Raw genomic sequence first — 135,621 nt, forward strand, 5'->3', positions numbered from 1 at the left:
TTGCTCAGCCACCTGCTGCCTGCAGGGGCAGGCCTGCTGGGTGCTGCCAGCGAGGGGCAGTGGGCAGAGGCAGGGCTGGTGACCAGCCCTGGCCCCCAGGGTTGCCCAGACCACAGCGCTGTGGCCAAGACCCCACTGACACAGAGCTCTGAGCCTACAGAGCTGCTACAGCCATGGGGAGGATGATGGTTTCTGAGCACAGGACTGTGAGGAAGGTGCTGCCTTCTGAGTGTCTTTCCTTTGTGGAAATAAAACAGTGGAAAACCCAGGGCCTGAAACAACTGGGACGCTCAGAAAAGTGACCAGCCATGCCCGCTTTCCAGCAGCCATCAGCAGCGCTGGGACATCACAAATGACACCAGCCCCTCCATCTCAAACATGGCCGCTCAAACCCTATTGCTGCTAAGAACTGCAGGGAGGAATGCTTCCTCCAGATTCAGGCTGCAGGTGCTGCAAGACCGGCTCCGGAAAGCATGGAAGAGGTGGCTGTGTCTCTGGGGCAATGGCTGGCTGTGCTGCTGGAGCTCGTTGCAGAGCTGATCCCAGGATGCCCATGTACCCTTCCCTCAATAACAGTCCTGCTCCTTCACCTCGTCTGCGTCTTTCCTTTGTGGGAATGAAACGGTGGAGGAAAAGACAGGCCCTGAAGCAACTGGGACCGTCAGGAGACAGTGACCTGCTGTGCCTGCTTTGCAGCAGCCATCAGCAGCACAGACATACCCAGAGCCTGTGGCTGCTTTGCCGGCCTGCGAGAGCAAGAGGAAAGGAGAGGAAAAGCTTTTGCCTCCCAGGCACCTGCTCTGCAGCGCTCACATGCAACATGGCAAGGCATGGATGAGGTACGGCCTGCAGCTCCAGGCCATTTCTGTCCCCATGGCCTCTGGCACACAGGCACTGGAGCTGCCTGTGTTTTGCCACAAGAGCTGTGTGAAGAGATGGAGGGGAATGAGGGCAGCCCTAACATGATCAGAGAAGCACAAGGTGCTGCAGGAGGCAGAGGAGGGAGCTGCTGAGAGAGATATCTAAATGCTGTATGTGCTTGTCCTCTAATCCCAGCTATGCTGAGAACTAGATCCCAGGCTAACTTCATTTTCCTCGCTCCCATCAGTACCTGGTTAAGGTGGTGAATATTCCTTTAAAACCCAAATATCAAGTAAACACTGAGAATAGGGTAGAGAAGTGAGGTGTAGTTTGGTATTTCCCTGTAGGTTTTCCTTATTCTTTTGAGCTCAGCAGTACTGCAGTCTTTGGATTTCTCTGTATTTTAGTATACAATTTTCCAGTGAGTTGGCTGCTCACAGGTTTTTCTTTTTCACCACAAAATCGGTTGTAAGTTGTTTTTGGATCAAATCCCAAGATCTCCCTCTCCTCATGGATCCGGAAGGAAAATGTTGAAACTGAGGTGCCTATAAAATACCTGTGAAAAAAATCAGAATGGGTTTGTCAAGGGGGACAGTTTTTCAAATGCAAGTAATCGATTTCAGTCCAATGTACTTTAATGTTCATTGAAATTAAATTATACAATAATGAAATTACCATATATATTTTATATATACAATGTAACTCTTATACATCTATTATATAGATCAATTACGTAACATCATGTCATACGATTTCTGAACAACTGTGTCTGGATCAAAAACAATATTCAGTTTTGTGACAATAAGATTTGGCTCCTCAAAGAAAAGTCAAATTCGCAACCTTGCATGTGCGCAGATCCACTGGTCAATCACAGCCAAGCCCCCATCTTTGTAGAGTTCCAGCTCCTCCCAAGAGGGCTCAAACCTCACCATCTCAGGCAGCAGTTTCTTGAGCAATTCAACCTCTGAAAAAGGGAAAGATGAAAATTTATTTTTATGTTGTAAAGAGCAACTCGCTGCTGTCATAAAATGTAAGTGTTTAAGGAAACCCTGGGTGAACAGTTACGAAGCAAGCGAAACCAAAACCTACCTACAAAGATTACAACACGTTTGCCAAACATCACAGTGTTGTAGGCGGGGGGGAGCCAGTGGGACAGTGACGCAGTGCTGAGGGGGGCGATTCTCAGGGGGTGGGGAATCCTGCAAGGGGTGTAACCCTACAGGGCAGGTGTATCAAGAGGCCTTTCTTGACAGCAAACTGAGATTAGTTATTGCGGATGCCATGCCCTGCAGGGTTATTCGAACATCACGCATTGAAAGAGATGCCTAGATACTAGTGGGAGGGAGGTGCAGCCCTGGGATAAGGCCTGGGGGGGAATCCCCAGGTACATGCCAGCCTGGTGATGGGGGCAGCCAAGAGGAAGGCTGGGCGGGAGACTTCAGAGGACCCTTCCCACCAGCATGTCTAAGAGTCTCTGAAGTGCTAAGAAAAAAGGTGGGACGGAAGAAAGAGGAGGAACAGAAAAATTCCATTCCCAGTTTCCCATTGCAGAGACCGTCAAACCTCCTATGAGAAATACCAAATGAATGGTTTGATACCAACTATTCAAGCTGGAAGCAAACAGCTGCCCAATCCTGTTCAATTCCCCATTCAATGATGGAGGCATACGAACTTCCAGTCATTTATAAAAACAAAGTGGTGGTTGCTGCACTCATTGTCAAAAGTTATCGTCAATCCTAAACTGATTGTAATCTGCCTACCCTCCTCAACAGCATCAGTGGCTACAAAAACTTTTTCAAGTTTAAGCATCTCCAAGAGGCTGCGAATTTTCTTTACTGCTCCTTGCAGGGAAGGCACGTCTTCTCTGTGACCCCAAATGAAGTCTTTCCTTCTGAGATGAACCCCAAGGTATGGACCACCTAAAGCTGTGCCCGTCTTAACCTAAGAGAGAAAGATCAATAAACTTTAAAACTTGAGAGCACCACTATTCATTTACACTGAAAAGGCCAGAATGCATAATCTCTGGATAAGGCACTGAATTACTCCAGCTGCAGAAAGTAACTTTAAGGTATGGATTGGCAGTATTTTGGGACACTTATTGCAACATTTTGATCTTGAGTGGCCTGCATCATACAAGAGAAACTAAAGTGCGACATCTTTGTAAGCAAAAATTGCTCTCCTTCGCCAAATCCACAACTGGCAGTTTGCAGCTGAACTTTACACCCACAGATGATGCTGGATACAAGAAGAAACACAAGTTTCCTATAGTGAAACCAGGGTAACAGAAATCTGGCACCCAGAATCAGTCAGCCACGTCTCAACAGACTCTTAACTCATGTAAGAAGTTAAGGAGAAGAGGGTACAGTAGGAACATGCACGTCCACCTTGATCTGAGCAGGGAGAGCTAGATTCACATATATCTTCCAATATTCCCTGCGGTGTACAGCCAAGAGTACATGAATAATAAAAAAAAAATATTACATTTGTTATGGGAAGCAGACTGTTATGATTCTACCTTCATCTGTGTCCAGTCCTCCTTGTAATGAGTCCTGTCTGTCTCATCTGTGGATTGAAGATATTGGTTTCTAAACTCATCTCCCACTACACGGAGGTGTTTAGCAAACACCATACTCCGACGGGTCTGTTGGAATAAGCGCAGATGCCGAGTCACAAAAAGGGAGAGCTAAAAATAACTAAATGGAGACAGTTTCACATACACGGAGCTTCCAGGATGTGGTTACTTCTGACACATCCATGCAGCGCTACAAGCAACAACTTCTAACCTTTCATCTGAGCTTTAACTGTTTAATCCTAATCATGACCACATTTATAACCAGCATACTCATCTGACCCTGCAATACACAGGTGTACGGAGTAGACTGTAGTTATTTACACAACAGAACACACTATATACCAAAGTAAACACTCTAGCAATATACCTCACCTTTGAAAACAAAAGCTGGGCAAAGACTTTAGATTGCAAAACACCCATAAGAATAAAACCTGCTTAAAATAATGATGCGCCTAGCCACAGACATTCCCATCACATTCAGTGGAAAAGTGATGAAAAAGGAATTATTTCCTTCACCTGTGGATAATAACCTCTTTCAAAGGTTTTGTGATGCAGTTACAACCACACACAGTCGTGCACAGCCTTATTAACAGGCACACACAGCAGAACTAAGGAAATCCCATGTGACTTACACCGCTTACATAGGACACTTGGCAATTTGGCCCAATCCTTAACTTTATGCAGAGCATTACTGGTGCTCCAACACACAGCCACACCGATCGTGCCTCCACCTTGCTCTAGCAAAGAGGCAGGAACTAGAATCTGCCAGCCTTTTTTCACCTTCACCCAGAGCAGCTTTCTCCATATGCCAAACTCACTGTGGCTGAACTGGTTCCTCCTCTGTATCATTCAATAAGACACAGAACAATTTGTCTTCTCTAAGATCCATCACACTGGCACCTGGATATCCATGCCCCTCTAAATACTAATGGAAGTACAAAGCCTGCTCTTCTAGCGTCTTTAAAGAGACCAGCACTGGCTTTCTAATCCCATCCCAAATCCTCCAGCAAAATGTTTGTATCAAGGGAGGATGTACACACTGTCTGCTGCAGAACGCTCACACTGCATTTTCCCTCCTTTTTGTAATATGTCAACACAATATGATCCTGTCAAGTCATTGGGTACCTTATCCAAGATGTAATGAACACGGTATGCCCAAGAGGCAGCAAACGTGTACGCAGCCCACAGCAGTGCAGTGCACTGGGGAGGACAATAAACATCTTTGAATGCTATGCTTGTGTTAAACACCTCTAAAATTCATCCTGACGGACTACATGACTGCCACGTCATGTTTGGCACCCACGCAGTATGCTGTGCCAAGTTTTTCCCTAGCTCAAAGCACTCCTCTGACAGCAGCTGTTCTGGATGAACACTTATTTTGCAACAGCGTATGTAACAGAGAAAACATGAATGTGTGAACCTCCACTGATATACTTTCTAAAGTGGATGCTCTCTGTATCTGGTTATCCTCTTATTTAAAGTTCATGTTTCAAATCTGCACATGCAATATTGTCACCCCTTCCAACTACCTCCAAGTTTCGCTTCTCCTCCCCTTTTGTCTGCAAAGAAACAAACAACAGAGAAGGGAGAGAAGCTTCTCAGAGGTGCACGGAAAAAGGCAAGAGGCCCTGGGCCCAAGCTGCAGCAAGGCAACTTCTGTTTGGATATCAGGCAAAACCTCTTGCCCATAAGAGCAGCACAGCCGTGGGACAGGCCCCAGAGAGGTGGCAGATCTCCATCTGTGGGGACTTTCCACTTTCAGCTGGACACAGCCCCAAACCACCAGGTCAAGTTCTGGAGCGCAAACCTCGAGGCAGGGCTGCTGAGACACCTCCCCACCTACATTTTTCTGTGATTCTAAGTTTGGGAAAACAAACAAACAAACAAAATCAATGTTGGTTATGCTCCCTTTCATGTACATGAATTGAATTAATGGTACAGATCCTCTAATGCTTTGAGACTGTCCCCCCAAAATGGTGAAACCAAATGCAAAACTGCTGGCTTTTCTAGAGTTGTCCTTAGAGAATTTCCTGCTTCCATATAGATGGTAAAGCGCTCTACGTGCTGCACTTATGCTCTTCAAGGGATTCAACAGTTGCTCCTAAACCATTTTGGGAGGTCTTTCCTTCTCCATGGTCATTCAACCATTAAGAATCCCAAAACAATACCTTTCAGCTTGCAGTGGTAGAGAAGCCTAGGCAAAAATGGTGACGACAGTGAGAGCAATGTGGCTCAATATTAATTTCAAATATTTTTGGACACCAAAGACATAGGTTGGTTGCAAAGGGAAGCTGGCTTGTTACAATTTAAAAACTTCTTTGAGACAAGAGGGCATCTGTTAGCAAGACTTATAAAGAACTCTGGATGTTATACAAAAGTTATTCAGCAAAAAACAGCAACCAAAAATCATGCAGGTAGTTAAAATTGAAACGAAAGAAGAATATTTTCCAGAAAGTTTTAAGTAATTTTGAGACAAGTTTAAATTGTGGAGACAGTGTTTAAAGAGCCACTGTTAAGAAATGTGTGTTATGGATCCATACGGATTTCATGTCTGCTTTTACAGGACCACAAGTCAGACTCAGAAATGATACATGGGTTGCATCTCTCTGCTTGGAAGTCACTCTCAGTGAAAAATTCATAGTTAGCAAACTACTGTTTGGTCCATTTCTGAAAAATATGCCACATACCAAGGGAACAGCCAGGTGTTTATACCTTACAAGACTGAGGTCTATGTAACTTGTTTCGTAGTATCACGAGAGTCGCTTTCTCTTAGAAATTTTAAGTATATCAAGCACTCTGTATCGTGGTTCACTTTCCTGCGGCTCAACCTTTAACTTTGTCTTAAAACTTTTCCCATAGGAGTTATTTTACCACAGACCCTTGCATGGGGTCTCCCAAAGTGCTCAGTGTTACCTTGAAACCTGTGGGAATTTTGCCACCGAAGCCCACGGGGAGACAGTTAGGACAATATTGAGCACTTTTGGGAATTCTTTTGAGAAGTCTAATCTTGAGGCTGATTAGCCAAGAAACTGCGCAAAGGCAGTGCCCTTCTGATTGCAGATGTGTTGCTTAGGGGCGGTCCTTCTAAACGCAACACCCTGCAGCGCTGAGTCTTTGGGGACAAGACACGAGGACAAATTCCTGCATTACATTAATCCACAGCAGCCTGAAGACCATCTTTAGCGTACACTGCTGAAACACAAGACACAAGTTAACTTTCAAGAAAAGAAACCCGAGGGAAAACTGAAGCACATATCAGTTATTGAATTTTTATCAGAACCAAGCAGAAAGTCTAGAGAAGCTAACTGGAAAATACTCACATTCCAATAATCTTTCCCTCCGTAGTGGTCATGAAGAAGGTTTTCAGCTCTGTCTAACATCACTGACCTATTAAAAATTGTAAAACTGAGTGCAGTTCCCTTAGGAATAGAATTTACATTACGATGTTTCTTCATACAGTTGCTAGGATAAAACACAGACTATGACCTGTTTGCAAAGGGAGCACGGGCAATGAGGGACAGGCTGCCACTTGGTTCTGTATAAAGCAAAATGTGACCCATAGCCTGCTGGGGAGACAAGGGAACTATGCCACTGCGTGTTCCTGCTCTCTTCCTTAATAAATGGTCCTCTTAATTCTGACAGTTAAACACAAACAAGCATTGACAACCCTCACGTAGTCCTCACAGTAACTGCTGCTGGAGAAATAAGACTGCCAAGGGGGAGAGTGATCCAAAGAGGAGAAACGACCTATGAGATGATGCTCAACCTCGAAGCACATGAGAGCTTCTTAGAAGAGGCAGGAGTCATGCTCACAAAAGCAAAACCAGAGAAGGTGTTTTCCACGTGTGGAATAAAGTGTCCTACAGTAAAACAACAGATTAAAGAACGCATAGACACTACAAAAAACGTGTTAGTGACTAAGCACAAATTTTAAAATGAGTATTTTTTGCTAAGATGAAAACAGCCTGTGCTTTTCATAAATACACACAGTTCAGGACTCTGTATTGGAAACATAACGGCACTATCCAAGTTCTAAGAAGCAGAAGAGATTTTTAGAGTTTTGAGTATCCAAGAGCACAGAAGACGTAGGCTTCGTTTGTGCTCTGAGCACACTGAATATGAGCGAACACACAGAGAAATGCTTCTGCTGAAGGGGATCAAAGTCATTATCTGGATCTTCTTCTGCTAAAATGAGAGGAAGCAAACAACCAATCAACTTCAGATTATCACTGCTGATAATCAGCTGGACACTTGCACACAAGGCTACAAATAATCTGAAAAATAGACTAGACTGTGCTGGTGGAGAAGCAGCATTGAATTTAACAGGAAGCTTGGAAGTGAATCACATTAATAATCTAAACGTATCACGAAGATTCCTATAAGTGACCAGACCTGAAGACTGTAATAATACAGTATTAGGACCATACAACTGATTGCCCAGCCAAAAGGGCAATATGGGAGATCAGAGAGGCCATGGTGCATGAGTCACCATAGCCACTGGAGATTTCAACTATGCCCAGGTAGGCTGGGCAAGTGTCATAGCAGGATGTGACTAAGCAACCGCAGCTTGAGACACTGTCAAAGACAGTTTCATGGACCAACTGGGCAGGGAGCAGCTCCTGACATTGTCTTGAGCAGCAGCAAGACATGGACCAGAATCTCACAGTGGAAGAGCTACTCTGTGACAGTGGCCATAAATGTACTCATCTTCAACATCCTACTGGATCAACAACGGCCAAAGGAAAGCTACTGCAGTTGCATTCAGTTTCAAAAAGGGGATGATGCGAAAATGCAGAAGTGGCGTCTAAGTGAAGAAAACAGAAATGCTCATAAACTCCACGAAGCTAAACAGAAAAAGACAAGGAAGAAGGTCAAAAAAGAATTTGAGCAACAAGAGATAAAGGCCTTCAATCTAATGACAAATCTTCCTTCCAATACAAAGAAAAAGGAAACTAAAGTCTTAACAAGCACTTAGAGATGGTGATGTCATGACAGAAACAGATGAAGAAATTTTTTGTAGCTGTGCACTACATGGAGGAGCTGGGAAGATTCACGTGCCAGAACTACTTTTTACAGGGGAACTCATGAGAGGATGCATCTCAAACCAAAGTGTCCACAGGAAGTGTCCAACGATGGAACAGCTAGACAAAATGAACAAACAAATGGACAACACAGGGCAGCATTCACCCAACAGTTGTCGAGGAACTTAAGGATGAAGCAGCTGCACCACTAATTGTGGTATGCAACTTCTTGTTTAAAACTGCAACACAGCAAATGTGATGTCAATTTTCTAAAAACGCACTGGATGCAACGTAGTGGTAAACCTCATGTCAGTACTGGACAACTTAACAGCAACTATTCTAAAAATCAGAATTAATGGATACCTAAAGTAAATTGGAGAAGTATCAACATGGAGCTCTGAACTCTGAACAATCAGAGTAGTCTGAAGACAGAAGCACACGTGTGGATAAGGAAAATCTCACTGACATTGCCTACCAGCATTTCCTGACAGCCTTCCTTTAAAGGCAATGGCACAGGAGGGAAGGTCCTTGCATGGATTACAAAAAAGTTTAAAGACAGAGATAAATGTCCAGTTCTCATTGCAGAGGAAGGTCACGAGTGGAAGGGATCTGCTTTTTACCACATTTCTAAACAGCCTACAAAATGTGTGAACTTTGGGGTGACACAGCTTGCCCATTATTTTAAATTGCTCACAGCAGCAAAGACAAAGGCCAATTGTGAAGCCTTAGAGAAGTTTGATGACTGGCCAATAAGGTGGCAGATGAAATATAACGTAAGAGTGTATCTAGTTAAAAAAAAATACTGGCTTCATCTGATAACTAAAGGGCTCGATGCTCAGGAATGAGGATAGTTTGAGGAAAATGTCAAGGCAACACTCGTTAGAGGTCAAAAAAAAGGAACTTGTATATTAGGAATCATCAGAAAAAGGAGAGAGCGCTGAACAGAGCATGTCATTATACTACTACACAATGCGTTTACCCACACTCAGTGTGCAGGATCCAGCTGACTGTAAAGGCTCAGAGAATGGCAGCGAAGATAACCAAAGGCATGAAATGGCTTTCACATGAAGAACAACTAATGAAGCCAGGCCTCTTCACACTGCAGAGGAGACAACTGAGGGGGAATTTGATAGAGAGATGTAAAATCATGCATGGCGTGAAGTGAATATGGAAGTGCTGTTTGTTCACCGTCTCTTCCACTACATGAACCAGGGGACATTAAATGAAACTTGCAGGTAGGAGTTACAAAAGGAGGTGGATTTTCACAGGATGCACAGTTAAGGTGCAAAACTTTTAGGTCTTGTCCCAAGATGCTAACAGTGTGCATGGGGGTTCAAAGGGAAGCTTGCACAGACCCATGGTCTCACTGAAGGATATTAAAGATTGGAAGATCACTTTTGCCTCGGAAGGTCCCTACAACCACAAATCCAAAGTGTGTGACAGGACTCGGGAGGCATTACGCACACCTGCCCACTTCTTATACTTTTCCCCAGACATCTGATTTTGGCCGCTCTCGGATTTCACACACTAAACTAGACAACTTTAACATGAACCACTAGTTTTAACACGAACCACTGTAGCTGCCCTTACATTGCTGTTACATTGGTACTTCTTCCTACTTGTGTCTGTTTGACAAACGCGATCTTGTGGATAAGGCACCTTGTCTGTGTGTTAGAAATGACTGGGCACCCACTCCTAGACCTTCCTCATTGCCAGAGCTTTGCCAGTTGCCATGAAAGAGTCAACTGTAGGGCTAAACATGGAGACCACTATGGCTTATTTAATCCACTTTTTTGCTGTCACTGGGGAAGATTATGTTGTAACTCCTATACATAGAACAACATTCCTGTTAAAAAACAGGACTTTGCTTCCTCTGCTCCCAGTGGGAGGTACTACAGATCCCCACTGCTCTGCTTAGGGGAATCTTTATCTCATTTCCAATTAAATCCTATCAATGTCAGATTTTTGGATGTTTTTGCTCTCATGGCAAAACTGCACTTCAGCTTACATGGTTTGTGTTTCTCCTATGGACTTATTGCCCTGATGTATTCACAGACTGATTATTTCCTCTTCCTGTTCTCCCCTGTAACCCAGCAGCTTTTGCTTTGCTACGACATCTTCAGCTGTTACAGGGTCACAGCTGACTGGAAATACTTTGCTACTGGGATAATCTAAGCATGCTCCACCTCTCATATAAGAGCTTTCCTTTCCTCTCATCATCCTAGTGACATCTCAGAGCAGAAAGACGAAATATGCTGCTTGCTTTCCCTAAACCTGGCTCACACTATTGAGGATGGATGTCACAGGAGACCAGGCACTGCACCTCGTGATCCGAGACGTGGGCTTGGGAAACACTGATTCCACTCTTGACCCAGCATTGAAAGGTAAAGGAAGGAAAGGAGAACACAGGGTGGGCAAGGACATTTAGCTACCTGAGAATATGAAGGAGCTCAAGACTATTTCCTTTTAGGTTTTAGCACTGCAGCATTTACCCTAACTTACAGCTAGGTGTTTCTTACAGTGTAAATTCCTTTTGTAATCATTTTAACAGATCACAATAACTCAGTGATGAAGTACCACAACAGCAGGACATGGCCTCTAAGTTCCCCCTGCTCCTCCCACCTGGCAATGGGTTTGTACACAATACAACAATAAATAGTAATACAAGGCAACTCACTGTGCTGAAGTGTTCTTCAAAAGGATGGGAGCCACAATAGAGGCAGATCCTTGGACAGACAAACAAGAGACATTTAGGCCTCGTGTTTCTTCGTAACCCCAGAACCATCCCCTGAAAGGGAACACAACGTTTTGGTTCACAGGCTTGTATTTTAAATTAACACCATATATAATGAAACAAATAAAAGACTACACCCTAGAAAGATGATATACAATGCCAATAAACCAGGCAGCTCCTTTATACTGTTTTTGTGTGAAACATCAACTTTCTAAAATCTTCTAGTACCAATTAAACATTTTATTATTGATGGGGTTTTAAAAACAAAGTGAACCCCAAGCTCCAGAGATTCACAGACAATACTACAACAACCTCACAAGTCTGTTATGATAGAGTAGGCAAATGTCTCACTGAATATAACTATAAAGAAGACTGAAAGGACTGCTAGATGTTACCTGTAGTACTCCTGTTTGTCTTTGGAGTACATAAGCTGATCAATGCATGGCCTTTCATCTATCTTTTCTTCCCATGTTCCTTCTTTCCATCCCTCTGCGTAGCCTTGTAGGACATAAATCTGCTCAATAAAGGGCCCACCTGACTCTGAGCAGAAGGCAAAGCAAAGCGTTTGTGAGCATGAAAAACCACACGATAAAGGTATGAACTACCACTACTTGCAGTTAAAAATCTGCTAGAAATGCTAATATTACACTACTCTCTCTCTTCCTTGTCTTCCCTATAAAAAAGGAGAGGAAGTTGTGTGAGCCAGAAAAGCTAAAAGGGCCAGTGGTTGTGACAACCTGCTCCTCCTGCCCAGCTATGCGTGATCTAATGTGCCAAACAGAACTGAATTGCCATGGAAATGTAAATTTAAAAGCTGGGTAAAACACACTGTGAAGGAGAGCGGTTTTCCATGCTGTAGATAGCTGCTATGGGAAGAGTGCCTCCAGGAAAATAACAAGTAAATGTCAGGGTTTCTAAATGCTTTTTCCTGAAAGGCAGGGGACAACGATCCCTTCAGAGCTCTTTGCAGAGGTGTGACATTTGGTGGCCTTTACTTCCTTTGCTGAAAAAGTCTGTGACACTGTTGCAGATTTTGGCATTTGGTGATTAGCTCAACATGGCATTAAATCCTGAAGGAACCAGCTTCACAGTTTCCATATTCTTAGGGAGAGCCTTTCTCTTATATACTATTTTGTACACAAATAGCAGGGGATAAGTATTTTGAGTATGTGCAGCATTGACGATGAAAAGCAAGTTCACCGAAGAACTTGCTGTACAGATTTTACTGTCCACCCACCTCCAGAAAAAGGTGGCTTGTCTGCATTTCGACAGAGAGCTGCAGGCTGCCTCTCTCTCCTCACAGGGTTGTTACTATGGCCCAAATTACACAGAAGTATCTGTGGCTTTAACCACAGGCATGAACTGTCTTTCTCCAAGGTCCCTAGGAGGTCGAGGGGATGACAGTGCTACACCAAAGAAGCTGCCAAGTAATGGGGTTATTTCACGCTAGCGGTTTCTTACTCAGCACAATTCTTTCCCAACCCTCCTCTCGCCACCTTTAACTTTTTTTATTTCACATCTAAGGATAAAAGCATATATAAGGATAAACCTGTGAAGAAACCACGTCAAATATTTAAGTCAATTGTAGACGGTATGATTCTGTACTCTACCTGCAAGGAACTGCTCATATTCAATGACAGGGATGTTCCTGTTGAGGCTTGGGAGATCGAAGAACTCGAACCAAGGGATCCGGACCTGAAGGATGTCAGGGCTCTGCCAGTGATAAAGACGTCCCCAGGGAGGCAGAACTAACACCCAGTTTTCACTTTTCAGCAAGGTCTTTAGAAGGGAAGCAATGCGAATATAGACATCTCTCCGAAGGTTGAACCCTTCAGGAGGATTTACATCATACAACAGGTATCTGGGGAGAACAAAGCAATATAATTACTTCGTGGAGTTTAACCTTTTACGTGTGTTTTTTCACCCCACAATCACGTGACACAACTCTATTGGGATGGAAACTGTTCCTCTTTCATGACTTTGTGGTACTTAGAAGATGGAAGGGGATGAAGCAGGGGAAGGTAGAGCAGTGCATGCTGCAGGGGCTGGGGAGGCCACGGGAGTCTCCTTGTGGGACATCATCAAGGTGGCACATGCCACAAGCCTTTCCCGCAGCAGGATGGGATGTGGGGGGGCCGAAGAGTGAACCCCTCAGATGTCCCTGTGGTGGTACAGACCCCCCGTCCCCGCACCGGGCTGCATTGTACAGGTGCAGTGAGTGGTCTGAGACAACCAGGTGCTCTCTGATCCTGTCTGTCGGTGCAGTGAGTTGAGATGATCTGGTACTTCTCCATACCAGGCACAAGTACAGTGAGTTAGTAGGACCAGACACCCCCTAACCACACCTGCAGCTCCTGCTTCCCAGGAAAGGGATAAGAACAGTGAGTTGGGATGACTGGGCACTCCCCAACCCTACCTAAAGCTCCTGCTACCTGGGAAACATACCCAAACTCCTCCTGCACAGACCACTGCCCGCTCTGAAAGGTGACAAGACTGGCTGACAAGAATAATGGCCACCACGAAAAGGTACTGACCCAAGTCAATCACCTTGTGATCCCATAAACGCTGATCCTAAGTGATCCCTTTGAGCTCTTGGGGATCGCAGCAGGCTGTGACCCTGCATCTCCCTTTGATCTGGGACACCTCTCAGGGTAGATGCCGCATTTTCCAGAATAGACTCATGAGATACTTTAGACCGTCCGCCCATAAACGTCAACAAAGGGAAAGAGTGAGTGATTCACTATTATTGGGTTTTTAAATATAGCGAATAATTCACTATATTTCGATTTCATGAGACTTTCAAAGATTATTGGATTCTAAAAATCTATGATCTGCAGAAAAATATCTTAAGTATAGTTTAACCTCTAGATCTGTTTCGATATCTGTGTGTGTGTGCATATACATGTATGCAATTTAAGTAACTTTTTGAATCTTTAACTAAATCACTGCATCAATTTTAACAGATTGTTGATTATTAAGTATCGCTAGAAAATCATATAATCTAATCCTGTGATATACCATAATAGTGTTAAAACCTTAAATTGCTGCTATCCCAAAGTTGCACAAAGCACATAACACCATATTGAATCAATACCACTGAAATCCCTTTATCCAATCCCTTTCTGAACCTCGTGACTCAATGGGAGGCTTTCCTTACCCCTTTATCAGACATAAACCACTGACCAAGTCTGGGACTAGGACTGGACCCAGCTGCACACAGATTCCTCTCCGAGAAGGAGTTTAGAAAGCAAGGGGGTCCTTTCTGAATCTTGTGACTCAACAGGAGGGTCTTCCTTACTCTTTTCCCTTTCCCCTCTACCCCTGCACACTCCCGATCTCTGTATAAATCATTCTAGCCCAATTCTACCTCAATTTCCCCTTGGTAGTAAGTAATAGAGCGAACTTTGCCATTCGAACTTCGTTAAGTTGCGTTTTTACAAATTCTCCTTAAAATCACTTTTGCTGATAACTTTGGCAGTGATTTTTTCCAAGCAACCTAAAACCTTAACCGCTCTCCCCAGTGAGAGTCTTGCGCATCCTGTGGGTAACGTGGTGTGCGGTGAGAATGGTGAAACAACTGGCACGTCGCTTGGGCGAATCCCTGTGAGCTGAACGTGAAGGTGGGAGGACACGTTCAGGAGGGACAGGGGACAAGCACGCACGTCACCTGCTGCAGGGCAGGCGGGCCACTCTCAGAGGTGGAAAGCCCCCAGACAGCTGCCACAGCAGCATCTTCCATAAGCGACAGAAACAGCAGCAGCAGGAGAAGGAGGACCTTCACGTGCCCACCAGCCGATGGCTCAGAGACATGGCAGTCACCTGTGCGGTGGCCCTGCCGTGTCCTCTACGGACACCACGAAGGAGGCTGCGATGAGGAGGGTCCCCGGGGCGCCAGGGGCTGACCCTGACAGGCAGGACGGGCCTGGCATGCGCTGGGGCTCGCACGGTGCTGCCCGGGCACGGCCCTGCCGGGGCCCACGGTGGCTGGGGCAGGGGAGGCCACTGCTCACCTGGTGCGCGGCGCGGCAGCGGCGGCGGGCAGCGAGGAGGCGGCGTGACCGGCGCGGAGGGCGGCGGGCGGCGGCTGGGCGGCGGCAGGGGGCGGGAGGGCGAGCGCGGCCAGGCCCAGCAGCAGCGGCAGGACACGGCAGCCGGGGCCTTGCACCGCCATCCCCGCGCCGCGCCACGTCCGGGGCGGCCCCGGCGGCGGCCCGGCCCCTCGGTGCGCGGGCGGGAAGCGGCGGCCGCGGGGTCGCCGGCGCGGCTCCCTTAGAAGATGCCCGCTGTCAGGGGCCGCAGGCTGGCGCCGGTGAGGCGGTTCAGCTCCTCCAGGATCTCCGCCTCCTTCTGGTACATCTGCGGGAGGAGGGCGAAATAGAGGAAGTCACGGCTCGGTGCCGCTGGCACAGTGCTCGGCTCCTGGGCTAGTAGCGGCGTCTCGGCGCTTGCCAACGCCGGCACCAAGGAGAGCCACAGCTCTACAGAGCCCGGACCCGCGGGTTCCCTGCCCACCGGGGTGCGGGACGGGGAGGTTCGTTCCACACGGGTCCGGCCTGACGCGGGGCGAGACACCGCACACCTTCCCCAGCGCCGGGGCATCGCCGTACCTGCTGCCACTCGGCTTTGGTATCGTGCTGGTAGCCAAGCAAATGGCAGAGTCCGTGGGCTGCCGTCACCTGCGCAAAGAGGCAAGAACAAACGACGCTTACTCCAACCTTAACCCCAGCGCCAGCAGCTCGCCTGCGCAGCCCGCCCCAGCACCAGCGGTGCACCCCGCCCCGCACGAACCGGGGTACGGGAGGGTGACCAGGGCTAACCCCGTACCGGATCACGTGGCGTTTTGCCAGAACCTACAGGCAAGAGCTGGTACTCCGCACGCAAAACGACAAAGATCAGGTAGTGTCCTGACTCACCAGTTAAAATAAGAAGTTTTAAAACACGTAAGTTAGTTTTGCAGGGAGCGCTGTAAGATCATCACCTCCTTGCTTAGCCCGGCCGGGCTAGGAAAGCGGCACCGCTCCCCTGGCCCTGGGGGACACCCCACGGCTGCCCTTCCCTGCAGCTTCGGAGCGCGGGGGCCGCTGCCCGCGGAGGGCCGGCCCGGCCCGGCCCGGCCCGCTGCCCGCGGCGGGGGGCTTACCACCAGGACGCTGTCGAAGTCCTCCCCGGTGGCGCGGCACTGCTGGTGGATGTACTCCACCCCCAGGAAGATGTCCCCCAGGTTGTACTCGTCGCGGCAGCGCGGCCGCGGCAGCTCCCCCGCCGTCACCCGATGGAAGGGGAAGGAGAGGACGTCGGTGGGCTCCGGGCGCTGCCGGTACGCGCCGTTCAGACGCCGCATCAACCCGTTGCCTGCGCAGACCAGCCCCACGTCGAAGCGGGATGCGCCCAGCGCGGCGCGCAGGACGCACACGGCGCGGCGGAGCGGGGCCCGACGCACCGGCACGGCCCGCTGGGCGTTCCGCAGCGCCACACTCATCGTGGCGGCGCGGGCACCGGCTCACCCTTTCCGCCCCGCTGGCGCCTGCGCTGCTCCGCTCTTCCGGCAGGACCCGACCCCGCCCGTTGAGGAGAAGCCGCCATGAACGCCGGGGGTCCGTTCCGTGGGCCGCCCGCTTTCCCACCGCCGCTGCGCTTCGGGCAGGCCGCCGTCTTCGGGCAGAGCGGCGCCGCCGCCGGCCTCCCCTTCGCCCCCGGGCCTGCTGCCGCTTTTGGGCAGCCCTACGGGCTAGGCCAGGCGCCGGCCTTCGCGGCGGTGGGCAGCAGCCGGGCCCCGGCAGGCAACGCGGGATTCAGCTTCAAGCCGCCCACTAACCTCGGCAGGTTCCCGGGGCCGGGCGAGGCGCCGGGCGGCGGCGGGGCCTTCGCGGCGCCCGAGTTCCGCTTCAAGGCGCCCGAGAGCGCAGCCGCCTTTAAGCCGCTGTCGGGCGGCGAGGCGGAGAAGGGCCCAGCCGCTCCCGCCGCCTTCACTTTCTCGCCGCCCTTCGGCTTCGCGCCCGAGGCGGGCCCCGAGGCGGCGGAGGCGGCGGGGGGGTCTTTCTCCTTCTCACGTCCCGCCGCCGCCCTGGGCCGCCCGGAGGAGAAGGGCCCGCGGCCGCTCTTGGACGAGGCGGAGGAGCCGGTGCCCAAGGGCCCGAAGCGGAAGGAGGAGCGGTCGCCGCGGCGGGCGGCGATGTCGCTGCCGGAGAAGCGGGCGGTGGTGCTGAGCCGGCCCCGCGGCGGCGCGCTCTTCGGCCGCACGTTGCGGGAGGTGCTGCACAGCCAGAGCCGCGGGCACCGCGACCGCGGCAACGCCGCCGAGGCCGAGCGGGGGGCACCCGCCGAGGAGCCGCCGCCGGCTGAGGCCCGGGAGCCCCCCGGGGAAGGTAAGCTGGGGCGGGGCGGGAGCCCCGGGACTGCCCGCCGGCCCCGGTCGCTGAGGGTGGCTGCCTGCCTCCCTTCACAGATGCCGCCCCCGCCCGCCGGGCTCGGGGCAGCGAGAGCACGGAGGGGCTGGAGGGCCTGTCGCCCGGCGAGCTGACGGCCATCCAGTGCAAGAACGTCCCCGATTACCTCAACGACAGGACGGTGCTGGAGAAGCACTTCGGCCAGTTCGTAAAAGTTCGGCGGATCATGACCAGGCGCAACAAGAAAATGGCCGTTCTACACTTCTTTGACCATGTGAGTCTTGGAAGCGGTTCGCACAAGAGTGGGCTTAAGTCTGGGTGCTTGGGATGGGTCCGGCTCTAGTGAGAACTGCACCCCTGTTTGGTAACGCTGTGTGTTTTTCACCCGGGGGAAAGCTTTGTACCGTGAGCGGTGTATTATAGACAGAAGTGTACCGACCTGCACCTAAAACGTGGTAGGTGCCAGAGCTCTGCCTGGCTTTAGCTGTCCTGTCAGCATCCAGCTTAAACACCAAACGGATCTTCCCTGTTTGTTGTCTCAAACCCGAGTTCCATACACTACTGTGTTCTTGCTTATGCTCGGCAGCACCATGGTTGAGGTGAGCTCGTCTGATCTCAGCAGGTGACCTGCTTGCAGGCAATGCTGCCGTTGCCTCAGCGCTGAGGTGCAGTGAGGAGCCAGTTCAGAGACTACATGGTCTGTTCCTGTTTTGTGTATGAAAATGCACCTTTGGTCTGAAGTGCTCTCAGCTTGGCGTAGCTCTTAGAAAAGCAGCAATTTTTGTGGAAACCAGTGCTGGTGGTTGCATGTAGGACTTAAGTGAGAGGTTAAAATGCAGTAACCAGAATTTTGTGGGAATTGGTAAATGTTTCTCTGGCAAAAACTGCATTGCACGTTTTGGTGTTGTGATGCTAATGGGTTTTCATACTCTGCTTTTGTTTTCCTTCAGGCCTCTGCAGCTCTTGCCAGAAAGAAAGCGAAAGAGTTGCACAAAGACATAGTAACATTTTGGCAAAAGAAGAAAACAAGTAAGTCTGTGTTTCTAGATATGATTGCTGGGTGGTAAATAAATGGCGTGCCATGTGCTCTGTTCTTGTTTCCTGGTGTGCTGAGAACGATACAAAGGTGATCTCCCCAGTAGGAACGTCACAGAACCAGAAGTATGATGGTTCTCTTTGACTTTTGCCAGTCAGACTGTTTGGTGCGCAGAGCTTCTGGGAGCGTTGAAGGTTATTCTTTAGAGAAGCATAAAAACAGTTCTGCATTTTATGTGACATCCAGGCTAGCTCTGTGGCAAAGGCTAATGGTGAATATGCGGGGGAGGGGAAAAAAGAACAGGCTAAAGCCTGTAATTGCTTCCAAAATAATTTCTCGGCCTTTAATAGCATGTGGTTTGGGAAGCCTGGGTGCCAGAAGGGGTGTCTTAGCCCTTGGAGAATTTTTCTCTTGTGAAGTTACCCAGTTGCTTTTGTAAGCTGTGTAAACCTCCAGCATCCTCAGTTCTGTCCACTGGTATGGAGGAAGTTTTATGTGAGCAACTGCAAGTCACAGTTGGAAATTGCACTGTTTCTTTCTTAAATTCCTGTTGTCTAAAACTTTTTGCTTGATCTGAGCCAAAATGCTGTTTCAGCTGGACGAAAGAGCTGAAGACAGTGTGGTTTTACAGGAGAATTTAGAAATCATGCAGCTGCACAAGAGGAATATGGTGATGTTAACTGTGTGCACCTCAGAGATTCTAGCCTGGGGATACACTTCAGCTGTTCAGCACAGCTTTGACCTACCACAAACTTTCCTTCCAGAAAATGAACAGCTGCAGAGTGTCTTCCTGAGAATTAACATCTCGAAGCAGCAGCTATAGGGGTGTCGGTTCACCTTTGCTATTTTATTGTGGTGTTAATTCTGTAGAAACGTGAATGGCAGTATTCTAAAATAACTAATCTGAGAGAATTTAAGAAATCTGACTGGTTGAAAATTTGTTCCTGGGAGAATTTCTTCTCCCTTCCTGCAAGGTGTAGATGTAACTCTTGAGAAGGCATGCCAACCTCAGTCTAAGCTTGGGTATGTGAAATTAATAATTGAAGTGCTTCAGCAGGAGCAGTGGGAATTATGGTTTACATAGGTGAAATGGATTTCATATCCTGTAGAGAGTTAGGACTTGTGGATTATATCCCAAACCTGAGAGAACTTAAATTCGCGTGATGATCAGACTTCATTTACTGAAAACCTGCTGACCCATTATAGTTATTGCTAAGTGATATTTCAATAAAAAATGCTTATTCTTTATAGAACAGTGAAGCTGACTAGCAATTGGTAGACTTGCTCAGTACAGCTTCTAGTGTAAGTTGTCCTGGAAGTTTTGCATGCGCGTGCAAAACTGTGTCTTAGTTTTATTTTCTACTGGTATTTTTTTAAACAAGCTGCTCACCACCACCCCCATGGGGGAAAATAAAAGTTGTTGTTTAAACTATTTGACAAGTACCTGGCTTCGTCTTTGTATGTCACTTCAGGTCCAGCAAAAAGAGAATTTCCATCCAAGGAGAAGAAAGCAGGTGAAGATGAAGGAAGGCAAAGCAGTGAAGAGCAAAACTATCAGCATTCCCCTCTTCGAAAACCCTTAGTAAGATCCTCTGCCAGCACTGTCGTGCCTGGTAAAAGGTACGCCTGCCTCTCTGGGAATGCATCTGTCAGGAAACAGGGTGGGTGGGGGAAAGTGGTGATCCGTGTGTGCCAAATAGCTGTGTTCTTATTGGGGAGCATGCTTCCCTTGTCTCTTCTGGTTTGGCTGAATTATAAGCTCACAGACCTCACACTGTCAGAAAGAGACTTCTCACTGCTTATTGAGGCCTTTTACTTTGGTCTGCCTATTCCTTTTGAATATTTTGTTCATAACGTGAGTAACAGCACCTGCCATAGTGAGGCATAAGGGAAATGAATCAAACCGTGCAGAGACAAAATACAACCAAGCAGTAATGACACTGTTCTGCAGTCATGATTAAATGAGCTTCTGAAGTGAGTAGTTTCATTTGTAGGCAATTAGAGGTTTGTGGAGTGAGAATCCCCTTTTCAGAGTAGCTGGTGAGTTTGGATCGTCATCTTGTCTCGCTTCAAGTGCATGGTCTGTGTACAGGAATCCTCCTGTTTCATGTCAGTCGCTGAAGTGGTAGGGTTGTCATCTTCCTGTGGTACCTTAACAGTGTGTCTGGTTTGACGAAAGTAGTTTGGTATGCGTAGTCAGAGAATTATAAAATTAGTAATATGTTGTGAAGGAATGAATGTTCCTTGATTTAGAAAGTGTGTTTGTATCTGGGCCCTGTAATATCCTTTAATAGTCTCTGTTGCTATAGAAAGCGTTCATTTTTTTCGCACCAAACAGCAGGCTAGTTCCTGGCTTAAAATGCTGACTGCTGTGCCTTAGTGGTGCAAAAGTGCTGCAACACAGCCATCTGGTTCTGTCCGCTCCAAGACAGACTCAGTAATGCTGTTTCTGTTGTACAAAGGTTGAGGCATTAAGCACAAATCAAGAATGCAAAGCAGTGCTGTGGATTTGACCATATTAACTCCTAGCGCTAGCGTTACCGCGTGACAACGTTAGTATGTAGATATTTCTTCGATAGATTGTCTCGTGAACAAAATACTCTTCTAAACAGAGATGGTGACACCCTAAAGAACAGTGAACAGATTAAGGCTGGGCCATGCATGAGTGTATCATTGATAAAAATCTTCTGTTTTCAGTCCTCCAGCAAAGAAGCCTCGTCCTCGAAAGGCGCTGCAGTTTGAAGCAGATCTGTTTGATGCTAGTTCTGAAGGGCAGAGCTCAGAGGCCTCGGGAGCTTCATTGTCATCCCTTAGTAACTTGATAGGATTAGTGGCTGAGACATCTGAAGAAAGATACCGTCTTTTGGACCAAAGGGACAAAATCATGCGACAAGGTAATTACATAGCTAATGAGTGTAACGTCTGCTTCTCTGCTGGAGAGAAAGAAGTGTTTGCTGTGTGTTGCAAGCTGTTGTGATATTATGGAAATGACTTTAAAGAGCGAGTTTAATATGGAGCGGTATGTAAAATACTCTTCTGTTGTGAGGGATTGTTGTACATCTTAATTTCTTGTAGAACACGTAAAAAATCTGTGTTATTTATTGTGTGTGCATATTTCTGGTGAAAAGTGAATAGTAGACTGTTCATCTTCTGTGAAGATAGAGAGATTGGCTTCCGTGCAGGCTCTTTAAAGAAAGCTACCCAAAGCCCAAGGGTGGGTGTTTCTCGCAATTAAAACTATTACAAAGCTGGTCATTATTTCAAGATAGTGGCCCTTTGTTTCACAATGTTGGGTTGTAAACCCTTCCATCCTGTTCTTGCCATTTCAAAGCTGACCCTACTTTTAATTTAAGATCTTATTTTTAATATTGACAAACAGATTTCTTGACCACTTGATATGGAATTGGGAAATTGCTGATGCTTAGTTAGGACACAAGACAGGGTAGGCTGTTTGTTAAGATACAAAACACTGGGTATCTTTTAGAGATGTCAGTCTTTTCAGCAGAAAAGATATCTTTTCAGATATGCAGATGGGATGGTAGGATAAACTGCCCCAAAGGAGCGGTGCAGCCCCGGGACAGGCCCCAGAGTGGGGGAACCCCATCCTTGTGCATTTCTAACCATGCCAGGGTGTGGGTATACAGCCTTGCTCTGAGTAAAGGCAGAATGGGAATCTCTAGAGATCTTTTCCTACCAGCTTTTTTTGTGAACTGTTGCCCTAGCAATGTACTTCTTGACATCCATCCATCGACCAACATACAGACTCCAGCTGAGGCATCTGACGTGCTTAGATGTGTGTTGGCACATCACGGTAATAGGTTGTCATGAAAACAAGAGTTTGTTCAATTTTATTTATTTTTTTTTAGCTCGAATAAAAAGGACCGATCTTGGCAAAGCAAAAACTGCTGTTGGCACTTGCCCAGACATGTGTCCTGAAAAGGAGCGCTACATGAGGGAGACGAGAAACCAGCTCAGTGTCTTTGAAGTGCTTCTAGGATCTGACAAGGTATGAGGCCTCTGTACGCAGGAGTTTGTTGTTCCCAGGACATCCGTTTGCTTGCTGCTTATATAAAGCTGTCAGTGCTGTTTAGTTGATTACAGAATTAATTCTGGTGGAAAAAAATGTGTAGACCATTTCATTAGTGTCTTTCAATTCCCTGTTGTAAAACAAAAAGTCTAGAGAATTGCTTTTTCACTCTGAGCCATGTCTTATTTAGCTACAGGCAGGCTTTTAGAACTATAGGCCTAAAACTGTAGGGCAGCAGTATACACTGTCGTGAAGGTTTTGAGTTTGAGACTGTTAAGTCAATACTTAGGATCCTGTCATAAAAGAAAATAAAATATATTTGCTGTTGTAGCAGAATGGATGTGGGCTGTTAGAGTGAACAGTGGGAAAACTCCTTTAATAGTCTGCTCCTCAGTAAAGTAAAGGCGTGGATGGGATGAAATCCACTGTACTCCTGAAAAGTTGAACATACTCCTTGGACTTTGATTCTTTTCTCCACATCTTGCAGGTAGATCATGTGGCAGCAATCAAGGAATATAGCAGGTCTTCAGCGGATCAGGAGGAACCTTTGCCCCATGAATTGAGACCCTCTGAGGTGTTGAGCATGACCATGGACTATTTAGTGACAAATATTATGGATCAAGGAGAAGGAAACTACCGAGAATGGTATGACTTTGTCTGGAACAGAACTCGTGGAATAAGAAAGGTAAGTGCTGGCGGATGGAGGTGTTTGAGGATAGAAAGCAAAAGATGATGTAATGCTGTAAAAGTGAAGCAAAAAGCAATAGTAATTCAAATGTTTTGAATTGCAAAGTGACTCGAAGCACAGTGGAAATGAGTTTTCCAAAGGTAATGCCAGATGACGTAGCTCTTCAACTGTATTTTAAAAATAAATGCAAGGCTTTCTTTATCATTCTGGTTAGGATATAACCCAGCAACATCTGTGCAACCCGCTGATGGTGTCTCTGATCGAGAAGTGCACTCGCTTTCACATCCATTGTGCTCACCACTTGTGTGAAGAGCCCATGTCCTCCTTTGATGCCAAAATCAACAATGAGAACATGACTAAATGCCTGCAGAGCTTGAAGGAGATGTATCAGGACCTGGCTAACAAGGGGATTTACTGCAAGAGTGAAGCAGAGTTCAGAGGTTATAATGTCTTGCTGAATCTCAACCGGGGTGATATTCTCAGGTGGGAACAACAGATACCACTTGTTTTCTCTTTTTGCCTCTGGGAGCAATTGAGATTAGGATTAAGTCCAGACAATTTACAATGGAAGTGAAAAGCTCAGCTGCAAAACTTTTTTGTCAAAGAAAGTGTACTGTAGTAATGTTTTATTTTCATTTTTCAATAGGTCATTCTAAAAAGTGTCTTTTTCAAGAAAAGAAAAAGAAGAGCTTTGTTTTATCTCATTGAATAGATAATAATAGAAGCTCCACTAGAGCTGCCGGTAGTAAAAAAAACAACGAACAAGACAGTTAAATCTTGACTATTCTCAGTCAAGGAAAACGTTTTTCTGTTTCCAGAGTGGTATCCAGGCTTCAGTGCTTTATCTGCAGTAGGACCGAGCCAAAACCGTTTTGTGGGCAGGGTCATACTTTGCTTTTCTGGTGAATCTCTTTAACTGCCTTCCTACCTAGTCATTGGAGTGATGTACCTAAATAATAGCTTGCTGATTCTGCAAGCATCATTACAGTAAATAATGCTGCAAATGTATTTCACAGCTGTTTGCTTTGGACAGGAGTTGCAGGTCTTGCTTAAAGCTCCTTATTTTAATTCTGTTTTGTTGCAAGTTGCTATTGAGTTGTGATTGTTAATATTGAAGTAAAAGGTTTATCTCTGTCTTTTGTCTACACAGAGAAGTACAGCAGTTTCATCCAGAGGTTAGAAACTCTCCTGAAGTTAGATTTGCAGTTCAAGCATTTGCTGCATTAAACAGCAACAACTTTGTGAGGTTTTTCAAGTTAGTGCAAGCAGCTTCCTATCTGAATGCCTGTCTCTTACATTGTTATTTCAACCAGGTGAGAAAAAGGCAGATGGATGTTTTTTAAAGTGTTAATCAGTAAAACAATCTGGAACTGGTGGGAGGAAATCTGAGAGAGCAGAAAACTTGATATTTAGCCTTAAAAATAATCTTTTTCATGCTGCTTCAGAAGTGTTTCAAAAACTTGTCAAGAGTTTTCTGCCATGATATAAAAGGCAAATGCTAAAATGCTCTTTTCAGCATTTTTTTTCCCGTAACTGTACAAACACATATTATTTCCCCTGAAGATCATTGGGAAGCAGAGAAGCGGGCCTGAGACTTTTGCAAAGGAAATATCAACCTGCACTCTCAGAAGCCCTTGCAAGCTTTTTCTTCTGCAGAAGAATCACAAAGGGATATGCTCAAACTGAGCAGCATCAAAGAGGAGCAGAAACTAGAAAGCAAGTGCATAGAATTTAAAGAGAAAGTTAAATCTGAATAGTTGTTTGTGCGGATATTTGATGACGAAGTACTGATTTCTTTTAAACGTGCTTTTCGTGTTTATAATCCACTTGCAGCTATTTTGGGGTCTTTGACTTAGTAGTTACGTTGCTCTGTCTTTTATCTTCCCCCAGATTCGTAAAGATGCTCTCAAATCGCTCAACATTGCCTACACCGTGAGCACCCAAAGATGTACAGCGTTTCCCTTGGATCACCTGGTCCGCATGCTGCTGTTCAAAGATTGTGAGGAAGCAACCGATTTTATAAGTTACTATGGCCTGAGCGTGTCTGATGGGTAAGTGTAAGGAAAAGGGCGCATGTGCCTTGGGATGCCTAGTGGGGTTAGACCACTGTTGGGTGAAGCGTTAACGTGGACGGGCTGCCCCTGGAGTTTGCAACCAGAAAAAGAAAAGAGCAGGCAAAGGGTAGGGGCTGGGCTCTGTAAGCAAAGCACTGGGATAGTGATGGGTGCAAATTTTAATAATCTGTTCTATTTTTGTTGCTGTAATTATGAAAAGTTCTTGAATTTTGCATCTTTCCCTCAAGAGAAGGGGTTTGTATCCCGTAACTACTGTGACTTCCCACAATAGCGTTTTTTGCACGTGTACATCTTTTATTACTCGGTTTGATAAGGGGACAAGGGTTTTCAAGGATACAAAATTCCTTCAGCCTTCTGGAAGGTGGTGAAAAATCAGAGAAGTGTTTCCCCCAAAGGAGAAGACTGTGTGTTGAGCTCTGTCTCCCTTGGACTTCAGGGACTTCCTCCCTCAAAAGAGATGTTGTGGATATCCCAGTAGAAAAAAAAAAACAAAAACAAAACCAAAAACAACAAAACAAACTGGTTTAGGTTCTTACCTTGCAGCTGAATTGTAGTAAATTGCAGCTCTGTAGGAAATGAGGATACAGGTCTGCTGCTGGGGAAACTGGCATTATGGTGGTGCATGTAGGGCAGGATGAAGCTGAACAGTGCAAACCAGTTTTTAGAGGATGTTGGAGGCCAATGGTTTGCAGAAAAGAGTGTCTGCCATGGAAATACATATATTGTAAGGTGTACTCATACAGACTTGCAATCTCGAGAGACTGGAGAAGGCAAAACACTTGAGCATGCAAGTTAGAGTGCTCTATTTCCTGTTAACATTCTGTTTTGAGATAATAAATCAGCTGGACTACAGGTGCCAAGGTGCCTAGACTACATCCCACATGATAGTCTTGGCATCTATCTACAGAAGATTGTAGCTTTTGAAATGATTTCTGTAGATAGTCTTGGCATCTGTCATGTGGGATGTAGTCTAGGTAAAATGTACACGGATAGTATACGTGGTGGATAAAGGTTAAAAGGAGAAAGAGACAGAATAGTCCACGAGGGTGCCCAGAAATGTTAGTGCAGCTTGTACTCTGTCCTGGGAGGACAGCTGTGAGGACAGTGCTCTCTGCCTTCCTTGCTCTGGTTCCAGCCAAAGGTCTAGAGCAATCCTGAGTGCCCAGTACCTGTCTCGCTTTGCCCTGCTAAGCTGTCCAACTGAAAACCCAGAGTTTAGGGTTTTTTGAGGATGTACTCCTGTCTGTTCTTTTTCCCCAGTGCTTACGTGGAGTTGAATCGCTCAGCTTTCTTGGAGCCAGACGGGTTACCCAAACCGCGTAAATCGATGTTTGTCAGCCAGAAGCTAACTGTGTCCGTTGGGGAGGTTGTAAACGGTGGGCCGTTGCCCCCGGTGCCTCACCACGTGCCTGTGTCCAGTTTTAATGGACAAAACAGATACACTGGCGGAAGCACCTCTGTGGATCAAGCTAGTAGTAGCCAAAAATCCGTTGTGGAAGCAACAGGTAAGAGCAAACGGACATTTTAGATACAGCTCAGGAACATACTGCTGGGTCAGCTCTGTGAGTAGTTTTATTTTAAAAAGCAGAAACTGTTCTTGGCTCATGTGGGTTGAAATTGCATGGAAATTTGGGTGTAATGAAAGCATGTTTTGATTAAATGTACTTACAGATCTGTAAAAGTGAAGCAACTGCATGATTAATAAAATTTATTTCCCAATACAGGAAACGCACTAACGGAAGTGAGTGCAATTTTGCCACCGTAGGTGAAATAACTAGATATTTGGCTACTTCAGACAGCCAGCTTCCCTTTTCAGTTTGCAGATTTTGTATTGCAACTGTTAGTTCCCACTGTGTGTATAATCATGTTGTTTTTAAAGTTGGTTGAAGGTATGTTTTGGGTTTGCTTTTTTTTTTTCTCCCTGTACAGATACCTTTTTTCGCAAGTACAGATATCTTGCATTTATTGAAGAGGTGTGTGTACGTGCTAAGTGTACTTGACTTAAAACGGTTGTTTTATTGGAAATGTATGCACTTGGTATTGGAGGTGATGTGCAATGAAATTTTTGAATGTTTTGTATAAAATATTCATAAATATAAATTAGTTTCTGTGATAAGATTTTTAACTTTAAGGCAGAAAGCTTCTGTTATGGACTTGTTTTCTGACCTGATGTGACTTATCAGACAAGCCAGCTTTTGAAGATAAGAATAGTTTTGCTTCTATTTGTGACTGACCTGGTTCCCTTAATTTTTCTCTCGCCCCGCCCCTACCAAGAAGGAAGAGTGGAAATCAAAGGTGTGGATTCAGATGCCACAGCAGTAAGAGTCCAGCCCCCAACTCACCTTGTGCCCTTGCTGTTACCTCGTCAGCTTGCGCCACCACTGCCTCCTGCACAGGCAATCTCCCAACCTGCTGGACAGCCTGAGCCTCTCCCTTCAAAGCCTCCGCCTGTCTACACAGATACAGTAAGGAAATTTAAAACCATCAGAAGTATTTGGGAAAGATCTGTGAAATACAATAAAAAATAACTAAGTTCTTCAGGTTGTTCCAGTTTTCCAGAATCAGCATGTGTTATGTAGAGCCAAAAGGAAACCTTCCCTGCTTCAGTGCTGTGGATACTTTGAGAAGTTGTTTCCTTGAACTACTCCAAAAGGAGAAAGTCTTTAGTGGTTTCAGGTGCAAGCCTGAAAATGTAGTGCTTGCTCAGACTCCTTCATAGGATAAACAGTCCTGTCTGTTGAGCCTTTATTTGAGAAACCTCTGAGGAGAGAGTCAGAAAGTGACAGCAGAAAGTTATTATCTTTCCCTTAGTAGGTAAACTTTGCTTTAGTTAATAATATTGAGCTGTTTCTGATGGCACATCTGTCAAATGAGACAGGACAAAGTTTCTTGTTGTGGCTATATGACTATTAACATTGGTTCTCAAATGTGTGTACCTGTGTATCTGTGCTGTTCCCCTCTTTCTCTGTCCCACACGTGTTTAGATACATACTAATGCTGAACCCTTCTCAGAGTGTCTCATTGCTTTGTGAAGTACAGTTGCTGTATTGTAGCTAAATGTGGCCACATTTCAGTGAAGGTTAGACCTGGTTGTTTGGAATTAAATCAGCTAGTACTTGTAGAGCAATGGCAACTTGAGGAGAAACTAAGTACGAAAAGAGGAATCCCTCTCACAATACACTTTTCTTAGCTGTTATTGACTTGCCTATATTTAATACAGAAAGCTGTTTTTGTTTCTGGGCTGTTAACCTTTTAGCCTAAAATTTCCAGGCTGTTGTGTTTGATTGTTGGCTTAGTTTGTAGGTAGAAATATAGGTGACGTTGCTGATTGCAGTCAGTTAAACAAGGCTGAAAGGCCTCACTCCCAGTTCGCATGTATGCCCAGGCCACCCTGAGCAGGACCGCATCTTGCTTCAGCTGCTTCCTCTGCTGTGTTGTAGGACATCGCTGACGTGGTGGACGGGCTCGTGCGTGACGTTCTCAAAGGAGAGTGCGGAGAAGTTGGCAGGGCAGGAGTGGCTTACGTGACTGCCGCCATCTGGTAAAGAGCGCTTGTTGCTCGTACTACTGGAGTCTGTCATCAAACCTGCCATTTGCATAGCAGCACCATGTGTGAAGATCGTAAAACTGAGCAAGGCACGGTCTATAGTGGAGATAGTCTTACTGATACAGTTGAGGGAAAAGCAGACCTTTCTTCAGATGTCTGCCAGCTCTCTGTTACAGACCAGCTAGCCTGATGAAAGGCTAACTGTAAACCTCTGTAAACCTTGCCTTGCATGATGCTCTCACCGCTGTCCTGGGAAACGTGTTGTGGAAGGGAAGGTGCCTGAAGGGGGACAAGAGGAGTAAGTCCAGCTCTGGCTGCTTCTCTGCTTCTAGTAACGCTTCCTTTCCAAGGCAGCTGGTAGAAGTCGTAGATGTGGGTTTGTGGACCAAGTGTTATTAAGGCACCAATGGTTTTGGTTACTGCTGAACAGCGCAGTGTCAAGGCCTCCCCTGTTTCCCGCTCAGTCCCCTCATGAGCAGGCTGGGGGCATGCCAGAGGCTGGCAGGGGACACAGCTGGGACAGGTGACCCAGCCTGACCAAAGTCTGCCATGTGATGTCACGGTCAGCAGTAACACTGGGTCAGAGGAAGAAAATGTGGGGTTTTCTGTTTTCTAGGGTGGCCGTTGATTAGAAACTGGGTTGGGCATTGGTCTGCCTGTGGGAGCTGGTGGCTGATTGCCTTTGCTCTGTGTGGTGGGGGTGGTTTTTTTCCCTTCACCTGTTACAGTGTCTATATCTCCATCCACAAGTTTTCTTGCTTTCGTTCTTCCTGTGTTTCTCCCCTGTCCCAGTGTGGGGAGGGGAGTGAACCAGTAGCAATGGGTGCTTGGCTGGTGGCCAGAGTCAGCCCACCGCAACGGAGCAAGGGTGTGCTTGAGAAAAGCACAGACGTAGGGCTTTGGATGGAAACTTTGTGGCTTTGAAAAGAGCATTGCTGTTTTCGCACAGTGCCTCGGACACCACCATGGAGGAACTCGTGACTGAAGTGACAGGGGAGATCCTCAGACAAGTGGCTGGAAGCGTGCTTAGTGCAGAAAGGGAGCGTGTCAAAGAGGAAAGGCGCCGAGTGGAGGAAGAGAGGTGAGTCGCTGCTTTTGCTGTGGGGCAGCTGGTGCCAACCTGAGTCCTTGCACATGTACTCAGGCCCTCTGTTCTTTCTGCCATGCCAACAAGCTTGCAGAGAGGGAGATGCATCCGGCCCTGCTGTATGCAGGAACTTTTCCTTCTGAGTGAGCTAGATGTCTATAGCTTACTGGGGGTAAGAGTAAAATAACCCATTGTTATCTGTGTGTTTGAGGGAAACCTGCTCCGTGCAAAGCTGATTATCTTCAGAGAGAGAAATGAGCTAGTGGGAACTTAGTTTTAGGCAAATTAGCTGACTGCACGTAGTGCTTGTGTAACTAAACGGCAGATTTGCCAGTGTCCTGTCTCTTCACTTGTGGTAAATCTTGCTACTCGTGTAAATCTTTTCTCTGTCCTTCCAGGCCAAAAGCATGAAAGAGAACAGTCAATAAAAGCAGCTGAGCCAGTGTTGAGTGTGGAGTTAATGGAAGAAGTAATAAAGGAGAGTGTTCAAGAAGCTTCAACCAGTGAGTTAAAGTATGTACAACATACTCTGCGCTATACTTTGCCGTAGGACGCTTTCCTAAGGGGTAAGAATTCGTTAGGGTGGGCTTCTTGCTTGGGCTTCTCTGACGTCGTCTTCAATAAGGTGCTTTAAGGAGAGGGTAAGTGTGCTTGATCATACAGCGGGCTGCCAGTTGGCAGTCGCACTGTGTTAGGCAGTAGCAGTCCTCCAGGGTGGAGGGAACCGAAGCTTTGTCTAGGACAAGGCTGCCCTCTGTGCTTGTTTTTCTTCTGGCTCCCTTATGGCTCAGCTGTGGGCTCTGTTGTAGGCCCTTCTTTGGAAGCCCATCACCAGTGCAAAACTTGAATGACTTCTGATTGGTTATAGGTCCTACTTAGAAGGGCCATAGGGTAGAAGAGATGGAGAATCCCTCTCCTTTGCTAAATGTGATGATCTTTGCTGTTTGCACCTCAACTGACTGAGGCATTTGCTGCCCCGTTGAGGCATTAGTTGCATTGCAACGAATATTGACATTTGCTGCAGTCTACACCTCACTAGAGCTCTTCGTTTGTTTCATTTTGAACTAGATGTGCCTTAGAAAGAGACCGGCAAGCCCGTATTGCCCGGTGTTCAGAAGAGGTCTGTGGTCATGTCATGGAGCTTTTTCTGGAGGATGAGATTTTCCAGATTGCTAAGGAAACCCTTCAGGAGCTCCAGTGTTTCTGCAAGTACTTGCAACGGTGAGTTGCCACGCTGTGACACAACTGCTTTTCTTGGGAGCAGTGGCAAGGAGTGGTTAATAGAGTTTGAACTACAGCTGTCTGATTGCGTTCTTTTTGAGGCAGTTTTTGCTGTCTTGTCTCTGCTATAAGGGTAGACGTACAGTCGTCTTAGTAGCCTCTAAGAAGTTACTCGGCTATATGTGGGAAGGGGAGCGCACCTCGTTGGGAGTCAGGTTGTGAACTTGGTAGGAGGTTTCAGCTTCATTCTACCTAGAAACTTGTAATAATTTCTCCTTGTATTCTTCCTGTTGGACACTTGTTTTTCTGGATATGTGCAAAGTGTTTAGTGGCTGTCGTGGTGTTCTGAGGCAGAGCTTCATTTCTGTGCTGAGCTGCCCCAGTGCAGGCAGGTTGAGGTGCGTTTCAGGTGGCATTTCTTACCGCTAAAGAGGAAGCAGCGGGCTAGTCTTTTCTGTGGAGCATCTTCCCTTGCTGAGTTCATTCTGTCCTAAAATTGAGTTGATGTCTCTCTTCAGGGCATGTGTAAATAGCCTTCAGTGCAATAGGGAAGACTAAGGAGGGTTGTAAAGATCTGTGAAACAAGTGTACATGCAGCGGTCAAGAAAATTGGATGATGTGGGAATATTTTTATAAGCCCTGAAAATACCTGAGGAACCACAATAAAAGATTTTTAATTCGTAAATTGGCATTTTTGTGTTATAACACTGTTGAGTGCCAGCCATTTTGAAGCATTTATCCTGGAAAAGTATGCAAACATCTAATGATAAAGGCTTTATTGCATGTTCTCTCCTTGTTGGTGAATTTGCCTTTGTAAATGTTCCTTCAAAATGGAACAAGAAAAAAGCAGAGACATATCTTTCATACTGCAGTAGATGTTACACAAGTATTCTCAGCAAGTTTTTGAGATCCCAGAGAAGCTTTCTAACGGGTCATTGTAACATGCTTTGTGTGCTAGGAATAAACACACTGAGAACGGGGAAGGAAAACTGTGCTTGAACTCTTGCCTGGGGAGCACAGCTAGGACAGCTGAGCAAGGGGTGAGATGGAAGAAGGGCAAGCCTGCTTCCCTCGTGCGATCTCTCTGGCCACTGAGCTGCTCCCTTTTGTCTGCATTGCTTTTTTGGACAGGACACAAGGCTGCCCCTTTTGGACCCTGCATGTGTACAGCTGGCAGGTCTCATCCTGCACACGCTCTGTTTGAGCTCTGACTTGGTGGCTGTGTGCAGAAATACAGCCTGAGCCCGCTCTGCCGCCCCCGTGCACCACCTCACACTGTCCCCTGGGCAGACTGCGACTTGTGGGGTGTTTGAGAGCCCAGTCCAGTCTGAAGAGCAAAGATGAGAAAGCCTGTTTGGTCTGCAGAAGAGTTTATTAACGTGACCTATTTATGTCCTTTTCTGAAGGTGGAGGGAGGCAGTGGCAGCTCGAACAAAGTTGAAACGTCAAATGAGGGCGTTTCCAGCCGCTCCATGTTGCGTGGATCCAAAACAAACCCTGAAAGCACTGTGCCCAAGTGCAGAGTGGCCTATAGCCATGGAGAACTTGTCCAAGGGCATTGTAAACCTGGGGCATGGAGGAAAGCTGGGAATCTCTTGCACGAGGTAAGGACACTTGTAGTGACAGCAGTTGGTAGTCTGGTTGGTTTTTGGAAGGTAAGTTAGAGAGTAGCCCTCTTCTTCCATTGCGAATGCTAATGGTTTTGCAAAGCTGTTCATTCTTAAATACCCCCAAAAAGACCCTTTCTGCACAAATGCCATGACAAAGACTGAAAATCCAAAGAAATACTTCTTGTATTAACGCCATCTTTCTAAAGTGTCTGCCGTACTTCTCAGGTCTTAGTGTTTCTTAAATTTGGTTGAAGTACCTGTTCTATACCAAAAATTACAACCAAGAATCTTTTGTTTCCAGATTGAATTGGCTGAGAAACAAGACGCTGCATGAAATGAAAGTTCAGCACTTCTACCAGCAGTTGTTAAGGTACGTTGGTGTTTGATCCGTGTTTTCTTTCTACGCAAACTGTAACAAATGCCAGAGATCTCAAAAATGTCAGTAAGGAATGGCAAATTGTACTCGAGTGTCCACTTGCAGCTGGGAGTATTTTCGAGATAAGGGAAACTGGAAGATAAATTTATGGAAGTGTTAGGCCATCTGATCCTATTGCCGTGGGTGTAACTTTAAGGATCTGATGGATATTACAGGGTTTTTTTGTACCTGGATGGGATGGGGCCTGGGGTAGGATGTAGGGGGAGAGGAGTAACTGAGCTGTTACCGGCCTGGTTTGTGGCACAAGGGGGTTGATCTAGATGTTTAAAGTGCAGCAGGAAGTCTGCCTTCTCATGGCTTGCCGTGCACTCTAATGGCCTCTGTGTTTATTGGAGCAAGGTATTGAAGCAGTGTGGAAGTGAAGCAATACACACATGGTCCCACAATCCCCAAAGTAAGGCTCATGTAACAGATTAAGCAGCAGGAATTCTTGAAGGTATCTGGTCTGTGGTGAAATGGATGGGGAACAGATCTAAAGAATTAGCTCTAATTTTTGACTGTTGGAACTGGCTGCTGCTGGTTTGAAGTAGCTACTTGCTGTATTGTAAATTGTTCAAAGCAAGAAAAACATTCCCCAGGTGGGAATGATCACCAGGGGGTCTTTTCAACAGCTTCTCTCTCTCTTTAAGTGATTTAGCTTGGACTCCCCTGGATCTTGTCACATTAATCACTGAACATATTCCAGTTCAACAAGAACGGGTTTTTTGGAAGGTTCTGTTGGTTTTGCCAAGTGATGATGAACATGTGGAGGATGATCCCAACAGGTAAGTAAAAGAGTTGATTGCTGGGTCCCTTTCTCAAACAGGGCAGTCAAACAGAAGGAGAGTAGTAGAATACAGTCCTTGATATATTTTTTTCCTGTAACGTGTCAAATTTCTGGTTTGCTTTTTTTCACCAGAACGCTCTAAAGAATATAGCTGTCATTTATTGCAGTGGTCTGTATCTTCTCCTGACATTGCTCATTGAATTCCTTTTGCTCATACTGAAAACAGAAAAACCTTGAGATACGTAGCAGTGTGGACGATTTCAGTACATTTAAGAGCTATTTAGCAAAATCCCAATGTTGGGTTTGTGATAGATTGTGATGTCTTGGAGGAGTTGATGCTAAAAGCCTAAAATGCCATTTTTTTAAAACAAAAACCTCAAAAGCTCACTCTCGTTTGCTAGGGTACTGGTGGATTGGTTAAAAGCCAAATTTATGGGAGACAAAAGCTGGAAGAAAAACACTTCGCATACAGAAGGCAGAATTCAAACACTGACGTTATGTAATTCTCCTGGCATGCAAGGGAGCAGAAGCATTGAAGTCTGTGTGTGTGTAAAGGTAGGTGAGAACAATTATTTGATACCTAACAGGCCGTAAAAGCAAGGTGTGCTCTTTTGCAGTGGATGTTGTGCGGAGGCTTTTCACACTGTGTCCTGTCAGATGGAGGGAGATGATACTGGGAGGGATAGGGTTGTTGAAAAGGTCTGAAAAAAGATGGATTTCTTCCTTGTTTCCAGTCAACTGAGTAAATACCTGCCTAAATACTGCACAATAGGTAGAACCTCAATCATCTCAACTCCTGATGCCAGATCAGGTGCTGAAGTGCGCTTTTGTGCTCACCTGCATCTACTGGACACATCTGTGTTTGTGTGTCTAACAGCTCGTTGTCTTAGGATTTGTAGAGCTCCTGGTAGTGAATGTCAAAGTTGAATGCTAATGATAGTAAACTGCAGATTGCAGTATGAAAATAGCTTCATTTCACTTGAGCTCCATTACTGTTGTCATCTTTGTACCTTGTATAGGTGACACATGGTGCGCTGTCTGTCTCTGAGCTTGATGCAGCTGAGAAGCAAAAAGCCTTGCTTGGAACCAGCGGTCTCATTCTTCTCCTGCCCCCTCGAGTCAGGAGTGAAGGTGTTGCAGAAGATGATGTTTATTGGCCTTCAGCTTTGCTGCAGTTGAAACAGTTGCTTCAGGCCAAACCTTTCTACCCGCTGGTTCCCCTGGTGGTTCTAGTCCCTGGTCAGGAAGAGGTGGCCATGGAGAAAGAAGTAGAAGGAGGTACGTAATTATTTCTGTGCCTTGAAAAAACAATGTGTATGTTTAGAGCTGCCCCAAGCAGAACTTGCAGCTGGTGCAGTCTCTCCAATGCAGTGTCTAGTAAAGGAAGAGACTGTGAAGTACAATACTTTTCAAAGCTTTGCTAGAAATCCAGAGGCCTTGAGAACTGATGAGTATGGAAAGAAATGGGGTTTCTTTTGGCTTCCAGTTTTCCTTTGCACACAGTATTTGATCCTGAGACTGCGGGGAAGGATGGAGGAGAGAAGTGATGCTGTGAATGTATGCGGACTGTGAGACTAGGTCAGAGTAGGAGACACCTGTGTGTTCTTTCTCTGTGTTTATGATGGGTTTTCTTATTTTTAAGGTTTGATGCTGCAGGACTTAATTTCAGCCCATCTTATTTCAGACTACACCGTTGTTGAGCTTCCAGGTTCTATCAATGACTTAGAAGGCACCAGAAGGGTAAGAACAGCAACTCCCATGAGGAGATACTTGACTGGTTTATCATTAACCTCTCAATTACCAATGCCTTATAAGGAATTATTGTGTTCTCAGTAGCTTCAATTGCAGCTGAGTCTTGTATAATGGGATATTGTTGAAGTTTCTGTAACATAAGTTTGGTTCAAAAAGCTCTTAGCATTTTTGAGACACCTGAATTTGCTAGAGTCAGGTACTCACTCGTTAATAGTGATTGCAATATCAGCCATAACTATTCTGAAATGAAATATTTCTGCCACTTCTCCATTATTTGTGACTGTTCTGTTTTAACTGACTAGAGATTAGTGGCATTTGCTACGTAAAAGATAGTTTCTTCTGTGTGATACTATGAAAACTGCACTAAGAGCAAAATATGTGGATTATGTAAATCCATTCTTGTCTGTCCCGCCTGCATTGACTGGCAGGCGTACAGTTGCTGCCTGACAGACGAGCAGTAGTGGTGGGTAAGCCCTTGTACCCTTAAGCTCCCAGTCCTAAAATGCAAAGGAGCCTTTGTAGCGCTTCCAGCTGCTGTGAGATCACCCAGTATTATTCCATCTTGGTGGTTGGGACTGAGGGATGCCTCTATCCCCCCACATATGCGACAAAGGATTGTGCAGATCTCTCCCTGACAGCCTCCAGACACCAGCTTCTCCCCTTGTCCTTCCGTTTGCTGTGTGCTTGGCAATAGTGGCCTGGAGGCGACTCAAAAGCCCATGCTGGAAAATGATACTTACAAGTCTAAAATACCTTTTTGAGTGAGAGTCATAGCAGGGTGGGTTGGAGAGGTGGGAGGGGGTAATGGCCAAGCTGCCTTAGACGAAAAGCAACTCCAACCTTGTGTTCCCTTCTCAAGGTGTCTGAAGAAGGTGCCTGAGAAAGAAGGTGAGAATGAGGCAAGCCCAGAGTGATGCTCCCCCACAAACCCTCACAGCTTGCATCTCTTTGCAGTTCAAGGACTGCCAGGATCGGACATGGCTTCTCTGGATATAGTCACCCTGGGCTAAACTGTGAATCTGTCTAATTTCTCCCAGATAATTTTTGGCATCTCCAGTGTCCTGCAGCAGGGAGTTCCACAGCACAACTGTACCTGCTGTGAACAGCCTCTTTCTGTCTGTTCCTGAGTCTGCTGCATGTGAATTTAGTTTGTGACCACCTCGTTGGAGAATTACTATTGCAAATACTGGGATGATGGTAGTTGATTTGTTTGTATTTTGCTGCATGGTATCTTGAGTACTGTTACATCAAACTTAGGGTTGCAGGATTGAATCCTTGGTGTCCTGATCACTGCGGAGCAGTTTCCAACCACTCATGTTTTGTGTGTTTTAGGTCTCTGCGGCTGTGGGCTGGCTGGTTTCCCAGTGCCCTCGCTCCCTTGGGCTCTGCAGTCAGACACTTCGGCAGTACATTGAGGATGGGATTGATGGTGAATTTGGCAAGCGTTTCTTCCATGACCGGAAGGAGAGACGTTTAGCTGGCCTGCCATCTCAGGAGCCTGGGGTCATCATAGAGCTGTACAACAGCGTGCTGCAGTTTCTTTCGGATGCGGCATCCTCAGAGCACTTTTGTGACTTGTCTTGGCCTGTTACAGAGTTCGCAGAGCCTGGGGGTAACAAGCTGTTGCCTCACCTGCAGTGGAACATGCCTGATCACCTGGCCTGGCTGAAGAAGGCTGTGCTGTCCTTCCAGATCCCGTACCTAGATCTGCCTCCATTAGGTGGTATGTACTTCATGCTACGGTGTCCTCTTGGTGGCCTGTCATTCTCTCAGCTCTGCCTGCACCATGTTGAACTACCAACCCGTAAGGTGGGTAGTTTGGCTCTGTCACAAATTCTTGCAATTTACTTTGTTTTTTTGTTTTCCATAGCTCCTTGGAGTCCTGTTTGCCGCATGATTTTTCAGTATGTATCTCAGATTGCTAGTTCTTCCCTTACTGAACCACTGATCCAGTCTCGAGTGGACAATCTGCTGAGCAAAACTTACCAGAAATGGAAAACTAGAACATCTGAGAATTCTGATGAAGATAGACCTTCTGTTGGTGAGATCCCTTGGGATGATATCTTGGCAGCCTGCATTGATCATAAACTGAGCGACTGGAAACCACCAAAACTGCCTGTTGCTCCAGGTATCACATGTCCTTCTACACCATGGATGATACTTCTTGCATAAGTGTATTTAATAACTTGACAGTGGTGGCTTTATGTGTGGCAGCGAGTGATAACATAGCAGGGAGGGAGATATGGTCTTGATCTCCTCCTGTAGAATGATGCTGTGCTTACTGCACATCTTTCTGCTCTTTGGAGTGTGTATTTAGTGTTGATTATGACTTGGCTTGAGCTTGTGATTGAAAATTTTGTCTCTGTGTGGAGGAAGACGGTCGGAGTCTTTCAGCCCTCCTCTCCCAGTAGGAGAGGGTTTACATTCAACCAAAGGCCAAGAATTGGTCCCTCTGAAGTCCTGTAAGCTCAGGTCAGCTGAGATGGCAGGCTGCCACTGTTAATGAGCACTTCCATGGATTAATGAATTTTGTCTCAGATTCCGTTTGCTTTCAATTTCAAGTGTGGGGGCTTTTTTTGGTGCTCTGTTTGGCTTAACTGTAGGGGAACTTCTTTTAATGAAATGACTACTTAACCCACTGAACACTGACTTGGATGCACTAGAATTTTAAAAAATGAAGATAAAGCAGGATTTTACAGTCTTTCCCAGTAATCTGGTATCTGTTGAACAGAAAATCAGCTCAAGAAGGGTCCTTTTTACATGCAGATTACACCTTGAAGCTACTTGAAAATCAACCCACAATTTTTCCTCAAATTGGCTTTTTAATACTGAGCTTTTCTTCTGAAGGGGATAATCTGCTCTAGTAATAAATGTTGGGTTTGGGTTTATTCACAGAAGCAGTAAGTGAAGATGGTGAGATTCGTGTGTACTTCTTCAAGGAGCGCTTAAAGAACTTCACTGTCCCTTGTTCATGGGAACAAGCCAGACTGCGCACGCAGGAGGAGATCCGGCAAGGCACGAGAGGTGAGGCGGCTGCTGGCACTGCTGTGGGAGTAGCGTTCAGCTGTCCATTGTGCCATCAGGGTTGCTCCGTGAACTCCAAGGAGGTTGCTCGGCACCTCTACGATGAACACGTAGTGCCATCATGATGCTGAAAACCAGCATATAGTATCCTCCCAGAACGTGCTTGTGTACATCTCCTTGAAATGATGTACAAGGGTGTGCAGAAACAGGGTCGTAAGTAGATCTTACTTTTTCAGGGTTACTTGGCTCTCAAAGAAATGGATCGCTTGGGAAGTGCTTAGAAGTGTTGTAAGTGGAGAAATTAAGTTCTGCCAAAGAAAACACTACTGAGGCTTTGGAATTAGACTTGTACTCTAGGTACACAAAACATGGAGGAAAAACGGTGTGAGGCCGGAGAAGAGCATAGGGATAAATTGTGAGCGTGCCCTTTATTTAATAGTGCCCCCTCCCTTACATTCACCTTCAGTTGCAGCCTGGACCTGATGGCTGAATTACGTGTTAGATGATTTGCAGATTGGTAATTTGGTAATTGCATGTTAATTTTGCAGCATTTTTTGTTCAGAAGGAGCCTTTGTCCCCAACTTGTGGGAAGACATCAGGAAAGTCCCACTGCTAAGAGTAAATGCTAGAAGTTGAGGGAGGAGGGTGCCTTAGAGCTGTGTGGATTTGAGATCTCAAGAGTCTAGCTCACTTCCCTAGCCTTGTTCAGAGTGAAGCCAGTCTCTCTTCACTCTTGGAAGTTTATCTGCTGCTCTGCTGTGTAGCAGATGTTGGGTAGATACCTTTCTTTGGGGTGAATCCCAGCCCCCTGTCAGATTAGTTCCTCTCAAATCCTGTGCACAGGTGGGGGTATGCTGGACCCTGGTACAAGGGAATTATGTCTCCAAATAATCAATTCTCACTCCCTGCTATTTCCAAACTTCAAGTTAGCAGGGAAAAATCAACACGCTTATACCAATTTCTCTGCTTTTGTTTGTTTTTTTTCCTCCCCTCGTCAGGTCAAGGGTAAAATCTCCCAGCTCTTTCAAGAAACCGTATAGCGTCTCCATGATGCCAGGTCAATGTGGTTCTGGTGTGAGCATACTATCAGGTCAAGAAAAGAGCATTCCCAGTGCAGATGAATTCTCAGATGCAGCCTCGGCCCAGGAGCTTCTCCCAGAGCATGTGTTGGCACAGTTGCAACTGGAGAAAATAGAAAGCAGGAGGTAAGTTCCCTGAGCAGCATCCTGTCCTTGCAGTTCTGGCCCAGGGTTGTAAGCAATTTCTAACTTGTATGTAATGGGAAGCTGAAGTCCAACAGTGCTAGGAAAGAGCGAGACTATCTCCACTTTCATCTCATTTCATCAAGCACATCAGTGCAGTGCAGTGCAGTTGCCTGCTAGCTCCTACTTGCATTGCAGGAACAGTCCAGGATGGTAGAAATACTTGGAGCTTTGAGGAACGGTTGGAGACCGTGGTCAATTGAGCTGCCAATACTAAAGCAGTACAGTGTGTGCAGTAGTCTGTGTGTGCTGCAGGATTGCAGTAGTCTGTGTGTGCTGCAGGATTACAAGTGTCTATAAAACCCACTTTGGGCTGTCAGTTTGGTGCCTGTAGCAATGTAGATCACAAAGCTGAAGAACTAAAGCTTTGGAGGTTGGCCCAAGGGTTTCTTGTCTTCGCTGCCTTCCCCGTCAGCTGCATGACTTCAGTCTCTGTGGCTCCTTTGTGTACCACAACCTTCCGTGATGGAGTTTCGTCATAGCAGTGGGGTATGTCAGAGTGTGTTGGGAAAGACTATGAACATCATTCTAGCAGAAACTTCTGAACCCAAAACTTGGGTTAACCCACTGGTTATGAGAACAAAGCTAGGCTGCAATCTGACTGGTGCTCGATCTTTCTGTCCAGGTTTGAAGAACAGTTGCACCAATATCTAGCTGAGGACTTTGAGCCCCGTGGTGATTTTGTAGGGCTTCCTCTCTACCTCCCCCAGTCTCTGCTCTCCACCCCAACTGTCACTTACCCGTTGATGAAGAGTCCCACGTCATCTGCTCAAGAGGTAAGAAGGGGTGGTACTGAGAATTAACTGTAGCTCTGAGGAGTGCGGGTGTCAAACCTGCTGTAGTTACAAAACATTTAGTGAGCGTTACCTTGGTGTGTAGTGTTGGAGAGACTTGGGAAATACAGAGTTGACAAACTACGCCTTGGAAATAACTTCTTCCCGGGGAGGAGAATGCTTTCTGCAGGCCTGGAGTAAGTGTTCTTCCCAGGTGTTAATGCTTTCTGCTGCTGGCGGTTGTAACAGTATCCCTTGTGGTGCTGCACTTTGACTTAGGGAAGCACTTGTGGGTCAGCTTCCCCCACTTAAAGGATGGCTGGGGACAGAAACAGCAGAAGATGCTATTTTTGCTTTACCTCCTCAGGTGGGGGGTGCTGACCTCCAGGGTTGTTCTCAAAAGTAGGGGAACAGACAGTGAGCTGAGAAATCCCTTGTTGGAACTGGGTGATGCTTCTTTCTCAGTCTCATCTCTTTTTTTCTTTCTGCCTAGGCTGGGAGTCAAGAGGGATGCAAGCTTTTGGTGGAGGACCTAAGCCCCACGCTGTCAGAGAGACTGGAACACTTGCAACAGCTCCTCAGAGCAAACAAGGAGGCTGAAGCTGCCTCCCAGCTCTACCTGTCTACTGTGGTGGACATGCTGGAGATGTGAGCAGAGCCGAGATACGTGTGCAGACCAAGAGACTTGGTAAAGAAATCCAGGGTGGGATGATTGAACAGATCCTTTTCTGCTTCACAGGCACAGAGATGAGTCAAATCCATTTCTTAGGAAGCCTTAAATTGACACTTTGGTGACTTTTTTTTTTTCTTTCTACCAGCTCTCATTGTGGGTAAACAGCTTCATGAGGAGAAAACTGTGAGGTAGCAGGGGCCCCTGGGAACATCAGAGCAATTGCTCTCCATAGTCACAGTCCCCGAGATGTTGTCCCAGCTCTGTGCTTGATTGCTTTATGCAGAAGCTACCTTGCAGCAGCACTGTCGTCTGAAGTTGCTGGTTTGCTGCCCAGGAATATCAATACTGTCATTCTCAAGTCGGTGCAGCACTTGACCATATTTTTGTACTTGATGCTCAGTGCAAATCCAGAAGGATTTTTTTTTTTTTGTGCTGCTGGGCTCAGGTTTTGTTGTATTGAATATTTATGGCATTAAAACCAAATAAGTTGCTTGTTCTACAAATAAACTGTCATGCTGGAAAGCAGGACACTTTCTTCAGTAAACAGCCATGGAGAAATGATTTTCCTTTTTTGGAAGAGCAGCTTACTTGCATTCTCCAGTATTTCAAAAGCTGTGGCTTTGGAAGTTGAAGACCTTTGTTTGTAGTTTAATATTGATTCCCAGTAAATAGTAGGAAGATGTACTTCATGTCTGCAGTACTCCTGTAGAAAATTTTCCTTTTTTTTACAATATCGGCAGATTTTTCTCAGACAGAAACTTCTGCCTGGTGAAATACAAATTACTGCAGCTTTGGAGGTAAACACTGATTCTCATGCCTGCTAGAGACCAGTTTTCTGACTTGCTTCTAATTTCATTTGAAATTCCCAGTAGTCCAAAAGTGTCAGCTACCTTCCAAAACAGTCATTTTATAGTTATTTTTTTAAATAGCATTTGTATTATTTCTCTTAAGCTACTGTTGCTATTCTAGGTTTAATATTGAGTTGAAATAAGAAATTCAAACTGAAGAGGTTATGTTTGGAGGCTGTTCATGCTACATGTACTTTTGTTGGGCCGAGCTGTGCTGACTTTCACTGGTCGTGTGCGAGGCTGGGCCTGTGATGCTCCCTGCCCTGGTGCTGCCGTTGATGTTCTCAGTGTACTTGGAATTCAGCTGTAAAATCCCCAAAGTGTTTTGAGTCAGTCGGCAGCAGCAGCAGCGACTGAGGTGAGTGCGGGGCAAGGGTGAGATCGGGCTGCCCTGGGCGGGTTCCGTACCCAGGCCCACCCGAGCAGCGGGCCCGAGTCCCGTCCGGAACCAGAAGTTCCCGGCAGCGAATCAGGCAAGGAGGGGGCGGAGCCGGAGGCACCGCGGGGTTCTGAAGGGCCGCTGGGGGGCGCGAGTGACCCGGAGCGGCGAACAGGAGCGCGCGGCAGCTCGCGCAGGGCGGGCAGGGCAGGCGGGCAGGAAGGTGCAGTCTCCCTCCCATCGGGGCAAGACCCATCGGGTCCAGGAATGGTTTCCACTCGGCAGTGCCCTAAGTCCTCTGCGGGTGCCAGAAAGGATATGGCAACCCAAACGTACCTGCCGCAGAAGCCTGCGGAGGTGCAGGTGACAGGCTGCAGGGAGTGCCAGAGCCTGGCCCTGGCACTCGAGGGGAACGGAGACCTCACCTGTGTGAGGTGTGAACAGGTCGATGACCTGATCTCCTTGGTGGCACGACTCAAGGAGGAGGTGGAAAGGTTAAGGAGCACAAGAGCATCCCAGGAAGAGGTTGGCAGGCAGTGCTGTTCCCTGCCTGCCCTGGGGAAAACGGACGGGCCTAATGCTCCCCGGGTAGTGGAGGATCCTCTTCCTCCTCCACAAGGAGCAGGAGGAGACCTAGGGGATGGGGGGAATGGAGGCAGGTCCCTGCTCGGGGTGGTAGGCGAATCCCATCCCGACCTTCCTCCCCTCCCCACGTCCCCGTGCAGAATAGGTATGAGGTGCTGGAGTCTGAGCGCGTTCCTGAGCATTGGGAAGACACGAATCTAGGTGAAGGACCTTCTAAGGGGCTACGTAAACAGAAGCAACCAACTAGAAGGGTTGCAACCAGCTCCAAAAAGGAGAAAAGAAAAGTAATTGTTACAGGTGATTCCCTGCTAAGGGGAACGGAGGGCCCCATATGCAGGCCAGACCCAACTCACAGGGAAGTCTGCTGCCTCCCTGGGGCTCGGGTAAGGGATGTTGCCAGGAGGCTTCCTGAACTGGTGAGGCCCTCTGACTACTACCCACTATTAGTATTCCAGGGGGGTAGGGATGAGATTGAAGGGAGAAGTCCCAGGGCAATCAAAAGGGACTTCAGGGCCCTGGGGTGTTTGGTAAAGGGGACAGGTGCACAGGTGGTATTCTCTTCAATTCCTTCAGTGTTAGGTGAAAATAGGGGAAGGACTATGAAAATACAACAGGTTAATATGTGGCTAAGAGACTGGTGCTGTGGGTGGGATTTTGGGTTCTTTGACCATGGGGCGGCTTTCATGGCACCAGGCCTGCTTAAGCCAGATGGGGAACAGCTGAGTCAGAAAGGGCAAAGGGTTATGGCCCAGAAGTTGGCAGGGCTGGTTAAGAGGTCTTTAAACTAGGTTCGATGGGGGAGGGGGATAAGACCAGGTGTCACGGTTTAAAGCTGGGCTGGCTATTAAACCTGTGGCAGATGCTCTCTGTTATCCCCCCCCCCTCCCCCCAAAGGGAAAGGGAAAAGGGAGAGAGACTTCTGGGTTGGAAAGTTAAAACAGTTTTAATAAACTATAATAATGGAAAAGAGTATAATAATAATAGAAATAATCAAATATATACAAATATATATACAAAACCAAGATTGAGCTCCCCTGAAGTCAGCCACGTCACCACCAGCACTGCAGGGCAGGCTCCGGGAAGGCCCAGGCTGGGCCTAGCGATGGTCGAGAGCTGGATTCAGGGATGCACGGATTGGGATCGGGGGCAGCAGGAAAACAGACGGAGTCCTCCTTGGACACCGGCCATAGCAGAAAGAGAGCGAGACCCTCGTGATCCCCCCGCTTTATACCGAGAATGACGTGTATGGGATGGAATACCCTCGTTGGTCAATTTTGGGTCACCTGCCCTGTCTGCTCCCCCCTGCAGCTGCGACCCCCCTTCGGCTCTTCACTCGTAAGCAGTGAGGAATTCAGCAGTGACCTTGGTTTCTCTAAAACTAAGTACAGCAAGAGCCTTACTGCACAACATCCCTACCGGTGCCTCAGCGATAACTACAAACTTCGAGCGTTATCAGTCCTGGAAGCAGACACTGTCTGCAAAACATGCAGTTAGTTTCAGAAAGTGCAGTTACTTAGAGGAGACTTAGCTGAAAGTAAAAATCACTGAAAGGAAAAATCGGCCTGGTTTAGGCCAAACCAGGACACCAGGGCAACTGCAAATGAACCTAGGGGTGACAGGCCTGCATCGGGGGCAAGGCCGCTAGCCCAGCTGAAGTGCATTTACACCAATGCACGCAGTATGGGCAACAAACAGGAAGAGCTAGAAGCCACTGTACAGCAGGAAGGTTATAATGTGGTTGCCATCACAGAAACGTGGTGGGATGACTCTCATGACTGGAGTGCTGCTATGGATGGCTGTAAGCTCTTTAAGAGGGACAGATGAAGCAGGAGAGGCGGTGGGGTAGTGCTGTATGTTAGGGAGCGCTTGGACTGTGTCAAAATTGAGGAAGATGGTGAGGATGACAAGGTTGAATGTCTGGGTAAAGATCAGGGGGAAGGTCGGCAGGGCGGACATTACAGTGGGAGTCTGTTATAGACCACCCAACCAGGATGAGCAGGCGGACGAGGCGTTTTACAAGCAGCTGTCAGAAGCCGCCCAGTCGCCGGCTCTTGTACTTGTGGGCGACTTCAACTTGCCGATGTCTGCTGGAAATACAACATGGCAGAGAGGAAGCAATCTAGGAGGTTCCTCAGATGTGTGGAGGACAACTTCCTTGTGCAAGTGGTAAATGAGCCCACTAGAGGAGGGGCCCTGCTTGACCTGTTGTTTGTGAACAGGGAGGGACTAGTGTTTTTGGGACGTGGTTCACACCATCTGCTGTAAGTGTGTTTTGAACCTAATAAATTGTTAGTGGCTTGAAATGCGCTGTCGCCTCGTTGCTGTACAAAAGCTCCTGGTACAGGATGCTCTCAATGTGTGCTGCTTTGTTTAACCCCTGGGTTGTCTAGTGTGAAATATCCCAAGTTTGCCAGACTGCAGGGGGGTGGCGGTGCTGTAGAGGCTGGTCTTGCTCCCTGGTAGCACCCATGACTTCTTGCCCCAGGACCTCATGCTGTCACCGGAATCAGGAATAAAACTCTTCAACAGTGGGTTTAGCATTAACGAGCAGGCATTACTTTATTCGGCTGAGGGACATGGGGGATCGCTCCACCTAACGTGTCCACCGAGGCACAAAAGCACACTCATTATATACACAACATTGTAGAAAAATGAGTGTTCATCCAATTCCTGAGAAAAGCCCGCCTGTTCCAAGAAACCTTATGCATATGCTAATACATTATGTAACTGTCTTTGCGCACATGCACTAAATTGGGGAAGGGGTCTTGGGGATTATGACCACCAGAGACCACCCCTATAGCGATGTTGTCCACTGTACGACCCCGCTTCTGCACAAGCATGGTTGAGGCCTTTGTTGTCACATGCAGGTGACTCTGAAGAGAAGATCCTGTTCTGGTTCCTACAGGATTTCTCTCTACTCCTGGCATGAGAGCTGTGAATCGAGTCACTGGAGACACTACAAAGATGTTCGCAGTCTTGTTTAATTTGTCCCTTCTTTAACAGAGACCTTGGATTGTCTAAGAATAAGCACAAGCAAGAGCCTTTCTTCACACCATTCCCACCACTACCTCAGTGACAACTATAACGTTAAGGGTTACCAGTCCTAGAAGCAGGCTCTGTCTGCAAAACACGCGGTTAGCTCCAGAAGGTGCAGTTGTTTCAGCTGGAAAGGAAAATTACTGAAAGGAAAATTGGTTCCGTTTAAAGGTTACACAAAGTAGGTGTTTTAGGGCGTACTTTGAGGCCAGCTCGTCCCAAACGGCCTGGTGTCAATGCCTTGGCTGCGGTGGGAGAAGGCAGAGGGGGAAAGGGGGAGAAGCAAAAGTGCCGATGGGGGTGGGATTCGAACCCCCGCTTCCAGAGCACAATGGCTTAGCAGCCCAGTGCCTTCACCACTCGGCCACTTCGTCCCGCTGCGCACCGCCCGCGGCCCCGCCCCTCGCGCCCCGCCGCCAACCGCCTTCGCCCCCGCCCGCGCGGACGCTCGTGCCGACCCCCGGCACCGCCCCCTTGGCGCAGCCCTCTTGGCGCAGCCGGCAGCGCGTCAGTCTCATAATCTGAAGGTCCTGAGTTCGAGCCTCAGAGAGGGCAACGCTTTTGCCTGGCGAGGGGAGGGGGGAGCCGGTCCTCGCGGTGGCATAGGGGACATCTGTATTCGTGCTTGAACATTTACTTAGTGTGCTTGCTAACTGCTGAAAGATACACACGGGATAGATTTTGTCTGGGCACATCTGGAGGGAAAGAAGATACTAATCCTTATCTACATCTTGGGACACCAGCAGGAAGGAGAAGAAAGGAGTATCCCAGAACATAAGGACTTTAATCACTGGTCTGTTTAAAGCAAACTGCTAACTATTCTCTAATGTAAATCAACCTTGGGCGAAATATGAGTTTTAAGATGTGCTGAAGTAACCTGTGCTCGTTATAATGCTAAAAATCAGACCCAGAGGTCAAAAAGACCCTTGTCCAGGTGAAGACCCTTCCCCTGAGCATGCGGAGATAGTGTAAGAATGGCTAAGGAGGTTGTAGCGAGGTGGGGTCGGTCTCTTCTCCCAGGCAACAAGCGACAGGATGAGAGAAAACGGCCTCAAGTTGCGCCAGGGGAGGCTTAGATTGGATATCGGGAAAAATTTCTTCACCGAAAGGGTTGTCAAGCATTGGAACAGGCTGCCCAGGGCAGTGGTGGAGTCATCCCTGAAGGGATTTAAAAGATGAGCAGATGTGGTACTTAGGGACATGGTTTAGTGGTGGGCTTGGCAGTGCTGGGTTAATGGTTGGATTTGATGATCTTAAAGGTCCTTTCCAACCAAAATGATTCTGTGATTCTGTGTTAATTGTAATCAGATATATTAACCAATGAAAAGTATGTTATGCAAATAGAGGGATGATTTAATGTAATTCTTTTGTGTATGAAAAGAGGTGCTGGGGTTTGCAGCAGGTGTGCGTGATTTGTGGGTGACTGCTCCGAACACCCCGCACAGAATGAATACAGTATCTCTCCTGAATCTGCTCTTTGGGCAACAGCTGGTGGCGGCGGGCCCGCCTTTGAGCTGGGCCGCCTCGCCGCGGCGGGGAGGAGCGGACCCCGCGGGGAGGAGGGAGCTGGGCCCCGCGCTGAGCCCCTCGCAGGGCCGTGGGGCTGCGCTGTGCCCTCGGTGAGACTCGAACTCAGGACCTCCAGGTTGCGAGACTGACGCGCTGCCGGCTGCGCCAGGGGGCGGTGCCGGGGGTCGGCACGAGCGTCCGCGCGGGCGGGGCCGAAGGCGGTTGGCGGCGGGGCGCGAGGGGTGGGGCCGCGGGCGGTGCGCGGCGGGACGAAGTGGCCGAGTGGTGAAAGTGCTGGGCTGTTAATCCATCGCGCTGTGGAGGCGGGGGTTCGAATCCCACTGCCGTCGGCACTTTTGCTGCAGCCTGGGCACAGCCGCAGCTGGTGTGTCCTGCGGCCGGGGCTGGCTCAAGCTCCTGCCTGGCACAGAGGGACCCTGGGCTCGATTTCCAGCGGTGCCTGAGCCCCCGGGGGGGCAGGCATCTAGTAGCAAGTGTCTGGTCCACTGTGACAACTGCATCCTCCGAAGGGGAAGAGGTCACCAGTCCCCCCCACGGTAGCGTTTGACTTTGGAAACCTGCCCTCAGCGAGTTTGCACCAAGCTGTGCGGTGCGCTCCACATGCTGGAGGGAAGGGATGCCATCCAGAGGGACCTTGACAGGCTTAAGAGCTGGGCCTGTACAAACTGCATGAAGTTCAAGGCCAAGTGCAAGGTCCTGCACGTGGGTCAGGGCAATCCCAAGCACAAATACAGGCCGGGCAGAGAATGGATTGAGAGCAGCCCTGAGGAGAAGGACTTGGGGGTGATGGTTGACGAGAAGCTCACCATGAGCCGGCAATGTGCGCTTGCAGCGCAGAAGGCCAGCTGTATCCTGGGCTGCATCACAAGCAGCGTGGCCAGCAGGTCAAGGGAGGGGATTCTGCCCTTCTACTCCGGTCTCGTGAGACCCCACCTGCAGTGCTGTGTCCAGCTCTGGGGCCCCCAACATAAGAAGGACATGGAGCTGTTGGAGTGGGTCCAGAGGAGGCCACGAAGATGCTGAGAGGGCTGGAGCACCTCTCCTATGAAGACAGGCTGAGAGAGTTGGGGCTGTTCAGCCTGGAGAAGAGAAGGCTCTGGGGAGACCTTCTAGCAACCTTCCAGAACCTGGAGGCGTTACAGGAAAGCTGGAGAGGGACTTTTGGCAAAGGCATGTAGGGATAGGACGAGGGGGAATGGTTTCGAACTGAAAGAGGAGAGATTTGGATTAGATATTAGGAAGAAATTATTTCCTGTGAGGGTGGTGAGACACTGTCCCAGGTTGCCCAGAGGAGCTGTGGATGCCCCCTCCCTGGCCGTGTGCAAGGCCAGGTTAGATGGGGCTTTGAGCAGCCTGGTCTAGTGGAGGTGTCCCTGCCCGTGTCAGGGGGGTTGGAACCAGATGATCTTTAAGGTCCCTTCCAACCCAAACCATTCTATGATTCTATGAAAGGGGAAGGCAGGAGGAAACCGAGAAGCTCAGGCAGAAGAAATTGAAGAAGCACCTAAAAGGGCAGCCAGGTGCTGGCATGGAGGTGGCTGGAAGTCTCTTATCCAGAACTTTTGGAAAAAACCCACTCAGAAACCCTTAAATGAGCTACTACTGCAGAAACTGGCTGTTAAGCAGTAAGACGATAACCCTCTGAGAGGGGAGGGCAGAGCTGGAAAGCAAACTGGGACAAATGAGGCGTGAAGCCATGATGAAATGGATACCTTGGGGAGGGAGGACAGGGGATTTCCATCAGAGGTGTTGGTGCATGTACCTGTTAACTTTCACTTGAAAAAGAAAGAAAGAGCAAAAGGCAGAGTGCAAATCCCATCTTGCATGTGCTGGGAGCCCGGAGGGGGAGAGGAAGGTGCCCCTGGCCCCATGCTGCCCCGACCCCTCTTGGCACCAGGGTGCCCAGTGGCTCCAGGCGAGCTGCCCAGAGGGGGACCCAGACAAAGCACTGGTGGATCCGCTCCCTGCGCCCCACCCGGCGGGGGGATTAGCTCCCTCCTGCAGCTAATCCCGGCCGTCCAACCGGCCCCGGGCACCCTGGGAAGGTAACTGAGATGCAGGTCCCTCCTGCCGTCCCTGCTAGGTATAAGAGCCTGGCGGGCCGGCTGCGGGCAGGACAGCCATGCTAGGGGGACAGGTCCTGCTGCTGCTCGTGGGGCTTGCGGGCGTCGCAGGGCAGGGGCAGGAGTGGGACCTGGTTGGGAGGGATGCCTTGGTCATTGCCGTGTCCAATGGGGGACCCTGGGGTGACTGGGCCTGGCCAGACATGTGCCCTAAGGGCTCCTACGCCAGCGGTGTCAGCTTCAAGGTGCAGCCTCTGCGATGGAGCCCACGGCTGGTCCAGGGACCCCGCTCCTGCAGGGACTTCACCCCTCCCCTCCGTTCCCTTGCAGGTAGAGCCGCCCCAGGGCGTGATGGAGGACGACACGGCGCTCAACGGGATTCGGCTGCACTGCTCCCATGGCGGGAACCCCAGTGGCAGCTACACAGCCGAGTCCCAGAGCGGCAGGTGAGCCCTTGGCGGTCCCCGTCCCCTCCCCGGGGCTGGAGAGCCTCTTCCATGGCTGCCTCCTCCTCCTCCTGCTCCCCTCTGCCTCGGCACTGACTGTCTCCTCGCTCCCCGGTCTAGATGGGGCTGCTGGTCAGAGGCCCACTGGTGCCCCCACCGAGGGCGCCTGGTGGGCTTCGCGCTGCGGGTCCAGGCGCCCCAGCGCGGGTTCCTGAGTGATGAAGTAGCAGCCACCAGCGCCCGCTTCACCTGCTCCGATGGGCACATCCTGGAGGGGCCAGGGTCTGCCTGGGGCCAGTGGGGCGGCTGGAGCCCCCAGTGCCCCAGGGCGGTGTGCGGCATCCAGACACGGCAGGATCCTGCACGGGGGCTGAAGAGGGACGACACAGCCCTGAATGATCTGCGTCTCTTCTGCTGCCCGTGACAAGCGCTGGAAACCCACTGCAGGGCACCCGATCCCATGACCCAGCTCCACAGCAGAGCCTGTGCCAGGGGTCCCCTCTTCCAGGACCCCACATCCTTAGCCCTGGTACCCTCAGGGGGCACCTCCCCCTCATCCCCATGGGCTCCATCATTGCACAAGTGCTGCTGCCAGGCCCCCAACAGCTACCCCACTTCCCACAGAGGCTCCCAAGTCCTTTCTGCCCCCACCCAGACTTCCAGATATTCCCCAGCATCTCCAGGACTGTCCCTGCCCTACCCTGAAATGAGCTTTTGGTAAAATCATGTACCCAGACTGTTCTGGGGCAGCTTCATCATTTGTAGGGGACAAACTGGGGCAGAGGAGCAGGGAGCCATGGCCAGCCCTGCCAGGACACAGGGACACATCCTCCACCGAAGGGGATAACTGAGATGTCACAGATGGACCCTCCTCAGAGGGCTAAAGGATGGGAGGCTGCGGGCACTGGCAGAAATCCTGATGGGGCAGAAGGGAGTGGGGCCACCGGGGACCCCTCCTGAAGGCGGAGAGCCCCCAGCAGTGCCCCCAGCTTGGGGCAGGGAGGAAAAACAGCCCCCAGGCCCAGGCACCACTGGGAGTCGAACCCAGGATCTCCTGTTTACTAGACAGGTGCTTTAACCAGCTGAGCCATGGCACCCACCTGCCCTACAGCCATGGGGTGCCCCACAGCCATTGGGTGTGCCACAGCCATGAGGTGTACCACAGCCACTGCCCCTGCCCAGGCCGTGTCCCCATCCCACTGCCACCCTGACGCCAGCATCACCCTGCAGGACGGATGGGCCTGGGCACAGGGTTGGGACCCTGGGGACGGGGGACAGTCCTGTGTGTCACACTAAGCTCAAAGCCCCGGTGACTGCGGGGTGTCCCTGGGGGATAAAAGTTGATGGCCGGGTCCCACATGAGCTCTGCCGGCTGGGCAGGAGTGGGGTGGTGGGTGGCCAAAAGCAGGGCTCGTCCGGGAGTTGAACCCGGGACCTCTCGCACCCTAAGCGAGAATCATACCCCTAGACCAACGAGCCGGGGTGCTGCACCCCATTGCACCCCCAGCCTGTGCCCAGCACTGGGGTGCTGGGGGGCGCAGCGCTGCCCAGGGACCCCAGGAGCCACTTTGTGGGGACGGGCCCTGCCGCCAGCCCCTGGGGAGCAGAGCGGGGCTGAGGGGGTGTGCGGGGATGCACCGGCCACCCCGCAGACTTTCCCACTGACCAGGACAAGGGGGCGTCCAGGGGGGATTGGGGGTGCCCAGGGTGGGGGGCAACTGCCCCCCCCCCGGGTGCCCAGGGCTGGGGCTGTGATGGCCGAGGGGTGAAGGCGTTGGACTCGAAATCCAATAGGGTTTCCCTGCGCAGGTTCGAATCCTGCTCACAGCGAGAGCTTTTACCCTCCGCCCTGGTGCCCAGGCTGGGGGTCCTGGGGTGCCCACGCTGGGGACCCTTGGGGGAGCTGCGGTGGGAGCGTGCTGGCAGCCAGGCCATCTCCAGTCCTGCACCTCCTCCCTGGCAAGCAGCAATGTCCCAGGCTGGGGCTGTGATGGCCCCGCAGCAGGAGGGGCACAGGCTCCTCTGGGGTTTCCCCGGTTTTGCAGACCTGGGAGAGGTGGGGAAGCAGCTGTCGAGGGGAACGGGGTGGGGAGCTGTGGGCCATTTTGCTGAGATGCCGAGTGGCTCCCCATCACTGTCCTGTGCCATGTCCCCGTGGGAGCTGGTGGATGGAAGAGCTGGGGGCATTTCCTCACAGCCTGTGAGTGCTGGCAAGCAGCCCCAGGCCAGCCATGTCCACAGGCAGCCCCAGGGCATTTGTAGGGGGTTTCAGGGCTCTGCCAGCCCCGCAGTGGGCAGGGAGGAGGGTCTGGGGAGGCAAAAGGCCATGGAGATGCTGGGGGTTGAACCCAGGGCCTCTTACATGCAAAGCAAGCGCTCTCCCGCTGAGCTACATCCCCCAGTGTGTGGGCAGGCGTGGGCCTGGCGTGGATGGAGTGATGCACTTCACGCGTAAGAGAGAAGTAGCAATAAGTTTGTTGACATAAAACAGTGATTTAACAAAGTTTGATAGTAAATGCGCCTGTGTTTTAGCAAGACTTGATGGCAAGGTGCACTTGATTATTTACAGCAAAGAGGACAGGCTCAGGCAACACTGTCAAGGAGACCCTTCCGTTGAGTCCTGAGGTTCAGAAAGGACCCCCTTGCTTTCTAAACTCCTTCTCAGAGAGGAGACTGGGTGCGGCTGGATCCAGTCCTAGTCCCAGACTTGGTCAAGGGTTTGTGTCTAAATGATTATATGTGTGCAAAATCAATCCTTTCTGTCCCTTAGCTAAGATTTCAAGGTTTAGCATGCTACTAATCACTAATCTGTTGTGGCAAGGAATCTCTTGACCTCGAGGAGTAACCTTGAGAGGTGTCCCTACTCAAGGGGAGATCGTGGCATGAAGCCCGCTGTCATTTCAGGAGAACCCAATGGACCCTGGGCTGTCCACTATTCATGGAGTAAGATGATTGACTTATAGCCGTATTTACATACCTGCCGTACTTCGGTTGGCACGTGCTCAACTAGCCCTTGGCTATTGTGATGTTTTCTGTCTCCCCTGACTCCAGTTTGGGCCAGATGACCGTCATGACCACCACTGGTGGCTATTGCTGAAGTAGGGAGAACCACACCACCACAGTGCCCAGGGGTCCCCGCTGACCCCTGTGGTCCAGCTGCCCCCACAACCACTGGGGCCAGGGCTGTTCTGTGCTGTGGCCACCTCCAAATGCCAGCCCCACATCCTGGGCACAGTGAGATGGACTTCCCTGCTCCAGGCTGTGCCAGGGCAAAAGGCAGCACCAGCCACCCTCCCCAACCCTCAAAATTGTGGGGCACGGGTGCTGGGGGTGCAATGGGGTGCAGCACCCCGGCTCGTTGGTCTAGGGGTATGATTCTCGCTTAGGGTGCGAGAGGTCCCGGGTTCAATTCCCGGACGAGCCCTGCTTTTGGCCACCCACCTTCCTTGGCTGGTGCATGGGACGGTGACATAACCAGGGCATGATGAGAGCAGCAGTGTCCAGCACAGAGGGGACGGTGCCATGTCCTGGCTGGGTGCGTCCCTGTGGGCAGGATGGACCCACAAAGGCCAGCAGCATGTGCCCAAGGGTCTGTTTTTGGGGTCAGGGCCATGGGGGCAGAGCAGGGTGAGCAGTAGGCAGTAGGGCAGGGTGGGGGGTGAGGGGACTTGTCCAGCCCCCCAGCCCTGCTCATGCACAGGGGATGTAGCTCAGCAGGAGAGTGCTTGCTTTGCATGTAAGAGGCCCTGGGTTCAACCCCCAGCATCTCCACATCCTTTTCCGCCCTGAAACCCGTTGTCTCCCTGGGCATCGCTGGAGGACTCTTCCCTTTCGTGCCTGCCCTGTGGCAAGGCTCTCTGCCAGCCATCGGTAAATACCCCCAGATGTTCCCTTTTCCCAACCCCAGTACATGTGGGTACCGGGACTGTCAAGGGGTACTGGGACTGTGCCAATGGCCCCACACCAGGCTGGGGGCATTTTCTCCCCAGAGGCAGACCCCAGGGCAAAGCCACGGTGTCCTCGCCCCATGGGGGACACGCCAGGGGCTGTGATGGCCGAGGGGTGAAGGCGTTGGACTTGAAATCCAATAGGGTTTCCCTGCGCAGGTTCGAATCCTGCTCACAGCGAGAGCTTTTACCCATGGCTGGATGAGGTTGGGGTCCAGGGCACCCCCATCCCATGGGAGCTGATAGCTGGAGAGCAGTGGGGAGCGAGAGGACAGTGCACTGGGCAGCTGCTCTTCTCCTGTGCTGGGAACTGGTGGGTTTGTGGGACCTTGGGTTCAACTCACTGACGAGCCTTCCTTTTGGCCACCCATCACCGGGCAAAGACCCTGCGGGGATGGGGCACAGACGGGGTGAAGCTGCCTGGCACAGGGGGGACAGGCAGCCTCCCCAGCTCAGCCATGTCCCCACTGCTGGCAGGGTCCCACAAGTGCTGGGAACAAGGTGCTGCTGCTGCCCCGTAGGCAAAAGGGTGGGCAAAGGGACACGGCTCGTCCCCTCCCGGGTGGGAAAGGGGCTCTTAGGGTCCCTGCTGCCACCACATCACCGTAGAAGTGGAGTTTGTCACCATCGCTCTGTAGAGGAGGTGGGTTTGAGGAGGCAAAAGCTGGAGATGCTGGGGATTGAACCCAGGGCCTCTTACATGCGAAGCAAGCGCTCTCCCACTGAGCTACATCCCCTCACTTGGGTGCTACCTGCACCCCGGGGTCCTGCTGCCCGCCCTGGTCCTCTTAGCCCCATGGCTTTTGGAGCCAGGGACATTACAGCCCTTGGCCCTGTCCAGGTGCCAGCCCTGCAGCCCGGGCAGAGAAAGGGGGACCTCCCAGCTGTGAACATCCATCGGGGCCAAACAGAGCTTCCCCAGGTCCCATCCCACCCCAACCAGTTCCCTGAGTCCTGAGCCACCCTCCCCAACCCCCAAAATTGTGGGGCACGGGTGCCGGGGTTGCAATGGGGTGCAGCACCCCGGCTCGTTGGTCTAGGGGTATGATTCTCGCTTCGGGTGTGAGAGGTCCCGGGTTCAACTCCCGGACGAGCCCCACTTTTGGCCACCCACCTTCCTTGGCTGGCGTAGGTGGCCCCAGCCCATGGTGGGACCAGGGCCAGGGTGGTGGGAGGGCACCAGTGCCTCATGCAGTGGGGTTGGGCAGAGTGTGTGGGGTGGGCACATTCCCACAGCCATGATGGATCCCCTTAGAAGCAGCAAATGGGGATGGTGGAGTGCAGCCTCTGACAGAGTGAGGGGACTGGTCCATGCCCTCAGCCCTGTCTATGCACAGGGGATGTAACTCAGCGGGAGAGCGCTTGCTTTGCATGTAAGAGGCCCTGGGTTCAACCCCCAGCATCTCCATGGCCTTTTGCCTCCCCAGACCCTCCTCCCTGCCCACTGCGGGGCTGGCAGAGCCCTGAAACCCCCTACAAATGCCCTGGGGCTGCCTGTGGACATGGCTGGCCTGGGGCTGCTTGCCAGCACTCACAGGCTGTGAGGAAATGCCCCCAGCTCTTCCATCCACCAGCTCCCACGGGGACATGGCACAGGACAGTGATGGGGAGCCACTCGGCATCTCAGCAAAATGGCCCACAGCTCCCCACCCCGTTCCCCTCGACAGCTGCTTCCCCACCTCTCCCAGGTCTGCAAAACCGGGGAAACCCCAGAGGAGCCTGTGCCCCTCCTGCTGCGGGGCCATCACAGCCCCAGCCTGGGACATTGCTGCTTGCCAGGGAGGAGGTGCAGGACTGGAGATGGCCTGGCTGCCAGCACGCTCCCACCGCAGCTCCCCCAAGGGTCCCCAGCGTGGGCACCCCAGGACCCCCAGCCTGGGCACCAGGGCGGAGGGTAAAAGCTCTCGCTGTGAGCAGGATTCGAACCTGCGCAGGGAAACCCTATTGGATTTCGAGTCCAACGCCTTCACCCCTCGGCCATCACAGCCCCAGCCCTGGGCACCCGGGGGGGGGGCAGTTGCCCCCCCCCCGGGGCACCCCCAATCCCCCCTGGACGCCCCCTTGTCCTGGTCAGTGGGAAAGTCTGCGGGGTGGCCGGTGCATCCCCGCACACCCCCTCAGCCCCGCTCTGCTCCCCAGGGGCTGGCGGCAGGGCCCGTCCCCACAAAGTGGCTCCTGGGGTCCCTGGGCAGCGCTGCGCCCCCCAGCACCCCAGTGCTGGGCACAGGCTGGGGGTGCAATGGGGTGCAGCACCCCGGCTCGTTGGTCTAGGGGTATGATTCTCGCTTAGGGTGCGAGAGGTCCCGGGTTCAACTCCCGGACGAGCCCTGCTTTTGGCCACCCACCACCCCACTGCCGGGCACAGCCCCTGTGGGGACAGGGCGGCGGGGGGACGGGCGGCCTCCCCAGCCATGGCCAGGGCTTGTCCCCTGCTGGGTGGAGAAGACGCTATTGGGGCTGTGGGGGACGGCAGAGGGGGGACCTTCTGCCCCACGCCCCTGTTACGACCTTGTCGCAACTAGTTCATAAATCCCTTGGAGTAAATTAAGGTGAAATGACACCAAATAACTGGTACGAAATTAAGAACAATTTATTAATACAGGGAAAGTGGCATGGTTGTAAGTGTCTTATGTTTCTAAAGGCATTGAGAAAAGAGAGAAAAGGGAAAAGGAAAAGAGAAAGAGGATAGAGACTATGAGAGAGAGGAAAAGAGAGATCACCACCCTTGGATCCAGCGATGTAAGTTGTCTGTAGAGTTGGTAAGTTGCTTGCAGAGTTGCTCCTCCGGTAAATCGCTTGCAGGATCGGTCCTCAGGTGGCGGGCGGGAGCGCGCACCAGCATCCCAAGTGAGAAGGTCTAAATACTTTAGGTCATTTGCATGCGAGATAGGAGAGGGTGGTAACATCCCTCTTGTCTCCCCCCCCCCCCCCGCTCTGGTCGCTTCCCATGCTAATTGGGACGCCTGTGCTTTGTAGTCTTAGATTGTTCTCGAAATGAGTCGGTGGTCCCCCAAGGGGTGTCTGGTGGTCGTGATCCCCTAGTTGTGGTGTCTGCTGTATGACCCCGCTTCTGCAAAAGCGTGGTTGAGGCCTTGCAAAGTTGTTGCACATGTAGGCTGGCCCCAAGGAAAAGATACCATCCTGCCTCCGCAGGACTTATCTCTTCCTTCAGCCAGAGTTGTAAATCACGACAATTAAGGCGCAGCAGGGGTATTGTTCTGTTCCCAAGGCCCTTATCTCTTGCCAGACTTGCAGGCCTCTGTAGTACACATACCCTCCTCCAGCCAGAGTTATCAAACAAGTTGTTTAAGGCATACAAACTCTGTCCGTCACAGTCCCCGCTGGGCAGCTCTACCTGGGGGCTGCATCCACAAAACAGTGTCCCAGGCCTGCTCACAGCATCCTCCCAGTCCTGGCCAGCCCGGGGGCACCCGAGGGACACCCAGTGCCTGCAAAGCACAGGACCCCATGGTCAGCAGCTCCAGGGGGCTGGGGAAGGAGGCAGCGACAGGGAATTTTTGGGAGTGATGAGAAAGCCAGGCCAGAGGGGACATTGGCTTTGGGGGATGCCCCATGGAGGACAAAGGGCAGGGGGTGATGCTGCAAAGCACCGGCCATTTCAACCTCTGCAAGAGCCAGGGAGGTGGTTTGGAGGAGGAAAACCCCCAGAGGTGGTGGGGATTGGAGATGATGGGCACTAGCGCCCTGCAGTCACCTCCAGCTCCACAGACCAGGGACTGCAAGAGGGACCTCCCTGCTCCTAGAGCGTGCCAAGGGGCGCGCACAGCCTCAGCTGCCCCCCAAACCCCCAAAAGTGTGGGGCGCAGAGGCGGGGGTTCAAGGGGGTGCAGCACCCCGGCTCGTTGGTCTAGGGGTATGATTCTCGCTTTGGGTGCGAGAGGTCCCGGGTTCAACTCCCGGACGAGCCCTGCTTTTGGCCACCCACCTTCCCCAGTGGCACAGGGGACCACGGCGTAACCAGGGCACGGTGAGGGCAGCAGTGCCCGGCACACTGGGGTCCGTGCCCTGTGCTGGCTGAGCATGTTCCTGTGGGCAGGATGGAGCCCAAGAGCTGGCAGCGAGGTGCTGGTGGGTGTGTGGGCAGGGAGGGAGATGGAGGCAGATGGAGGAAGGGATGGGAAAGGGCAGGTGGAGGCAGTGCCGGGCACCGCAGAGCAGAGTGGGTTCCACCGGCAGCGTGTGCCCTGGGGTCCGTTTGTGGGGTCAGGGCCTTGGGGCAGCACTGGGGGGTGAGGGGACTGGCCCAGGCGCCCAACCCTGCCCATGCACAGGGGATGTAGCTCAGCGGGAGAGCGCTTGCTTTGCGTGTAAGAGGCCCTGGGTTCAACCCCCAGCATCTCCATGGCCTTTTGCCTCCCCAGAGCCCCCTCCCTGCCAGCTGCGGGGCTGGCAGAGCCCTGAAACCCCCTACAAAAGTCCTGGGGCTGCCTGTAGGCATGGCTGGCCTGGGGCTGCTTGCCAGCACCCACAGCCTGGGGGGAATGCACAGCGCCTTTCCCCTCTCCTGCCCGGGCGCTGCATTTCCCTTCTCTGCAGAGGTGATGGAGGGAGCAGCTGGGTGGGTGCAGGACGTTGGGTGGCCAAAAGCAGGGCTCGTCCGGGAGTTGAACCCGGGACCTCTCGCACCCTAAGCGAGAATCATACCCCTAGACCAACGAGCCAGGGTGCACAGCTGGGACCCAGCCCTGATCCTGTCCCCCACGGCCCCGGGCACCACACAGGCCAACCCGTGTCCAGCGCAGGTTGGGGCTGCCCCAGGGCGCTGCCCTCTCCCTCCCCTCTGCTCTCTGGCTGTCGGCTCCCCCATTCCCCGGCGACAAGGCACAGGGGGAGTCCACTCAGCATCCCGGGGAAATGCCACTTCCCCACCTGTCCTGGGACTGCAAAACCTGGAAAGCTCCAGAGGAGCCAGTGCCCCTCCTGCCCTGGGGCCATCACAGCCCCAGCCTGGGGCACTGGGGGCCCCCTGTGCACCCCTGTCTCCCCCTGTCCCAGCCCATCCTTGCTGCCCCCATTGTCCTGGGCAGTGGGAAAGTCTGCGGGGTGACGGGTGCATCCCCGCACACCCCCTCAGCCCCGCTCTGCTCCCCAGGGGCTGGCGGCAGGGCCCGTCCCCACAAAGTGGCTCCCGGGGCCCCGGGGTCCCTGGGCAGCGCTTCCCCCCCCAGGACCTCAGTGCTGGGCACAGGCTGGGGGTGCAATGGGGTGCAGCATCCCGGCTTGGTGGTCTAGGGGTATGATTTTCGCTTAGGGTGCAGGAGGTCCCGGGTTCAACTCCCGGATGAGCCCTGCTTTTGGCCACCCACTGCCGGGCACAGCCCCTGTGGGGACAGGGCACAGATGGGGGGACGGGCGGCCTCCCCAGCTCGGCCATGCCCCCTCTGCTGGGACAGTGCCACCACTGCCAGGTGCGACCACTGCCCGCTGCCCCGTGGGCAGAGACGCGGCTCAGCCATGGCCAGGGCTCATCCCCTCCTGGGTGGGGAAGGGGCAGTGGGGGAGGGCAGAGGGGGGCTCTGCTGCCACTTTGTCCCCGCTGGGCAGCTCTGCCTGGGGGCAGAGGCAGATAGTGGGAAAAGGAAAGAGCCACTGGGATTGCATCGAATAAGGAGGAGAAATACCAGTGCAAGAAGGAGATCAGCTTTGGGAGGTCCCATGCAGCAAGAAAGGGGATATTTCCTACTGGACCTTTTCAGGGAAGAAAAGCTGGAGATGCTGGGGGTTGAACCCAGGGCCTCTTACATGCGAAGCAAGCGCTCTCCCGCTGAGCTACATCCCCCTGCCCAGGGGGTGCCCAGGCAGGGCAAACCGTCCCTGGCACCACAGCATCCAAGCTTGCGAAAAGCAGTGCCAACCGAAAGAGAAACCCCATGGCTGCACCACGGGGTGCCGTTTGCGGGCAGCTGGTGGATGCCAGGGCTGACCCTCCTCCACCGGGTCTGCAGAGAGCAGCAGGGATGCATTCCCCAAAGGAGGGGTTGTCCCAAAAGCAGGGCTCGTCCGGGAGTTTAACACAGGACCTCTCGCACCCGAAACAAGAATCATCCCCTAGACCAACGAGCCGGGGTGCTGCACCCCCTTGCACCCCCAGCCCCTCTGTCTCCCACATTTTGGGGTTAGGGGTGCAGCTGAGGTGGTGGTTTTTCCCCAGCACACCTGCAGCCTGGGGGTGCTGGGAAGCAGCCCCAGGCCAGCTGTGCCCGCAGGCAGCTCCAGGGCTTTTCTGGGGGACGTGGGGGGCTCTGCCAGCCCCGCAGCGGGCAGGGAGGGGTCTCTGGGGAGGCAAAAGGCCATGGAGATGCTGGGGGTTGAACCCAGGGCCTCTTACATGCAAAGCAAGCGCTCTCCCGCTGAGCTACATCCCCCTGCACAAGCAGCACCTCGCTCCTGGATTTTGGGGGTCCGTCCTGCCCACAGGGACATTCCCAGCCACAACATGGCACTGACCCCACTGTGCTGGGTACCGCTGCCCTCGACATGCCCTGGTCACCTGTGCTGTCACCAGGGGAAGGTCAGGGACCAAAAGCAGGGCTCGTCCGGGAGTTGAACCCGGGACCTCTCGCACCCGAAGCGAGAATCATACCCCTAGACCAACGAGCCAGGGTAGAGCCATCTCCCCTGCCCTTGACCCCTCTGTGCCATCCACCTGTGGCGCTGGGACACAGGGTGGTGGCTCTGAGGTGCCCCCATCTCCCATCATCGCCCCTCAGAGACCCATTTCACGTGGTCCCAGGGCTAACGATCTCCCTCTCCCCTGCCCCACGGGTGCTGGTGTGGCTTTGGGACAAGGGACAGAAGCTGCGAGTGCCGGGTTACTGGGAAATACCCCCAGACGTTCCCTTTCCCAGCCCCCAGGAGCTGCCAGCCTTGGGGCTCAGCAGGGTGTGGGTGCTGGTGCTGGGGCTCCCATGGGTGCCATGGGGGACAGGACTGGGAGGAGAGCTCTGGGGCAGGACAGTGGGATTTTTTTCTGGACACAGTCCCCAAGGGAAGAACGCATTTTCAGACAGCCTCCAATGCTAATTACATCGCATCGCAGGCTGTGCCAGAGCAAGGGTTCCCTCCCTGGGGCACATCCAAACCCCGTGAGCTGACCCGGGGGAATGGGGAGGGTGGATCAGCCATAGGCTCCTCTCCCCTGCCCTGCAAATCATGGGGGTGTGGGGAGGAGTGGGCACGGGGAACGCTGGACCCCTGTGATTTCCAGATCACTTAACCCCGCCATGACTGCCCGGCTTCTCCAGCCCCACGCATCCAGTGCTAACAACAGCGACCTTACGTGGCAACAACCAAATCACCCTTCTCCTCTTTGGGAAATGTGCAGACACCTGACTCTCAGCAAACGTGAATTAACAGCCCTGGCCTATTTAATTGAACAATTCTTGAGTTTGAAATGCAAATCCCTGAGTATTTCACTCCCAGGACCTTGTAAACCGTTGGGATTTGGGCTCCGCTTTCACTGTGCTCATCCCTGTCTCTCACTGGCGGGGAGAAGCTCAGAGGAAAAGGGGATGTAGGACAGCTGGGAGCGGTGTCTGACAATGATTTGGCCTCAGGATGAGGCACAGAGCTGGTGGAGCCAAGAGAGCGGCGGGCTCGCTGGGGTGCAAGCCTTGTGAGACCCACTCCCACGGGTAGCACCAGGAGGGCCAGACTGGGATGCCAGTGACTTCTGATTTGCATGCTTCTTCCCCCGTGACTCACACGTGTGGGTGGCCTGTTATTTTCCTGCTTTATAGGATTTCCAGCCCCAGGGAAGAACCGGAGCCCTTGTGGGAGCCATTGCCTGTCTGGGTCCCCAGGCTGGCGCAGGGCCTTTGCGTGGCAGGGAGGGCACCCGGGAAACCGCGGTAAGCCCCTGCCCTGTGGCTGGTCCGTGGGTGCCTGGGGTGGGAAGTCCTCTCTGTGGTGCCCTCCCCTCCCGCTTACCCTGGCCATGCAACCACTTTGTTTCTCTCCCCTTCCTAAAGCCTAAGAGCAGGTGTCCTCTCTGCTTTGGTGGGAAATTGCGTTGCAAGGCTTTGGTGGGCGAGGAAGGAGATTTTTATTGGCAAACAAGTCCCGCCTCAGTCTGACATACCTCCCAGCTCCAGGGGCTTTGTCTCTCCACCCGGCTGGCTCCAGGACGCGTGTCCCCAAGCGCTGTGGCCAGGAGTCCTTGCCCCAGTGAGGAGGATGAGGGAGGTTGCATCTTGAGGCCAGCTCACCCTCCCGGCGTTGCCCTCAGCCTGGTGCCCTGGTGCTGGGGTGTGATACACTTCTGCAAACCAGCAAAGACGCTGGCAGTGGATCTGTCTCTTCATCCTGTCCCACTGCTGTGAGTCACCAGGATTTTTGTCTTCTTGTCTGGATGTGCAGAGAAGCCACAGATTGATGTACTGGGACTTTGTTGACCCAGCAATTGTCCAGTCACCCCCAGTCTCTCCATCCCTATCACCAGCCCCATGCTGCCCGGGGCTTGCACTCCTGACAATCCCACTTGCTTGCTATTCATGTCAGTCTTCCCTTTTCCGTGATAAGTCTCTATACTTCTCCACTTGTTCCAACTCAAACCATGACTTCACCCCTCCTCCCCACCTCATCCATCCTCGGGGTGGCAAGGTACCCACCATCACGCGAGACGCTCGCTGGCTGCTTCTGTTGGCTTCCCCAAGTACATAAATGCAGAGAAACCTGAGTGAGCTCATTTGCCTCATGTGGTGGTGCAGGCTGGGATGTCCCCATGGTTACACGCACCCCAAAGAGGAGATTGACACCCTTGTAACCCCCACAATGGGGAGGTACCCCATCACCTTTCCCAGGCCAGTGTGTTTCAGCTGCTCCCTGTTGAGCTGGCGAACCTCACTGTAATTAATGCACTGTAATTTCTGCTGGTCCTGACTTCACCAAAGCGAAGGACAAAAGAAATAAAATGAAGGGAAATAGTGGTCTCCAGGAAAAAATGACTGCTGCCGCTGGAGGAGGATGCTGAGTGACAGCAGGGAGAAGGTTTCCTCCAAAGACATGGGCAGGTGAGGGAAGATGAGAGGTGAGCAGAAGACATGAAACTCAGTAGATGCAGCCATGGCCAAAGGGTTGCACATGGGCTGTGCTCCAGGCTTTTCTGAGAAATGCTTCTGTTGCTGCTGGTGCTTTTGAAAGCCATGAGTAGGCAATGCTGGGACCAAACCCCAGGACTCAGGTATTTCCCTCCATGGGTATCCTTCAACCCGCTAAGCATTATTTTTCATCTCAGTCTTGGTATGTAGTTCCCTGTTTCTCACCAGGGCCTTTAGCTGCACTGTCTTTGCAGGAACCTGTATTTCAGGGCCTGATCAGCAGGTCTGTGGGGTCCTGCCCTGGGCAAGCGCTGGCTGGGGGGGGCATTGGTGGAGTGAATTCAGGACGGCTCTCAAGCTGGGAGCCAAGACGGCACGGCTCCCAGCCAGGAGTCACAGCACCCGTGGGAGACAGGGTGCCAGGTCCCTTGGGACAGGGAGCCCTGCAAGGCACCGAGGTCCTCACTTCCCCGACTCTGTCTGCCCTAAGGCATCACAATTTTCAAGTCAAATCAAGGACCTGCGTGGATTTTAGTCTCCTTTGAGACACTGGGTATTCAGAAAAAAAACTGTATAGCCTCACCAGTGGAGTCATTCAGTGAAAAGCCACATAAAAACATCATTATTCTTTCCCCCCGCTCCATCCTGGACTGTCCTATGCAGCAGACTGGTGGCAGACAGTTGCACAAGCCCCAGATGCCTGCAGCTTTCTAACAAAGCTTTTTCTGGAAATCCAGTGCTTTTCCTCATTGCGGTGTTGAGGAGAATTTTGCATCCTATCTCCACAGACAATTTCTGGAGCTGGGATAGAAATATCTGAGCAGTCCTTGAAAGAGGGATGTGAAACCACACCTCTCTTCTCCTGGTGTTCTCACTGCTGAGCAATTGCTACACAAATTTTCTCCAAACTAGGAGCACCTCTGTGAAGATCTCCTGAGCAATAAAACCAGTTGAGCTTGGTCAAAGGCTTTTGAAGGCCAACGTGCTTTCAAGCTCAACATAATCCCTCATTATAAATGCTCATAAGCTTCATGCAAATTGTCACACTACCAAAACACTTAAGGTATGAAAGAAGATTTATACAATACCCATGGAGGACTCTTATTCCTCCTTCCATCAGCTGAAAAGGCTCTTCTTGATGATACATGGCATCTTAAAAAGAGGTTTTACCCAATGCCTGGCATCTATTTCAAGAGACACCTGCATCCAATCCCTGTAAAACAATTATTCTCCAGTTCTCTAATGTGTTCAACTAAAGTTTTGGGTGCCAGTCTTTGGGAAGAGCTCAGTACGGAGCTCACTGTGCTATGGGATGAGGTTATACTTGTCCTCCTCTAACTGACCAGCTCATGGGCACGTGTCTCTCCACTCAGCAGCAGAGCAAATCTCCTTGCTAAGCACCAGTCCATCTGTTGCTCTTGACTCTGTATCTGGAGTGCACTCAGGGAAATTATAGTTTATTCTTCATGTCCTTACATATCTTTCCTGATGGCATTACCACAGGTCTGAGCGTCCATCACGCTTGGTGTATCTGAGAACTGTTAGGATGCCTCTCCCCAGGACACTTCTGATCAATTTGCTCACTCACACGTCTCAGCAAATTCAGGCTACTGAACGTCTGTGTGTCCAGAGGAAACCTGGCTGAACCTGCACCGCGTTTCTCATTGCAGGTACCCCTCTTTCTCTGACGGGGCCGGGGATGCTACCGTGGGCATGGGTTGCTGGACAAAGTGCACCCATACCCAGGGTGGGATGCCATTCCCTGAGCTGTCATACTGAGCTAGCATGGGGACACGGGTATATTCAGCTCATGTTATTCATAGGGCTTACTCGAGGCAAACGTCATGCCTGTAGATATGCATGTCTATGGGTGCACACAGCAGCACAGAACAAAAAGCTTCTGCTGCTTCGTTAAGAGATACAGCTAGATGCAGACACATCACATGCCTTGCTGGCACCGGGGCTATCTAGGTTTGAGTCAGTACATGCTTATTTGTTTAAGGCCCCTTTTGCCACATGCTGTTGTAAAGAGTAAGAATAAAGAGCCTAATGCTTGAGGTCTGGTTTTGCCCTGGTGTATCTTAGGAATTTTTACTCTTCATTGTCACCCATAAAACACTGGGTGAGTTGGGCATAGGATGACCATCCAAAGAAGCATCTCCCAAGAAGCCTGCTTCTGCCTTTTTCCCTCACTCCACATCCATCCTCTTTAGCTCACCCCAAAAATTGTGCAAAACACAGGGTAAATGCCATTTTGAAATGTCAAACCTTCATGTTCCCGCATCCTTGAGGGAACAGGCAAGAAGTCTGCCCCTGTGGGAAGTCCTCCCTAAGCAGGCGCTTGCTATGGGGCAGCAGGAGATGTTTCCAGGCTGAGAAAGTTGCCTTCGGGCTGGTCACAGCAAACCACACACTTACTTAAGCCCGGTGCAGAGCTGAGCTGCAGAAACTCCCATTTCAGACAAAAAAGATACCTCCCCCTCAGCAACAAGTTGCCTCCAGAGCAGGTTACCCCTCCAGACCAGGGGCACAAGGAATACCAGAAGACTCAGGCTATGATGTAGCATGACTTTAATGAGAAGGAGAATAAACCAGTTCAGAGTATGAGAAGTGCATTTCCAGCGCTCGGTAAAGAAATGGATAACCCCCACTCCGGGATAAGCTGATCCCTACAAGATGTTCCTCTGCCCCACCGCCCCCATGACTAGCATCTTCCATCTACAGCCCGCTATAAGCATTTTCACCCAGCCAGCAGCAAATGTCACAGGGTGTGACACCTGCATGGAAACATAAAGTAAGGCTTAGCGAGAGAAAGGTATACAGAGGCACGGTCTTAAGTGACAAGCTCACATGGCTCCCTTCCTCCTGGGGAGGCTGTGGATGCCCCCCACAGCTGGGAAAGCCGTGGGCTTAGTCCTCTTCCCCAGTGTTGGTCCTGTGCTTCGTTTGTCCCTTCTGACGCGGTCGCTCTGCTGGCATGGGCTTGAGTAGGTGACCCCCGGGGACACCCCTACAGCCCGCTGCCCAGGCACAGCAGTCCCGCCTTCCCCAGCCCCCGGGGACCGCCGGAGGCCACGGGGACCCCGCAGCACCGGAGGTAGCTCCCCACCACCGCTGACGCCGTGGACCCCACCGTGGTGTTTTGCGGGTAGGAGCTGAGGATGGGGCCGGGCAGGGTGACCACGACAGTGGGGGGCTGGATGATGGCGGTGGAGTCCCCACAGCGGCGGAAGCAGGGCTGGTTGCAGCTGGTGGCCAGTGGCCGGGGACCACAGGAGGAGGGCAGGCACAGGTCGTAGCAGGACATTTCTTGGCGAGGACGTACACCTGAAAGCCAGAGCCAGGGCATGAATACAAGGCAGAGGCTGGTCCATCCCTACTGAACCCTCATTCAGCAGCTCCCATAATGAGAGGTGTGGGAGAGCTAGCTAGAGGGTGAGTTTGGATAGCTGAGAAACCCTGAAGGAAGGCTTTCCAAATGGGCTTCCCCCTTCTCTCACCCCGTAACCCACTCAGGAGAAAGCGAGGAGTTTGGTTTGAGCTGCACGTCTGGGGAAGCTGGAGGCACCAGACGCTGTGAGCACTGAGAGCAGACCCATTCCTGCACGCCGCCTGCCTTCAAGCTGACAGCAAGCCTTCAGCAAGCGAAATGCTCACACAGATGCACCTAGTTGTAGCAAAACCCACTTAAATCTGTACAACGTGAGCAAGCTGGACTTAACGTGAGCTGAGCTATCCCATCCCAAAATATAAGGGATCTCTGCTGCCCTCCCATAAACAGGGACACATCGATCCTGCAGCCTGGGCATGTACTTTTCTTTTATTTCAGCAAAGAAAACCATGCAGGATGTACCCAGCTATGTGGTTACGGACCCTGCAAGCCCTGCATCCCACTTTGAACCCCGACTCCTCATTTTGCAGCCGGAATAAACCCTTTCCCGAACATCCTCCGCGGGCAGGAGGGAGGCAGGGAACAAATCTTGAACTCTCACGGAGGATGGGGCACAAGGCACTGGTGAAAGCGACAGCTCGGTGGGGAGAAGGAGACAGAGCCCATCTCGACTTACCCAGGCGGTGGAGGCGGCGGCAGCGGCGGCGGCTGGGAGCGGGTGGTGGGGCCAGGTGCTGCATGGAGTTTTATAGGGTGCCCCGGCCCCCGGGGGAGCGAGCGCATACCTTCCTCCTGAAACTCCCCAACAACTGGCAGTTTTCTCCTGGAAAGCTCCCCTGGCTGATTAAACAGTTCCCTCTTTCATCTGTCATGTTTTGCTTCCATTTAATACTGAGTAAGATTGAAATGATTTGGGCTACAGGCATTAATTACTTTGCTTCCTAAGGCCAAAGTACATTTTAGGTCTTAGGCCATGAGGCAGGAGAGCGTTTCAGCAGAATTTAGGGCAGGCACATCCCCACCTTCCTCCGAGCGCAATCAATTCGGCTCCCCAGTGCATCTGAGGTGAGCTCAGGGATGTAGGCTGAACACAAAGAACACACACCCATAGTTAAACCCTGCAGCAGTGGTCTCATCGATGGCAGGAAAACCGGGGGGCTGAGGGGCTGAGGGCGCTGGGGGACCACGCACGGCTGGGAGAAAAATGACAGAGGGGCATTTCTCCTTCCCTAGCTGCTCAAGTGCTGAAGATACAGACACTGGGGGCTTAAGCTAGCCCAGCGTGGCCAAATTGTCACGAACCACTTAGACCCATGACCACTTAGAATCACGAATTTTTTGTAACCACTGAGAAGATTTTGCCATTTTTTGTTGTTATTATTCCTCATGCTTGGAGTATGAATTCTTCTTGCAAGGCACACCAAATTTTAAAAGCAAAGTAATCACGGGCTCTGGAGTCCACCCCTGAAGGTGACGCACAGCAAAACTCACTAATTTTGTGCAGTGAGCTGATTTCCGAGGCCCAGAGCCTTTCCATCCCGCTCTTTGGATATGCTGACAGCAGTGAGCCAGAAGTTCACAGCTATGCTTCCTTGTGATGGAGTAACATCATCAAGACATTTTTAATTACAGGCTGTGGTGTGACACCAGATCGCTCTGCTGAAAGCCTGTTAGATGCGGCTAAACAGCCAGGGAGTCGCAAAAAGTCCTGACCTGCACTTAAATATGAATCACCTGCACATTGGGGAGAGGGAGTCGCTGACGTGGTCCCAAACAGGGGAATGAGCCATAAGGCTTGAGGGGTGAGGAAAGTTTGAAGAAGGCTTTTCATTTCATGCCAGCAGAGCTTAGATGAAGGCACAAATATTTTCTGCCCCGGAATAAACCATGGTAGTACCGGGGCACATGTACTATGCATGTGTGGAGCTAGGGGTTGTCAGCATCACTGTTAAAGACGTGCCTTGTAGGGTTTTGGGGGTCATTTTAGTTCCTAGGGTGACTTGGCCTTGTAGAGCCACTGAATTGTCCCTAATGACTCCTTCCTGCCCTGCCTGCCAGGGCAAAGAAGCCTTTCAAAGGTGCTGGGGTCAAACCCAGCTATTTTTAACATCATTCTGGCAGGGGAAGAGGAAATCAACTTTTCTGAGGTGCAGCAAAGGACACGTGCTTCAGCCGGCAGCAACCTTCCAGCCTGCTGGGGTAAGGCAGGAGGCTGTGGGTTCATCACAACCTCCTAGATGGCAATTTGGTGAGCAGGAAATATGAGGCTTTATTTTAGCTTTACCTTTCTGCTTTTTTGCACCACTCTTCAATAAAAAAATGATGCCACAGATGCACCTTGGACCCACAGCCTGCGAATTAAACCCTTCTTCTGCATGTCAGGGTTTCTTCCCCTTCATTAATCATCTTCCATCTTTTTTTTTTTTTTGCATCTCTGTGCACTCCCGTGATCCCAGGGAAAACAGCCCTTTCTGGGGGATTCCCTTCCAGGCTTCCAGACACAGGCTGGGATCTTCCGATTCACAGCCTCACTGCGTGTTTCAGTTTTGCAACCCAGTTTAAGTACTTGAGGTTCTGCTCACACTGGACCATCTTGTCCCAGAAGAAGATCCATGGGTGCAGCGATGCTTGAAATAAAGGCATGGAGACAATTAGAGAGAGTGTGAATGTGAGCTGAATGTGAGCGGATCTGCGTACTGAAACAGGTCCTTTGCCTGGAGAAGGGGACAGGGGAAAAAAAGGCGCGTGTCAGGAAGTTCAAATAATCAGATTTGTGTAATGAATGAGATTAAAACAAAAGAAAACCATAGGGGAAAGAGCTTTTCCTGGAAACGCGGGTATTTGGGAGAAGAACAAGGTCTGGTTTTTCTGACCCATATTCATTTCAGGGAATGAGCACTTTCTACTTAAGACGTGGCTTTCTCTGGAGGAATGACAAAACCGAGAAAATTTCACTAAACACATCAGACCCATTTTCTTAACTTCAGCACATCCTGGATCCAGGCTGTGTGGCCATCTTAGCCCTAGTTCTTCCTGAAGATAGGGGCACGAGGAGAAACATGGCCCTGGACCAATACTCCCTGGATTCCCCTTTGCATCACCAGCCCCAGCAGCACTTTGCAACTCCAATTTCACTGCTCTGCAGTTTGATTTCCAACAACCCATGGGCTAGATGTCTCTGAGAGCAGCTGGAGGGTGGAAGCTTCCCCCTGCCCCAAAATTTCTTCTGAAAGCCAAAGGCAAAGGCACATTTTGGAGCAGCAACAGACCCACCGCCTCCCATCTCCGAGGAACACCTGCATCCAGTGCTCTCGCCCAGGGCTTGCCCCAGGGCCGCAGCCGACCTGCCAGCAGCATGACCAGGCAGCTGATGGCCGAGCGGGACACTCTGGTGCCAGGAGGCAGCATCCTGACACAGACAGACCCACCGGGGCAGCTGCCTCTCAACCGCAGCCACGGAGCATCCTTGCTTGGGATGCCAGGGCAGGCTTGGAGTGCTTCGGCGTTACTGTGTGCAGCCCGGGGAGCAGAGCCCGGCCAGTGCCGCTGGGGAGAGCCAGGCTCCGGCTGCCGGGTGCCGCCCCGGGGCTGCAGATGATCCAGTTTCATGCCGCCACACGTCCCTGTAATTGCTGGGTCCCCGGGTGGGCTGATGCTCCATGGCGTCACCAGGGCTGGCACGTACCCCCCAGGAGACCTCGTCACTGCGTGCTAGGGCAGGGGCAGGCGTGTGCTGGGGCGGACACAGCCCAGCAGGGCTGAAGGGTGTCCCAAGGGAGCCAGCCTGTCTCCTCTCCTGGCTGCCTTTGCCCTGCAAGCCCCCAGGTCCCATCCAGCTGCAGCAGCCCCCTATGCACCACCTCCCTAGGAAGAGCCTGCACCCACTGCCCCTTCTCATTTCGCTGTCTCCTGCTGCAAGCTGGTGTTTCTCTGGGGCTGTAACCCCTGAGCACCGAAACCCACGCCTTCTCCGCAGAAAAATCTCCCACACCCCTCTTGCAGGGTGCCTGGCTGTCCGGGTGCGGACATCTCATTTCCCAGGGCAGCAGAGCGGGCCAAGTACTACAGTGTCCTGCAGCATCAGGACAGGACAGGACAAGGCTCGTGCTTCCCTGCAGACCCATCACGGTTTCTGGCTCCAGAGAAGGAAGCAGCTCTGAGCTGGTCCCCAGGGGCATCTCCCTAAGGCATGGGAAGGAAACGTGGCCCCAGGGAAGGTCGAAAAGCCAATGCAGGGCCTGCAGCATGCGCAGCTAAGCTTGAACGTCCTCACCTTGCCTCCAAGCCACAGCATTGCTTGGCCACATCCTCATACACGGAAAGAAGGGGTGGGAGTGGGGAAGGTACCTGCGAGGCTGGCACAACATGTTTCCCTGGCAGTGTCGAAGCTCAGACATTCTCTGAGAAATGCAGGGCTTCCCTCTTTGCGAGTCCACCGGGGTTTCTGCAGTTAAAAACCTCCCAGAAGGCAGGTCTTTTTACACCTCTTCCCTCTTGATCTTGCAGTAGCTCACCCTCTCCTCTCCCCAGGAACCTCCACTGCTAGCACTGCCGCAGACACGGGAGGGAGCTGCCACCATGCAGCAGCTACACCATCCACGAAAAAGCACCTCTAAGGACGCGGCAATGGCTCAGCAAGGCATAGCTTCATCCAGGGTTGGTTGGCTTTTGGCTCCCATTGGCATGATAGGGATGCTCAGGGCTTGTGTATGAGACACAGAAAGGAGGAAATTGGCTGGCAGAGGGAAAAAAAGCAGTGCCCAGGCTCGGAGTGTGCCCACATCACTGCCCGGCCAGCCTGTTGCTGACCTTCCCTACTCACACTTTGGTGCTTTGCCTCCTGGAGAAGACATAGTTGGCTGGCAGGTGGGCTTGGGGAATGGAGGGGGACAGTACCCTCTGCTCCTGCACAGGAGCGTGGGGCCCAGCACGTTGCACAGAAGGGCAACGCAGGTCCCTGAGCAAGCGGGAGCAGGTTCAGCAAGTGGGAGCAGCAACCCAGAGGCAGACATGTATTTAACGCGAAGGAGCAAAACAAGAGAGAGGCAAGAGGAAGGTGGCCATGCCGGGGGCTGCACCAAAAGGCTCGCCCCAGGTCAAGGTCCCCAGGGGCCCGACGAGGATGGGATTCGAACCCACGCGTGCAGAGCACAATGGATTAGCAGTCCATCGCCTTCACCACTCGGCCACCTCGTCCCTTGCTCCAACCTTTTTTTGGGGTGGATTTCCCCCCCCACACCCCCTTTTTGACCAAAGGCTGCCAACCTGTGGCTGGTTGCTCAGGGTGCCCTCGGTGCCAGCTGAGCTGGGCAGGCAGAGCCCTGGCAGCCCCTCTGCCTGGCCCTGGCAGCCAGCTGCCCACCTGCCTGCTGCAGGGCAGCACGCTGGTGTTTGCAATTCATTTTCCCCCTCCGTGCTCCCTTCGGTCCCTGTGTTCGGAGGATGGCAAAGGGCAGGGTGACATTGATTTCTGCTATAAAAGTGTGTGCCCTGGGATTTGGTACTTGTTGCAGGTCTCCATCACCCCCACTTCACCACCACCACCCCCCCACCCCGCCCCAACCCGTATCCAGAGGGTTTTCCTGCAGGATTCAACAGCAGTTGTGCAAAGTAATGGAGAAGATAAGATGGTGGGGCTCCAGCCATCATTGGATGTACCTGTTTATTTCCCAAATACCCTGGGGTATGGAGATAGTTTGGGTCATCTCTCTGCTGTGAGCTTCCCAGGGAGAGGGTGCAGAAGGAAACTCCTTCCCCCCAGAGTTGGGGAGTCACCTGGGACAGAAGCGTGGGGGGGTTCCACTGCTTGGGGCAGGGCAGAGACCCCCAGCAGTGCCCCCAGCTTGGGGCAGGGAGGAAAAACAGCCCCTGGGCCCAGGTACCACTGGGAGTCAAACCCAGGATCTCCTGTTTACTAGACAGGCGCTTTAACCAGCTTTAACCCTACAGCCATGGGGTGCCCCCCCAACACACCTGAACCTCTGCCTGCCCCCCCACAGTGCCCCACACTGCTGCCTCAGGTCTGGTGTACCCCAGCCCCTTCTCTATCTGCCACTGGGAGCACCCCCAGTGCTGACCCCAGCCCTGGCACAGGGAGCCCAATACCTCCCCTACCAGTACCAGCTGGGTTTTGGGTCCCAGCCCCTGCAGGGACTTGCTGCCCCCCTCCCTTTCCTCGGCAGAGCCCTGCCAGCTGCCGCCAGCCCCTGCGCTGTCCCAAGGTGACTGACCTGCCTCTATCTCAGCTTGCTCTCTGGCTGCTCACCCCAGCACCCCGGGGGTCCCCAGGGCATCGCCCGCTTGCCCAGCTCACCCGTGAGTGCCCAAGGCCAACCCGAAAAATCTCAGTCCCCAGAGGCTCCATTTTTTTTGAGAGGTGCATGAGAAGGGGAGAGTCCTCCTTTTGGACACCCACTGCCCCACTGTTTTTCTGGAGAGGCAAAAGGCCATGGAGATGCTGGGGGTTGAACCCAGGGCCTCTTACACGCAAAGCAAGCGCTCTCCCGCTGAGCTACATCCCCTGTGCATGGGCAGGGCTGGGCGCCTGGGCCAGTCCCCTCACCCCCCAGTGCTGCCCCAAGGCCCTGACCCCACAAACGGACCCCAGGACACACGCTGCCGGTGGAACCCACTCTGCTCTGTGGTGCCCGGCACTGCCTCCACCTGCCCTTTCCCATCCCTTCCTCCATCTGCCTCCATCTCCCTCCCTGCCCACACACCCACCAGCACCTCGCTGCCAGCTCTTGGGCTCCATCCTGCCCACAGGAACATGCTCAGCCAGCACAGGGCACGGACCCCAGTGTGCCGGGCACTGCTGCCCTCACCGTGCCCTGGTTACGCCGTGGTCCCCTGTGCCACTGGGGAAGGTGGGTGGCCAAAAGCAGGGCTCGTCCGGGAGTTGAACCCGGGACCTCTCGCACCCAAAGCGAGAATCATACCCCTAGACCAACGAGCCGGGGTGCTGCACCCCCTTGAACCCCCGCCTCTGCGCCCCACACTTTTGGGGGTTTGGGGGGCAGCTGAGGCTGTGCGCGCCCCTTGGCACGCTCTAGGAGCAGGGAGGTCCCTCTTGCAGTCCCTGGTCCGTGGAGCTGGAGGTGACTGCAGGGCGCTAGTGCCCATCATCTCCAATCCCCACCACCTCTGGGGGTTTTCCTCCTCCAAACCACCTCCCTGGCTCTTGCAGAGGTTGAAATGGCCGGTGCTTTGCAGCATCACCCCCTGCCCTTTGTCCTCCATGGGGCATCCCCCAAAGCCAATGTCCCCTCTGGCCTGGCTTTCTCATCAGTCCCAGAAAATCCCCGCTGCTGCCTCCTTCCCCAGCCCCCCGGAGCTGCGGACTGTGGGGTCCTGTGCTTTGCAGGCACTGGGTGTCCCTGCGCTGCCAATGGTCCAGGATGAGGGGGATGGCTCTGGGGCAGCCCACGGGCAGGATCTTCTGGATGCAGACCCTGTGTCAGGGGCTCCCTGTAGCTTTGCCAAGACGTGCACCCGGCTGTGGTGCCATCACTGTACCCACACCCTGCACCACAGGCCCAGGCAGAGCTGCCCATGGGGAATGTCACCCTATCTGTGCCCAGTCCCCACAGGGGCTGTGCCCGGCAGTGTGTAGCCAAAAGCAGGGCTCATCCAGGAGTTGAACCTGGGACCTCTCGCACCCTAAGCGAGAATCATACCCCTAGACCAACGAGCCAGGGTGCACAGCTGGGACCCAGCCCTGATCCTGTCCCCCACGGCCCCGGGCACCACACAGGCCAACCCGTGTCCAGCGCAGGTTGGGGCTGCCCCAGGGCGCTGCCCTCTCCCTCCCCTCTGCTCTCCGGCCATCGGCTCCCCCATTCCCCGGGGACAAGGCACAGGGGGAGTCCACTCAGCATCCCGGGGAAATGCCACTTCCCCACCTGTCCTGGGACTGCAAAACCTGGAAAGCTCCAGAGGAGCCAGTGCCCCTCCTGCCCTGGGGCCATCACAGCCCCAGCCTGGGGCACTGGGGGCCCCCTGTGCACCCCTGTCTCCCCCTGTCCCAGCCCATCCTTGCTGCCCCCATTGTCCTGGGCAGTGGGAAAGTCTGCGGGGTGACGGGTGCATCCCCGCACACCCCCTCAGCCCCGCTCTGCTCCCCAGGGGCTGGCGGCAGGGCCCGTCCCCACAAAGTGGCTCCCGGGGTCCCAGGGTCCCTGGTCAGTGCTGCCCCCCCCAGCACCCCAGTGCTGGGCACAGGCTGGGGGTGCGGGGGCAGCTGCGCACCCTGGCTTGTTGGTCTAGGGGCCACCCACCGCCCTCCTCCCACCCATCTCCTCCTTCCACCACCAAAATTCACCCCAGAGACACCCCGAGCCCCATGGGGAAGGGACACAAGGTGCCTCCACACCCCACAGCACCTGGGCAGGGTAGGGAAAGGGCCCTGTGCATTCCCTGCAGGCCAGCCAGGCCCACTGGCAACCCCAGTACTTTTGTAAGTGGTTTCAGGGCTCTGCCAGCCCCGCGGGGGGCAGGGAGGGGGCTCTGGGGAGGCAAAAGGCCATGGAGATGCTGGGGGTTGAACCCAGGGCCTCTTACATGCAAAGCAAGCGCTCTCCCGCTGAGCTACATCCCCCTGCAAGAGACTCTGACCTGGCTTTCTCATCAGTCCCAGAAAATCCCCGCTGCTGCCTCCTTCCCCAGCCCCCCGGAGCTGCGGACCGTGGGGTCCTGTGCTTTGCAGGCACTGGGTGTCCCTCAGGTGCCCCCGGGCTGGACAGTACTGGGAGGACGGCTGTGAGCAGGCCTGGGCATGGTTTTATGGGCACAGCCCCCAGGCAGAGGTGCCCAGCAGGGACAAGGTGGCAGCAGGGCCCCCCTCTGCAGTCCCCAACAGCCCTTTCTCCACCCAGGAGGGGATGAGCCCTGGCCATGGCTGAGCCGTGTCTCTGCCCACGGGGCAGCGAGCAGCACCTCGCACCTGGCAGTGGTGGCACTGTCCCAGCAGATGGGACATGGCCGAGCTGGGGAGGCCGCCCGTCCCCCCATCTGTGCCCTGTCCCCACAGGGGCTGTGCCCGGCAGTGGGTGGCCAAAAGCAGGGCTCGTCCGGGAGTTGAACCCGGGACCTCTCGCACCCTAAGCGAGAATCATACCCCTAGACCAACGAGCCGGGGTGCTGCACCCCATTGCACCCCCAGCCTGTGCCCAGCACTGGGGTGCTGGGGGGCGCAGCGCTGCCCAGGGACCCCAGGAGCCACTTTGTGGGCCCTGCCGCCAGCCCCTGGGGAGCAGAGCGGGGCTGAGGGGGTGTGCGGGGATGCACCGGCCACCCCGCAGACTTTCCCACTGACCAGGACAAGGGGGTGTCCAGGGGGGATTGGGGGTGCCCAGGGCGGGGGGCAACTGCCCCCCCCCCGGGTGCCCAGGGCTGGGGCTGTGATGGCCGAGGGGTGAAGGCGTTGGACTCGAAATCCAATAGGGTTTCCCTGCGCAGGTTCGAATCCTGCTCACAGCGAGAGCTTTTACCCTCCACCCTGGTGCCCAGGCTGGGGGTCCTGGGGTGCCCACGCTGGGGACCCCTGGCATGCCCACATTGGGGGTCCTGGGAAGCAACTGTCTCCCCGCCATTGCGGAGCGCTGGTGGTCCTGTTGCTGCACCCTGGGCAGGAGCAGGCTATCCCATCCTGTAGCCACAGCACGGATGTGATGGGCATCACAGCACGGTGCTGGGTGCAGGAGATGCTTTTCTTCATGTGTGTCCTGGTTTCATTGGTATTTTGTTTCAGTTTGTGGCCAGCCATGGTGATCAGGGCTATTAGCAGCTAAATCCAGGGCAGCTGACCCAGGCTGGCCCACAGGTGTATGCTATAACATTAACCATCAAGTTCACTATAAAAGGGAGGGTTTGCTGAGGAGAGAGGAGGCTGTTTTTGCTTTCATCTCTGCTGGCCTCTCCCCCCCCCCCTCCCCTCTTATGGTTGATGATTGCTATTCTTGGACAACCTGCTGCAACCTGTAACTAAGTATGCTTCTGTGTGTTTTGTGTTAGCAATTATATTGGTTTCTTTATTTTATTAAGTTAGTTTAATTTTAACCCATGAGTCTCCCTCTTTTTCCCAATTTCCTTCCTCAGTTGGGAAAGGGACACTGGGTGAGAGAAAAACTGTTATTGTTTAGCCCCGGGTGTGGGCTAAACGAAGACAATGTGGCATCACTTCTTCTGGCAATTAATTAGTGCTTGTGGGTAATTAGTGTTGTAGGCTGGTGCTGGTGAGCATGCAGTGCCCTTGTGCCTGGAGCTGCTCCAGAGGCAGACAGGCCAGCAGCACGTTGTTTATTCAAGACCCTTTTTGTCTCCTGGCCGCAGATCGATGCAGTTAATGAGAAACCCCGGCCCGGGGAAGAGGCAGCAGGTTGGGTGCTGGGAGGCTTTTGCTCCGCAGTGGGACAGGACAGGGCAGGCAAACCCACAGAGTGCGAGGAGCCGAGCGTGGGGCCGCGGGGTGCAAGCAGACCCCGGGACCATGGCCAAGCTGGTGGAGTGCGTCCCCAACTTCTCGGAGGGGAATAACAAGGAGGTGAGGGAGTGCGAGGAGGGGCTGAGGGGTGGGCAATGCTGGGGTGCAGGTGGCTGGGCTGCCCTGGCGGAGAGTCCATGCAGACAGCACCTCCTGCCAGACTCTGCCCTGCCTCCTCTGAAGTGCTGCGCAGCTTTCCCTGCCTGGATAATGCTGAAAATGCTCAAAGGCAGCCCCTGCTCCCTTTTGGCACCTTGGTGAGAAGTGGGGGGCTCAGACCCCCTGCCTCCCCACTGCCTGTAGGTTAGCACCGGGGCTTGGGGTGGTCTGGCGTACTCCCTTAGAGAAATATCGCTTGCAGTTGTGCCAAAACACGCCGTCCAGGTTGATGTGATCTCTGCTGGGCATCAGCCCTAGGCTGAACTTTGGCCCTGCTGGGTGTGGGGGAGTTCAGCAAACCCAAAATTGCAGTAAGACCACTGCTTCCCCCAGGGAACAGGCTTTACAGAGTCAGATCTGTTTGGAAGCTTGCAGGGGACAGTATCCTCAGGAAGAGCAATTTGTGACGATGCTCTCTGACATGCAGCAGCAGCTGGGCGGCTCTCCCCCACCGCGGCGGATTTGGGGCTCACTGGGAGCCACGGGTGTCCCAAACCCCCTGGGTAGGAGTGGGATCACGGGGTCATCCCCAACCCCAGCACTGGCGGGAATGGGGAGAGCTGAGAAAAGGCATCCCCCACCCTGTGAAGCTGGGGCTGTGGTGGGGGTCTGTCTGGCTCAGCTGCCTTGTCCCCATCCACTATCTGGCAGGTGATCGATGCGCTGGGGCGGGCCATCTCCCAGACACCGGGCTGCGTGCTGCTGGACGTGGATGCCGGCGCCTCCACCAACCGCACTGTCTACACCTTTGTGGGGTCTCCCGAGGCTGTCGTGGAAGGGGCACTGAGCGCAGCCCGTGTGGCTGGGCAGCTCATCGACATGAGCCGGCACACGGGTGAGCTTGGGGGGAGCACAGGCGCTGACCTGGCATGGAGCATCCCTCGGCTGCAGTGTGTGGTCAGTTCCGGGGGCACCTTGCATGGCTGGAGCTAAAATCAGCTGCTGGTGGCCAAGCATAGCATGTTACTGCACCTGCAGGGTGGTGGTGGAACTGTGCGAAGGTCTTGCTCATCCTCCTGATCCAGAGAGGCTGAATCTCAACTTTCCTCGTGGTGGCAGTGCCCAGTCTCCAAAGAGGCTGGGAAAGGGTTATCCTCCATCCTTGTCTGCTTGCTCTTCTCGGCTCCCATCCTTATATCTGCCCTGTCATCAGGTGAACACCCTCGCATGGGGGCCCTGGACGTCTGCCCCTTCGTGCCGGTGATGAATGTCAGCATGGAAGAGTGCGTCACCTGCGCCTGTATCTTCGGGCAGCGCTTGGCAGCAGAGCTGGGGGTGCCAGGTGAGTGGGGGCCGGGAGCCTCTGCCTGGCCCATCCCATCCCACTCCACGTGCTTCTAGCTGTGGAGATACTGCACACCTTTTTCAGAATCTTAACCGAGTGGGGTTTGCTCCCAAATGGGCAAAACCAGACCCTGCTAGATGACATGCCACCAGCCGGTGCCCGGCGGTGCTCACCTCCGACTCTGTCTTGCAGTTTACCTGTATGCAGAGGCAGCGCGGGAGGAGAGCAGGAGAGCCCTGCCCGCCATCCGTGCCGGGGAGTACGAGGTGCTCCCCGAGAAGGTGAGCCTGGCAGCCCTTGGCCGGATGGCATGGGCCAGGCAGAGCCGAGCCTCACCTCCCTGGCTTTGGGGAGGGTGTTGGGACTTGGAGTAGTCCCTTTGCACTGAGAGGAGCTGATGAAACGCTTTGGGTGCTGCTGAACATGGAGGCGGTCGTGGCAGATGCTGACTGGGGAGGGAGATGCTGTCCATGGGAGGGTGGCTAGTGCTGCCCAGCGATGCCAGCCCACGCGCTCTCCTCCCTCCTCCCCAGCTTGCAAAACCAGAGTGGGCTCCTGATTTTGGGCCCCCAACCTTTGTCCCCCGGTGGGGGGCCACAGTGACGGGCGCTCGGACCTTCCTCATTGCATACAACATCAACCTGCTATGCACCAAGGAGCTGGCTCACCGCATTGCCCTCAACCTCCGTGAGCAGGGTCGTGGCACTGACCAGGTATCCACATGCCAGGGGCACGCTGGGAGCAGACCTGCTCACCCTCTATGCCTCCTGGGCTGTGCCTTGACTGTGGTGGGTCTTGGCAGCCTGGGCGCTTGAAGAAGGTGCAGGGCATCGGCTGGTATTTGGAGGAAGAGAATATAGCTCAGGTTTCAACGAACCTGCTGGACTTTGAGACCACGCCACTCCACGCTGTCTATGAGGAGGTCTGCCGAGATGCGGAGGTGGGTGGTGGGGGGTGGCACGCCACGCTTGTTTCAATGGGGGCTTTGCAGAGGATGTGTCCCTCCAAGTTTTTCTCCCCATCTCAAGGTCAGGCTTTGCTTTCTGTTATGCTCAGCCAGCCTGGGCAGAGAGCAAAATGGCACAAAAACCCCCAAAGCTCAGCAACTTGCTGCTAGACCCTGTTCCTCCATTGAAGGCTTCTCAGTGAGACCTCAGATCCTGACGAGGGATGAGGACCACCAGGCAAGGGTGGTAGCAGCAGCAGGGCAGGTGGCTCTGGGGAGAGTCACATTTCTGATGTCCTTCACAGGCACTGAACCTCCCTGTTGTGGGGTCCCAGCTGGTGGGTCTTGTTCCCAAGAAGGCCATGCTGGACACGGCTGAGTTTTACATCAAGAAGGAAAAACTCTTCATCCTGGAGGAGGAACAGAAGATCAGGCTGGTAACGTGGCTCCTCCTGGTACCAAGATAAGGATGGGATCGTGAGAGAGAGACACCCCCCCACTCCAGCCTCCCAAAGTGGCACTGAGCAGAGATTTGGGACCATGGCAGCCCCCAGGAGTGACACTTGTCTCCAGGGATGGTGCTTGGCAAGCTGTGAGGGCACAGCGAGTGGCACAAGTTGCCTTCTTGTCCTGAGGATGCTGAGATGCTCAGGGAGCAGACAGCCCACCCTGTGGGGACAGAGTGCGGGCAGCAGCTGCCCAGCTTGCCTGCATGGGGGCCAGGAGGGGAAGGAGACCTCTCCAGAGCTCAAGGAGAGTGTATGGCTTTAAGGGAAACTGCCCCAGGATGGGTGTAAGCTGGAAATGAGGAGACAGGCTCTGCTTTTCAGCTGCAGGAGGGAGGGGCTTTTCCACCCTATGGGGAATGTGTTAGATAAGAGCAAGTTAATTATTTATTGGTGCAGTTTCCAGTTGTTTGTAGGCAGCCACACACCAGCCCCAAGCCTGGGATGGGACGGGCTGGTGATGCCAGCTGTCCTCTCCCCGGGTGGTGGCCCGAGCAACTCTGTCCTAGAGCTGCATCACCCATGGTTAATTAACAGCAGGGAATGAGGATGCAATGGGACTTGTCGCGATGGGGCTGATGTGGCGGTGCTGTTCCTTGCAGGTGGTCAGCCGGCTGGGCCTGGACTCCCTGTCTCCGTTTCACCCTCGGGAGCGCATCATCGAGTAAGGACCCCCACTGCTTCTCATCATGGAGCCTATCCCTGCCTGGATGGGGGGATCCCGCTGCCTGTGTCTCACACTCAGCTTGTTTTGGGAGTGGCGCCTGCACCCAGCTTGTCTTCACACCCAGGGGACATCCCTGCCGGGTGTTGTGCAGGCGCGGGGTGGTCTATGCTCCCAAATGCTGATGGCTGTGAACATGGGCTGGGGGGACCCCAGGTCACTTGGGTAGGCAGCAGGAGCAGGTTTTGTGGCCAAACTCAAGCATGTACATGTTCAACCCTCCGCTCCATCCCCAGCCCAAATATCACTGCCTCCGGTTCAGACACTGCCCTCCAAGGAGAGATGTTGTGCTGCAGTGCCCAGTGTAAAACACATCTGGGGGCGGGAGAGGAAGGGAATCCACCTGTGCTGAGGTGAAATCAGGACATGCACTTTAAGTCCTTGTGGTCACCCCTGGGGACGTGGCTGCAGGCCTGTTTCTGTCCCACCAGATGCCTTTTGCACGAGCCCACCCTGTCTAATGCAGAGCAATCCCCCCATCCCGCATCACCAGGACATGTCCTCCCCAGCTGTCCGTCCATCCCCAATGGGCTCCTTGTCCTATCCTCAACCCTTCCACTGGGTTTTTTTGGGCTAGCCCCCTTCTCAGCCACCCGCAGAGCCAAAGGGTGGATGAAAACCTGTTGGAGAGGGCAGTGCTGGGTGAGAAGGGACCAGGTGGTGGTGGTGGGCGTTCCTGCACCTGGGGGGCTCTGACCCATCGGGCTGCTGTGCCGCAGGTACCTGGTGCAGGCAGGAGAGGTGGACAGGGGGCTGGTAGCCAAGCCACTGGGAGCCTTCGTGCGAGCAGTCGGAGGGAGGTCGGCAGCGCCGGGAGGAGGCTCTGTGTCTGCAGCCGCGGCTGCCCTGGTACGTGCCCTGCAGCAGGATGGGGTCCATGCCTGCCTGGGGGGTCCTCTGGGTGTGCTGAGCCCCCGAGGGGAGCCGGCACAGTGGTAGCGGCGAGTGCTGTGTCCTGCTGGAGGATTTACCACTGTGCCCTGTCAGGGAGCGGCGCTGGGCTGCATGGTGGGGTTGATGAGCTACGGGAAGCGACAGTTTGAGGAGTTGGACCCCATCATGAGGAAGCTGATCCCCCCCTTCCACCAGGCCATGGATGAGCTGGTGGTGATGGTGGACGCTGATTCCCGTGCCTTCAGCAGTTACATGGTGAGGTCCCACCAGGGGAGCAAGGGGCTTTCCAGCTGGGAGGGGGGCTGCATCGCTGCGCCATGGTGTCCTTAGGAGCAGGGCTGTGACTTTGGACCAAGCCAGGGCCAGGGGAAGGGACATCATCACCTAAAGGAGGTTTGCAAGAGCATGGGAGCTATCGGGTCTGCCCTGGCCCCTGATGCAAGGCATGCGGGGTCTTGGAGCAAATGGCAGCAAACCTGCTTTTCTTTGCCTGCAGGAAGCTCTGAAGCTGCCAAAAAGCACCCCTGAAGAGCAGGAGAGGTGAGCTGGGCTTGTGGGGACTTGCAGACTGGGGGACCGTGGCCACCCAGCGCTCACCCCGGGGCTGTCCCCCCTCCCAGACGCATGGCTGCCATGCAACAGGGGCTGAAGACAGCCGTGAGGGTGCCCTGTGCCCTGGCAGAGAAGGTGAGCGGGCTCTGGCCTGCTCTGAAGGAGCTGGCACGCCACTGCAACCTGGCCTGCAAATCCGACATCCAGGTACGGCCCTGGGCTCCTGTGCTGCCCCGGCTGGTCGTGTCCTGACCACCAGGATGAATATCTCCAGCCGTGCTTCCCAAACCTGCCAGTGGTTTCCAACTGCTAACTTTTTGGCAGCTTGCAACCCTTGTAGGAGAAAATAACTACTGAAAATACTGGATTGGAAAGCATTGCCTACCACTGGGGTCACAGAGGGTGGGAGTCCTGCAGCGTAAGGGTCTGCCCTGCTGCAGGACCATCTGGTAGTGCTCCGGTTCAGCAGGAGAGCTCCTCGCAAGCCTCTTTTCCTAGGTGGGAGCCAAAATGCTGGAAGCAGCCGTGTTCGGAGCTTACTTCAATGTCATGATCAACCTCAAAGACATAACGGATGAGAAGTTCAAGCTTGCAGTAAGCAGGGGCCGTGCGTATGCCCCGGCTCTGGTGGTAGGGATGAGGTGGGACAGAGATGGAGACGAAGCCCCTGGGACCCCTCGTGTCTGGGCACCCCCTCCCTTTGCTGCCAGCAGGATGCATGGGGTGGATGGTGGACGGCTCTTCTGTACTGTTGAGTGGCAAATGATGCACCTTGTTCCTCCCTGCGTAGATGTCGCAGAAGGTCTCTGGGCTGCTGGAGGAGGCGAAGCAAGGCTCGGCGCTCGTGCTGGCACTGCTGGAGAAGCGGGTGGCCTGAGAAGGGCTCGGGGACGGGATGGGGGCTCTGCAGCGGCAAATACAGCTGGGAAACATGCTCATCCCTTCCTGGTGGGCTTCTTTGGTATCCACCTCAGGAGAGCTGCTCTGCTCAGACAGGTCCCAGCATCATGTCCCCTCCTGGCCTCTCCCTGGCCAAGGATGATTTTTACTGCCTGGGGCTCAGACCCCATTCTCCATCCCCCCATTCCTGGGGCAGAAGGAGCTGGCTGGGCTGGCAGTGCCTGGGGCAACAGGGCTCCCAACGGAGGGGATGGCAGGGACTCTGTGGTGCTGCCCGGGAGGAGATCCCTGTGTGTGGGCACCTCCTGACCTGCACACCCCTGTGTGTTTCTGTGCCCAGAAACCCCCTCGAGACACCCCCCTCTGCCCACAGGGCTGGGACAAGACCTGGCACAGTCCCTTTCTGTGAGGTGTCTTTTTGATGGTGCATGACAAGACCAGCCCATTGCATTGCTCACTGGCCCAGGAAGGGAGCACTGCCAAACACGGGGCAGTGCCCGGGGGGTGTTAGTGGGGAGATGGGGATGGGACTGGAGGAGCTCTGCCCCCTTCTCATAGACCCCCCCAAAAGGAAGACCTTGAGCATCAGGGCACCCAGCCCTGTCTCCTGTCTGCGTTGACTGGGTCTGCCAGCAGATATCACCTCCTCCACCCACACACCATGGCAGCACCCAGAGCAGTGTCACAGGGAGTCATTAGCTGGACCCTGAGACCTGCTGTCCCACAGCAGTGCCTGCAGGAGGATGACACCCCCGTGCCAACTCCCTGCTGTCCCTGGACACTGTGCCCATGCTGGGAGCACCGAGCCAGGGTTCATGGTGGGGACGTCTGACTCACCCCATCACCTGACGCTGGGAGGTGAAACCACCACCCTCTGTCCCCTGTTTTTATCAGCCCTGTGGGACCTTTGTGCCGGCTGGGAGCGGCGTGTTGACATTTCCTGTGTGCCCATGGTGACGGCTGTGGCGCAGGGAGCGGTGCAGCCCGTTCCACCGTTTGTCCGTGTCACCCCTGCCTGCCACACCCCTCCTCGCCTGGGCAGGGCCCCGTATTTAGCAGGTGCCCACCACCCCAGGAGAGTCGTGCCCAGGACGGTGATCGGGGCTGTTGCTGGCGGCGGTGCTTCCAGGGGGTGCTGCCAGAATCGCCTCTGCTGGGAGCTTTTCTGCAGGTTGGGTGAGCGAAAGCGGCTCCCGAGGCAGCAGCGCCTGGCAGGGCGCAGGGCAGCCGGGGGGCACAGGGGCAGTGGGACTGCAGGCACCTGTGGGCCGGGGTGCACCGTCCCCATGGCTGGTGCTGCACTGAGACATGGTGTCCCCAGCCCCTCGTGCTCCACGAGGACGTGGGCTGGGAACCCAGGTTCAGCCGGAGCTGGTTTATTGTTTCCATTAGTGATGGAAACTGCATGCCCAGGCTTTGGGGGTGGACAGAGGTGGGGACAGTTGCTTTTGGGGTTGGCACTGTCACCTGAAGAGACAGGGCAGCTGTCGGGGTCTGCGGGGAGACAGCACTCCTTGGGAAGCGAGCATGGTCTCTGCCAGGAGCAGATATGCGGGGCAGAGGAGCCGGGTCCTGGCTGCTGTCAGGGACGTGATGTCCCCGTGACAGGAGGTGCCATGAGGGAGCACTGATGACGCCTGTCCTTCCCTTGCAGCTCGGGGGCTGTGGAAGATGTGGAACCCCAACTCAGGTGAGGGGCCGCAGGGCTGGGCAGGGCTGTGGGTACCACACAGCCATCGGGGCTTGGAGGGGGGCTCAGTGCAATCACCATGGGCACCTGGGGGGATTACCTGTGCACCAAAGGGAAGCGGGGCATCATTTGTGAGGAGGGGGTAGAGTGGGAGGGGTCCTTTGGAACCTTTGGGCACACCAGTTCCCTGTCCGGGGAGAGCCCGTCTCTGCTCGCTAACAGTCCCCTTCTTCCTCCTAGGCACGCCCGGAGGGGTGCCACCACCGCAAGTGCAAACTTGCCTGCCTGCCCCTCCACCATACCCTGGTCCCAGCACTCCAGCAGGTCCCTGCCCTGGCTACCCTACAATGCTGCCTGGGGCCTATCCCCCAGGACCCCCAGGGGGCTATCCCTGTGGCCCCTCTCCACCTGGCCCCTGCCCACCAGGGCAACACCCCCATGGGCATCACCCCCATGGGCATCACCACCATGGACACCCCCATCTGGGGCATCATGCCCATGGGCACCCCCATCCGGGACCACCAGGAATGCCGGGGTGCCCACCATGCCCCCCTGACTGCCATCAGAAGCACCATAAGAAACACCATAAGAAGCACATGAAGCACATGAAGAAGCACTGCAAGCACCATGGAGGCAAGGTAAGAGTGAGGTGGCAGTGGACCCCTTCCGAATCTCTGCTGTGGTCCTTCAGACCCCCTCACACATGCCACAGCATCCAGCCTGGGCAGCTGGGGCTCCCCTCGTCCACCCTGCAGCGGCTGGAGCAGGCTGACAGCACCTCAGTGGCTTTTTTTAGACATGGAGACTCCCGTTTGGTTAATAAATAGGCAAGCATGAGTCATTTCAAGTGAGTCTTTCGAAATGTGATCCATGAAATTCCTTGAAGCCCTTTGAAACAGTGACACAGCTCAGGGTGCACCACACGTGTGTTAAATCCCAGGACTTTGTCCTGCTCACCCAAGAGCAAGTTGTGCCTCTGTAAGGGACATTCGCTCAGTGTCCCATGGCAGAGGAGTGGTTCAGTTCCCTCTTAGAAAACAAACCCCTCCCCCTGCCTGCCCCCTGCCAAAAAAAGGAAAGCAATTCTCTGTGCCCGGAGTAGATGCTGCAGAAAATGCCATTGCAGGGATGGGCACCATCGGGACTAGGTTTGAGTGAGGGACTGCTAAACAAAAGCCCAATTCCACCATCGGAGGTAGAAGCATTTCCCAAACAAAGTAAACCATCAGCTCCTCTCACTGTGTGACAGCTCTGAAAGTCATCTTCCTTGACGTTTGCCCTTGCTGGCAGAGAGCAGGACCCTTCTGGAGTTTGCTTAATTGGCCTGAACAGCCTTGTAAATAATAATATAAAAAAAACAGCCCTCCTGTGATATGCCTGTAATTATATTTATAGAATCATATAATCATAGAATGGTTTGGGTTGGAAGGGACCTTAAAGATTATCTAGTTGCAACCCTCCTGCCATGGGCAGGGACACCTTTCACTAGACCAGGTTGCTCAAAGCCCCAAGCAGTTGCTCTCCAAGCAGAAAAATCATGGCTCCAAAGTCTAAAACACAGTTTGTAACAGCACTGCAATAAACATTGCGGCGATGTTATTAGTAGCCATTTTATCTTCAAGCCAAAGTATCCTGGCCGGGGTTTGCTGTCTGAGGCCGCGGTGCTGTGCTGACTCCCACGCAGGCTCACCCTCCACATGGCTCCCGGGCCTTGACATTAACTAATTACTGGCTTGCCATCCAGCCAGCGTGCAAACCTGAGGGCACCCCTTTTGCTGGTGTGTGAAGACACCCGGGGAGAGGTGGGTCTGCAGCCACCGCTGCTGCAGGCTCAATGTAGACCCAGCTGGGCACTGGGAACGGGCACCCACCACGGGATCGCCAACGCCTGTCAGAAATGGTGTGAAAGAGGTTGTTTCTGTGCTACCCTAGTGTTGTTTTATCTCCTCCAGCACTCCAGCAGCTCAAGCAGCAGTTCTGACTGACCGAAGAGGAATCTCCCACCCACATGGCGGTGAAGCAATGCAACATGAAGCTGAACACCCCATGGGAACCACCTGCACGTAGCTCCACTCCTTTCCCCTTTCCCTTGGAGCAGCGTTTTGCCTGCTGAGCAGTTTTCTTGGTTTTATCTTGTAAATCCTTTGACCTGGAATCACTGTGAGATGATGGGCAGCAGCTCCGTTCTCTGTCTTTCGCGAGGTCCCACTGAAAGTTATCCCCGAGGCTGCAGGTAGCAGCGTGGGGAGTATCATGTGCTGGTTTGCAGTCTGCTGGTGTCTGTGTTTTTTTTCCTGTGCAATGATGCTGGCTGCTAACGTGGATCCCACTTCCCGTAGAAGTCAGAGAATCATAGAATCATTTTGGTTGGAAAAGACCCTTAAGATCATCCTTACATTTCGTGTGAGTGCTCCCAGCTGTAGCAGAGGGGCTGGCTGGGGAATGCCTTAACTTTCCCATTGCTGAGCTGTAGGGGCTGCCATCCTCCACGGCAGGGTAATAATTAATAGGAAAAAGCAGTGAGCTGTCTTTCTGAAGCCCCTGAGCCATGGCTGTGGGACTACGGCATGCTCACTGGGAAAGGTGAAAGGCCTGGCAGTGCCTTCCCCACAACAGTTTTAACACAGGGCTGCTTTTGCTGCTGTGTTATTTTTGTTTTGCCCATTGTCATGGCTCAAGAGGACCCTTTCCAGCCCCGTTATCACGAAGGCTTTGCTGCCAGCTGGTGTGACTGGCTGCTGGTCCCAGAGGCACAAACAGGAGCGGCTCATCGTGGCAGAGGGAATCTCCAAAAGAGGTGGCGCAGCCCATCTCACCCAGATTTACTGCCAGAGCAGCCTTGTTTGTCCTTGTTGCACTGCTGGATGGGCGTGGGTGCGTGCGGGGGCAGTGGGATTTCACTCCTGCGGCTCCTCTCTGGATGCAGTCGTGTTTTGTCCTGTGGCCCTCAAAGCTCCCTTACAGCTCTCCTTTCCAATGGAGGCAAAACACAGCAGTGACACTGCAGCACGTGTGGCCACAGCTCCCCACCACCGTGCCCTTCCCTGCGCCCATGCTGCTGGCTCCTCTGCACCCCATGCCTGGGGTCCCCTACGGACAACCCAAGCCCTGCCCAGCCTCTACTCCCCATCCCACCTTCACCACTATGGATGAGACCTTACAGAAATTCCCCTGTCCTTGGAGGGTTCCCCTCCCCTGCTGTCCTGGCTTGAGACACACAAGTGTTGGGTACAAGAGGGGCTGAAGAAAGTGCGGGGAAAGCCCAGCTCAGGTGCAATACCACCTTCATGGTGGGGAAAGGCATAGCTCCCCTTCAAAGAGGGGTACCTGAAGACCCCTGCTCTCCTCACCCATGAACAGGTGAGGAACATGAAGCAGGTAAGGAATGAAGACATGGTCTTTGTTGTGCTGAGACCACAGTTTGATGGGTGCTGGGAGGGTGTGAGGCCAGGGGACAGAGGAACAGGTCTGCAAGGGGACTGCTGGAGGCAGCGGGGAGAGCTGGAGGGACCCCAGGAGCATCCTGTGGTCCTTCAGGTCCTCAGCAGTGCCCTGTGACCACTGTGCTGCAGGGACGCCTGGCCTTGTGCTGCAGCATTTGTGAGGAGATGCAGAATACAAACTTATCTGGACTTACCAGCTTAGCACCAGGAGAATCATCTGCGCATTATAAATTAGTTAAAAAAGAGACAAACTACAGAATAAAGAGGTGTTTTCAGGATAGGGTGAAAAGAGTTTATTTGTTTATTTTTGCAGACAGCACAATTCAAGTTCAAATCTGGTCATTGCTCAGCAGATACCCGTGGGAAGAAGGCACCGTGGTTGCTTTGAGCACATTGGGATGACAGGGAGGCAGCTCTGGCACCTGCCCAGTATTTTGTGAGATGCTGGGAGGCATGCTGCCCCTCTCAGTGAGGATTTCGGGTGCAGTAATAAATGAACAGGTTTGATGAAGGTCGGAATGGGAGAAGGAAGCAAAGGAGATATGGCCCACAGGAAAAATGAATATCTTAAAGATGATCTGTGAAATTTAGGATAGATAGAGCCCCAAAAGGAGCATCTGCAGACAACTGGGGAAGACAGCAAAACCTCTCACCATTCCTTTGCTCCTGGGAAAGAGGAGCAAGCCACAAAGGGCCATGCAAAAGGAAAGCAAGTCGCTGACCATTTCAAGCAGCGTGTGATGTGTCATAAACTCACTCAGTCCTCTCAGGGCAGAAGTAATGAGAGAACAAAAAAGATGACATAATCTGGAAAAGGGTTTGCTAAAGAACAGAGGATGTCTCAACCATAAAGCTCCTCACAGGATGCTGAGGGATATTGAGAGTTTTTGAAAACTAGAGATGATCATTTGTCCTACTACACTGGAAACGTTTCTCGCTTCTCTGACAAGCCCTCATAGGATTACAGTACGTACGCAAGGCATGGCTTAGTGTGTGTAAAGCTTTACAGAAGTATGTCATATGGCTCTGTATCCTGCTTTGATCTTGCTATTAATTAGCACCATAAATGTAAGATAAATGACTTCTCATCATGAAAATCAAAAAAAGAACTCTGGATTTTGGCTAGAAAGGAGGACCCAGAGGGCAACTGTTCTGGGCCAGCTCAGAGTTGCTAGCAACCATACAGAGGGAAGAAAATTAAACAGGTAACATCAGGGGTGTGTATACTGGTGAGAGGAGGACATGTGTACTCCCTTCATTTAACATATCCACCTAATGAACCTGTCAAAGAAGCTGGGCTGGGAGAGGCTGTCATAGTCCTTCTCCCGGAAGATGGCTGCCCGATCCCCGAGGCCAAGCTTCAGCAGGACATCCATGTCTACGTCACTCCCAAGAGCCACTACTGTCGGCATGACGTCTTGCTTCTTCATGGAGTTGATGGCCTCCTCGAGGTTCTTGCTTCCTGTGATGCCATCAGTGATGAAGACGAAGGAGAGCTCAGCATTGCGCCGGGCAAGTCGCTGCCCATCTCCTGGGTTGAGCACGATGTTGTTGATGGCGTGTATGATGGCTGACCCGATGTTGGAGGATGAGTCCAGGTACTTGACCTGTGCCAGGGCGTTGGAGATTTCCGTCAGGTTGTAGGTCAGTGGGAAGACCACATTCTGGTCCCTCTCACTGCCGTACTGAAGCAGCGCAATCCGGGCGTTCATGTTGTCACTGTTGCTCCTGGCCAGCGTGAGCTGTCGGGCCACATCCTCCACAAAGTGGTGGGCCCTGTGGAAATTCTGCTCCCCGATCCTTTCAGAGCCATCGAGCAAGAAGACGACGTCAACGGGGCGCTGTGTGCACTGGGCCACTGCAAGATCTGCAGGAGAAAGAAGACGACAAGAGTTGGGAGCATAAGAAAGCCTACAGGATACGGCTGGGGCTTGCCTCAGGCAGTTTGGGCTGGAGTCGCCTCCATGCATCTTTGTCCAAAGGAGGACCAGCCTCACTCTGCTGCCAAAGCCTATCTTTGCAGCTGGTAATGTAGGAGCTTTGCTTCTGATTCCCTCAGCTCCTGGGCACTAGATCTTTACTAATGTTAATTCTGGGGCCTTTGACAGACTTCCACAAGCGTCCATGAGATTAGACAGGTCTGTACATTTCCGTCCCAGAATTACATCCACCTTCTTACAGCAGTGTCCAGCTCTTATCTGTAACAGGAATATCCAGAGATTAATGGCAGGCAGTGTCTGCAAACCTCTCAGTTACTTCTAGAGAGTGGTTTACTTTCAGAGTTACTCTTCACACACAGATTTGTAGGATGAAAGATGTTTTCATACCTTTCACCCAGATTAGTTTAATCAGCAATCACTAATTCCTGAAGAGCTTATAAAGGTTGGGTCATATGGTTGTAAAACAAGACTATCCTTGTTGATGCACCTGTAAGTAGTAAAGCAGCTTTTGTAACATATAATAGACCAATATTTGAATGAAACACAGTGGGACATTGTTCCTCAGTCACTTAGAACAGCACCTGTCCACAAAGTGGGCATGCAGGCATATGAATATACACAGTGAATGAACTCAGAAAAAAAGGGAGAAGAAAATAGCAGTCTTTGGAGACAGCTGTTAGTTAGGGACCATTATTTTGTTCCTTTGCAGTAGCTATGTGTGTGGCATTTGGTGTTCCGCTGCATGCGCTGCTTCTCTGAGAAACACTTCCATTACTGCACTGATGAATTTTCTTCTTCATCTTCTTTTTCTTTTGAGTTTCCTTCTCTGCTGAAAGCACTAGTCAGGAATATGATTGCAACAGCAGTATTGATTTGTGATGTACACACTGTGGCTGGCCACTCTCTGCGTTGACAGCAGGGCAATGGCCATATCACTGACAAGCAATTCTGTGGCTCTAAGACTAAACCTCAAAAGGGTGAAGTCTTGGAGCCGATGTCATGTTGTGTTGCATGACTGGCAAGGAATAAGAGATTCTAGAGCAGCCCCAGCTTGAGCATCCATTTCTGGCAACGAGGGGTAACTTTTGGCATCGAAGCATCATATTAGGTTGAATTTCCATACCATGAGAAATCCAACTTGATAAAATGCTTCCTCAGTGATGAATGCTGTTATACCTGCATTCAGCGGGTGCTGAACTGGCATAATTCCTTGTATGAGCTGAGCAACAAATGCATCACTGTTTAGTATATGAATACTGTGTGTGTAGTCAACAGTCGGCAAACAGCGAAGTTATAGTTTAAGCAAAATAGGTACATGCACTCTTGAGACTACAGAGACAGTGTCCAATATGAATCTGACAGCACAGATAGTGCAGCAGAAGCTCTGATGGTGCATATCGTTGAGCTCACAGACTATTTAGCACCACTTCCATCCATGACATAACAGTCAAATCTGATGCAGGAACTTCTGCTGGTTCTTGTGGTTTAACCTAGCTTGTTGGATGTTGCAAAAGTCCACGGTTGTTTATCATGTTCCCTGACCTTGTAGACTGGCATTTCTCCTTAGCCCACACTGTAAAACCTATTGACAATGATGGCGTGTCTTGAACGGTGCTTACTGTACATTGTGTTACTGTGAACAACAGGCTTCTTCAATGCCAGTTCCGACTGCAGTAGAAACCAATCTCCAAGCGATGCTTTTTCCCCCACAAGCTTTTTGAATATTGCATTTCCAAATTCATCTGCGATACTCCACTCCTCTAAAGCAATAAAGGTACGTACTCACCTCTGCCCAGCCCTCCTTGAGAAATGTTGCCTAAAGGTACATTGATGCTGCAGGTCCCAGTACGCAGGCACTGCTGCCACAAGGACGCTTTGCCTTGGCAGCACTCCTGGTCCTCACCTGCTCTGTGCAGTTGTGGAGGGGCGAAGGCAGGAAGGCATGCCCCTTGCAACCACACAGCCCACAATCTACATAGGGGTCTGCAAAAGCAGGTGGAAGCAAGAGGGTGGGAGTGAGATCCGCCTATCGTGTTGGAGAAGTGTTACCAGCCTCTCTCTCCCAGTGCTTGCCTACATGTAGTCACGTTTCTTGAGACGACACACAAGATCCACCCGCCTCGCGCATGACCCAAAGCAAGCCTTAAGAGCTCCTAGTTAAGCAGACTGTGGCTGAGAGCAGCATTGCTCCATGGAGCTTTAGCTAGAGTGTAACACACATCTGGCTCTCTAGGCAGCCTCTGCTGCAGAAGCACTCCCCCAAGACTCCTCTTGCTGCTCAGCCCTCATGGCTGGAGAGGGCTGCCTTTGAGCTGTGTGATAAGATGCCTTTACATGTGAATTATCCCATGGGAACACAGCAGATGTGAGGCAGCGGAGCAGAACCTTGGGTTTGTCCTGTTCAGTGTCACGCTTCGGTTGCAGCTTGTTCTCGTTTCTGGGAGGCTGAGGACCTGAGCACCCTTTCCTGCAGCAAGCAACAAGATCCTCGTCCTTAACTGGGAGATAAGCTCTCGGAGCCACCACCATGAATTAGGCCAGCTAAAATCTTCACATCATGCTTTTAAATTGGAGCACTAGTCCTTCTCATGCAGCTTACAGCAAGGCACAAATGCCTGCAGCTCACCGTGCTGCATACCATGTGCCAGGACGCAGCTGAGGACATCTAACAGAGACAGCACAAAAAGCAGAAATACCATCGATTTTCCTGCTATTAGACACCCATCTAGTTACGTGCACGTGCATATGCAGAGTAACCCCACCCATTCACATCATGTTCCTGCTTCCTCTAAAACCTGGGTAACTTGTATTTCCTCTGTTGTTTCACATTGTTGACAGTGGAGATGAAAGGGACAGGGAGATGGGGACTGACACCCCAGCCCTTTCTGGGGCTTCCTCCTTTCACAACCCCTCCCGTGTCTTTGGGGAGGTGTGGACTGTCCTTTCCCCAACCCCTGTTCCTTTGCCCAAGAGCTTCACTGAAGGAACTGCTGCTGTGATGTAATCTATCTGGTTTTATCAGAGGGATTAGCCAGGATTATGTTAGCAAAACATCACTACACCTACTTGCCTCTGTCTAACAAGGGCCGACGCAAATACTGCTCAGGCAAAGAGACATTTTCTCTCTCTTCTTTTTTTCCCCATAACGAGCTGAAGGTTTTCAAGAGGTAAAAAACTTTGTTTCCAACGTTGCACTGCTTTGCTAGGAAATATTTCAGAAGGAAATGAAATAAACAGCCACTGTGTGACGAGTTCTAAACCCCCTTTGCTGAAATCTTGCTGAATCCTAGTCTTGCTGAGCAAGACGTTCCAGCCCTGAGATGTTCCCTTCAGATCAGTGTTTCTTCAGGGCATTTTCTCTAGCATCATGGCTGGAGCAGCTTAACTGCTCTGAGTTCAATCCTCTTACTTGCATCCCAGCAGGATAAGTCACACACTGCTTTTGGGGTGAAAATCAAAACAGAGTTGGGAGCTTGGCTTTGCACAGACTATCTGGAATATGTGGATTAAGACCAGAAGCTAGCACATGGACTCAGACACAGGCAGATCCTCAGCCTTTTGCCTTCACCTAAAACTCTGACCATGCCATTTAAAGCTCCCTGAACGATTTTCCCTCCGTTATATGCCAACAGCAGAGTTCTCTGAGCTCCCTGTCCCTATAGTCTGGGAGTAAAAAGTGCTGAAACCTTGGGAGAAAAGACTACTTTTGTGAAGGGTACCTGACCTGCTGATGTGCTGAGCGACACAAACACCTCCCTTGCGTGCTTGTCACCGGATGGCTTCTAGCCTAGGCTGGTGAGCCCCAGATGTTGAAAACACTGCAAGAAGTTCCAAGTGGGCAAGTTCCTCATTCCAAATCCCACGCCTGAGCTTGGCAACTGGCTCCGCTTTGCACGCCTGGGAACATCACAGCCCAACCGCGTTTTTGAAGACTGTACATCTCCCTTGTGCCCATTAAATATGACATTTGCTCAGTATACTTTATTGCAATAATACCATGTCAGTTAGAGAAGCTGCAAAATTCACTTGCTGGTAGTAACTGCTTCTACTCTTGTGTGTGCACACGAAATGCCGTTTGAGAGGGCGTAGTTATTCTGGAGGCAGGAATGGCAGTCACCTGCCTGCCTTTTTGTGAAAACCAGGGGCAGCTGAGCTCATGGAAATATCACTCCTCGTCTAAACGCACGTACCCACAGCTCAAGCGGTGGGTCTGTAGTCTCTCTGAACCAAATTAGTACTGGGTATGGATTGAATGGGCTATCCTACACCAAGTTTAAATATTTGCTTTTAAATAGCTCACGTAGTGCATCACAGAGGTTAGACTTTCACTTTGGACCACCTGGACCTACATAACCTCTATTTCTTGGATATGAACAGGTACATGTTGCTAATTAAGACAAAACACAAATGTACAAGCAGAGAAAAAGGCACAGGGAGCTCATACAGCTTCTGAGAGAAGCACTCCCCAGGTTTTGGTGCTCTTGATGGAAAGCCAAGGTTGCCCTCTCTCCTGTACTGCTTGCTCCTTCCCTTCAATATCCCCAACTGCCCATTGAGTGGCTATACAGAGATGCGCGCTGCAGCGAGGGGAGATACACCTTGCTTTGTCGGTCTTGCCACACAAATGGTTTGCAGGACCTGAAGAGAGCCCACGGTAACCCAGTGAGAGGACGCAGAAGATGCTTCAGAAGTGATCAGCAAACGCATACATAGGAAGGCATGGGAAACGCACATCATTAGGCTCTCTGCAAACAAGGGGCTCGCTCTGGCCCTCAGCCATGTGTGTGCCAGCAGTCTCCTTGGTGGAGCCTGGTGCTCTGCACATGGCTGAGGGCTGGGACACGCAGGCCTGCCGGGGCAGGGTGGGAGCGCAGGAGGGCTGGAGGGGAGCAGCATGGCTGGCTCAGAGACTGAGGCAACGCAGCTCCTCTGCAGAAAAGCAGCAGGGAATAAAAGAGCATCTCTTGACATCACTGGACAAAGCCGCCATACTCATCAGCCAGCCAAGCCGGAGAGGACTGCTCCTTGTGTCAAATCCCCGGCCAAGCACAAGCAAGCCATTTCACTGACCTTGTTTCTCCTAAACTAAAAGCATCTACCAATGTACCTGTCCCCTCTGCCAAACAGGCGCTCAAGGAAAGACGACTACCACCTCCACTCAACCTCTGCCTTCACCCACTCCACGTGATCTCTAACAGAATGTCAGCAAATCCCTAGCACGGTTTCTGGGTCCCCCACAATCTCGCTGTGCACCATTTTGAAGGTGTCAATGAACAAGTCCATCCACTCTTGCCGCTCATTTCCAGTGGCAAACTTGGCTTTTTCGGCGGTAAAGGCCAAAGTGGCCACCAGCTGGGTGTACATGCTGGGGTCCTGGGTTTCCCGCGTGGAGTTTAGGAACTGGGCGATCGAATGTATGGTGCTGGGGAAATCTATGTTGACTCCCTCTTCCATGGGGCGGAAAATAAGTGGGTTTACGCTCCCAGGGTTCCTGTCATCTGCAAGTGAGCGTCAAAAGAATATTTTCAGGGCTTGCTAGCAATGGCTGTGTGCTGAATGCTACCTGACTTTCCTACATGCACTGCACCAAAGGACAGAGCTAACGAGAACAGAGAAGTAAAGACCAAAGCCAGAATTTAAATCTTTCTGCCTCTTTTATGTCTGAAGAACCATGGGATTTGTACCGAAATCACTCGTACATCAACCGAGAGACCTCAGAAAATTACATGAAACCTTAATGCCCAGTTCCTTCCTACTCATCCAGCATGATGGAGAAAGAGCAGTGCTCAGGAAGAGGGCCATGGGGCCCAATTTTTTCTGCACAAGGGATGCAGCCATCATGTAGCTTTGAACTCTGCTACATGCAAACTGTACACATGATGCTGTACAGCCAGAAAGACATCCAAGGGACAGCATTATGTGAACCCCTTGCCTGGCACTCAGCCTGCTGCGCTTTGGCTAGAGTCACTGCCCCGTGGTGTGTAATGCTCCTGTGAGCTGTCCAGGCTAGTCAGGACCCCGAGAGCCATCTCCACCTGGCTGAGCTGAACTTAAATTTGAATAAAATCCCAAAGCTCAAAGCAAAGCCTTTTGCATGCGTTAGAAAAAGCCTCGCAGAGCGTCATGCGGTTTCTATCAAAGCCAGTGATCAGTTTGGATTTGCTCAGCATTTAACCCATTTAACACTCCAGCATCCTGTTAGCACCGCAGTAATCGATGGGCAGTAACAGGGAGACAAGGGTCTGCCCTGAAAACGGGAAAACCTGCATTTCCTTAGGCAAAGCACTGAGGCAGCATGTCTTCATCTGCAGATGTGAACCCGGAGTGGCGGCGTGCCTGGCTCTGCAAGGCAGCAGGAAGGAAGCTGAGGTGTGTGTAATACCTGTCCCTCTCTGTGCTCTGCTAACAATACCCAATCTGGAGCTTCAGTACCTGGCATGAGCAATTGATTTGCTCCTTAAAGTGCCAGGACTGCAACTCCGACAGCTGTGGGGCCAAGAAAAGGGCTGGGTGTAGCTGCCTCCATGACCTCAACCTGTCTGACCTGTCTATGACTGGACACAGCCATTGGATGTGCATGAAGCTCACTCATATACCCTGTGAAGGGCACTGGCTCCATCCAAAGGGTTTGCATGGGAATTGGCAACAACTCTTGAGATGTTCTCGGAGAACCGGAGGAAGCTGAGCACTGAGCAGAGAAGACCCGGGCTCTGTCACATGTCTTATGTCACATCCCATTCAATACATTCCCTTGCCACTACACAAATTTGATCACTGCAAATCCTTCTGGATGATGACGGCAATGCATCACGGACCATCCAGTGCGGCGGGTGTAAGGCGCTTTGTCCAAAGGCTGCTAAATCCCTAGGTATTACTTAAAACTTGGTCTACCAGGCCTAGCACAGATCCCTGCACACCAGGGCAACTTTTGCCCACGTTGACATGGGTATACTGGCACTTTCACAGGAGGTCCACACCTACCCAGCCACGTCACTCCACCTCCCAAGTCCCCTGGGGTGCATGTGTAGGGCCTGCACTTGACCTGGCCCACCTACAGCATGGCTTGAGGGATTGGCCCAAGAGGAAACCCCCTCAGATGCCTTCTCAAGCCATTTCTGTTCTGGTCCCCAGGACTGCCAGGTACCAGTGAACTGTTCTCACCTTGCATCAGGAACAGAAACACCCAAGTGCACTACAGGGAAAGGACCACCAACTTTGCCTTTCTTTGGAGGGCATTCATGGCCCAAGCCTAGGAGAACAAGAGTGTGCCACTGCTTGGGTCCGCCTCTCTCCTGCAGTGTTCCTCACAAACAAGGAGGCTGCAAAGACCAAAACCTTTCAAGACACCTGAACAGTCACCAGTGTAGCTTCGGGAAGTCACCTCCTCATGCGTGGATCCACAGGACAAAGCTCCTCAGAGAACACTGCAGAGGAGCCCATGTGGATAGCTCAGCATCATGGTTGGACATTGTGCTCTCTGCATGGTTGGGTGCAAATACTCAAAATACTACTGAGAGATTTTAGACAGGAATAATGATATATTTTCTATCTTCAGATTTCTGAGCATCCTGGGACAAGTTTTCCTTTGCATTGTATGGAAACCAAGGGACCTCTTTGAAAACGGAAGTTGAGATTCTGTATAATACTGAGTTGAGGCTGGGGACTTTCACAAAAACATATTCACAGCAAGAGTAGACAAAAATCGCAAGAACTGGCAAAACTTTGTCCCCTACAAGCTTTGTGTATATCAGCAAACAGTGCATCTATGGTATTTGACCAGGCACAGAGACTCAGACAGATGGGATCTCTAGGAATTCAGGTTGCAGATCTGCCCCTTAACAAGCAAAATGTGATCAAGTAAAGCTACCTGCAGCGAGCAGCAGCCGTCTCCTTTATACCAGAGGATCCTTACAGCCTTTTTCCTTTAATCCAACACCCTGAGTTAATTGTTAATTAAATACAGCCAGCGTTAGAGAAGCCAAAGCTTTGGGTCCACTATGGTGTCATTTTCCAGACGGTCCCCACCCCCTGCTCTTCCCTCATCACTCCCAAGGAGCATCCTGCCCAGTGATGCACGTTGGGCTCTGCATTTCAAAGGTTACATGGGTGGGAGAGTTTAGCAAGAGGGTTTTGACTTGTTGTATAATAGAGACATGGAACAAGTGAGAAATTAATTGCAGAGTTTGGAGATCAAAACCTGGTGGCTCCTGGGAACTGGGACAGGGAGAAATATCAGGGCTGAGCCATGCTGGTGCACTAACATGGTGCACTCATACCTACCTGCACAGAGACCTCTCAGAGACAGGAAAAGAGCAGGAGATGAAACCCTGGAGCCTCTTCTCATGTAAAATAACACTATTTCCCAAACCCCTGGCATCCAAAGGGAATGAACAGGATTGCACACCTCCCTCCCACTCCTGAGCCTTGTGCACTCTCCCCCAGACCTACCACTTTGTGCAGATGACATGAAGCTACTTGTAATATTTACCTGTCTGACAGGGCAGCTCAGGGCAGACGATCTGTGGATCTGGAAGGGAAAAAAACCAAGGAAAACTGAGAGATGTGCTGCCATCCCCCTTCCAGGCTTGCACTATTAGGTGGCAGGGCCAGGTATCTTACAAGGGGAAAGGACTCCAAAGAACTGCACCAAAAGGCTGGCCCATATCTGAGGAAGGACTGTTTATCCAGGGCTACACAAAGGTCAGCCCCCACCATGAATGACACAACTTAAAGCTATTGGCCAACATGATGGGACACAGTGTCTCTGCAATGATTGCAACACACTGTATGTGTCCCCCACCACAAACCCTGGGGCTAGAAAACTCCAGTTTCTGTAAGCAGTGCAAGGACAGGTACAGACCTGGGCAGAGCACGTCCTCCATCTTGTCAATGAATTCCTCTGCCACCAGGTCTGAGAAGAGCCTCATCTTCTGGACTCGCTGGGGTTCATTGCAGGCGATGGAGACCAGGGTCTCGCTCTGTTCTGGCTGATCAAACATGTCTCCAATGCCAATGGTGTTGACGACCACATCTCTACCGCAAAGAGCCCCTAGGTTCTTGTCATCATCCCGGGGGTCGTAGCGCCCATCCGTGATCACCACAGCAAACACTTGGGCTTTCTCTCGCTTGCTTTCCTTGATGAGCTTGTTGTAGGCAAACTGAAGGGCAGATGGTGTCCAGGTGCCTCCAGCAATCCACTCCAGGCGCTTCACTGCTTCCTTGAAGCTCGACAGTGAATTAATGCGCTCATCATCAAGCTTGATGGCTTCGAAGGTTCCCTCGTGACTGTACTGCACCACTCCAACACGGGCACCTGCCAATGAAGCATCATGTTACTTGGCTTTGTGTCCTCAGTGAAAAGTGGAGAAAGTCAGCAAACTTTCATATCAGCAAAGAGCTGCCTGATTGGCCTACAAAGATGGGAAGGGGGAAAAGCAGAAACTGCTGCCAAAATGCTGGACAGATGTATTGCAGCCCAGGGCAGCTACAGACAAACATGGAAGCTGGAGGCATCCAAGACCCTTTTCTTTTCCCCATGCCCTGCTCTGTCTACACGCAGTCCAGACCTGTCTGTGACTTGGGGTCCTTGGCAATAGAGCCCAGCCGGCTGACCACGTTGACAACAAAATTTTTCTCCAGGGTGAAGTTGGTGTAGCCAATACTCTCCGAGCTGTCTATGACGAACATGATGTCCAGGGCACCGCAGCGCTTCTCACAGTCTGGGGAGAGGGACAGAAGGGGAAAAACACAAAGGTCAATGATGGTGGAAACAAGAGCCACCAAGGCAGAAGAGACCATCTATGGAAAGATGGAGACAGATAGCATCACACCAAGCATCCACAGGGTTTGTGGTGCTGCCCGTAGCCAGCAGCATAGGGAGTATTTTACATACACCTTTCTGTCAATAGGATATCGAAGGAAACCTTTCTAATCTTGCTGTGCAATACGTTCTATCCTATCATCTGGACCATGCAACTCTGTATTACAGCTCACTGCTTCTGCAATGGCAGAGCTAAATTTTGGGAGGTAAGCCAGGCTGCCCCTGCAGTGCCACCGCACTCAGTGGTGGGCTGGGACCAGGGCAAGCAGGGAAGGACTTCCCGTGGTGCCTCCTCTGCAGGGTGCAGTGCTGTGCAGAGCGGCAAAGAGCCCATTGTGCCAGTGACTCAGTGCAAAGGGTAGCTCACAGGGCAGAGCTCCCTCAAGGGAGCTCCTGAAGAAGGAGGCAGCCTCTGGTGACCCGTTTTCCCCACCCCTCAAGTGGTCATTCCTCTGCCCTGGGGAGAGGCGATGGTCTGCTCACCACAGCATCCGCACGTCTCTCGCACGTAGGTCATCACGTCGCAGTCCTGCCAGCAAAGGGGTGCAGGGTGAATGCCTCCCTCCTCTTACGCAACACCCGTCTCCTCTAAGGGAAAGGCTCCCCTTTCCCTTCCCACCCAGCAGGCCCCCTCCCCTCTTTCCTTGGCTCTTCTGTCTGGCAGCAGCAGGACCCGACACCCTGTTTTGTTCTCAGGCTGTGCACGGCAAAGCCACGGTTGACCCAGGAGGAAGAGCACGGGGGCTGCAGAGCAGTGCTACTTACAGTCAGACCAGGATCTCCTGGTGGGCCGGGGGTCCCCTGTAAGAAGAGCACAGGGATTTCAGGCACAGCTTTCACACGAGTTCCCTTTTTGAGAACGAGACGTCAGAACCGTCAAAAACATGGCTTTTTGCAGAGGTCTGCCACGGGAAGGGTAGGAACGCCTCGCTGGGAGCCAACAGACAGGTCTGGCAGCTGGTGCCCCCTTCAGCAAGCCCTGCTGCAGGGAGACCCACTGGGGTCCTCTGGGCTTTGAGCATCGAGGAGAAGTGGGGTGGAGAGGAGGGAGCTGCAGCATCTGCTCAGACAAAATGGCATGGTACTGTACCTCAGGGCCTGCTTCACCAGTTGGACCGCGGGGTCCGGGCTCACCTCCTGGGCCAGGATCACCCTGGGGAAGAAGCAAAGAAGGGTCAAATATTTCCCTGGTAATACTGGTGATGGAGCTGCTGGTGTTCGGAGCTCCTCCTGACCCCCTCATCAGGCACAGCCGTGATAAGCGCGGTCACCAGCCTGCCACAGCTGAGCCTGGGGACACGGGGCAGGCAGGAGAGCAGGCAGCACCATCCCCATCGCACCTGGCAGAGGTGTGGGAGGGGGATGCTGACTCCGCGGGCAATATGGGAAGTCTGCTTACCGGTTCCCCCTTCTCTCCTTTGGTCCCTTGTGCTCCTTTTGGTCCAAGCTCACCTCTTCCTCCCTGCTCGAAGGAAGGAGAAACAGATCCAGCATGGAGCACATCTGGATGTGCTCAGGCAGAGGCACTACTGCTATGAGCCTGTCAAAAACACATGCCTGCCCGGCCTGGGAGACCACCCTCTAAACCAGCAGCTCAGCACAGAGCAAATAAGTGGTGTTTACATAGGCATTAACTAAGAACAAAGAAGTTTTGCAAAACATATTTCAGATGGTTTCAAAATGAGAAGGGCTTGGGAGATACACCCAGGCTCTGCAGCTGCAGGGAACAGCCAGGGCAGCTGCCAGCAGGGCAGGCTCCTCGGCCACGCACCCGGAAGGTCGGGTGACAACTACTTGGCATTTCAGTCAGTACAAAAAACAGGTGATGGAGACAAACACACTCACCTTGGGTCCCGGCTGCCCCTTCTCACCCTTGTCACCCTGCAAAGGGAGAAGAGGGAGAGGTCAGCACTGGACCAGTACCGGCCCCACACCGTGCATGCATACATCTGAAATCTGCAGTGAGGGGCACAAAGCTAACAGCAGATGTGGCTTCAGGCTGATGGTTGGGGTGGTGGGTGCAACCACCTCCCCGTCACCGCTGTCGAGGCTGGGATCCCCAGCACCTCTGCCACGAGGCTGGTGGAGCTGCCACAAGGCTGGTGGAGCAGCCGCGAGGCTGATTCAGTCCCTGAGTTCAACCCCTCTCCCCCTTTGCGGACTCCACATTTTTGTGACCCTGATCATTTTTCTTCTTCTTTCTCTCTTCTTCCAGGCTGCTCAGCTCCAACAGCAAGCTCCACTGAAACAGGCTTCCTCACGGCACTTACATCTGCGCTGGATGAGGCATATGTACCTGCGGTCCTCTGGGTCCAGGGTAGCTAAAGCCAGGTCTGCCTCTGTCACCCTTTGGTAGAAAAAAAAGGACCCATCAGAAACCAAACCTGGCTCTTCTGGCCTGGCAATGCCAGTGACAGTCAGAGCCATTTTCATCTTCTCTTGGGGTGACACCCCACCAGGAGCTACGACTTCTGCAGCTGGCCCTGAAATGTTGGGAATGGCTGTGCGGAGCAAGGCTTCACAGGGTCTTGGGGACATCGCATGGCAGGGACACCCCTGAATCTGTGCAGCGTGAGGGGTGTAATCAGAGCTGCCTTGGCCAGAGCAAAACCTACATCTCTGACCGATAGGGAGACTCAAGTTTGAGCCATTCAGTTTCCGAGGCACACAAGTTTCTGCAGTAGAAATGGCCTTTTTTTTTTTATTTAAAAAAAAAAGCACACCAAAATACCCTTTCAAATCCAGAGCTGCATTCAAGTACTTTACCTTTGGTCCTCGTGGTCCGGCGTCACCTCTTGCGCCCAAGTCACCAGGGTCCCCACGCGATCCCTGCAGGATAGTGTTGGGGAGAGCGGAGGAAGTGGGTGAGGATGTTCCCTGCAGCTCCCTGGCCGCACAGGCGACCATGCCAGAGAAACCAGCTCTTGAGATGACGTTGTGAGACCATCTCCCCTCCCAATGAGGTTACTGTGACAGTGACTGATTCAGCACTTGGGTTCCCGCATCCCATGGAGCCACATGGATGTCACAGCACTACTGCCACAGTGGGGTGCTGGACTAACCACAGACCCAGGACAAATGGGCACCCAGGGAGCTCCATCTTTCCTCGCCCCATGACCTGCTCTAACATGGTCCCTTCCACGTTGTTCCGGGAACACCTGGGACTGGGAGTGATGGAGAAGGAAGGAATCCTGGGTCCTGCAATTTCTCCTTGCCCCGGGAAGGGCTATCCAGGGGCCTCTGGGCTAATTTTTGAGCCTCCCTGGGAAAAGGTCAGGCAGGGTCCCCTCAGGAGGGACAGTGCAACCAGCTTATGACAGTAGGGCAAGCTCTCACCACAGAGGGAGGACATAGTCACATAGATGTCCCAGGATGACTTACTGTCTTGCCCGGCTCTCCCGCAGCACCTGAAGGGCCTCGGGGTCCTGGCAGTCCTTGGTCTCCCTGCAGAGCAAAGCAAGACACAAGAACGTACAGAGGCAGGTACAGGTGGGTGTCCAAGAGGAGGAAAGGGGGGTGAGCTGCCCCAGATGGCAGCAGCACTCTCCCTCCCTCCTGGATGTCACCAACCCCTGCTTTGTGCTTACCCTTGCTCCTTTGTTTCCAACCTCACCAGGCAGGCCACGAGGACCCTCCGGACCAGGATCTCCCTGTGAGGAGGGTAAAGATATTCCTCATCAGGACGTCTCCAACGCTGTTTGTGTGAATGGCAGTGCTCCTTGGAGCGAGGAGGCATGATGCTGTTCTCAAATCTGGTGTTTCTTGGCTTGAAACACAGTGTCGGGGCAGCGTGCCCTCTGAACATGTCTCTTAGCCTTGAGCTCTACTGCCCTTCATCCCCTCTCTAGATCAAGCCCTGGAAGAGGAGGCTGTACCTGCTGCCACCAGGGCAGGCTGCGGGCACAGTGGGAGCAGACCACACATGTAGAGCCCACTGGGATCTGCAGTTCCCAGCTCTGGTGTTGGACACTTCACAGCTGGGCAGTAGCACATCACGCTGGACACTTCACAGCTGGGCAGTAGCACATCACGCACACCTGTCCTGTTCATCTTGGGCTCATTTGCAATGGTCTGGGCAGTTGCTTTACTCACCCTTTCTCCTTTGGCCCCAGGAGTGCCTTTGCTGCCTTTTGTCCCTGGATCTCCACGCCGACCCTTGGCAGACACAGAAAGTCACATAAATCGGATGCAAAGATCGATGCTATCTGAACAGTGACTCCTGGCTGCCCTGCCTTCTCCCTCCTGGCCCAAGAGAAGTCTCCTTGCCCCCTTAGTGAGCATGTGCCTGGCAGCAGGGGAGCAGGGATGTGCATGCTTGGGGGATCAAGCCTTTGGCTTTTGGGAAGCCACAGCTAGGCTATTCTTTCAGGAGGGTGGCCACAGCGCTGACCACAAACACTCATTGTTCATTCCCTCAGGGTTAAGGACTCTGCTTTACTTCCAGCTCATCCAGCGTTGATTCCCCCTCCCCAGATCTCACACAAGGACTCAAGCTGGCTGGGCTCTGGCCTCTTGGTGCTGGTGGAGTCGTGCTGCTGTATTCTGCCAGGGAACAACATCTCCAACCCACTCCCCAGTGGCACCATCGATGGCGTGACATTACTGCGATTTGATGCTGCCCTTTTCAGAGAGCTTTACTGTAACAGCCACCAGCTCTTGACTCTGTGAGCTCTTATGAGAAGCCAGAGGTTTAGGGAACTTGCTAGAGTACAGCCAAAGGGTCTCTGGGCATCCACAGAGGCATTTGTGGTTATGTGGGAATACAGGATGTTTCTCCAAGGTGAAATAGTTAACACCAAGCTTAGGATTATGGAAGTACTGCTCTATGAAGATGGGGGACACAAGGAAATCAGCATCTGCACATCTTTTGGGATGCAGAAAGCAGGGCAGGCAGGCTAAATGGGACAGTTTGTCAGAGCTCATCCATGAAACTGCATCAGGCTCCCATGGTGTGCCCACTGTTCAGAGAGCCATTCAGACACTTACAGGCTCTCCTTTGGGTCCAGGAGGTCCCATTTCACCTTTTCTTCCCTTACTTCCAGCAGGTCCTTGAGCTCCAGTGTTGCCTGGAAGTCCCTTGGAGAAGAAAAAGAAATACAATTTGTCAGAAGAAAAGTCAGGGTGCACACACACACACCCCCTCTTGTCCTGTGTCAAGCAGTCCACCCTTGAGCAGATGTGTGTATGAGCACACAACTTATGCTTCCACACACCCACCATGCCCACATGTCAAAGCTACGTGCATAGGCTCCAGCCTTGGAGCAGTGTGGTGCTCTGTCACCTTTTCTCCATCAACCACTGCAAAGGCTCGTCAATTCTTTCTTACGGCATCTGTCCAGCCCTGCCTAAAGCTGGAGGGCTATTTCAGCCTCCTCAACTATGTCTGAAGTAACTGGCCACCAGCGTAGCAACTCCTTTGGCTATAAGGTCAAGTGCAGTGGGGAAAGCCTGCATTAGATCTCTGAGCATTTAATCGTTAAAGTTTACTCACATGGATAAAAATAGCCTGCAAACACTGGCACTGCCACAAACACTGAGGAGGTCATGAGACTTTGGCAGGGGAAACCACATCCAAACAGGGTCTTTCTACTCAGGAGAAGATGTGAAGAGAAGGAAAGATGCAGTGCAATGGATTGGCTAGAAAGTAAATCCTCCTAAGTCTATTTGCCTGCTTTTCTCTACTCTGGACAAACACTTGAGACCCTCTCTCATTTTGCTCTGGGCAGCTGCAGGGATATTGCGCAGTCCCCTCTCCTGGTGCCCAAATGAAGTTTCCCACTGTGTTGGTGAGGACAAGCATGGTGGGAGAGCTCACTCAACCACCCAGGGGCTCGTGCTTTCTCCATGCTGGTGGGCTAATTTGCAGAATCACCAGGGTGCCTTGGCAAGCAGCCGTCTTTGTGCTGCAGCTGCCCCATGCCCAGCAGTTGATACCGCTCTGGCTCCACGTCACGTGGAGCAGACCCTAGTAAGACACTGCAGAGATCTGAATGCTGCATGAACCTACCGGGCTTCCTTTTTCTCCTGGAGGTCCTGGGGGTCCACTGCGACCAGGCCGGCCAGGATCTCCCTAAAATAGCCAGAGAGCAATGGTCATTGCCTGCGTCATCATCAGCATGTTGTCACACACCACTGACGTGCACCATGAGGAGCCCAAGGAGTAGGACCAGCAAGGCTCTTCCCTTGGCTCCTGTGATGGGATCCAGACCACAGAACTTATGGGCTTCATGAGCAGTGAAGGATTTAAGAGTAAATACAGGCAATGGGGTTTAACTGTCCCCGCTGGTGGCCTCTGCCCCCACTCTCTGCTCGCTGTTCAGAGCACTTGTACCTTTATGCCTTCATCTCCTCTTTCACCTTGGTCTCCTGCATCTCCTGGGTAGCCATCAGGGCCCTAGGGAGGGAAAGAACAAAGAACCACACATTTTGCAGTGGCAACAATATGCACTTTCCCTGCAGAATAAAACAACTGGCTTAGAAAGTTGCTCTAGAGACTAAAGTAGTTTTTGCTTGTTGCTAGTGTTGATGAAAGGAGCAGCTCCTCCTCTCTATGTGGAGGTGACAGACACCGGGGTATCCCAGCTTACGTGCCCATGGAAAGGAGGCACAAAAAAATCAGGCTGTGCTCTCCATTCCAGGGATCTCAGGCCTGGGATCAGATCATAGAATCATATAATCATAGAATTGTTTTGGTTGGAAAGGACCTTTAAGATCATCGAGTCCAACCGTTAGCCCAGCACTGCCAAGCCCACCACTAAACCATGTCCCTAAGCACCACATCTACTCGTCTTTTAAATCCCTTCAGTGATGGTGACTCCACCACTTCCCTGGGCAGCCTGTTCCAATGCTTGACAACCCTTTCGGTGAAGAAATTTTTCCTGATAACCAACCTAAACCTCCTCTGGTGCAACTTGAGGCTGTTTCCTCTCGTCCTATCACTTGTTACCTGGGAGAAGAGACTGACACTCACCTCGCTACAACCTCCTTTCAGGTAGGACAATGGGCCAGTAACCTCTTGTTGGCCACCTTTCCACATGTGCAACTCATTCAGCAGCTACACACCTGATGTGCTGAATGAAAGAGTAAAGTGTTCCTACCTTGTCACCGCGGTCTCCCTTGCAGCCCGGTGGTCCAATTCTCCCTAGCTTGCCCTGTAGAGATAGCATTCAAAAGACAAGACAGAGAAGCTGTAGGTGTCTGAAGGGAAAATAAGGCTTTTTTTGTTAACAGTTACTAATTTTTAACATCATCTGCTGACCATACCTGTCACCAGCTAGAGAATGAAGAGCAAGTGTATTCCTTAAACAGGAGTGTGGTGTGCAGAGACAAATGGAGGAGGAGAAAGCAGTCTAAAAGCCCCAAGTGGTAGCACGGGTGTTGGAAATTCAAGCACGTTCATCCTGCACACATGCCCTGGGTGACAGACATGTCCCTTGAGGCTGGATTTGGCCGTCACTCACGTGCACGTTTGTGCTGGTCCTTCGTCGTGCATCTTGCATCAAAGCAGTTCGGGTCTGCAGTAACCACTCTGCCTGACGGACACCGTGAGAGCAGCGACCGCCTTGCTCTGCTCCCTGAAAGGGCTTTGTTGGCAGCGCTTAGACAGCTCACCCTGGCTAGAGAGTGGTGGGGACTGAAGGACTTTAATGCTTAAGAGCTTCAGGAGGCATTGGAGGAGTGAGAAGAAGAACTGGTGTTATCTCACAGATGTACTTGGCTGGGTACACGAGAAAATGCACAGCAAAACCAATGTGTGCTGGCCAGCTGAAATAATCTCAAATTAGGCTACCCCACTGCGGTACATCTGCGTGGCATGCAGATCTAAGGGAGGTCGTGGCCCTCTACACTCCACATAGAGGGGACAGAGGATTTCAGGGACTTTGTTACAAGGTACTTGAAACCTGACTTTAGGGCTTTAATATTTTTTCAGTCTTATCTTACTCAATTAAGATAATTCATCTCGGGCAGTAGCTTAGAGATGAAATTTCAGATCCCGTGACAAACTGCCTTGAAAACCAAATTTCTGCAAAACTTTCTGTGTTCGTGTCCTGTAGGGGTCACTAACACTCAAGATGAGATGCCTACATCCAGGCGATCCAGCCATGTCACCTCCTGCAGCAGGAGCACAGCCTGGGTGACACATCTAGCTCCCGCAGAGAGCTTGCTGACGAAGGGATAGCATTTCTGTGACCTGAATTTATTCATCTCCAGTTAGCTCACATATTTCTACAGGACATGCAGAATAATGTGCAATTAAGTCGATAGAAACCTCAGTCAGAACAAAAAGCTAGTGTGCAGGATGGGACAAGCAAACCAATCTGTGGAGACAAGGGTGGGTAAAGAAATGAAACAGCAGCAACGACATGATGGGGTGCTCCCAGTGCTGTTACCTTCTGTCCGTCGGTGCCGTTCCTGCCTGACAAACCAGCGGCACCCTGGGATCAAGGAGAAAAAAATAGAGTTCAGTGACTTGTTAACACACACTCAAGGGTTGGTAGCTGGAACAACACGTAAGCTAGAAAATGGCCTTTCTTACCCTCCGTCCATCGGATCCAATCTCACCCTGGGAGAAGAAGAGGACAGGAGTCAGCAGGTCTGCCTACAATCGCCTCCCACCCATTTACATCCTAAAAACATCACCACTTCACAAGACCCAAGAGCAATGCCTGAAAGACGAGATAGGCTTTGGGATGTCCCTGGGAATCCCTCGCCATGCCCACAATTACATATTAATAGGGTTGTTATTCTCCCCATTATGGCTAAACTCTCCCTCTTTGCAACAGAAATGTGCCCCTCCCTCCCCCCAAGTGCCCAGACGTGCCATTAGGTCTCTTCTTTCTCACCTTCTCTCCTTTCAGCCCTGGGACACCCTAGACAAAAACAAAAGAAGAAAAACCCTCTGTTAGTGCCTGGGGATCAGCAGGAGTGGAGGCAGCAGCATGTTGGGTGTCGCAAAGGGCTCAGTCACCAGCTATGGGCTTCTTACCTTGGGACCAGGGTATCCGATCGGACCTTCAATACCTGGGTCACCCTTAAGGGAAGAAGACATGGAGAGTTAGCCTGAGTGCGGCAGAGATGCAGCCCCAGCTAACGCAGGGACAGCACTGCTGGCTGCAGCAGCTGGGGGGGGACGACTTTCCACAACTCACCTGCCGTCCCTTCAGCCCAGGGGAGCCCGGCTCACCCATGTTCCCCTTTGCACCCTAAGGAAAGAAAAAAAAACAATGTAAGTCAGGGCTTGGTGCTGGCTGTGAGAAAACGGCAATTTCTGGGAGCGTCAGGCTCAGTGTGGCAGTTCCTACAGAGCCTGGGACAGCGTGCTGGCAGAGCAGGACCTGCCTTATTCCGTGGAAAGACTGTATGGGGAGGGGAGCACATGGTGCTGGGGGCAGGAGAGTAGGACGCCTTGCACACAGGAGAGCTCTGCTCTTGAGGGTGGGAGAATTGGAGACAACGGCTGCCTCACTCCTGTTGTCCTCAGGCGCTGAAGGTGCTGGCTGTGGCTGGCACGGCCGATGCTCAGATGCCTGTCTGCACTGCTGTGAATGCATCAGCCTCGGCACGGACACGAGGAGACACTGGTGCTGGCTGTGTACTCCATTCACTGCACGGCAGCCTCCCAGACAGAGGCCGGGGAGTTGTTTCCCACCTGGGTGCTACGCCTGTGAAGGCTGCTGCACCTGAGGTGGGATCTAGGGCGTCCTGCAGTGTCTCTGGAAGGCACTGGAATTATACTCTTCCTGCAGGTTCGGGTGACTTACCTTCTGCCCTCGGTATCCCTTGGGACCAGGCGGGCCTGCAATCTCCAGGCAGCTCATCTTGTAGCACTGAAATACAACAAATTAAACAGAAGGTGTAACCACTGCGTTGCAGTGTGCTGGCTGCTTCACGTGCTGATCCAGCGTGTGCCTGAAGCTCAGCAGTGCACCATGGCTCTCCACGCACCTCTCCCTGTGACCACAGCGCTAAAATCTACTATGGCTCCAGCTGGGTCAGAGCTGAGGCAGAAACAAGCATGGAGAAAAATACTGCCTGTAAATTAGAAGCAGAAAGTTGCCACAAGCACATCCATTATGGCTTGGCTCTGGGCCCAAACTGAAACAAGAAGACTGCTAAGCGTCAGACGAGGTGGTGTGGGCTTGCCCTTCTGAGGCTATCAGGGGACCTGCATGCCCTTTGCAGCACCGCTCTGCACACTCCTCCCTGTGTACGCCAGACCCTGTCCACGTGATACCAGCAGAGCAGGAGCTTCAGCAGCACCTATGAAACATGCCTCTGAAGTGATGAAATGAATCTGTTCAATAGACCTGAATCCATTGCAGGTGAGGGGCAGGCAGAGAGTGAAGAGTCCAGTATGCCATTTTAACCACTGGGTAAGGGGACAGGTCCCCAGGCTCTGCACTGATCCCCAGCAGGGCAGAGACCCATCCCGTGCAGCTCACTGCAAAACCAGGCCTGTTACTTTGGGGTACAAGCTGCTCTACTCTGAGTGAGGCAACTGAAACCTGTGTTGTGTGGCAATGGCACAAAGATGCTGCTCACTCACCTCTCCGTAGGCTTCGTGTTTCTGCAAAGGAGAAAACAGGATGAACAGAATCAGTTAAGGTGATCAGCCCCAAGAGAAAAACAGCATCACACCCTTGGAGGGGTGTGTGATGGCAAGGGAGAGGAGGTGGTAAAGGTCCCATGGCTTTAAAGATGTTCTCAGCAGAGTCCCCGATTAACAGTGCCTCACAGGTGGGGCCTCAAAGACCATGCTGATAGTGAGCACATCTCAGTGCTTCACACTCTTCCACATGCCCCTGGGTGGGAGCAGGCTGGGGTATGGGTCTGGCCTTCAGCAAGAGCCAGGACTGGGATGGGAGCCTGCTCAGACATGCAGGGGGAACAGAGGCGCAAGCCAGGGAGTCCTGGTTAAGCACCTAACCAGAGAAAACACGGATGCTTGAGACTCCATTTGGCCCATAAGTGCTGAAAGGACATAAACAAGGAAGAGAAACAAAATGGAGGCTTTTTTCTGCTAGAGGTCCTCACTAGAGTCTGGCCAAAACCCACCGTGGGGCTGCTCAGAAAGCTTCCCCCCGCTCCAGGCGCTGCTTCTCTTGTCTCCCCCATTACACTCCCTTCACCTCAGGTGGCACTCCGTACCATAGCTTGGATTATCCTATCGATGGTGTTCACATCAATGTCCAGGGTGTCCTTCTGCGTGATGGCGTAGTTGTTGCGGTACAGCTCATGCGGCAGGTTGGCGATCTCCCGCAGTCCCTGCTCATAGACGTTCTCGCTGGGGGCCACTGCGAAGAGCTTGATCCCCAGGTCTCGTGCCCTCTCAGCCTGCACCTTCATCCCCCCGCAGGGGCTGCCAGTGACGTGGCCATCAGTGATGACTACCGCAAAGTTCACGCCCGAGGCCATTTGGGTCTGGATCTGCTCTGTCATGTTGGAGATGGCGCAGTCCGTGAAGGTGCCCCGGCCAAGGTAGTTAATAGCAGACAGCCTGGGGAGGTATATGTCCTTGCTGCTCGTTAAAGGGCTGTAAACTTCCACTACATCCGAGTAATGAAGTCCACCAAACTGCCAAGTGATGTAGACTTGGTTCTGGTAGAGCTCAGTCTCCAGTTTATCGATGAACACAGGGATGAACCGCTTTATCTGATCCACGAGGCTCTGGATAGGCACAGTCTGCAGAGCAACGCTCTCGGAGGTGTCAATAATGAAGTACACGTTGATGGGGCAGTTCCTCTTTTCTGCATGGAGACAATTATTCAGACCATGTCAGAGCACTTCGTGCACCGCTGTACCCCCTTCACTGTCCCCCAGAAACCTGGACCGAGAAGCGTATATGGACAGCACATAAGGTTGTGAAGAGAGCAAACAGCAGCACAAAACTCAAGGTTCAGCTTCCTGCGAGGGTGTTGCAGCTCTTACTAATTAGGAGTTATTTCCACCTGGGTTGGAGGAAATGAGGAAACTGAGGACTAAGTGCCAGGTTTGAACGAAGAAGAGCAAGGGTATGACTTTTGCTCTCCTGCAGTAAATGAATGCCCTGCCTGCCAGGCTGCTGGTTGCTCTCTGATTCATAAACATTTTCAAAAAGATTGTACCCAAGTGCTGTACTGGAAAAAGCACAAGTCCAAGTTAGCTCTAGCAGTAACATCTGTGTTCGGGTCAGACGACTCTCTAGTGCCCAGAACTTTAAAATACTAAGATCTGCTCACTATTGGATCAATCTTGAAAATCTTGCCATTTTTTGTAAAAGTCAGGCTGGACACGTAAAATACCTCCTCCACATTGCAACCGAAAAGCACTGAAATCGTCAAATTCGAAATGGACTATTCTCTGACATCAGATACAGAGCTGAGTTCTGGGGACTTCCTGGTGTTTATTACTGCATCAGCTGGGAGAAGCCACCACTGGCAGACCCCAGGTCTTCAATCTCTACCTCTCTGCACTCCAATGTAAACCCAGAAATGGGAATTTCGGTGGAGGACGATGTTGCCTACAGACGGATTGCTACCCCAAGGCACTGCCCAGGAGTGCAAAGGGGCAGGAGAGGTGTAACGTGCCACTGTCTGTTCCTTGTGAGCAGGCTCTACAACCAAGCATGGACGTTGCTTTCAGTGAAATTGCTGCCTACAAAGGAGAGAGACACCCAAGTTATCTGGTTAATACCTGTACAGGTGGTAGGACTGACATCTTCAGGATCCCCATCAAGCTGGGCATGGAGAGGAACTAGAGCCGCACAAAGGAGAGTGGAAAAAAAGGCTTGTCGGAACATCTCAGCAGTTCCTCTGGATATTTAGACGCCTGTGGGAAAACACAAGTTAAATGTTAAGCACGATATACAATGTCCTAGCTCTGCTGGGAAGACACAAAGCCAGCCAACGCTCCTTGTAAAACCTGTGTGTGAAAAACATGACCTCTCCATCGTCATGCTGCATCACTGGGCCACTAATGTAGACCTTTACATTGACTTGAAAGCTAAGCAATTAAAATATTTCCTTTGCTGGAGTATGGGTGAATGATTTAAAAGTGCTTTAGCTCCTCTGTCATTCTGAAGGGAGGGATCAGGTGGTGAGCTACGGACAGTGCATCAGGGTCTTCTGATTTCATAGTTTCTCTCCAGGTGTGTGTCTGTCTGCTCCATGCCCACATTTACTCCATCACCCCCAACCCATGCAGACGTAAGCATCCATGCTCCTCTCTTCGCCTGCTTGGCCAGACCACCAGTGAGGGCATGTAGCAGGTCCTTTCCACCTCCAACTCACCATGTGGGTGTGGTGATGCCTGCGTATATCGAAAGGTTACACGAGCCCTTGCTTAACAGTGCTGCTTTGTAGCCTGCACAACCCACAGAGTGAAGGGACGAATAAACAAGCGCTTGAAGTAGTGCACATCTTTAGCATTCAACCCATCACTGGGCCTCTGAGGTCCAGCTGCACATGGGAGTATATTTTGTGTAGGGTTATGGTAACTTAAGCAGTAGAAGAGTTAGAGATCTATTCTGAAAAGTTCTTGGCAATGCATATAAGTGATCAGAGGAACGCACAATTTGAAAGGACACTCACAGAAGAAACCCAAGCGACACTTATCAACTGCAAAGAATATGGAGGAAGAGGCGGTGCTCGCCTTTATGTCTAGAGGACAATCACACCAACTAACATGGCCTCTTGATGGCACACAGACCAAGTGGTAGCATAGGTGCTTTTATGCTCGGTGGTCAACTCAACACAAAACAAAAAGGGGCATGTGTGATTTCTGTTATGAAAAGAAGGCCTGAGTCCAGTCCAGAAAGAGAGCTTCTTCCTTGAACGGCTGTTTTGGGTAGCTCTTGGAAGAGTCCAAGGCTTGAACGGACACTGAGAGAGCATTGGGTTGCATTGGCAGTGCAGGAGGAAGGCAAGTTAGTAACACAGCTGAGCTGCTGCCTCCGTTGCATGAGAAATGGCATCACCTGAAGAATACAGGCAGCTCAGCTCCCCCTGCATCTCTCTAGAGACCTCTCTACACGTGGTGACCAGCTATTCCCTGGCGGGACATGTCCCGTTCCAGTTTACACTGCAAGATGCAGTGCATCACAGCGTTCTGCACTGGTTTATGCTGGAAAGGCCGGTTCATATCAGTGCTGCTGATATCCTTAAAACAGTGACAGCTTTCCTCCTTACTAAGGCCTGTGCATAAGCTAACAAGTCTGCAAGAGCCAGTGCTCAGGGTGGATTTTAGATAGGGGAATAAGAAACCCTCATGCTCTTTGGAGATCTCCTGGGTGGATGGGACAAGTGATCCAAAAGCTTTGGGAACACCAACTTGAGATGCTTCGCAGACATGGCTCAGCAAAGCCCTCTGACATCAAGGGCCTCTCATGTACCCCCAGCTCAGCACCCAAATGTCCCTAACAACTAGTTCATGGGTCCTTTTTCCCCTCCCACCAGCTCAGAGAGGCTGCACAGCTGTTTGCAAAGAGACCTGATGGTGGCCTCGTGAAGTCCCAGCATAGGTCAGTGCGGCTCAATTTTCATTGCTCTGCAGAGAACAGAAGGGGTATTGTAAGGATAAAATACTTACTTTAATGCTAAAGGGGTATTTTAGTTAAGAACATGACTTCCTCCCTCTAGCCTTACTACAGGCTTCCCTCGTCTTGTTTGCCCTCCACAACGCAGAGCTACAGGAGATCCTGATCTTTTGCAGGACACAACAGCTTTGTGCCTTCAGACAGCACCATTTTAGAGCCAGTCTTCAGTGATAGTGAAGGAAGCTGGAGACGTTAGCTTTTGGAGAGGCTGGGAGCACTGGAGGCTTTGGCCAAGTGTCTGACTCACAGATCATCGCCTCCCAAGTTTAACCACCTCCCTCCTGCCATGTGTGTGTGGGTGGGAAAGGCGCTGGGCAGAAGAGCTGCTCTCCAGGCAGAGCTGCGAGGAACAGTTAAACTGCACGGGTAACCAGGGCCAGCTCTGGCATGGGGCTGCCCATGCCTGCAGTCCTCGGGGCCTGTAGCCGGGTCAGTGAAGCACCATGGCCTTTGCCTCTACATGGACAGAAAAGCCACAGCTGAAAACACTAGACACACCTCACTTTTTTGTGGTCCTGTTGCATACAGTCTCCTCCATTCCACTCTGTCACAGGCACTGGCTCCCTTAGAGAGGATCTCTGCTCCTTGAGCTGCGTTAGCCTCTGCAACACCAGATTCCTACCTGGTATTAACAGCGAGTGGACACATGGTGGGGAGGCTGCTGGAGACTCCTCGTCCCATCTAAGGGGTCTCCGAGGCTGGGGTGGGCGATGGTGCCTATTTTGTCTTCCTCAGAGCACTATCAGCTGTTGTGATGCTGTTGCAAATTTCATAACGTCTGATATTTTCCTTAAAGCTCCACCTCCTGCTGCGAAACACTGAAATGGAAATCTCAGATTTCACCAGCAAAAGGGTATATTTCAGACTAGCACATTTTCTGGATGTTGAAGACAATTTTTGAGCACTGACAGTCCAGAAAACTAATGGAAATAACAAACTGGGAGCTGACTCATTACGTTTGAATACTTGGGTCTGCCCATCCTGTTCTTCCTTGACCTTTCTCTCTCTGCAAGAGTAGGACCATGATATTGTAGGGGCAAGGCCTTACAAGGATTTATCTTGAAATTTCTTTCTCTCAATATTTGTATTGTTGAGTGATGCATCTCTTTCCCCACGAGATGCACGCAAAGAAAAAAACAACAGGGAATCCTGAGCAGTGGTTTTGGGTCCCCTGAACAGATTTTGAGGGCACTGCTTTGCAACATCCTCCCTGCATTAGAGTCTATGCTCCTACCTAATGCTTCAAGTGCTCAGCAGAAAATTGTATGGTCTTCTCTGCTGCTCCCACACTCATATCTGAGGCGATCTGGCTGTTACCCACATAATTGCAAAAGTATATGGAGTTATCTACACAAAGCTCTGCAAAAATGGTGGTCTTGCAGGAGGACCCGAGTTCTCTGCCTGTGGGTACCTCTTCCCACTCCGAGCAACTGAACCAAGTGTAATATTATAGCAAACAAATGACTTGCAATGACTCTTTCAAATGTGCAAATTACAGTCGGCTTATTTGCGCTCTCACACCTGATTATCAGATAGATCAGATTTTAATGCACTAGAAAGGTCACCTCCTGTGCCTGGCCAGACAGAGCCGTGGTCTGTCTTATCTCACACATTGATATTGCTGAAGTTCCTCCTGGTGCACGGTGTATTTCTCCTTCAATACCACAACGCCTATTATAGCTGAGCAAATCGTTCCCAAATTTACAAAAATGCAGGTGCTCCGCTCTCCGAGTTAACTGCCTGCAAGGAGCTTATTTAAGGCCACAAAAATTGCATTACTCACAAGACAGAATTATGCTAGCTATGTCATATGCAGAATGAAGTTTCAAGCTGCACTGCTGCTCGAAAACAGACCCAGTCCCAACTGTTTTCATGGCCATGCCTGTGGTGCCACCTACTTCCGCAGGCAGCATTTTACTCCACTTAACTGTTTGCTAAATAAAATCAAACCAGAAATAAAAAAGTGTCCTATTTGTAACAAAAGCTCTTATAAATGCACCTCCTCTTCCTCGTTTGCGTGCCCATGGTTTGCACATCTCATGTGGAGGGAATTTCAGTGTTTGTTGCAGTCACTACCCAAACGTGCCCTGTAGTTTGAGTCCCTGGGCACACCACCCAGGGGGAAGGTTGCCCGACAGCTGCAGGGAGCCCAGCTCTATCACACGTTGGAACAGGCTGCCCAGGGCAGTGGAGGAGTCACCATCCCTGGAGGGATTTAAAAGACGAGTAGATGTGGTGCTTAGGGACGTGGTTTAGTGGTGGGCTTGGCAGTGCTGGGTTAACGGTTGGACTTGATGATCTTAAAGGCCCTTTCCAACCAAAACGATTCTATGATTCTTCCCCAGCTCTCCTACTGCAGCTATCCCGGGACTTCAGGCAGGGGAAGCCCAGGCCGCAGGCAGGCTGGGGGGGAGCAGCCCCTGCCGGGTGCTCCGGCCGCAGGACCGTGCCTGCCCCCCGGGGGGATTCTGCAGCCCCCCGGAGCTTCAGCTCTGGCAGCCAGAAACCTCCATTTACAGCACTCCTGCAGATCCCTGCCACCAAAAAAAAAAGCTGACCGGAGGAGGCAAGCGCAATGAGCTCGCAGGCATTTCGAACAGTTACCCCGCCCCTGCCCCGAAATAGAGGAGCTTGTGCTGGTGAAACTCAGCAGAACCAGGAGACGTGAATCACAGGTTAGTCTAATCCATATCTTCTGAAATTGCAAAAATCAAAGAGGAATCGTGCAGCAGATCAGTCACTCTGCTGCTGCCACTGCTGCCATCACTTCAGTGTGGCTGGTGAACTCAACTCGATTGCCCCAGGGAAGAATTTGGTTCAACAGGTCCCCCCCCGAGGGATTTTCTAGACCTCTGGCCCTGGCAGATGGGAGTCTGTGGCTCACACTACCCGCACCTGGAAAAAAACTCTTGGAAAAAAGCCTGAACTAACCAAAAGCTGAAAGCAACGGAAAAAATATATATTCTCTTATAGCAGGTACTGTCTAAACACAGTGTGCCCAGAATGAGCAGCTTGCTGGAGAGCCCGTGAGCAGCGTCAGTGGCAGGGGCACAGGGTGGGATTTCGGAGGCTGGCTCTTGTATTCCCAGCTGGAGAACCCTCCGGGAACAACCACACCACCGCCGTACGAGGAGAGGAAAGCTCTGCCTACCTGGAAAACGAAGTCATCAAAATTTTCTTCCCGAAAGCTTCAGAAGTGTCAGGAAAAAGACTTCGTGGAGTCGCTGGTATCAGGAAAGCTCCTGCATCCCCGGCTGGAAGGGTGAGCTGCCAGGCTCTGGGTGCTCGGGGTGTGGGGAGGAGCCGCCGGCAGCAGCAGAGGCGGCTCCAGCCCCGTCCCCCTATTCCCTGGCAGGCAGGAACTGCCCTCTGTAATTCCTCCTCCTTCCAAAATCAGGCAGAACCTCATTTGTAGTAGCTACAGACATCCACGGAGAGTCACTGTGGGTCTACACACACCTCGGGATGGTCTCCTCCCACCCGCTCCCCTCCCAGGGCAGATGCTGGGCTTGGGGCGAGGTTGTCATCTTTGGAGCTGAAGGCATTTTTGTTTTAAACAAGCTGGAAGTAGGCTCATTTTTCCTTGATGAGAGGCTCCTTTTCGTGGTTGGCATTGCTGCCCCACATATTTATACCATCAAATAGTGTTCCCTTTCTTTCCCCCCACTGCCCTCCTCCTCTTCCCATCCTAGTAACGTGTCCTGAGTGGAACAAATAAAACAAGAACATCTCAAAAAAGAGCAACTTACATCTTAGCCTTTGCAAATATCCAAGTCTTGCTCACAGTCATCCAAGTCTGAGTATTACCTCTTTCTATTGAGTCACTTCTGGGTTTTGTGTTTTTTTTTTTGTTGCTGTTGATTTGGGGGTTTTGGGAGGTTGGTGGTTTTTTTTTTAATTTTTAATTTCACAGGCAATTTTAGCTCTGCTAAATGAAAAACAGGGGCAAACATCCCAAAAAAATATGGAGAACGACAATGACTTTCAGGAACATTGCCTGTTATCCCTTGAGCTATGACTTTCTGTCTCCAAACTTTTGTGTAAATGGACAGTATGAAGGAACCAGAATCAGACCACAGCTGCCAAACAAGGTAATTGAAATGGGGAAACCCAATTTATCTCTCATTTCACTCTACTGACTCCCAAGTAGTAACAAAAGCAAAGGATTTGTCTCAAGAGATCTCAGAGTAAGCTGCTAACCCACCAGTCCTGATCTACAGGAACATGTTGCTTAGGCTATCTGTGCTTGCAAAAAGCATCCGAACTACCAGGTGAAAATAATAAACCCAATTCTGTGTAGCTGCTAGTGCTTAAAAAGATGCATTTCTGGAGTATCTTCTGTGTCAGCACCTTCACCAGGAGAACTCCGGTGGACTTAGCAGTGTTAGGATTATGGTTGGACTCAATGATCTGAAAGGTCTTTTCCAACCTAAATGATTCTATGATACTCGAGCAGCACCAAATGAACCGCAGCCATAAGCTAGAATTTTATGTGCCTATTTCCTCGTTGATCTCAAAGCCCTGTGACAGAAGCAGGACTCATTCTGGAGCAAAGGGACACTGAAGAGTAAGCACACCTGAGAAACAAGAAATTTCTCAACGATTCCTTGGAAGAGCAAAGAATGATTTTCTGGGGCCGTCCCTTTCCAAGGGCACTCCTGCAACTCTAAATGGGATGGTTGCTTTTCCTCTGAAGAACCTTTAGTGAAGAGGAGGCGTCTGGCTTCTGATGACAGTGATTTACCAGACAGTACACGAGGTGTCTAAGCAAAGCATTCACCTTCCAGTAATCCAGCAAACACACCACATACTAGGCCATTTCTTTTGCCTGCTTTGCTGCTGTGTCCAATCTCCGTTATGTCCACGAGTACCCACCAACACTGCTTCTAATCCACATTCAGTTTGTCTGTTTCTAGGTGAGTCTGCCCCTGCTGAAGCTGTTTCTCCAGCAAGATACCTTATCACAAGCAACTGGACAGCACATCTGTCTCCTACATTGCTGATGAGTGCGCAAAGTGTAGAAAGGAGGAGAGCACCGGCCCACATCTCCATATTTCCCTCTTCCTCCTCACAGACTTGGGAACGTTGTATTTTGTCTGCAGTTTCTTGACCAAAGGACCTACAGACTTTTAACTTTCTATGTGTGCTCTTGAATATTCTCATGTCAAATCAAAACCTTTTCCTGCAGCTTGACATGTCGTAATGCCTTGTTCCCATGAGGATTCTCGTATATTTTACAAAACAGCCCCCTAATTCATCCTTTCCCTCAATTAAAAAGGCTAGCTTGGTCTTTCTCATCTACCTAGGCATTCATTTTCATGACATTTGTAAGAATATTATCTTCACACCTCTGTCATTGATGTCTACATCTGGCGAGTTCATCTCTCATGTTGGGGTGGTCTGACATACAGGCACACCAAAGTGGTAGTATGTCTTGTTTACACAGAAATTTGAACAAAATAACCTCAAAACATGATGCTGCTTTTTTCTGGATTTGTTGAGGTTTTTTACAGTCTTTTATAGCAGGTGGCATTAAAGCCCCGAGCTAGTTCTCTGTAATTGAGCTTTTGTTCTTCTGAATGGGATAAGAACATAGGAACCTCTAGAGGAAAACGGACATAGGGCAGGGACTTTTTGAGACAGTACCAAAATTTTGTCTAGTATCTTCTTTCTTCTTTGTAAGAGGAATCAAGATGGGCAAAAACATTTCTTTCTGTGCACAGTGATCCTCTTTTATACATAGTGCTTGCTATATGTATGGAGGTCTGTCCAGGTGAAGAATCACTCCTCTCGTGGGAGCCTCATCCACTGTCTTTGTTCTGTCTTTGGCTCCTCTTCCTAATCCTCAAATGAATTGACTTTTTTTTTTTCCTTTCAGTGGAATTGTAGATCTCATGGAAAGATTTTTGCAGAGAATGTGCACGGACATGGATTAGTTGCTCATCCCCTATGTATCTGACCCACACATTATTAGTGCTGCTCACATAACACACCATCTATGGAACAGATATTTAGTATTCAATTACATTTAAAATAGAGAGCGAGGAAATGGAGGAAGATGAAAAGTAGAAACAAAGGAGGAAAAAACTTCTTGATTTTCTGCTCTCCTCTATGACTCTGCATAGAGTTTGAGGTAAGGGAGTCAGTCAGGCACGGATGGCTGCTATTTCATTTACATACCCTTGTAGACTTAAATGTGATTTATGGTATGTTTAGTTGTTACTTTGTAAACAGTGTAGCTCTTTTTTTTTTTTACATCTGACTTGCAGCCCCCAATAAAACGCGATCTCCTAGTTTTAGATCACATACATACATCTGAAACGGCTTTATGGGATTGCTGTGATTCTCTGGGAAACACCTACTGTAGTTCCTTTGTGTCTATCTGCAATTGCATCCACCCTTCATGTGATTCTGAGAATATACAGTGGTCTCCAAGGGTCTTCTTTCCTAAATATGTGAAGAGAACCAAAAATGATGCCAAGATTGTTAAGTGCTTAGTGAAAACAATGAATGATGGTTTTCAAATGTTTGTAAGGATGCGGTTGATAATCTCAGCATTTTCACTGATGACAAATGGAAGGATGGATTTTACGCCATTTTGTAGCTGCCATCTTCTGAAATTCTTGCTTCTTAACTCAATTCGTACAATGCATTTGTACTCTTCCACTGCAACAGGCAAAGCTCTGCTCTTCTGAGGTTCAGGGTTGCAATTCTGCTGTTTGCCTCACTGACTTCTCTCAGCACCTTAAGTGTCACAGTCTTGTAGTCCCTGCAGACCAAGCTGCCTGCAGCCTTCTCATTTTCAGCCAGTTCTTCCCTGTGTTCGAGTAGTGGGTCCAAAAGAGCATCTCCCCTAGTTGGTTCAGTCATCACCTCCATCACGAAATTGCCTTCAAACATTCCAGAAACCTCCTAGCAGATAACAAGGTGGTTAAATCCACTCATGGCTACACAGGACTATGACTGTAAGGATTCCTCCAAGTGCCTAAGGAAAACTCCATCCAGCTCCTCCTCTTCATCAGGTGGTCTGCAGCAGACACCTACTACAACATCACCTGTGCTGGTCCACCCTCTGATCTTCACCACCCTTTGTGCGGACTCTGGGTGCAGGCTCAGCTGGCTCTGAGGCATTCCTGGCAGGACTTGCTCATCCTTACTGGTGCCCAGGAGAAGATATCTATTAAAGAAATAAAAGAAGAAAAATCATTTATTTTTCTAGATTAACCCAGGCCACATACATGAGCAACAGACCCCACTGTGTTCAACATTCTTAAATTTTGGTAAAATGAGACACAAAGGGGAATATTGCTGAAGAATAAAATCAAATGTTCATTTGATACCATATTTTAGCAGCATTTCCTGGGATTTAGGCCATTAAAGCCAACTGCACCAGGATGTTTAGAGAGTCATCATGAACAAACAAGTGCAATCTGAGGCTTTGCATACTTTTTCCCATTTCAATATTCTGGTGTTAACTTTTAAGTCCCCTATGCTGTGGAAGTTCTTATTTACTTAGCACCCCATTTTCATATACAGCATTTGTGTGCTCATAAATTATTGTTTGCTAACACATAAGGAAGTACTGTTTCAAGTTTCTAGAATTTTACTTTAAACAGCCCCAGGATTTCCCAACCTAAAGCATTATTGAAGCTTTGCCAGGCGCAGGCCCGTATCCGTGACCTTGTGTTTTTTCACTAGACTCAGGATCCTCAGAGGATGGTGACATCCCAGAGACTTTATGTTATTTACATACAGTGGTGGGAAAAGGACCAGCCAGAAACGGAGGTGGTGGTCCCCCATCTTCCAGCTGGTCCCACACTGCATAGACTCCAGAGAAGCTTACATGAGCCACCCTTAATGCCACCAATGGTGGCTCCATTGGTGCCACCAAATGCAACTTGCTTTTGTTGGTGGGCGGAGGGCCTGTTTTGGTTCTGCTCTGCACAACAGAGGTTTTGTAGTGAGAGATTGCTCAAGGGAATGGTGTGCTCCTGGTTCTCTGTCCCAGCCACAAGTTAGTCTTCACTGAGGGTTTGCTCCCACAGCCAGCCATGAGCCTGCTTCCCCACCATTTCTAATATCTTCCTGAAGCGTTTGTTTAGACCTCACTAGTGTGGAGGCCCTTGCTCCAAGTTTTATTTCCCCTCTGCTCAAGATCTCCCTCCCCAGGATCAGTTTGAGTACACTGCCTTGAAAAAACAGCAGGGATGCTCTGGGGCTCCTGTGCCAAGGGGCTCTTACTGCACAATTTCTTTGGGTTTTGGAAATTTGCCCTTTTGAAACTGAGGCCATACTTAGGAACTTGTTAATGTTTTACCTTCAGTTGCTCAGTCCAGGCTTCGTGTCTAGCGTCAGCTTTTCTACAGTGCCCTGACAGCTCACCAATTCTGGAGCTGCTCCCTCCCAACAGGGAGGAAGCCCAGGGCTTCCAGCTGGCCGTTTCTGGGTATCCTCACCACCGTGCAGCGGGCGGAAGAGCCAGCTCAGGCATTTCAATACCAGGAGTGAACGAAGTGAGGGTGCCCGAGGTGCTCCCAGAGGTTCCAGGTAGCAGCAACACAAGATCATACGTGAACCCAGCAAGCAAAAAATGGGTGACAGAGGGCAGAGAGATTGGGGAAAGGACAGACTGAAAGCATTTCTCCCAGAATAATTCCCCTTTTACCGGTTTCACAATCCTTGCTTTTTGATGCTTTCATCTCTTGCAGCACATTTTTTCCATGCGGCCAATCAAGACAGTTGAGTCCCAAACCTCGTTGACTCATTGGGAAGAGCCTTTGCATAGTGAAGCAATTGCATTCCAGCTCCCTGGCAAGGCAGGACCTCGGAGAGGCGGCTGATGCCTCCGTGGTCCACAGTACATGCTGGATAATCCTGAGCTATCTTTGTGGAGATTTCAAACCATATTTACTTTCATAGCCCAGGGTAGGGAAAGAGTTAAAACACACAGTTTGTATCTTTGGGGTTTCATGATGAAATACAGCCAGAGCAGAATGACCCAGCTGCATTTGTTTTATTTTCTTGTCACCAGAGAAACGAGAAGGAAAAACTTGCAGTGGTGTTTCCATGAAATTAAGAGAAAAAAACCCACATAGTTTATAGAGGAAACCTCATTCCCTCCCCAGCTTTTTACCAGTGATGGTTCAAAAAAATAAATGTACATTTTTGAACTTAGTCACATCCCGCCCCACCCACGGTCCTTAACGCCATGTACAGACCTAAGAAAGGGATTTCAGTTTCCTTCTTCTGCTGATGAACTTCTATCTAAACATTTGCTTTTGTCGCTGCTGGAGCCTGGAGGTACTGCCTCCCCATGAAATGACTACTTTGGCTAAGGTTACAAATAAAATATAGACTTTCTCTGTTAGGTTTCAGCTAACTGTATGAATAATATTCCCTCAAGACGTAATCATTATATTGAACTATAAATCTGCTGGGGGACACTTTTGCAATGACTAACGGGTATAAATAGAAAGGAAAGGAATTAATTAGCCCCTTATCCTGGGAAAAGAGGGGGCTGAAAGGGATTAGATAGAGGGAAAAAAAAAAAACCCTTTCCTCTGAATGTGGGGGTACAGCAGTGTGGGCTGCTGGGCTGGGAGAAGGCTGGCCCTGGTTGTAGTGACTTCCCTCAGGAGTCTGGTGGCCTGGCAAGGACACATCAGGGCTCAGCAATTGAGCTGATTTATTTGAAATGCTAATCTTGTCTTTAATCCCAGCTTTGTCTTTCTGTAACCACACTATTCTCCTGCCCTCGGGTCTTAAATTTTTCCAAAATCAGCCCTTGTACGGAGCTGAATCCTTGGGACCGATTATGTGTAATTCCCATTTCCACAGGACCAGTAAAAAGGAATTAGAAAGGAAATATGAAAAAAAACCCCTTGAAGCCAATGAGAGGCTTTTTACTGGCTTTAGGGACCTGTGATTCAGGTCCTAAATGAAAATCTGTGACTTCAAGGTCACAATTTGTAACTAAAAATGCTCACCAAGAGAAAGCATTCAGTTTAGCTTCTTGAAAAGCCCTAAATCTTCACAAACCCCCAGGAGGTGTGTGTGTGTGGGGTGCTGAGAAATGAGCTTGGCTGTCCTCACTTGGGATGCGTTAGCACATGGGTGTGATAGTGTATCAACAGTCAAATATGAGCCCAGGTCAATACTGAAGGTAGCAGGTAAGGTCTGCCAGCATAGCAATGTGCTGGCACACTGGCAGCAGCACCTCCAACACTGCCTGAAAGAGGCTTGCCTTGCCTTCCAGGAGCACAAAGCCTGGAAGCCTTCCCTGAGTCTCTCCCTAGCTACACAGTAAGCTTTTAATTTCTTATCTTCTAGAGGTTAAAGGAAAATATAACCCCTCACTCCCCAAACCACAGGACCTTTTGGATGCAGGCAGCAAGGAGGCCAACAAGGGTCCAGAAGAGGATCTGATCGATGCTCGCACGAATCAATGGATTGTCGGGCAAAAGACACTGCACAGGTAAATGACAGTAAGACTGAACAGTAGTAACTTCTGGAGTTTCTGCAGTGGTAAGGAACTGTATCTAGCTACTCACTAAGAACGTTGTCCCCAAAATCTCTGGAAGATGAGTGCAGTCCTGGAGCAAGGGATTCCATTGTGGCCCCTTTCACGACGTGAATACGGGGCTAAATTTGTCACAAGTTAAATTAACAATAATTTGCAAAAATTTTGCCCAAATTTGCAATCATAATGATTTGCAAAACCAAATTTTGCATCTAATTCAGGTCTTGCTAATAGTATATGCCACAGGCATACAGATGTGCCTCCGAACTGGAGTGACGGACACCTCTGAGATCTGCACCCACCTCAGCCACCAAGTCACAAAGCAAAAGCCCAGCACGTCTCCAGCCCTCCTTGGACCCACTTTATATGATGAGCCCTCCCAGGACTTGCTTTCCTCTGCTGGAGCAGAGGCTGCGGGGAGCTGCCCTGCTCTCCGGACATCCGTGTCCCGGAGAGCGTGGTGGGCAGCCACCCAGCTGCTGTTCCTCAGGTTGCAGAGCTTTTCCACTGCTCGATGGCTGCTGCTATTCACATATTTGACGTGAATCCAGGGAACGAACCCTGTGCAGCTCTTCAGCCCAGCTCCCCGTGTCACGTACAGCAAAGCATTGCTTGTCTGCTTTTGGCACGACACTTAGCACCTCCCCTTCCCTTACGCACACGGTCGCATTTTTGCTCTAACACAAAACGTTAGAGGCCCTCGCTTCATTTGTAACTATAGATTCACGCTCAATAAATGTATAATTCTGTAATGAAGTGTCCTCCTGGCCAAATGCAACATCACAACAAAATTCCCCTCTACCGTGAAGCAAGCCTGCTACAAGGAAAATTGTACTTGCACCAAATGAACTCCTTAAACAGGAGTTTCATACATGTAAGAAATGTAATATAATTAGACACATAATCAGTGTTAAGAAAAAGATTCTCATCTGAGTTGGTGTCAAAGGTCCTCCTACAAAGTAAAAGAAAAATAAAAACTCCAAAACCAAAAAATATGCTGCATTATTAACTTCTATTCCTCTGAGACAAAACAAGCAAATACTCTGCAGAGCAGGTTAGCAATACCTGGTAATAGTATACCAGGTATACAGAGGTACGGAAGGACAGCAATATTCCACCCTTCCTTCTTCTTTGCTGGTACCTCAAATCAGCCCAAGAGATTAGGGTCACAAGGAAGTTAAAATATTTTTGCCAGGGATATGACATACTCTTTTACCAGGGTAACTGAATCCCTGTGCTCTTCATTTGAGCATTAATGTGAGCCCAACCTCCAACAGCAAAGGAAATAATTTTGATCCCATGCACACAGCAAAGAACGTCTTATGTTTATACTACTTTTTCTTAAGAATGCCAGTGGAACTTGAATGCTTATCTCCAGTCCAAAGAGGCTTGAGATTTTCCAGCTTCAATGTGTGATAAACAAAATCAACAGCAGGGAGGTGAAAGTGCAGGCATGCACTCACTGTCTTTTACATACAGTTCTTCTTTTATGTACAGTTCTTCACCCTTCCTTCTGTCCCTCATCCATCCAGACTCTGACAGCCTCCATCTACAAAGACAAAAATACAAAGGGAAAAGCGGAAATGAGGAAGAAATCATGCGTTATTTCATTTTTTTTAATAATCATCTTCTTGGGCACAGAAAACAGGTTTTCATTTTACATTGAGATTTCCCCCACATCACTCTGGCAGTCTAAAGGGTCCTGAAATGGTTGACATTACCTACCCGAGTGCTCTTCACACAGCAGCATAACTAGCATAACTGCATTAAAAATGTACCCTGCCATGAAGTCACGAAGTAAATTGCTTGTGCCTATCCCAAGCTCGTGGTAGCAATTGTGGCAGGCTCACCAGTCTGCTCACGGGAGAAGCTTCAAGGCTCAACAGCTGAACCGTGTATGAGATCAGGCAAACGTGAGCATCCTGAAAAGCAGCCCACTCTTGTTTACACACCTCGCTGCCTCACGAAGGCAGGATCGACATCCTGTCAGACGTGAAAAAATAAAAGGTGCGTCTGTGATCAAGGTACAGTCTAGCATAGCCCACCCTCAGGGAGGCACAAGGATAAGCACAGTGAGAAAGGGTGAAGGGTGCTGGAAAAGGAAAACAGGGAAGGAAGGACTTGCAGGAGCCTGTGAGGAAATCAGCCTCCCACATCCCTTCTGGGGAATCCAGATAATTGAAGGCTTCAGCAGTGCTTGATAGAAAACCCCAGACCAGGGATGATTAAGTTCTCCAGGCCTCTCATCAAGAACACATGGATCCCATCAAGAGACCGCAGCTTGGCCAGCGGTGAGCAGATGTCTCCTTGGGGGAGGACTAGGGGCTGGCAGCGTCTGGCAGCAGGAGACAGCAGGCAGCAGTTGGTTTCGGCAAAGCCTCTGTCATGTTTCATCTCTGCGAGCAAACAGCAAGCTTGCCCCTGGTCCAGGGTTTTGCTCTTGGAACCTTTGGGAAGAGGTGTGGGAGCATGGGAGGTGCCAGGTCTACATTTGTCCCTCTGCAGCCTGGCCTGTAGATGCTGAAGCCACCAGAGAAAACCCACGTGGTCTCCCTGCTGGCGCTGGGTGGTATGGAGCACCCCAGAGAGGGCCTGAACCAGAAATGACAGCAAAGATTACAGCCTGGGTTTGCTACCTCTGAGCTGCTGATATGCCTGAGCAGCACCAGCCCCAGTTTCAAGAGCATCATGCTGACTTAAGAGTTCTGCTTTCAGGGAAAACATGTTTCCAGAACCGGGAGCTGCTTTCCTGCAGCCCAAAGTCCACATTTCAGGGGAACACATACTTAAGAGCTGTCATTTGAATATATATTCATTACAAAGTCTTTTATCATCACAGCTTTAACATACACGTGCTACAGACTCTATCTTTCCTCCCAGACAATTTGGATGGACATCATAACACTGTGTCCATGCACTCAGTAAACAACCCCCCTCATCCTACAAAACACCAAAATTAAGAAGGTTACAAGTTTAAACACATATACATGACAATTGTCACCCTTTGGCCCTATGGAGCAGGATACAGGGTTTACACTGTAATAACCTCCATCCCTTGCCCCTGCAGAAAAGACATCCCAGAACACGGCAGACACTTGAATACTCACCTATTGCAGACTCCACGCTCTGTCCCTCCATGGGGGTATCCCCTTTGAGGGAAGAGCAGGATTTATCCACTGCTCGACATATCCCTCCACTAGTCCCTCCCAAAGACTTTCTCCCCTGCACAGAACACCATGGGGCCCAGCAGCCTGCTCTCAGGAGCCGTCAGATGCATCCCACCATCTCCGGTGTCTCAGCAGCACCATAGCTGCTGCAGGAGCATCTCCCCATTTCTCTGTCCCAAGCGCTGGGGTCCCCCTCTGAGGGGATCACTCCCCCCTCTCCAACTGCTCCTGCAGCAGCTCTGGGGGCAGCTTCAGGGACGACTCCCAACCAGGACCCCCCACTAGTGCCCCTGTTAGCAGCTCATTGTACCCCCTAAGGCCATTGGTTGGACTCTCCAGCCCTGTCCAGCAGCCCCAGCCAGCTGGGGTGAGCCCTGGACACCCCCGCAGCAGAGCAGCACTTGTTTCCCGAGGTCTGGCACTCAGCACAGCCCTGCTGCAGCTCCTGGGATGGTGCCTCTGGATCCTGCACACAGTGAAGGTCCTAGATCCAGGCCACCAGGGCAGGGGCTTGGAGCAGGACCCATCCCAGCTCTGGCCTCCCATCTGGGGAGAACCCTATGGGCTCCCACACATCTCTGAGCTTCTCTCCCGTTCTTCTCCCTGCCTGGGTGAAGAAAGGACTGGATAGGACACAGGCTCTTGAGAAAGGGATAATATGCATACTCTCCCTATTCCAAGACATGGGGTGAGGGATGCTACGCCACGACGTGACGGTTTCACATGGTTCCCATCTTCTTTTCTTGAACCCCTGTTATAACACAGGCCAGAAAGCCAAGAGCTGTAGACAGGACTTCATCAGCAGAGCTGAGGAATATCAACACATTTGTTCTTCCCACTGTGGCTCCCTGTGCATAGGCGCTGAATGCTTTGATTGTAGAGGAAGGCAAAGGCGGCTCTGGCAAAGATTAGGCTTTTTTGGCTGGAAAAAATCGATGCTCTGTTTTCAAAAGGTTTCTCCAGAAATCACTTTTCTACAAAATACCCAGAACACAGCCAAACGTTTGGAAGGAAACAATTCAGACATGGAGAGGTTATCCGTAACCTGATAAAGAGGCAGCTGCTGGGTCAGTGCTCCAGCCTTCGCATCCTTTCTGCCTTGCCAGGGTGTGGGAGGGGAGCCCCGCTCCACCTGCAGCCACCCCTGGGCGGTCAGTCCAAGTTTCACTGAGGCACACACTTAAATTCCACAAAAGTATGTGGAGCGGGAGAAAAAAGCACGGAGCTTTCGGTGCCTTGTTGAAATCTGGCCTTAAATGAAAGATCAGTTATTTTTCCAACCTGGTGCCCTAGGTGAGGAAATTTTTTTTTTCCTCAATTGTTCTCAGCCCACTGCTCCATTTTATCCATCTGGGGAGGAGTTGGGGAACCGGCAAGCCAGACAAGGTGCAAGAGCAAGATGGGGGTGGAGCACCCTAGTGCCGTTCCCCCAGAGGCTCCAGCTCCAGCCACGGCAATAAGCTCGCAGCAGGCACATCCCTTTTCCAGATCAGGTCACGACTCTGCTTTATCTGCCCTAAAGCTCTTCCTAAGCCGGGAATGCTTTTCTCCATAGGCTTGCTGGAATGCAGTGCGTCGTAAACTTGCACATTTGTAATGCATGGAGGGAACCTGGATCCCACATGCTGTGTCTGTAGCCGGATGCTCTCTTCCTGGAAGCCAGCAAGGAGCATTCAGGAGCTACAGCTCTGGGAAGAGGATGGTCACAGCCCCGAGGGTCTCCAGCACCGCCTGCTCACGTGGCCGCCCCTTCTCTGGTGTCCCTGGCAGGACCAGGCATGGCACCCAGCTGCTAGCAGGGACAACCAGGTCAGATGGCTGCAGCTTTCTCCTTCACAGTGTATCTGAGCCCTGGGCGAGGAAAATATTGACAACCACAATGACATCCGTGCTCCTGCCACCAGGCAGGCACAGCACCCGCTTCTGGCTAAAATGTTCCCTAATGAATCCCCTGGGCATCCTGGGTGGTGTGCTCCTGTAAGAGATACTTGAGATGCAAAGTATGAATACACACAGATGGTTTCTCCTGATGTAAACCTATGGCCTCCCCTTTTGGAGACTTTCCATCTGTGCAGAGATTGGAGGCAAAGGGAAATAAAAATCCCAGCCATAAATGGAAACGTTTGCAAAGGAACGGGGTAAGACCAGCTGCCAAGTTACACTTACTGCAGCGTGACTAAGCAGCACAATCAGCACAAGATACTGTACTTTCTGTAAGCTGCTGCTCTTTCACACAGACAAAAACCGTGCAGCTCCCCCTCCGCTACTCCTCCACCATCCCCAGCTAGAGCTTGGTGACCAGAAACACAAGACACTTGCAGCTAGTAAGCAATGGTGCGCCCAGCTCCTGAAGCCTGGCTCTGGATGCTCTGAAGCAAGGGTGGTCCTCAAATCCATCAGGATTACCTTGAAATAAGAATTCAGGAACCACTTCAGAGTTTATAAACCTTACCCCATGCTTTCTGAGTCCCTTCTGAGTCAACGTGATGCACTAGAGGGGAGAAGATCCCTCTTTAATTTTCCTCTGCCTCATGTAACGCCTTGGGATTGCGGAATGCTTTTCTCTGAAACCCTGATCAGCCCAGGGACCCACAGGGAGGCAGAGCAGATGACTTTGTTGCCTCCAGGGAAATGGGGACCAGCAGAATCACAGTTGAATGGTTGAGGTTGGCAAGCATCTCTGCAGATCTTCCAGTCCAAGACCCCAGCTCGCACAGGGCCAGCCAGAGCAGGCTGCCCAGGACAGTGTCCAGTTGGATTTTGAGTATCTCCACAGATGAAGACCACACAACATCTCTGGGCAATCAGTTCCAGTGTCTGACCACCCTCACAATAAAAAAGAAAAGTGTTTCCTTGTGTTCAGGTGAAATTTCATGTGTTTCAGTTTGTGCCTGTTAGCTCCTGTCCTGTCATGGGCACCACTTCTTCATTACTTCCCATCAGGTATTTATACACATGGATAAGATCTCCTGAAACTTCCCCAGTCTGAACAGTCCCAACTGTCACAGCCTCTCCCTGTACGAGACAGACTCCAATCCCTTCATCATCTTATTGGCCCTTTGTTGGACCTTCTCCAGTATGTCCATCTCTCTCTCGTCCTGGGGAGCCCAACACTGGACACAGCACTCCAGTGCTGAGCAGAAGGGAAGGATCACCTCCCTTGACCTGCCCAGCAGCACTCTTCCAATTGCAGCCCAAGATGCTGTTGGCCTTCTTGGTTGCAAGGGCACATTGCTGGCTCACATTCAGTTACAGAATTCATCACATCATGTTGGGCAACTTTAAAGTCAGAACTGGTATCTACTTCATGACATAGACCTAATTCTGGTAGAAACCATACAGCTTGGGAAAGAAGATGAACAAAAATATTCAGATAGAAAAATTATTTTCAATTCAGCAGTGAGTTCCTCACAATATCCTATTAAAATCACTTTCTTACTAAATTTCTCATAACGTGTCAGTAAAAACTATCAGGCTCCTGTTCATTGAATGATTATTTAACATATAAGACTGCACTTCAAGTATTTTAGTAGAATTAAAGGGACTTTTTGGACTCTTTTGATGCAAATTTCCTGGAAAAATGTGCAAAGTAATGAATCTATTTTTTACCAGTGCAGCACTTATGTCCCCATCCAGTGGCTAACAAGCAATCACTAGTTAAAATGCAATAAAAAGCGTTTGTGGGTCAACTGAGTACTTCAGTTCCAATTTTGCAATTGCACGGTGAACATATGCTTCTAATTTGGATATCAGAATCAATGGACTGTAAAAAAACTGGAGACATAGTGGTCACAGGCTCAATTCAACTATCTAAGCTTATGAAAAATTGCACAAAAATACGTGATAACACTATACAAGTGCTGAAGGACAATATCTGCTCTTAGGATCATAAGGAGCCATGCACTTCTGAAACAGCCACCATGACCCCCTTTATAACCAGTGGAGAGTAATGGGACTTGTATGGGCCACTTTGTCACCTTCTGACTTGTCTGATACAGTTCCAGTTAATTTTACTCCAGACATGCTTATTTCTTGTCTGTGATGTGAAGAGGTCCTAAATGATTAGCATAAATTAAGGTGTCTTCACTGAAGATAGCTCAAGCTATAGGAAATGAATAACCCCAAAAAAGGCTTATGAAAGGAGTCATCTGCCCTGGCAGTGATGTACAGGATTCAGCCAGTATAGGCGTCTCAGTAGGGTGCTCCTGTGCTCCATGCACAACGGAGAAAGAAAACATTATGCCAGAAGCATGTCTGAACAGGAACTTTTTTTGTGCATCTCTGCCTTTACCTTGTGTCCCCTGTGCGCTCAGGATGGTTTCCACAGAATCGCATGCACACAGGAATCAAGGGAGAAAGGTTCAGTTCCTACATCTCCTGCAACCTCAAGTGATGGTCTTGGGCAAACTCTTAATGTCTTTGTTTCGCAACTCCCTGCCAGCGAAATAGCTCCCGTAATATTTTTCTCTCTCTTTTCTTTACCTAATAACCCACCAGACATTACAGGCAACAAGTATTATACAAACATCTTTGTGAGCCAGTGTTTTCAGTATCTTTTGGCATTATGTGTAGACCAGGCACAAGATGATCAGAAACTGATTTTCTGATTTCAAAACAGAAGTGTTTGAATTGTGCGGCGCCTCCCTGACCCCATGCAGATATGACATGGTCGTAGCTGCCTTTGCTATGCAGGCCGGACACTGTTTTGTTATAATTCCTCACACCAGATTGCCTTCTCTTGTAAATTCCCTTCGCTACACTGACGACGATACAGAAAAGCTTCCCAGATAGCACGCTTTCTGCCTTCCATGCTTGGGTGGTACCTGTGTAGCAGCCAGACTGAGTCTACCAAAACACCCACACAGCAGCTTGTCGTCAACTGGATTAGACAGCTCCTGGGATGTGGCAATGCCTGTATTCTGCGTAGAGAACGCCACAGTTGACTCACCATTCAGTCGTGAAGCACCTACCAGCAGAGTATTTCTTGGCTGTGTCTTACCACATCCATGAAGGTCTTCCCAGGCCCTGCATAAAACATACAACAATGCGAACCCAAGGGATCCTGAATTAGCAGGAAATCCCAGATCCCCTTGTGACAATGAAGAGTGGAGCCACTCAAATTGGGTTGGATAGCACAGAATTCCCAGCACCCACCCTCTTCCAAATGAGCTGGCAAGACAGCCAGCTTGCATAGCAAAGGGGACAGCGTGGGCTAGATGATGAGACATCAACTGAAACTGGAAACCATGGGGACCCTGAGACCCTTGGCCAGATTGTACAAGCTCAAAGCCCATGCAACCTCAGAGCAATATTGCTGTCTTTGCATCAGCCCTCCTCCTGTACCACGGGGAACACGTGGTCTTCCAACACCCAGCGTCGGTCTTCCCATGGGATGGGACCTGTGAGACCCAGGGATGTTGCAGAGGGAAATTTATGCAAGGCTGGTCTGCTCCTGCCTTGCTTTGCAAGGTAGTAAATCACACTTTCGTGAGGACCCTGCTGTGCTCTGGAGGTGGCATTCGGGTCGCATCCCAGGCTGCTGTTGGGATGGCTGGTTTCGAGTGCAATAATCTGTCACATGTTCTCATTTCCCCCGCGTGCCAGACCCCTTTTGACACACTTTTCAAAGGAGCAGCGGAGCTCCAGATGGGAGTCATCCAGCCTCCCTCGGCTGCTTCTTATTAAGTACGTGCCCAGCACTTCCACGCTAGCTCTCAGAGACAGAAAAAACTGCGGTCTGCTGCTCATGGCCTGAGATTTATTCAGGACAGGCTTGCCCTAGAAAAGCAACGTGCTGGTTTTACAAGCTGCCTTTGAAAGAATCTGTAGTACTTAAGGTCCCATGGAAAACACCGTATGTAACTCTGATTAGCTCTCACATTAACCAAGACATAATGTTACATGAAGGCATAATTTTATCACCAGAGGTACTACCAGAAATCCAGAGCCCTCAGAAACACTCTGGGCTGAATTTCCAGTTTATGTAGAAATAAGCGCGACTCAGATGAAGGAGCAAACTTTTTGTGGCTCCTGAGGGTTTGGATTCTTTTAGGGCAAGAGAGGGATTTGCAGGGATTTCAGAAGCTATAGACAAGCACTTTGAGCTAATATCCATGTTTATGAAGGTTTGAACTGCTTTCTAGAACTGAGCCAGGAAAGAAACACCAGCCAGGGTCTGACAGATACGCCTTTTCTCTGTGCTTTCAGAGCAGTGAAGAACTGTGGAATCTAGGTGCCAACCTTGCACACTTATTCCTGCCCTGTTTGCTTTCTCTAAAGCCATGAAAAATACTAGTTGAGGGGTACGGGATTTGGTTGTTGGGGCAGAAGAAAAGAGATACAGAGAAAAACTTTGAGGGCAACCTTAGGATCATGTTTAGGACCTTTAGGATCACTTTACACCAGGTTTGTGCCATGTAGAAAAGCCTGCTTTCAAAATGGGGTGCTCCAGACCCGCACTGTCTGAAGTCTGTCCCTCCACAGCCTCTCCCCATCAGCTGTCTCAGGCCAGGAGCAGGGCAATAGCAGCACAGGCAAAGGGGCTGCAGGCTCCTTGCTTGCCTGCAATATCTGTTGCAAGACATATCTTGAAACTGCTGGCTGACCTCCATGGGCAAGGACCTCCTGTTGCCAGGGCTAGCCAGTGTCTGTGCTGGATATGCCTTGAACGCGGTACGAGGTCACGCAATGTGGGGCAAGGCATTTGATGTCTGATTTGGTTCATTCTGACTGCAAGAGATGCATTTGTGATGTTGCAGAAATCCCTTTCTGGCTTACAGCAGCATCTGAGTTTTAACACACCAGTAGGAGTTAATACCCCAGTCCTAACACAAGAAAAGCTTGTTTCTGGAGAGCTGGAAGAACATCAAAGAGCCATTATCCCCCATGCAAAAGGGCAAGGAGGAATTAATAACAAAACTACCTACCTCTAGAGATTTTAAGCCCAGCAGCCAATAGGGAGCATCCTCAGTGAAAGGAAAAAATGACGCAGTAGCAGAGATGATCCTGAGAAAGGACAGGCTCTTCCAGGGAAGGAGCTTGAAAGAGGAGGTTTGGTACGATGTGGGGCTTTGTCTTCCCACCAGAGATGCTGGATCAGACCCAGTTAGGTAGCTGCCAATGCCTGTCCCAGCCGGTCTATAGAACATGTAAGTCTGCTTTGGTATTTCATTTCACATCTCGCTGAGGG

The 135,621-nt window shown here is 51.4% G+C and overlaps 6 protein-coding genes and 26 non-coding genes across 33 annotated transcripts; 14 read left to right on the forward strand and 18 right to left on the reverse strand.

The window, feature by feature from the left end:
- Positions 1-1,172: 1,172 nt before the first annotated feature.
- Positions 1,173-15,359, reverse strand: POFUT2 (protein O-fucosyltransferase 2). The gene is given in 10 exon segments (XM_068407935.1): positions 1,173-1,302; positions 1,305-1,417; positions 1,702-1,825; positions 2,622-2,802; positions 3,377-3,502; positions 6,754-6,820; positions 11,132-11,242; positions 11,584-11,728; positions 12,799-13,049; positions 15,199-15,359. Coding segments are annotated over 10 exon segments (1,317 nt in total). The 3' UTR covers positions 1,173-1,264.
- Positions 15,360-15,404: 45 nt separating this feature from the next.
- Positions 15,405-17,378, reverse strand: YBEY (ybeY metalloendoribonuclease). The gene is made up of 3 exons (XM_068407368.1): positions 16,329-17,378; positions 15,796-15,864; positions 15,405-15,544 (listed from the first exon to the last, which is right to left on the reverse strand). Exons 1-3 carry the CDS (start codon positions 16,665-16,667, stop codon positions 15,458-15,460), a joined length of 495 nt encoding a protein of 164 aa, XP_068263469.1. The 5' UTR covers positions 16,668-17,378; the 3' UTR covers positions 15,405-15,457.
- MCM3AP (minichromosome maintenance complex component 3 associated protein) lies at positions 16,741-45,666 on the forward strand. Its single transcript, XM_068407369.1, has 28 exons — positions 16,741-17,553; positions 17,634-17,848; positions 18,525-18,603; positions 20,083-20,230; positions 21,308-21,504; positions 22,477-22,616; positions 23,125-23,322; positions 23,540-23,808; positions 24,476-24,638; positions 25,216-25,376; positions 26,661-26,905; positions 27,675-27,865; positions 28,841-28,941; positions 29,897-30,029; positions 30,435-30,547; positions 31,103-31,255; positions 32,662-32,859; positions 33,167-33,235; positions 33,931-34,065; positions 34,469-34,622; positions 35,087-35,345; positions 35,710-35,807; positions 37,152-37,542; positions 37,690-37,947; positions 38,715-38,841; positions 39,839-40,048; positions 40,731-40,881; positions 41,372-45,666. Exons 1-28 carry the CDS (start codon positions 16,770-16,772, stop codon positions 41,528-41,530), a joined length of 5,499 nt encoding a protein of 1,832 aa, XP_068263470.1. The 5' UTR covers positions 16,741-16,769; the 3' UTR covers positions 41,531-45,666.
- Positions 45,667-46,881: 1,215 nt separating this feature from the next.
- Positions 46,882-46,954, forward strand: TRNAM-CAU (transfer RNA methionine (anticodon CAU)). The gene has a single exon. It is a non-coding gene; the product is annotated as a tRNA-Met (tRNA).
- Positions 46,955-50,051: 3,097 nt separating this feature from the next.
- On the forward strand, positions 50,052-50,881 carry VMO1 (vitelline membrane outer layer 1 homolog). The gene is made up of 3 exons (XM_068407367.1): positions 50,052-50,237; positions 50,323-50,438; positions 50,559-50,881. The coding sequence occupies exons 1-3, from the start codon at positions 50,052-50,054 to the stop codon at positions 50,860-50,862; spliced, it is 606 nt and encodes a 201-aa protein (XP_068263468.1). The 3' UTR covers positions 50,863-50,881.
- Positions 50,882-51,461: 580 nt separating this feature from the next.
- On the reverse strand, positions 51,462-51,535 carry TRNAT-AGU (transfer RNA threonine (anticodon AGU)). The gene has a single exon. It is a non-coding gene; the product is annotated as a tRNA-Thr (tRNA).
- Positions 51,536-51,845: 310 nt separating this feature from the next.
- On the reverse strand, positions 51,846-51,917 carry TRNAP-AGG (transfer RNA proline (anticodon AGG)). Its single transcript has one exon. It is a non-coding gene; the product is annotated as a tRNA-Pro (tRNA).
- A 269-nt stretch (positions 51,918-52,186) lies between these two features.
- On the forward strand, positions 52,187-52,268 carry TRNAS-CGA (transfer RNA serine (anticodon CGA)). Its single transcript has one exon. It is a non-coding gene; the product is annotated as a tRNA-Ser (tRNA).
- A 497-nt stretch (positions 52,269-52,765) lies between these two features.
- TRNAA-UGC (transfer RNA alanine (anticodon UGC)) lies at positions 52,766-52,837 on the reverse strand. Its single transcript has one exon. It is a non-coding gene; the product is annotated as a tRNA-Ala (tRNA).
- Positions 52,838-53,790: 953 nt separating this feature from the next.
- On the forward strand, positions 53,791-53,862 carry TRNAP-AGG (transfer RNA proline (anticodon AGG)). Its single transcript has one exon. It is a non-coding gene; the product is annotated as a tRNA-Pro (tRNA).
- A 275-nt stretch (positions 53,863-54,137) lies between these two features.
- On the forward strand, positions 54,138-54,209 carry TRNAA-UGC (transfer RNA alanine (anticodon UGC)). The gene has a single exon. It is a non-coding gene; the product is annotated as a tRNA-Ala (tRNA).
- A 274-nt stretch (positions 54,210-54,483) lies between these two features.
- Positions 54,484-54,565, forward strand: TRNAS-UGA (transfer RNA serine (anticodon UGA)). Its single transcript has one exon. It is a non-coding gene; the product is annotated as a tRNA-Ser (tRNA).
- A 485-nt stretch (positions 54,566-55,050) lies between these two features.
- Positions 55,051-55,122, reverse strand: TRNAA-CGC (transfer RNA alanine (anticodon CGC)). Its single transcript has one exon. It is a non-coding gene; the product is annotated as a tRNA-Ala (tRNA).
- Positions 55,123-55,410: 288 nt separating this feature from the next.
- On the forward strand, positions 55,411-55,482 carry TRNAP-CGG (transfer RNA proline (anticodon CGG)). Its single transcript has one exon. It is a non-coding gene; the product is annotated as a tRNA-Pro (tRNA).
- Positions 55,483-55,721: 239 nt separating this feature from the next.
- Positions 55,722-55,793, forward strand: TRNAA-UGC (transfer RNA alanine (anticodon UGC)). Its single transcript has one exon. It is a non-coding gene; the product is annotated as a tRNA-Ala (tRNA).
- Positions 55,794-56,290: 497 nt separating this feature from the next.
- On the reverse strand, positions 56,291-56,372 carry TRNAS-CGA (transfer RNA serine (anticodon CGA)). Its single transcript has one exon. It is a non-coding gene; the product is annotated as a tRNA-Ser (tRNA).
- A 269-nt stretch (positions 56,373-56,641) lies between these two features.
- On the forward strand, positions 56,642-56,713 carry TRNAP-AGG (transfer RNA proline (anticodon AGG)). Its single transcript has one exon. It is a non-coding gene; the product is annotated as a tRNA-Pro (tRNA).
- Positions 56,714-58,242: 1,529 nt separating this feature from the next.
- Positions 58,243-58,314, forward strand: TRNAP-UGG (transfer RNA proline (anticodon UGG)). Its single transcript has one exon. It is a non-coding gene; the product is annotated as a tRNA-Pro (tRNA).
- Positions 58,315-58,676: 362 nt separating this feature from the next.
- TRNAA-UGC (transfer RNA alanine (anticodon UGC)) lies at positions 58,677-58,748 on the forward strand. Its single transcript has one exon. It is a non-coding gene; the product is annotated as a tRNA-Ala (tRNA).
- Positions 58,749-58,995: 247 nt separating this feature from the next.
- On the reverse strand, positions 58,996-59,067 carry TRNAP-AGG (transfer RNA proline (anticodon AGG)). Its single transcript has one exon. It is a non-coding gene; the product is annotated as a tRNA-Pro (tRNA).
- Positions 59,068-60,113: 1,046 nt separating this feature from the next.
- On the reverse strand, positions 60,114-60,185 carry TRNAA-CGC (transfer RNA alanine (anticodon CGC)). The gene has a single exon. It is a non-coding gene; the product is annotated as a tRNA-Ala (tRNA).
- Positions 60,186-60,699: 514 nt separating this feature from the next.
- Positions 60,700-60,771, reverse strand: TRNAA-UGC (transfer RNA alanine (anticodon UGC)). The gene has a single exon. It is a non-coding gene; the product is annotated as a tRNA-Ala (tRNA).
- A 163-nt stretch (positions 60,772-60,934) lies between these two features.
- TRNAP-CGG (transfer RNA proline (anticodon CGG)) lies at positions 60,935-61,006 on the reverse strand. Its single transcript has one exon. It is a non-coding gene; the product is annotated as a tRNA-Pro (tRNA).
- Positions 61,007-71,949: 10,943 nt separating this feature from the next.
- Positions 71,950-72,031, reverse strand: TRNAS-GCU (transfer RNA serine (anticodon GCU)). Its single transcript has one exon. It is a non-coding gene; the product is annotated as a tRNA-Ser (tRNA).
- A 1,253-nt stretch (positions 72,032-73,284) lies between these two features.
- On the reverse strand, positions 73,285-73,356 carry TRNAA-UGC (transfer RNA alanine (anticodon UGC)). The gene has a single exon. It is a non-coding gene; the product is annotated as a tRNA-Ala (tRNA).
- Positions 73,357-73,718: 362 nt separating this feature from the next.
- Positions 73,719-73,790, reverse strand: TRNAP-UGG (transfer RNA proline (anticodon UGG)). The gene has a single exon. It is a non-coding gene; the product is annotated as a tRNA-Pro (tRNA).
- A 666-nt stretch (positions 73,791-74,456) lies between these two features.
- TRNAP-AGG (transfer RNA proline (anticodon AGG)) lies at positions 74,457-74,528 on the reverse strand. Its single transcript has one exon. It is a non-coding gene; the product is annotated as a tRNA-Pro (tRNA).
- An 831-nt stretch (positions 74,529-75,359) lies between these two features.
- Positions 75,360-75,431, reverse strand: TRNAA-UGC (transfer RNA alanine (anticodon UGC)). The gene has a single exon. It is a non-coding gene; the product is annotated as a tRNA-Ala (tRNA).
- A 464-nt stretch (positions 75,432-75,895) lies between these two features.
- TRNAP-AGG (transfer RNA proline (anticodon AGG)) lies at positions 75,896-75,967 on the reverse strand. The gene has a single exon. It is a non-coding gene; the product is annotated as a tRNA-Pro (tRNA).
- Positions 75,968-76,230: 263 nt separating this feature from the next.
- Positions 76,231-76,312, forward strand: TRNAS-CGA (transfer RNA serine (anticodon CGA)). Its single transcript has one exon. It is a non-coding gene; the product is annotated as a tRNA-Ser (tRNA).
- Positions 76,313-77,321: 1,009 nt separating this feature from the next.
- Positions 77,322-83,258, forward strand: FTCD (formimidoyltransferase cyclodeaminase). The gene is made up of 14 exons (XM_068408163.1): positions 77,322-77,375; positions 78,126-78,309; positions 78,628-78,756; positions 78,952-79,040; positions 79,293-79,472; positions 79,562-79,699; positions 80,011-80,142; positions 80,814-80,875; positions 81,655-81,784; positions 81,923-82,084; positions 82,326-82,369; positions 82,450-82,588; positions 82,880-82,975; positions 83,172-83,258. The coding sequence occupies exons 1-14, from the start codon at positions 77,322-77,324 to the stop codon at positions 83,256-83,258; spliced, it is 1,626 nt and encodes a 541-aa protein (XP_068264264.1).
- Positions 83,259-88,681: 5,423 nt separating this feature from the next.
- On the reverse strand, positions 88,682-118,100 carry COL6A2 (collagen type VI alpha 2 chain). 2 transcript variants are annotated; one of them, XM_068407414.1, is made up of 28 exons: positions 117,898-118,100; positions 112,847-112,981; positions 111,323-111,921; positions 110,721-110,741; positions 109,936-110,001; positions 109,324-109,377; positions 109,161-109,205; positions 109,018-109,044; positions 108,711-108,737; positions 108,565-108,609; positions 107,272-107,325; positions 106,506-106,568; positions 106,182-106,244; positions 105,161-105,250; positions 104,267-104,329; positions 103,762-103,824; positions 103,556-103,618; positions 102,941-103,003; positions 102,471-102,521; positions 102,020-102,055; positions 101,574-101,636; positions 101,265-101,327; positions 100,940-100,975; positions 100,658-100,703; positions 99,921-100,073; positions 99,215-99,667; positions 98,843-98,881; positions 88,682-90,281 (listed from the first exon to the last, which is right to left on the reverse strand). In XM_068407414.1, exons 2-28 carry the CDS (start codon positions 112,950-112,952, stop codon positions 89,674-89,676), a joined length of 3,060 nt encoding a protein of 1,019 aa, XP_068263515.1. In that variant the 5' UTR covers positions 112,953-112,981; positions 117,898-118,100; the 3' UTR covers positions 88,682-89,673. The 2 variants fall into 2 exon arrangements, with proteins under 2 accessions (XP_068263515.1, XP_068263516.1); XM_068407415.1 differs by lacking the exon at positions 88,682-90,281 and adding an exon at positions 94,314-95,852.
- Between the last annotated feature and the right edge of the window lie 17,521 nt (positions 118,101-135,621).

This window comes from Nyctibius grandis, chromosome 9 (assembly GCF_013368605.1).
Source record: "Nyctibius grandis isolate bNycGra1 chromosome 9, bNycGra1.pri, whole genome shotgun sequence".
Classification (NCBI taxonomy): Eukaryota; Metazoa; Chordata; class Aves; order Nyctibiiformes; family Nyctibiidae; genus Nyctibius; species Nyctibius grandis.

Excerpts from the sequence above, each read along its gene's own strand:
- YBEY (XM_068407368.1), bottom strand. The coding sequence starts at position 16,667 with ATGAGTGTGGCGCTGCGGAACGCCCAGCGGGCCGTGCCGGTGCGTCGG. Across the intron at positions 15,865-16,328 it reads ACTTCGACAGCGTCCTGGTG|GTGACGGCAGCCCACGGACT; the intron begins GTAAGCCCCCCG and ends CTCTTTGCGCAG. Across the intron at positions 15,545-15,795 it reads CCAAAGCCGAGTGGCAGCAG|ATGTACCAGAAGGAGGCGGA; the intron begins GTACGGCGATGC and ends CTCCTCCCGCAG.
- MCM3AP (XM_068407369.1), top strand. The coding sequence starts at position 16,770 with ATGAACGCCGGGGGTCCGTTCCGTGGGCCGCCCGCTTTCCCACCGCCG. Across the intron at positions 35,346-35,709 it reads GGAGAAAGAAGTAGAAGGAG|GTTTGATGCTGCAGGACTTA; the intron begins GTACGTAATTAT and ends CTTATTTTTAAG. Across the intron at positions 38,842-39,838 it reads GAGATCCGGCAAGGCACGAG|CAGGTCAAGGGTAAAATCTC; the intron begins AGGTGAGGCGGC and ends TCCTCCCCTCGT.
- VMO1 (XM_068407367.1), top strand. The coding sequence starts at position 50,052 with ATGCTAGGGGGACAGGTCCTGCTGCTGCTCGTGGGGCTTGCGGGCGTC. Across the intron at positions 50,238-50,322 it reads CCAGCGGTGTCAGCTTCAAG|GTAGAGCCGCCCCAGGGCGT; the intron begins GTGCAGCCTCTG and ends GTTCCCTTGCAG. Across the intron at positions 50,439-50,558 it reads GCCGAGTCCCAGAGCGGCAG|ATGGGGCTGCTGGTCAGAGG; the intron begins GTGAGCCCTTGG and ends TCCCCGGTCTAG.
- FTCD (XM_068408163.1), top strand. The coding sequence starts at position 77,322 with ATGGCCAAGCTGGTGGAGTGCGTCCCCAACTTCTCGGAGGGGAATAAC. Across the intron at positions 79,473-79,561 it reads AGGGTCGTGGCACTGACCAG|CCTGGGCGCTTGAAGAAGGT; the intron begins GTATCCACATGC and ends GGGTCTTGGCAG. Across the intron at positions 82,589-82,879 it reads CCTGCAAATCCGACATCCAG|GTGGGAGCCAAAATGCTGGA; the intron begins GTACGGCCCTGG and ends CTCTTTTCCTAG.
- COL6A2 (XM_068407414.1), bottom strand. The coding sequence starts at position 112,952 with ATGTTCCGACAAGCCTTTTTTTCCACTCTCCTTTGTGCGGCTCTAGTT. Across the intron at positions 109,045-109,160 it reads TCGGATACCCTGGTCCCAAG|GGTGTCCCAGGGCTGAAAGG; the intron begins GTAAGAAGCCCA and ends GTTTTTGTCTAG. Across the intron at positions 103,004-103,555 it reads CGGGAGAGCCGGGCAAGACA|GGATCGCGTGGGGACCCTGG; the intron begins GTAAGTCATCCT and ends ACTATCCTGCAG.